The sequence below is a fragment of the Hevea brasiliensis genome, chromosome 9 (assembly GCF_030052815.1).
Source record: "Hevea brasiliensis isolate MT/VB/25A 57/8 chromosome 9, ASM3005281v1, whole genome shotgun sequence".
Classification (NCBI taxonomy): Eukaryota; Viridiplantae; Streptophyta; class Magnoliopsida; order Malpighiales; family Euphorbiaceae; genus Hevea; species Hevea brasiliensis.
In genome coordinates this window covers 605,832-748,019 of record NC_079501.1, presented here as the reverse complement: position 1 = coordinate 748,019, position 142,188 = coordinate 605,832, and the positions used below count along the sequence as shown (strand labels likewise).

Below are 142,188 nucleotides of genomic sequence, written 5' to 3'. Positions count from 1 at the left end.
GTCAATATCGGTTAGTGGTTTTGGATGTCAAGTTTAGGAATAATTTTAGTAAGGTTATAAGAAATAGTGTAGCTCGAACAAAGTGGTGGGAGTTCAAAGGAGTAAAGTAAGTGAAGTTCAAAGATGAGCTTCTCGAGTACGAAGCATGGAAGATGGATGTGAAGGCCAATGATATGTAGATACAAATGGCATCAAAGATTAGAGAAATAGCCAGAAAAGTACTTGGAGAGTCTAAAAAACATGGATCACTTTCAAAAGAGAGATGATGGTAAAATGAAGAAGTATAAAAGGCAGTGAAGAGAAAGAGGGAATAGTATAAGAAATTATCTAAGTGTGATAATAATGAGGTATATGAACAGTATAAGATAGCAAAGAAAGAGGGAAAAAAGGCAGTTAGTCCAGTAAGAGCGCAGGCCTTTGAAAAGTTGTATGAGAAACTTAAAACTAAAGAAGGGGAGAAAGATATTTATAAATTAGTAAGGAGGAGAGAAAAAAAATGTCAAGATCTCAATTAAGTTAGGTATGTTAAGGATAAAGAAGGAAAAGTGTTGGTGAATGATGAGGATATTAAAAAAAGATAAAGAAATTATTTTGATGATCTCTTTAACAACAATCAAAGTGATAATAGCATGAATATAGACTACAGAGCAGTAGAAAAGAATGTGAATTATACTAGAAGGATTAGATCTTTAGAAGTAAAGGAAGCACTTAAGAGAATAAAAGTGGGTAAAGCTTGTGGACCCGATGAAATATCAATTAAAGTGTGAAAGTGTTTGAGAGATATGGTGTCACACCTTACCCCTCTGTAAGGCATAACATGATCCCGTAGAATACCTAATGAACTACCGAACTTCACCTAACGATAACTCATTATGTACCCTACAAGGGATTTTAAAACAATTTTCTTATTTTTGACAAGTGGTGAGCATTTTCTAGTAAGTACTTAACACATTTAGTTAAAATTAAAACTAGTTAATATTTTGGTCCATTTTAGTTTTCCACAAATTCTATAAAAATTTTGACAGAGTTTCCTCTGTATTTTGAGAAAACCGTTCTTCAAATACCTGTAAAAAGTACTTCTAAAAGTTTTTCTCAACCCCTACTTCAGTTTCATAATCAAACTCAGTCAATTTCTCAAAATTCACAAGTTCAATAGTTCTCAAAATACTGTCAATCAATATCATTCATATTTCATTAAAAACAAAATAATTTATACACAACCTTACAAATTTATATCAAAAGAAACACAAACTAAACTTTATTACAAACTTCATACATATTTGTGTACAAGCTGCTCAAGACCCATCTTTACATGTCCATACATTTATGTGCAATATATACATCAAAAGAAGTATTTACAGATAGGGTATAAATTATACCCGAAAGCTTCAAGCTGATGACTTCACACACCTCAAGAAATCTCACGCTCCTCTAGTCTCTCAGATCTGCACAAAGAATAAAGCTATCACGAGTACTAGGACTCAGTGGTGCACAATATACTAAAATAATATTTATGCAAAACTTAAAGCACATTCATTCAAAAATTTGGCTAAACATGAAAATTAAATACAATCATGCATTGTAAGATTTTACATGTAAACCAAGTTCAATTCAAAGTAACAAAACACATTTCATAAAACCCACAGTTAGATCACGCCATTCGAAACAAATAGAATCTCAATAGCCAGAGGCTAAAGAGAAATCACATGAATCTCAATAGTCAGAAGCTAAAGAGAAATCATATCACAAGGCTAGCTAGCTCAAATATATGGATATCCATTCACATCCTCTTCTACTGGCACACCTCAACACTTCTCCAGAGAAGGAATCAAAATTCAAAACTAATTACCCCCACTAGTCGTGCTAGTGAGGTGTTCAAATATGTCGTCATGACACTGTGGTTTCAAAACTTATCTTAACAATTTGCTAAACATTGTCTTTTCAAATATACAAAATAACTTTCAACAATTTAGATCAAATATCATAAGAATGCCATAATCCAATATTTCATATTATTCAAATCGATATGCAAAAGATGATTATAAAAGTATATGTTGTGCACAAACCTCAAACGAGTCGCCTGTTGGCCTTGACTCGACTCCTCGGGTTCTATCCCAGTATTCTTTTCCACTGAAACACGAAATTTTCCAATGTTTCAGTACTAAAACTTAAAATAAATCCAAAATAAACTTAACTTCACATTTACCTAGCTCTAACATGTTAAATTCGACGTTCTCGAAATTTTTGTGTTTCGGGTTACTATTCACTGCACTATTTAAGTCAAATTATTGACTTTCTAAGGTTTAATGGGTATGGAAACTCCAACTTCACCCACATACCACATTTTGATCACCAAACTTGTTGGTTTTGGTCATTTGTTTAAAACTTTGGTCATTTTGGCAAAATTGCCAATTTTCGGTTTTGGTTCTCCGAAGTTGCACTGTTTCATTGGTCGATCTACTGTTGGAATTTGACAAAACTTCCTTCATAGAAAATGTTCCTTACTGTCTTAAGTGTATTCTCATTTTTGGATCACCTTAATCGGAGTTTTGTAGCTCAAGTTATGGCCAAAATAAGTTTACTGTTCACGTGTACTGTTCATACTGGTATTTTGGGTTCTGGCAGATTTTGATCCAAATTTGGTCAGTAATTTGATTAAGTTAAGTTCATAATTTGGTCTAACTTTCTTCATATGAAATGTTCTACTATGTCTTAGGTTTCCATCGGTTCAAGAATCGCCTAAATCCGAGTTTCCTAGAGAGAGTTATAGCCATCCAAACATTACTGCTCAATTGAAAATCTGCAGAGTTGCAAGTTTGCTAACTTAACTTTGCTCAATAATTTGAATGGGTTAATGGCATAATTTGGGGCGGTGTTCTTCATGACAATTTTAGATCTATTTATCTAATTTCTGGTAAAATTTCAGGTCAATTTGACCTTCCTAGTTTGAGTTATGACCAAATGAACGATTCATCGCTCATTTGGTCGATTTGGTGCGATGGCACCGCTCTCACTTCACTTTGGTCAATTGTTTCACTAAGTTTTGGTCAGTTTTTGGGCATGGTTCCTTAATGAAAATTGTGCTATTTTATGTCTATTTTCATCTCCAATTGATGGCATATCAATTGGACTTGTAAAATTCGAGACGAAATTTATTTAAGGGGGGGGAGAATTGTAACACCCCCGGTTGCATAGCCTGGTAGATTTCACTGTTCCGGTGACCGGTGTCGGTCCGGACAATTAAGGGGATTAGGACCACACTTAAGAAAACTTAAGAAGCCATAAACACAAATAATTAGTAATGTTCAATTAGTTAAGTATAAATAAGAAAAACAGAATATAAGAAGTTAAACGAGCCGAGAGTCACAGCGATGGGTGACCTCCTCGGGAATGACTGCGAAGTCATTTTAAACTCAAATTTTGAACCGTAAAAAGTGACGCTGCGGTCCTTAGGACCCTTATGAACACAGTGGAAAAGAGAAAATCACGAAAAAGAATCATAAGCTACCAAATAATTAGGTCAGGGAGCCAGAAGAAATATGAAATTATTTGCAAACCGGGATGAACCGGCGAGGGGCAATTTGGTCAATTGACCCCGAGAGCTGACTCCTGACCTAACTGTCAAGTAAAATCGGAGAAAAGAAAATTCTAAAACATGTCACACCTTACCCCTCTGTAAGGCATAACATGATCCCGTAGAATACCTAATGAATTACCGAACTTCACCTACCGATAACTCATTAAGTACCCTACAAAGGATTTTAAATCAATTTTCTTACTTTTGTTAAGTGGTGAGCATTGTCTTAATAGGCATTTAAAACATTTAGTTAAAATTAAAACTAGTTAATATTTTTGGTCCATTTTAGTTATGGCATCATCCATGATGTCATAACTTTTGACTTTTTCATTTTCATCTTTTTTTTTTTTACTTTTTTATTAGTTCTTTAATTTAATTCTCAATTTTGAAATTTTCTTTTCTCCGATTTTATTTGACAGTTAGGTCAGGAGTCAGCTCTCGGGGTCAATTGACGAAATTGCCCTCGCGGCTCATCGGTTGCAAATAATTCCATATTTCTTCCGGCTCCCTGACCTAATTATTTGACTGGCTTAACAGTTCTTTTTCGTGATTTTCTCTTTTCCACTGTGTTTATAAGGGTCCTAAGGACCGCAGCGTCACTTTTTACGGTTCGAAATTTGAGTTTAAAACGACTTCGCAGTCATTCCCGAGGAGGTCACCCATCGCTGTGACTCTCGGCTCGTTTAACTTCTTATGTTCTGTTTTTCTTATTTATACTTAACTAATTGAACATTACTAATTATTTGTGTTTATGGCTTCTTAAGTTGTCTTAAGTGTGGTCCTAATCCTCTTAATTGTCCGGACCGACACCGGTCACCGGAACAGTGAAATCTACCAGGCTATGCAACCGGGGGTGTTACATATGGGAGTGGTATGGTTAACTAAATTGTTTAATAAGATTCTAAACTCAAAGAAAATGTTTGATGAATGGAAGAGGAGTATTTTTGTAACACCCTCACATTGGACACTCCTGTACAGTCTACTGTTCCGACGTCTGATGTCTACCTGGACATTCAAGACGTATGAAGTTATATTTGTGATATCCAGAAAAGTCATAGATAAAAATAAATAACAAGTATAAGAAGGAAAAATATAAATAAGAAAAAAAAGTATGAAAAGTTAAATGAGCCGGAGGTCACAGCGATGATTGACCACACCGGGAAGTGACTGCGAAGTCAACTGTAACCCTAAATTCGCATGGGACATCATAACACTGTAGTCCTAAGAAAAATTGCAAAGCTAGGAGAAATGTGAAAATCACAGAAAAAGGTGCAAAACCAGATCAAATAATTAGGTCATAATTTCGGAAGAAACACTGAATTATTTATAAACTGGATCAAACTGGTGAGGAGCAAATTGGTCAATTCATCCCTAGAGGTGACTCCTGACCTAATTGCCCAATAAAATCGGAGAAATGAAAATTTTGAAATATATAATTAAATTAAAGAACTATTGAAAGATAAAGGAAAAAGGAAAAAGAAAAGAAAAAGATTTATGACATCACCTTGGTGACATCACCCATGATGTGAAAAATGGAATTTAATTTCTCTAATTTTTTACTAAGTCAAAAAGCAAATAAATACATAAAATTAAAAATAAAAACTTATTGTCTTTCTCACCATAGTTGCCTTCCACTTCCTCTCTCTCCCATCTCTCTTCCAAAACCTCCATTGAAGCTTGATTTCAAGCTTTACAAACCCTAAAAATTTCCCATAAACTCCCCTAAATTATTGAATTTCCTTACTTTGGCAACTTGAAAAAAAGCTTGAAGAAGAAAGGAAAGGAATAAAGTGAAGAAATTGAAGAATTAAAATCCAAAGTAAGGTTAGTGACTTAAACTTGTGATCTTTAGTTAAATTTATGTTTATTTAGTTGAATAGACTTAGAAATTATGGAAAATGTAAACAAAACTATTATGGGGGACTAGTAGTGAATTTCAGCCAACCTATAGAGAGGTAGAAATTGCTTGAGTTTGATAAAATTAAAGTGATAGGGAAGTTGAATTAGGTATGTAGATTACGATTATGCACTTTAATCTCATTAGTTGCATGAATTACATAATTAGGGTTCTTGGTACTTAGAGCTTAGGGAAAAATTTAGAGAAAATTGGTAATTGATGTAATGGAACCTAATTAAGGTTTGAAATGGTCATTTGGAGTCATTTGGGATGTGTTTGAATGAGTGAAACTGAAGTGCAATTCGAATTAGTGAAGGGTCCCAATCTGGTAGTTTGATCTAGGTCCCTTTGAGGGATCAAAACTAAAATTTTACCAATCCAATTGGTATAAGGCCAATCGGATATGAAATTAGACACATAATGCCACAATTTTTGTGTAGAAACCATGCTCAGAAAATGACATTAAGATAGTGAACAATTAGGTCAAACCCGGAATTGGTACACTGCCACAGTATAAAAATAACTAAATAAACAGTATTTGTTCATTTGGCCATAACTTGGTCTAGGCAGGTCTAAATAGCTTGATTTTTAAACCATTAGAAAGCTATGACATAGTACTACAACTTTTATGTAGAACACCAACCCAAATTCTTCCCATAACTAAGTCTTTTTGCCACCCAAAGTTGATTGTCCAAAACTGCTAGAACCAAAAACCTGCCCAGAATTCTGGGTAGATACCAATCTGGCTAGGCTTAGGAAAATGGCTATAACTTGGGCTACAAAACTCTAAATAGGGTGACTCAAAAAGGAAATTAAAGATAAGACATTAAGGAACAACTTTGATGAAGGAAAGTTGGCCAAATTCCTATTGTAGGCAAACCAATGGAACAATACAAATAAGTGACCTAAAACTGAATTTTTAGGATTTTACTTAGGTAGTTTGAAAATTTAACTGGCAATCAATGCCAACAAAATTGACACCCAAAATGTGATATGTGAGTGTAATTATAATTAATAAACCTATTTAGTAGGAAAAAGTTAATATTTTGACTTGAATAGTGTAATGAATAGTGACCAAAAATGCAAAATTCAAAGGATACTAATTTAAGCAAATTTAAGGCTACAATTAAGTAGGCATGAAATAAATTAATGGATTTTTTATGAGATATGGTACTGAAACACTGTAAACTATGTTGAAAAAGAGACTGAAAAGGGATCTTCAAAGAAAAACCGAAATTTAGAGTAAACTAGTCAACAAAGAGGTTTGTGCACAACTAGTATTTTTATTAGTTATATTTCTTCATATGTCTTTTGACTAAATCATTTTATTTCTTATTGTATTATATTTATCGAATATTGAATTTATCTTAATAATTATTGAAATGTGTTATGATATGAATGAGTTTAGTTTTGGAAAATGAAATTAGTTATGATTTTATTTTGTCATGAATTGAATAAAGTTAGCTTTGAAAAAATTTTGATTGAAACATACTTAACATGGGAAATGGATAAAATTTGTTTTGAATTGTAATGAGTATAAAATTATGGGATATTGAAATTGACATTGAATTAAATTGTGTTATGATTTATGCTCATAATAAGGACAAAGAGATTTATGATATTATTTTATATCTCACTATAGATTCTTGACTAGGTTATTACCCTTCTCTCTCATTTGTTGAGGAGACAATGGAGTTAGCTTTGTTTTGTTTTGAATACCATGGTATGTGCACAGGCTTAGATTCTCCTCTTATTAGAGGTTAGATCTAAGTTTTTCGTTGGCCCTTTCGGAAGTTTCATTATTGTGTTGTGTACTGTGCACAATGATTCGACCTCCCCGACCATAGGGAGTTAGAATCGCCCCGAAGATGGCCCTTTCGGATTACTCTTGCAGAGTTAGTAAGATAAAGAATGATTTTTGAATATTAAAGAATTGTGATTTCAATTAGGATTTATGTATACTTGATTTTATTGAAATTAATATTTATTTCCATAAATTGTTGTAATTACTTTAAATGTTTAGTTGTGATTGATAAATTGAATTTCTTGATTAAGGTCAATTTAACAAATGATTTATAGTATTGGGAACGAAGATTTTGACTTTTAAAATTTTGTTGAATTTCAAGACTTTCAAATTAATTGTTATAATTTTGTCAATGTATATTGTATTATATTTTAAATTATAATTGTACACCACTGAGTTTACCACTCAGCGATAGCTTTGCATGCTATCGCAGGTGAAAAGAGCATAAAGCAGTTGAGTAAGCTTCCTTGAAGTCACATTGGATCTAGCTCCGAGTATATCATAGGTATACCCATGTACTTAAATTTTGATGTATGCATGTAATTATATGTATATAAATTATTTGAGTAGTTGTACAAGAACTTTTGTAATGTTATTTTAGTGTGTAATTGAAATGAAAATTATTTGTAATGTTAATTTTAGTACTTTAATGAATGTACTATTTAATTTCTTCTTGAGTTTGAATTTATGTATGGTTTCATTTATGATGAGTTTGGGTTGAAAATGAATTAAGATAGTTGATGTAAATGATTTATACATTCTTGAGATTGAATTGTGTTGAGAAATGATTTGAAATAGAGTTATGATTGAGCAAAAATATTGGAAGTGTGTTTCTTTGTAGGTTTTGAAGAACTATTTTCTCAAAATACAGCCGGTACTCTGTCGAAATTTTTGTAAAGTTTACAGAAATTTTAATTACCAAAAAATTTGATTTGTGATTTAGTGCCAATTAAAGGTTTTTAAAATTTATAAAAAATTTACCACCAAAAAAAAAATGAATGAACAAAAATTGTTTCAAAATCCCTTGTAGTATATTTAATGGGTTACCGATAGACGAAGTATGGTAATTCATTAGGTGTACTATGAGATCATGTTATGTCTTGCGGAAGAGTAGGGTGTGACAATTTTAGTACCTATTTTTAAAAATAAGAGAGACATACAAAGTTGCTCAAACTATAGGAGAATTAAACTCATGAGCCATACTATAAAGTTGTATGAGAGAGTTGCGGAACATCGACTACGTCATGACACTTCTATCTCTCCCAATCAATTTGGCTTCATGCCGGTCGTTCAACTATGAAAGCGATCTTTCTCATTAGAAGCTTAATGAATAAATATAGAGATGTGAATAAAGATCTATACATAGTTTTTATCAATTTAGAGAAGGCTTATAATAGTGTTCCAAGAGATGTCTTATAGAGAGTGTTAGAACAAAAGAGGGTATCTGTTAAGTACATACAAGTGTTGAAAGATATGTATGAAGGAGCAACTACTATTTTGCACACAGTGGGAGGGGACACAAGGGATTTTCCTATCTCAATTGTATTACACCAAGGTTCACTATAAGCCCTTACCTTTTTAAACTAGTTTTAGATGAATTAACGAAACATATACAAGAAAGTATCCCTTAGTGCATGATGTTTGCAGATGATATAATTTTGATAGATGAGACACGAGAATGAGTCAATAGAAAGCTAGAGCTTTAGAGAAGTATGCTAGAGTCAAAGGGTTTTAAGTTAAGTAGAATGAAGACAGAATACATGCATTGCAAGTTCAGTGAAGGTGAAACTGGTGATAGAGAAGCAGTTAGTTTGAATGGAGTGGTATTGCCTCAAAGTAATCACTTTAGATATCTCGGCTCAATCCTTCAAGTAGATGGGGGATATGAGGAGGATGTTAGTCATAAGATTAAAGCCGGATGGTTGAAGTGGAGAAGTGCCACGAGAGTTTTATGTGATCGCAAGATTCCCAATAAGTTGACAGGAAAATTTTACCGTACAGTCATACGACCGGCCATTTTATATGGTAGTGAGTGTTGGGCATTGAATGAGTCGTATTTGTCTAAGATAAGAGTTGCGAAGATGAGAATATTAAGGTGGATGAGTGGTCATACTAGACTAGATAAAGTCTGTAATGAAAGTATTAGAGAAAATGTAAGTGGTGCTAATTGAGGATAAGTTGAGAGAAGGGAGATTGAGGTGGTTTGGTTATGTGAAGTGTAGACATACTGAGAATCCAGTTTGTAACACCCCTATTTGTATAGCCTGGTATATTTCACTATTCCGGTGATCGGTGTCGGTCCGGACAATTAAGGGGATTAGAACCACACTTAAGACAACTAAAGAAGCCATAAATACAAATAATTAGTAATTGCTAATTAATTAAGTGTAAATAAGAAAAACAGAACATAAGAAGTTAAAAGAGCCGAGAGTCACAGCGATGGGTAACTGTCTCGGGAACGACTGTGAAGCCATTTTAAACTCAAATTTCGAATCGTAAAATGTGACGCTGCGGTCCTTAGGACCATTACGAACACAGTGGAAAAGAGAAAATCATGAAAAAGAACTGTTAAGCCAGTCAAATAATTAGGTCAAGGAGCCGGAAGAAATATTAAATTATCTACAAACTGGGATGAACCGGCGAGGGGCAATTTAGTCAATTGACCCCGAGAGCTGACTCCTGACCTAACTGTCAAATAAAATCGGAGAAAAGAAAATTTCGGAATCGATAATTAAATTAAAGAACTAATAGAAAAATAAATAAAAAAAAAAAGAAAATAAAAAAGTCAAAAGGTGATGACATCATGCATGACCTCATGCATGATGCCATAAAAATAATAATTAATATATTAAATTAAATTAATTTTTGGTCTTTCATAAGACATAAAAGGATGAAAAAGAAAAAGAAAATTTCAAAAGTTATTACATTATGCTTATCTCACCTTTATGACATCATAATTGATTTTTTTTATTTCCCACCAATATTGACCAAGTCAAAAATTGTTTAAAAAAGACAAAGTAAAAAAAAAAAAAGGAAATTTTTTATTTTGCTCTTCTTCCTTACCGTGAGTTCTCTTCCTCCTCACCCTCTCTTCCAATTTCCTCCATTAAAACTTATTATTAAGCTTTTTAAACCCCAAATCACACCATAAATCTTTTGTGAAAAATAGTAGAAACCTCAAATTAAACCTCAAGAGGAAGATTAGAAGGAGAATAATTGAAGAAAATTGAGAGAAATAGAAGATAAAATTCTGCTCACTTAAGGTTGATATTCTTCCTTCATTCTCTCTTTGAATTTATGTGTAAGTAGTTAAGTTACACTTGTAATTAACAAATAAGTGAATAAAATCAAGCATGGTGGACCAAATAGAAATGTGGGCAGCTAGGATTTAGGTTTGAGGATGAATAATTTTGATACAAATTATGAATTAGTTAAGTGTGAATGAGTGTATAAATTCCAAATATGCATGTAGAATTTAACAAATGAGCTAAACATGGAAGTTAGGGTTTTGGACCTAGGGTTTAGAGACCAAAAATGTGAGAAACTTATAAATGGTGTCTTTGACCTAATGTGAAGTGAGAAATGATCATTTGTGACCTAATTAAGTGTGTTAGAAGTGTTGGAATTGAAGTCAAATTCAGAGGGAGTGTGGTCATGCTGCTGCAGTATGACCAAGTCAATTTTGAAGGACTAAAAATAAAAGTTTACAAGTCCAATTGATATGGGAGCAATTGGGGATGAAAATAGGCACTAAATGACACAATTTTCATTTAGGAAGCATGCCCAAAAAGTGACTAAAACCTAGTAAACAAATTGACCAAAGTTGAAAAATTGCAGGCTGCCCTGCACAAATTGACCAAATGAACAGTGTTTGTTCATTTAGTCATAACTCGAGCTAAGCAGGTCAAAATGACTTGACATTTTACCAGGGGTTAGATGATATATAGATCTAAAACTTTCATGAAGAACACAAACCCAAATTATGCCATTAACCCAATCAAATTACTGAGCAAAATTGAATCACTGAACCTGCAGAACTGCAAATTTATCATATAAACAGTAAAGTTTCAATGGCTATAACTCTCTTTAGAAAACTCCGATTTAGGTGATTCTTGAACCGATGGAAACCTAAGACATAGTAGAACATTTTATATGAAGAAAATTAGACCAAATTATGGACTTAACTTGATCAAATTGCTGAACGAAATTAGATTAATAAATCTACAGAATTAAATTTTGCAGCATGAACAGTAACCGTAATTTGGATATAACTTGAGCTGCAAAACTCCAATTGGAGTGATTCAAAAAGGAGAATAAACTTAAGACAATAGAGAACATTTTCTATGAAGGAAGTTTTGCCAAATTCCAACAAAAAAGTGACTAATGGAATAGTGCAACCTTAGACACCAAAAACTAAAAATTTACAATTTTGCCTAAAAGACTTAAGTGTTGAGAAAATGACCAAAACTAATAAGTTTAGTGACCAAAATGTGGTATGTGGGTGAAGTTGGAATTCCCATACCTATTAAACCTTAGAAAGTCAACAATTTGACTTGAATAGTATAGTGAATAGTAACCCGAAACACAAAAATTTCAAGAACGTCAAGTTTAGCACATTAGAGCTAGGTAAAAGTGAAGTTAAATTTATTTTTGAATTTATGCTAAGTTATGATACTGAAATACTGTGAAACTGTGTGTTTCAGCTGAAAAAAACTTGGAAGCTCTGAGAGACTGAGTCAAGGCCTAGAGGCGACTCACGTTAGGTTTGTGCACAATAAACCCTATTTGAGCATTTTGTCATAAAAAAATGGATTTAGTGTGATTTATGAAAATTTGAAGTTAATTATGGTGTTGCCACCTTGCGAATGAAATTATGACTTTGGAAAGTTATTGGATTTCTCATGAATCATTTGAATAAAATGTTTGAAATTGATTTTTGATTCACACTTAGCATGACAGTGTCTTATTATTCCTCCTCCATTTATGGGGTGAGATCGATTATTTTCCTCCCTCTCTGGTTTACCAGTTGAGGTTGTAGATCGGATGAGTACTCATTAGCTAGCTAGCCACCTCCTTCATTGATTTCGATTAGTGAGGTTGTAAATTGCTTTGTCATGGTGTACAACGCGGCATTAATCGGAAATTTTGTGTCATGGGTTAAGTTGTGTATTAATTGGCACCACTGTGTTTCTTAAATTATTTGACTAAATTGTGTTATTATGAGTTTTGATAATTTGTGAAATGTGATTGAGAAATATTTAAATTATGTTTTGGCAATGAATGATTTATGTATTATATTTTAAATTTTTATTATGCACTACTGAGTATTTTTATCCTCAGCGATAGTTTAATTTACTGTCGCAGATAAGAGCAAGGAGAAAGCAGCAGAGTGAGCTGCAGGATTGACAAGAACTTCTTGATCCCTTTTGTACGGGTATTATTTTATACCCTTGTAGTTATTTTGATGTAAATACTGTAATGTCATAAGTATCAATGTAAAGTGAGCAGTTGTATAATAAACTGTAATAATATTATTTTTGGATTTTATATCTGTAAAGTTAGTTTGTGCATACAATATTGATGTAATGATATGAAATAATTTGTTTTGAGAATTTTGAGATGTATTGACTTGAGAATATTTGGAGGTTGGGAGTTAGGAAAAATTTATTGGAAGTGTTTTTCACAGGTTTTTGAAGAACTGTTTTCTCAAAATATAGATAGAACTCTGTCAAAATTTTTATAAAATTTACAGTAAAATTAAAATGGACAAAAATTTTTACTAGTTTATAAGCTTTGAATAAATGATTTTAATTCCTACCAAAATGCTAACCACTTCCAAAATGCAAGAAAATAGTTTTAAAATCCCTTGTAGTGTACTTAATGAATTATCAGTAGTTCATTAGGTATTCTACGGGATCATGTTATGCCTTACAGAAGGGTAAGGTGTGACACAGTTAGACAAGTAGAGCACATTAGGTTAGAGGATAGAAAGAAAAGAAGGGGTAGACCTAAACTGACTTAGATGAGAGTAGTATAACATGACTTAGAAATATTACACATTTTCGATAATTTAACCCAAAATCATTTAGAATGGAGAAAGAGAATCCATATAGCTGACCTCAAATTCTTGGGATAAAGTTTTAGTTGAGTTGAGTTGAGTTGTTGTGATTTAACTCATGATTTTAAAAATACATTTCAAGTAAAAAATCTATATAATATATAACTGTGTAAAGGGAGCATTAGCTTTACCAAAATTGTTATTTATTCTTAAAATTAATTATAATTATATTTTTATTATTTAAATTAATTTTAAAGTTTATATAAATTTAAAATTCTTAATTTTACTTATATTTAACTTTAACTAAATATAAAATTTTATAAAATTATCTAATATTTATAAAAGTATAAAAAAACATATTTATAATGACATATAAATAATTTATATCAAATAATGCATATTAAAGACAATAACTTGTAGTTAATCATATAAATTCATCGCTAATACTATTTAGTGATAAAAATATATGTTGCTAATAATTTTAGTAATTAATGCCTTTTACACATTATCGTCGCTAATTTTTTAATGATTGAAAATTTATCACTAAATTCTTTATGATATTAATTCTACAATATGCTATATTGTCACTAATAACTTTTAGCGACGAAATATTTGTTACTAAATACTTAATGATTTTATTTTTTAATATTATAATAATTAATATAAATTAAAATTTTAATATTATTGTAATAATAATTTGACTTGTACTAAAAACATATTATAACTCTTAGTAAATTTTATGTTACTTAACTCTAAACTCTAAACCCTATTAATTGAAATTTAAATACATTACTGTTACACCCTTAATTTAATATACGGTCTACTATATATATATATATATATACTTTTTTTCATCAGTAGTATTCTATATATCTGGAGTGTTTTACTTTGGATGTAACTAAAATTTGTTAATTTAAATGATGTAGGCCGATTGTTGTTAGATTTAAATACATAAAATGAAAAAATAGCACAAAGTAAAAATTAAGAAAAATATTGTTTTAACTAAATAATGTAAAAATATTTTCAGTAGAACAACAATTGAGTGTCTATCTTGTAATATAGAATAATAGCAAAAGGATATTGAGAAAATGATTATATAATTGATTAACTATAATTTTTCCTAAAATAATTCAAAATACTTGTTAAAAGAAATTGAGAAAGTTCTCTTAGCACTTTGCCCATGGTCCCTTTTATATATAATGAGAATCAGATTTCCTTTATCGAATCTTTTAGACCAATCAATTCTTATGTGGAAAAGGCCTTAAAAGAGTTATCTCTCTCTCTATTTGGTAGAGAGAGAGTTTTTCTCTCTTATTCCTGTTTTGTCATCTAGGGCTAGGCCCTCGTCCTTGTTGCCAGTTGGTCTTCCCCTAACTTGACATGGTTTTCCTCCTTTCCCCGTGTTGGGTTGTAAGTATTTGATTTTGGGTATCTTTATGAAGTTAGGTCAATATTGTTGGAAGGTTCTTTTTGAGTTGTCTTGTTTTCTATTTTTCTGTTCTACTTGGGTAGATGATGCAAGTCTCGTAAACTTAGGCATCAATGCCTTATCCTATTTCAAAAGGGAGAAGAGATATTGTTTGGAGAAATGGTATCTCACTGGGTTCGATGTGAACTTGTAAGTTGTGAATGGGCAGTCAATAAGCTATGCTATCTCCTTTCTGAAGGAACAGAAGCGTGAAAAACACAAGTTTATACCATTGAATTAAAAAATTTTCACCTAGGGTCACATGCATCATGCAAGATATATTTTTATCTATTTGATTTCAATGATAAACAACATATTAAAACTCTTTTAATATGTTTTTGGATCTGTATTTGCCATTTAAGATTTTAAAATTAATCAGATTAATTTTAAAACCCTAGATTAAATCAAGAACGATTACACTAACCTCTTGATGCACTGCAGCGTGTTTGCGCCTTTGAGATTCGTCTTCAGGACACCAGATGTTGTCCCTCTAGCTTGTCTACACCAAGAACACTTATGGCAACCCTTGAACAGCTTCTAAAGTTTTTTCTATTAATTATAAATTCAAGTTCTGCCTTTTAAGAGATTAGAGATGTAAACAGGACACTAGAAATAATTTCTAGTGTTCTTAATTCAAGAGATTGATGGCTAATATGTTTGAATTGATGAGAGATGAAGAAGAATAGATGAAAAGCCTCAAAGTGGCGTGACAAAGGAGAGGAGTGGCTGCTGGTTATTTTTTTTTCATAACCACACTTAAATAGCTAGGTTAACACATTAAACCCTTGCCACATGTCACTCTTTGATTAGCTCTAGGTTTAAGTGACCCAATCACATTGTGCCAAGTGTCAAACCTATATTTAATCTTGATTTTAATCATCTTACATGATTAAAAAAAATATTTGGCAAGCTTATGTGTAATCCCATGTGTCACCATCTCATGGTGCCACGTGTCACACTGTGAAATGATCAAAATGTCCATGTGTCTTAATTTTGAGTTTTTAACCCAAAATAATTATTTTTCTTCTTCTAATTAATTTATATCAAATATAAATTAATTAATTAATTAATCTCTATTAATTAATTTCTTATTAATTAAATTCATATTTAAACACTTTAAATATAAATTTAATTTATACTACACATCCAATAATCTAGATTTGGTTTCAAGTCATGCTAGGGATTTTGCAATTTAATTAAAAACCAAACCTATTTAATTAATCAATTAAACTCTTTAATTAATTAATTAAATCATATTTAAATAGGTGATAACTTGTGTATGTGTGTGACTTACTAGGCTCATCACTAATTGGCAATGAGACATGATATCAACTCTTAATATCATCAGAACTCTTTCTTACTATAAATGATTTCTCTAAATCATTTTATGAACCTCATAGACCATAGTTAACACCTAGCATAGCATGCCATGGCCACCCAATTAGTAATAAGGTTTACCTGAAATGAACCTATAATCATATGTTACCATGCACTAGAATCTCTCTGTTACAAAATCCCAACTCAAGCTGGAGTCATGGTTTATGTCAAACTCCATTTGCTATGAATATTATGTTCTCTTTTAATTCCAGTTCTTGATTAAAAAGATTTTCTCATCAGAAACTCTTTTATGAATAAATATATCTGTCTTGGCCAGGAACTTGAAACATCAAGAACAATTAAATGAACATAGGATTTTATCTCTATTTACTTAGAGGAACAGATTCCATCTTGATCAACACCTACCTCCATATATAACTAGTAGGAGCCAACACATGCCCATATACCCATACATAGTACAAGTATGAAAGCAGTATCAAACTCAAACTACGTGCTATCTCAGGTCTAAAGATTATATGCACTGATATGATTTATGACAAAACATTGACAAGAGTAAACTCCATGTGCTTGTCATAAGTGTCACTGGTTCGGCCTACTTATCATTTATAAGTGCCTATCATGTTTGTTATATGGCATGAGACTCACCATTCCATCTTATTTATATCTCATATAAATAACTTGGGAACAAACATGAATACAATATTTCTAGATAAGTCATGTCCTTATTATGAAGTATCCTTGATTGTGAACCTATTTATGATACTTTGTGCTAGAAATATTGTCACTCATATTCTTAACAACTTAAGAATAATATTTCTAACAAAATATCAATGGACCTTTTTTATTACACATAAATATATTATGTAAACGGAAAAGTGGAAATGCATTTTATTAATAAAATTATATACAAGATAAATACTAAATGATATGCTCTAGGGCATACTATTAACACTTTCATCACTGGATCTATGATGCTCTGAGGGTATTGTGTTCCTTTGGCTCAAGGATAGAGCAATCATTTGGTTCCATAGTGTTTCGAAAGATGCCAGTGGTGAAGAGGCTTTATTGTTATTCAATTGGTCTCTAAGTCATTCTTGGAGATAAAAGTCGAGAGATCCTCTGTATTCACCTTCTTGACTCTGCGCGTTGTCTCGACATTTATTGAGGGGCGGTCTAGTTATAGTAAGTATACCAAATACTTATCTAAATGTGTGTTTTCTCTTCATAATAAACAGTCAGGGCACGAGAGAGAAATCAATATATCAATTTCTCTGGTCAAATTTCAACCATCCAACACTAGGAAAACAATTTAAAATCCTCATTTTAAAATTAATATACCTTAATTATGTTCCTTCACCAGATGGGGATTATTCAAAGAAAATAGAACAAGTCATGGTTGTCGAAGCTTCCCACGCCTGAGTCACAATCCCAGAATTTTTATCACCTCTAATCACTAAAGAAGCCTTTACTTCAATTGTTTTCATTGAAAATGTGAAGCAGGGTTATGAGTTCTAATTCAAGAGATTGAACCTCTATCAATTCAGGTTAACGTGTTTTGTTTTTTGGGTTTTATTTTATTTTTTAATAATTATCATTGATTTTTGGATTAGAGATCGGAGGCTTTGGGTCTTTCTTAGGTTGCATTCTCCATTTCACTTTCTTTGAAAGATTTTTCTAGGTATTTATTGGTTCGTATCATTTATCCAAACAAAAGTCAAGGTACAGAGCTTCTCTCCTTGCCCCTGCGTCTTGACCTAAAGGCATTAACTAGCTTTTCAGGATCGGGTTGGGACAATAGGAACAGAGTCGCATCACTGCCCGTCTGTCACTCCTATTACGAGGAGCTCTCTTTTTTTTTAGTTTTTTCACAAAATTCAATAATTATATTTTATAATCATTATAATCATAATACAAAATAGCTACATTGCTAGCAGAAATACACAAATAATAGTAAGGTATGGTCCATCAAATGATTCGGCCAAAAGTGGACCTTAGATTCTAAGAGCTTAATCATTTTGACTTTTCACCGTAGGCCTTATATAGTGTTGGTGTGAAATGCGCGGCAGGGTATGCAGCAAGGTTACAAAAATTTTTAAATGATGCTATTTTTTTTTTAAAAGAATCTTATTTAATTAAAATAATTAAACACTTAATTTTATTTAAAAAAAATAAAAAATTTTTACCACTCGTATTAATTTCATTAATAAATATTATTACTATTTAAAAAATAAATTTTTAATTACATTCAACATCATAAAAATAATTGAAATCTTCATAAGATATTTTACACTAAAGATTATACTAATTATGATAATACTTTGAATTAAAATGAGATTATTTTAGTTTAAAATTAAAAGTTAAATTAAAATAAAATCAACTAAAATAAAATTTTCATAATCAACTTCGAATTATATTAGAATTAATTAATTTGATTTATTGTTAAAATTAAATTGAAAAAACTTTGTAATCTGATTAATTTCCTAAATTTTGAATTAAACCAGTCAATTTTGATAAAAACAGAAACTGATTATTATTAGATTGCGTCTGCTACGGCTAAAATTCGTAATGTGTAATGTCAAAATAGCCCTTGTAAGGGCCGGCAACAATGCAGCTGCAACGATGGTTATTTTTGACCTTATCAAAAAAGGACAGGTACGCGTGCACGCGTAATAACAATGTCTAGCGTGGCAGTCAATAGCGGACGAAAAGCATTCTTGAAGATGGTTAAAGGACTAATAACTAATTAAAGAGAGTGAGTAAACAGAAGAAACAGTCAGCGAGTGGTCAGCCTCTTCTACTGGTGATGGTCCAAAGTGTTGCCGATGGTTATACTGAGATTGATTTCAAAATGTTTTAGGATTTTTTTTTTATTTTTTTATGAAAAGATAATACTTATGATCGTGATAATATATTCAACTTAAAATTTATGATAACAAATTTATGATTCTTTTTTATTTATATATTATTTATTTATTTTATTATTTAATGTACGATTTTATCTTACTATTTATTTTTATATTTAATAAATCTATGTTATTTATTCATTCATGTTTATGATTTCTTAATTTTTTAATATTTATTAATTTTAATTCATCGTTAAGAAAATTAAGTATGACTTAATTGTAAATTAATATAAAAAAAGAAAATATAAATTTAAATAAAAAAATATATTTAATTTAATATAAATACCTTATATGTTTAATTTAATGTAAATACTTTATATTAATATATTTGATAAGTTATATTTAAATATTTTTTTAATGTTAACAGATAAAAAAAATTAAAAAATAAATAAAAACATATTATTTTAATATGTAAATATAAAAAATACTATATATTATTAAAGTTATACTCTCACATAGCATTTATATGAAATAATTTTCTTGATAATATGGTAGAATTAAAAAACTTAAAATTTAATTGATAATTTTTATAATATAAATAAAAATTTTAAAATTACATTTTTTTTTATAATTATTCCCAACTTATTTTATACATATTAAAAAAAGGATGGATGACGTGGATCATGATCGGGAAACTTTATACATGGAAGGGGGTGACGATCAAATGGACAAGTTGTCAATATCATGTGAGACTCCAATCCCGCGAAAGGTATAGTAGGTGATTAAAATGATTAGGCCAATATTTTAGCAGTGGATGCAAAATCCTCACACCCACATTTCCCAAAAAGAAGCATTTTGTAATCGACATATGGTTTGTGGGCCTTGGCGTTGTTCCCTTGCTTTTTGAAAAAGGGGCAAAATTAGAGGTTTGAAAGTGTGTGTTTAGAGTATTGGAATTAGGAAAAGGGAGACATTCTACCAAATGTGGGTTCTCTCCTGATCATTTCTCACTTATATTTGGTCCACCAACATGGTGGAGCTTCTTTGATTTTGGAGCATAAGCTTTACTTCTTTTTCTTTTTAATGTCCTTAAGGCTTCACGTAAACTACCGATACTATTTTAAGATATAAGATGATTTGAAGTGTCAAGCCCATCAAAATTTGCTCCTTTAACTTCAATATCAAATCAAATTTTAAGTACACTGGCTGAGTTTAAGCTAAATTAATAATTGTAATTCATCTTTCAAAGTTAAACCGGAATCTAATCTTATAGATTTGGTTTCATATAATTTCAATTTTGATAATTTCAATTTTATTCTAACATAGTTCAAAGATGATTTCAACTTAGTCTTCGATGCCACATGATACGTTCTAAAGTTGATTTTTATATTTAAATTATATTGAATCAACAAACCAAATTATTGATTCCAGTTCGCTTTAAGGTGCAAAAAACCTCCTAATGGGGATTGATTCTACGTTACCACAGATTCGATTTGACTCGATCTTCAAAATCATTGACTATTTCCGATTCTAGATTTGACTCAGACGACCGCACCGGCCCATATTTGGCTTTGGTAAGCGCTGAACAGAATTGTGTGATAATCCTCAGAGTAAAAAAAATAGTACTGACAGAGCTATTAAATATGAAAAAAGGCTACATGGGCCACCTTCAAACAGCGAAGCAATTCAAATGATTTGATTTGTTTGGGTCTGAAAGTCCATTGTTCCTAACTGGGGCTATTAATTGTCAAAGGAACTTAGACATAGCAGTCCAGCCCTTGAGCAAACTCCAATTTTTGCCAATGAATGAACTTGCTTACTGCCAGTTATATGCGTTGCTCTCTGCATTCTATAGCCTTCAAACAACCCTGTACAGTATAGATGGGCGATGAGATTAAGATGAGATTACTTTGGTTGATAAACGATGAGATTTCATTATTACGAATTAAATTATTTATATTAAGTACTTAGCCCATTAAATATGAATATAGTTCACGCAAAAAAAATATATTATTATATATTATTTATGAATAATTTATTTTAAAAAATATGGAGTTACCCTGCCTTGCGGCCCCTCCTAGTGTCCTTGCAAATTGACCCCTTCCCGTCCCTCTCTTTGGTGGTGGTGTTGTTGTTGCTTTTCTTTCCATCGACTTCCTTAGTTTTCCTCTGACCTTTGTCACATTCGAAATCAGAATATCTACTCAATTGTCCTTCTTATTTAGCTTTTTCATAGATGTATTAATCTCCTTATCATTCATGCTCAAATAATCGACGTGTCGTCAGATTTTTCTTATTTTTTATTGGCGGCACAAAATTTGAAACCATCGACTTCACAATGTTTGTCTTTATTATTGTTGTTTTTAGTTTACTTGATTGAAGAATTGAGTTTTGAGTAAGGAATTGAATTTTTAATTGAGGAATTTGGAATATTCGACATACATTTTTAAAATCAGTAATGGCGTTACAACTCTCATTATGGGGTTTACAGCATTCATTTGATGTCATTAGTAATAGGATTTGCAAATTAGTAATTTACAATCTATCCTTTTTTTTTAAATTTTAATTTGTGGGTTTGATTTATGGTATATAGTTCATGATTTTGTGATATTTGTTGATTTCGTTTGTCATTATAGATCTCTCTCAAGTTTGGATATGATGAGGAGGTTGAGATAAAAGGGAAAAGAGAATAAGAGAGTGAGAAAAAGATGATAAATAGATGTTTTAGAAAATATATTATTTGTGCACTGTAGTCGATGTGTTGATTGTAGGTGTGATCACTTAGTTATATGTTAATTTTAATGTGTATTAACGAATTTTGAGTAAAGATAAATGCCCTGTTTGACATTGTGTTTTGAGGCATAAAACTATTTTTTTGAATAAAAACATTATTTTAGATCCTGTTGAAAAAAGTAATTCGGAAAAAAAATTATTTTGTTAATTTAGCGTTCTCATGACTAAAACTTATCAAATTTAATTTTAAATTATTTTTTAATACTGTTTAATTAATATATCTAAAAAAAGTGATTTTCTCAACGGGCCTAAAGTTTATACGACTCTTATGCATCGTAATGGAAATTATAATATGATTATATTCATGAGATTCCAATTGCATTATAGTATTATTTTAAAATGTTCCTGAACATTGATCTAATTGTGAAAACCAATATACGTTACATTTTTTTTTTTATGAAAAGAAGTAGCAATTCTCATTAAGTTAAGGTATGAGAGACATCCAAAACCAATATGTAGGTGCTTGTAGCGACAATTTTATTGAATTAACCCGCACGATAATTCTATATAGAAGTTTACTTATGTCTATGGAACGACTTACGTGACAATTGTGTAAATGATTCTTTGACTTGAAATACTAAGTTATCTTGTATATGTTTGATATTGCTCACATGTCATCGTTTTATATGGATAGTAAATGTGGCTGCTATTAGATATAGTATAAATTGTATGGAGATTTTTAATTGTCAATATAGGATTCATTGCCATAGGCAATTAGAGGTGATGTTCCAAGTATTTTTGGCTAGTGTGAATTGTTAAATCATTATACAAAGTATAATAAGATTAATCTTATTTAGAATTTTATTTAATTAATCAATCACACTATAAGAACAAAAATAATTTACATATAGCAGATACATTCCATGTATCAATGTATAAATCAGAATGTTATGATGAAAGATATTAATTACACTGATAAATTGCTCACTGAAAGGTTTGTCAAATTATCTTAACAATTTCTAATATTTGGATGATTATTATACATTAATAGATGTCAATAATGATCTACAAATATAATTTAATCACAAATAGATTGTTATTGGATAATTAAAATGGGTTATTAAGTTGGACTTAATTGAAAATGTCAATTTATAATTAGTTAATTTAATGTGTTAAATTATAATTACTAAAACTTGACGCATACAAAAAGGTGTTAGTAATAGAGAGAAAATATCTTGTGAGACTTATTGGAGAGCCAAAATAAAGTTCCTGCAATTCTTTCTACTCAACTATCACAGAGATTTAGGACTCTCACTTTCTCTTACCCCTTTTTTCAAGGTGGTCTTAGAGATTTCTTCACTTTGATATTAGAGGCTGGACAAACAATTGATCATTTACTACAATACAGCTAAGAGAAATTGGTTATCTTAATTCAAGAAAATTATTAAAAGTGTTCTAGGTAATTGACTTCAACTTTTTGCTTGTTGTCTTCCTCACTCCATAAGTTACTTCAAGTTAATCCTTCTCTTGGGTTTGAAAATTTTATTGTTTCTACTGCTCTTGCATGTTATAGTAAACCTAACATACATACATACATATAGAGAGAGAGAGACAGAGAGAGAGAGAATAGGAAGAAACTTTGGGTGAGAGAGCGAGACAATGTGAACAGAGAGAGAGAGAGAGGGGGCAAGTGAAAGGCGCCATTAAAATGCTTTTGCGAGAGAGGATGGAGAAATTTTGGCGAGAGAGAGAGTGTGTGTATGGAAAAATATCAAGAGAGGGCAAAAAATAAAATGAATATTGTTGATCCACTCATCGATTATCTTTTTTTTTTTTTTTATGAAGAAATTCATATACATGTGATTTTAAAGAGCATTAAAATTATATATTTCGAATAAACTTAATAATTTTTTAGGAGTGGAGAGATTAATTAACTAGTATCATAGAGGGTATATTTTCTAGTGACAAATTGAGCAGAACTTGATTAGAATGAGTAATTTATAAATGCAATTAAATTTTTAAAAATATTTCTATTTTAAACTAAAAGTGTATAAAAAAATTAAGCCTATTAACTAAAAAAAAATGCTTTCAATACTCTATTTTTTTAATAAATTTTATTTTCAAAGTTATATTAACAAATAGAAAAAAATATTATTTAATTTATTTATTTTAATAAAACTAATTATATGATTCTCTTATTTAAAAAAAAATATTATTTGATTTATATAAATTTATTTCATTTACTCTTTATTTTATTTGTTCAGTTTAAATTAAAATTTTTATTAATTAATATATTTAAAAGGAAATGAAATTATTATTATTGAAATTAAATAATTTAAGATTTAAAAAAATAAAAAGTTAAATAATTTAAAATATAAATATAAAAGGGAGACTATTATATTTTTCAAATTATATGAATGAAATTTTAATTAATAATTAAAATATTAGAAAAATTAAAGAGTCCCACGCCAGCCTACTAAAAAAAAAAAAAGCGTGTTCTTACGCCAACAGTTGAGATTAAAAAGAGTTTCTTGTCTTAACGGCAGGCCATATGGGAAGTCATGGCTCATGGGCAGCGAGCCACATGTTAATGGGTCAACGTCCCGCAATAAGACTTCTTTGTGCAGTGGGATTGACTGCAACGGCGGCTTAAACCGAATATTCCACCGTTTGGACGTTGGCGAAGAGCTGGGAACACCCCCAACCACCTCTCACTCTCTCTTCGATCAAATTTCATTTTCCTTTCTCCAAGCTTCCTAATTCTGGAATCAAACTCCCATGGCAGTGGCCTCAGAAACCGCAGAGGGGATTGATCCCCTGCCAATGGAGCCTTCTGCTTCAAAATCTACTTCTGACTTGCCTTCCGAATTGTCTTCCCCATCTTCTCTTTTCTCCGCTGCCGACACGCCTGATCTAACCGACCACTCCAATTCTTCTCCAAACCCAAACCGCGATGGCGATATTCAGGTACTTCTCCTTCAATTGGACGCGTCGAGTTTCCTAATGTGTACTTACCTAGCGGTTGATTGTGTTTTAAGTTATAATCTAATTTCGCATTTTAAATTAGATTCTTTAAGATAGCTGCAGTTATGCTAATTTTCTTTAATCTAATTTTATGATGAGAAGAGGATGCACATTATCAGATTATGTCTGCCATTTTAGATATAATCTCATTCAAGATGATTAGAACAACATTTTTTTATGAAGCAAAATGGGGGACAATTAAAGTACTGAGGACTTGTTTGGTTAGGGTAGGAATTGAATTGCATTCACTTATGAATAGTTCTTTATTTTTGTCCCTGTTAATACTCGGTTAGTTTTACACAATCCTCTCTCATGCGTGGTTGTACATTGCATAAAATGATTACAGAACAGAGATTGTCTTCTAAAATATTTTAGGAGAAATCATAAAGAGTAAAGATCTCTGATGATTATTTAATAATTTTAGTAATACGTTATATAGTTATGAAATATTGTTAGTTTGATCCGTAATTTGTATATTTATGTCTGCTTTTTATATGCTATTATTGGTATGAAACTGAGATAATTGTCAGATTGTAAAAACTTGTCAAATCTAGATGGGAATAGCCTGTACCTCAGCTTTGATCAGAACGTCTTTGCCAGCTTTTGACTGAGCTTTTCCTTCTACCCTTGAGCGTCTCCCATACCTGATCTTGGACACTAATCTTCCCTTGTTTTTGCTCTTTGTACAGCCGTTGGCATTATTGAGGAGTGAAGAGTACCGACAACTTTTCCGTCTTCCATCTGAGGAAGTAAGTGATTTTAGTCTATGGATGATAATGTTTTCTACATGTTTTATTCCTTGGAATTCAGTGGGATTGCTCATCTTAAATTTATCCATTCAGCTCCGTTTACTTTGCACTTACCTGAAATTTTTTTTAGTAAGTATTATTAAGAATTTTTATAATAAATAAAATTCATTAATTAATTTGAATTGAAATCTAGGAATATTTGAAGGTTCATAATATTTTAGAAAAACTATGAATTTTCTTTTTAATGATAAAGTAGATGAATCTATTAAAAAAGAAAAGAGAGAGAGAGAGAGAGAGAGAGAAGAAGAAGAAGAAGAAGAAGAAGAAGAAAATTGATGGAAGTAATAATTATAGCGTGTTAGTGTGTGTCTGTGTGCAGATGTGATAGTTTGAGAGAAAAGAAGAAGAAAATTAATGGAAGTAGCTATTATGGTGTGTTAGTGTGTGTCTGTGTGCAAATATGATAGTTTGCTGACTGTCATCTTAAAACTGTTACAACATCTTCACTATGGAGTTAATTGCTTATTTGATTTTGATGCCCTTAATTTTATTTGCGTTTCAGTGATGTGTGTTTTTGTGAATTATGCGTATTGAACTTATTATACCTTGCATTGAAATATGTAATTATGTATAACAGTTCTCAGGGTTAACAATTCTTATTATGCCTTTAATTGAATGCATCTGCCTCTCAATTTCTCCCTCAGAATATTTTTGACTTAACAGTTCTGAAGGGTTTTCTTTATTCTTCTGAAGACTTGTCTAAAGTTTTCCTTTTTGTCTCTTTTTCTTATAGGCCCTTGTACAGGATTTTAATTGTGCATTCCAGGAGAGTATTCTTTTTCAGGTAATTCTAATAATAATAATAAGGGGCGATGTTGCACTATTTTTCTGACTATTCTACTGGATCTTAACTTTTGGTTAAGGACATACTTGGGTAATGATGGCATACTGAGTTTGTGCTACAATTTTTGCCCTATAGAATCTTTTAACTTTTCTGGAGAGAGGCTTACTGCATTTCCTATTATTTATGCATTAAGTAGTTATGTATGTGCTGCAGGGGCATATGTATCTTTTTACGAGCTATATTTGTTTTTACTCCAACATTTTTGGATTTGAGACAAAGGTGAGTTTGAACATTGATTATATTTCTAGTTTTTTGACTGGTCTATGTGCTTTTATAGTTTTTATTCTCACTTTATCATTATGGCAACTTTTGATGAGTTTGTGCTCCAGAAAATAATTCCCTTTATTGAAATTACAAGTGTGAAAAGAGCCAAGACAGCTGGAATATTCCCTAATGCAATAGAAATATTTGGCGGAGGGAGAAAGGTACTGCCAAATCTGGTGTATGTATCCTTGGTATTACATCTGCAATATCTGAATGCGGTTATTGATTTGGCAGTACTTCTTTGCGTCATTCCTATCCCGTGATGAAGCTTTCAAGCTCATCAATGATGGATGGTTGCAGCATTGCAATGGTGCTAAAGCAATACCAGAACATCAGGTGTTCTAATCTTTGACAATTTCTCATTTTTTATATTGTAATACATTTATTGATAGATTCCAACAGAAGGTGCTGTACCAAGTGACGCTGCAATTAAACAAATGAGCACCAGTGTAGGAAAAAAATTAAAATCAAATATCAGACTGCAAAGCTTAGAACTGCAAAGTTATGCCAATGTCTCATCCATAATAAATAAGATCATGAATGAACGCAAATATATAGCTGCACTTTTGAGAATTCTCTCTCTCTCTAATTCCTTCAGCTGAGAAATTAGAAAATATCACACTCAGTGAATCACTCTGATTCCATGAAGGCCACATTTCTGGGAATTTGTAGTCTTCTGGATTTGAGATGAAGGAACAAACATTTGACTCTTTAACAGACCTTATAAGACGACATTAAACACTATATAGCTATTGCGTGGATTTTTCTTCTGTGCATAATTGGACGATGAAACTTGTAGTTGACTGTTGAGTTTTTTTTTTTTTTAAAAAAAAAAAAACTTATTTTACATCAGGAATCAATATCTGTGTCTAATGGTCAAGATGATGGACTTGTTGTAATTGAAAAGGTGGATAGCTTTAAAGAAGTCAATGAATTGGATTCCAGTGCCAGGTATTTTATGAGCTATATAAATATATACTAGTCGTGTCTGATTTTTCTTGAAGAATTTATTATAGATCAACTGCATTCATGTGATTCAGGGATAAGGATACTTCTCCTTCAAATGACTATAAGCTTTCACCCCCTTCCTCAGTTGAGAATGACAGTGTCTCAGTAACACTTACAGAGACACAAGATAATGTGGAACGGGATGTTGAACGAGTTGGATATATCGACTCTTCATCTTCAGTTGAAACTTGGACATGGAATGAGGAGGAAACTGATGCACCTGAGAGTTAGTCAACTTTTTCCTGTAACTTTTAATTGTGGCTTTTGTTGTTTTCCATACAAAATGCTGGATCATTTTGATGGCTATATTGTTTTAATGATCATCATGGTTGTCAGGAATATGGTTCGTCTCCATTCTCTAGTTTATTGTTTCTTGAAGTTGTACTGCAAAAAATTGGAAATTTCAACACTAAGAAGTTTGTAGCGTTTAGACTTACCAGATTTTTTTAATGTGTGGTGGAGGTTTGGAAATGAAGAGGGTACACTATGAAGGAAAATTGTAGTGGCTCACAGCAATTGTGGGATGAGTGTTCTGCTATAGGGCCCTTTGGATATGGATCATGGGGTTGGATAGCTAGGTTTCCATATAAAGCATAAATGTTGCTTCTTTGGGTATTGATTGATGTTGAGAGTTTTGATGATGATTTGTGTGAGCCTACATTTTTTGTTTTATACATGTCATATTCTTCATCATTATAGGTGTTCCCTGATAATCTGAACTGGCTGTTTCTGATATGCAGTTCGAAAATCATATACAAGAGTAGGGGAAACAAAATTTCCGGTATTGTTGCAATTATGTGCTATCATTTTCATTTCTAAACATACTTTTGTATAATTACTGATATAAGATCCAATAACAATTGCCATGCTGGTTTTTTTGGTTGCTGATTTTACTTTATTTCATGGACTGCAGATAAAGATAGAGGAGTTTTTTAATTTGTTCTTTTCAGATGGTGCTAGAAAGTTTGTTGAATCTTTCCATAAAAGATGTGGAGATAAAGGTAACGCTTGAATTTGGATGAGTATGGTAGATATCCTAGAGATGTAAATTTCTATTGCATCTTTAGTTTGTTCAGTAAAAATTGTACTTTTCAGAATTCAGGTGCTCTTTGTGGTACCCACAGGAGAAGTTTGGGCATACTCGTGATGTGTCATTTCAACATCCAATAAAACTTTATTTTGGTATTGACCTGCATTACCTGTTTATTTATTTGTTAACTTGAAATCTAAGTTTGATATATATGGATTGATGTTGTTATTTTTCATGAACTGATTATATTATCATTAATTTGTTATGTTCATTAAAAGGTGCAAAATTTGGCAGCTGCCAGGAGGTCCAGAAATTTCAAATATACAGAAACAGGTTCTTATTTGTTATGGCATATATTTTGTGTTTGCATTGTTTTGTCATTCCATCAACCTATGTTTTTAAAATGGAAGTAGAGGAGCAGTACAATAGGGAAATAATCTTAATGGTGTAATGGCAGCATCTTCTTTTTATGGTCTGGATTAGGTTTTCTGAACCATTGAAATAGTAATTTGTCTTATTGAGACCTGAAGTTGAGACTACTGTGTTCCTCACTACATCAAAAGAGCTTATCTTGTTTCACTCAACTACTGGATATGCAGAGAAGGGTTTTTGAATGTCAATTTTCTCGCTTAACTACTGTTTTATGACTTGAGTTAGCTGGCATGTTGTTGATATAGGATGAATGAAGGTTTTTTAGAACTTGATGTGATAAAATGTTTATGAATGAACATTCTGAAATGTTATAATGAAAAATCCTTGAAAGATTTAAATTTCACCATGCTTTTTGTATGAAAAGATTTAAAATCTTTGAAGACTCTAATTGGCTTGGTTAATTCTTTTGAAGTGTGCATTTTTATATCCAGTGGAGGTGATGATTCTTGAATAGATGGCCTTGGCAATTTGGTTGTCCATTGTGATGGTATAAGAATGATGGTGCTGTAGTTAGATCCCTTGGATAAGTTATGCAGAGACAGAGATATATGGCCCTAGGGATGAGCTAATAGATCTCATGGTTTGATAAATTCAGCAGTTAGTTTTGAATTTTTTCCACAATAGCAAACCCTACACCTGAAAATTTGGAATCTAGGTTTTCTCTGTACATGGACCTTGAGCACATGCTGATAGTTTGTGTGTTGCCACTTTTGGGTTGAGTTGCATGCGATGAAATTACTGATCATGTGTGCTTATTAACTCCATAACTAACATTTACATCTTTATATTATGTTGGTCGATGTAAAGTTGGTTGAAAGTAATACTGAAATTGTGTGGGGAAAATTCTGCTAGTTTGTTTGTTGTCCTTTTCAGCATAGGTATATGTTATGATTACATGTTCTGCCACAACCACAAGACTAGGAATGGTGATGAGGTGTCGGCATGTGCTGAAGTATTTGCTGCAAACTAACTGCTTTGGTTGCATTATTGTCAATTATTTATGATGTAGAATCCATAATCCCATACTAAAGCAATTTGACAAGAAATGTAAGGAGGGGAAAGGAATGATAATAGACAAAATTAGGGTCAGAGTCCTACTTGCTGAGATTCTGGTAAATGCTGATAGATTCCAAGTAGCAAAACAACTTTTGTGAAACAAGATAAACTTACAAATAGAAAAATTGGTGAGAAAATACCAAATTATCTTTCTACTAACCTCCTCAATCATAAATTTTTCATAATTATGAATTAAATTGAAAAGAACAAATCATTGACATCTTGTCCTCATCTGCATCAATTGGCATCTGTAATATTTTTGGAGGCTATGTGCTTTATGATTTATCCTGTTCATTTGCTCTGTTTTACGGTCTACTTTTCTTTGTTTTTGCCAGTCATTTGGTTATTGAGACGTCACAAGAGATCAATGATGTACCATATGGAGATTATTTTCGTGTTGAGGTACAATCTATTGCTGAGCCATTGTGACACATAGTGAATGCATATAATATTTTGGCTTCTCTACTTTTCAATGTGTTTACATTTTCAAAATGTCCTATCATTTCAAATATGTATGTTATGTATTTAAGAAATAGAATATGACTATACGAGTCATGGCATTGTTTTTAATGTTAAGGATTAATGGACTATGATGAAATGAGAAATGTTTATCTGTTTATCCATTGGAGTTTGAATGTTGAGGTCTGAGGTTATTGAGATGTGTTGGGACTTTGGGAATTGGCAAATCGTGGCATAGCCAAGATTCTATAGCGTCATGGTCGCTGATTTATTCATGTATGTAACAAGCAGGTGTGATAGAAGGATACTGTTTTCTTTTTCCCTTCCCCACCTTTTCATTTTCTTCAATCTCTTTCCTCGCCTACTTCCTTCTTCCAGATTTGATGTGAATTATTTTAGGTTCATCAGACGGAGTCTGTAAACAGTCATACCTTGCAGTAATGGAAATTAACAAATGTTGAAATCTTTGTGATTAAGCAATTTAAACAGTATAGTTCCTTGCAATTTAATGCATTCATTAAACTGAAATTAACATTCTGAAAATCTAGTGGAATTCTGATGTGATATGGTATCTGGTTTAATAGGGGCTATGGGACATAGTTAAAGATGGTGATGAATCAAAAGAAGGCTGTATTTTGCGGATATATGTGGATGTGGCATTCAGCAAGAAAACTGTTTTCAAAGGTTTTTCTTTTTCTTTTTTCCATTATTACCTGTTTATTGATATGGATCTTCTTGATTATTTTGGTCCATAATTTTCATTCAAATATTATTGGATTACTATATGCTGTTCTTTCACTGCTGATTATCCTTATCCTTTTTCATTGTGTGCCAAATGTGCTTCTACAAAATAAATTTGCGTAATGGAGCTGCTTTTGACATTATAAACTCAGGGAATCCATAAAAACTGCTTTGTTGTTCTGTGTGGTCATCACTGTTAACTGTCCTAAAGGATTTGGAACATTGTTTTTTGTATTTAAAAAGGACTAAAAAGTGAAACTTTTAAAAATGAGAAGATAAAAAAGTCACTCTTCAGTATATCATTTATTTTCTACGCATACCCATAAATATGAAAAAGTTTTGATACCAAGCGTCTCCACACTCGTACAGGGAAAATAGTGCAGTCTACCTTGGAAGAGTGTCGTGAAGCTTATGCATTATGGATAAATATGGTAATTTTGTCATCTCTCTTGGCGTATGTGGCTGAAATTTCTCTTTATCTTGGTTGGACTATGTGTTGAGTTTGCATATTGACTATTCTTTCAGGCACATGAATTGTTGAAGCAGAAGAACCTTGAAAGACGAGAAGGTTGAAAGGGCGATGATTAATTTAAACAAGCTTCTAATGTGCTTGATATTTTGTGCTTTGGGATATATTGAAGAGAATGCAATCATTAACTTTTGATAATGTTGTCACTTACTTGAGCAGAAGGTCGTGCTACTAGTGTGATTCAGAATCGTGAAGTGAATTTGGAAAGTGAAGTGAAGACTGGGGAAGCCTTGGAAAGGTCAACAAGCCAGTTAAATGACCATGGAAGGCTGGCACATGTGTCTGGTTTATTGGATGTCAATGAAAGGGTTGGTAACCTCGTGCAAGGAAACTTCATGAATGCTACATCAGATGCATCTTTGTTAGGAGAATATGTGGCAAAATTCTGTAAATATTTGAAAAGCCAGAGCCAAGTTACCATGATCTTAGTTGTTGCATTCGCTGTTATCATCCTGATGCAGGTACGCAAATACGTATCATTCCTTACAGTGATCGGAGGATGTTTTAATACAGTTGTACGGTTTAATGAAAGAATGTGGCATGATGTTTTCTACCTTGTTGGTTCTGTGGCTAAACTATGTCATGTGCCTTATGCAAAGTTATTTGTGCTGCTTAGTCTTACCCCACAAACTTTAGCATTGTTCAACAAGCTCCTTCGTCCAAGAAGGGGTTTTTATTCCACATCTCACTGGGCTAGGCACTTGTTGTTCTATGCAATCAGAGACTGGATTCCTTATACGAGTCACTACCTTCATAATTTGAAATGACCAGTAGTTGTTGCAAAATAGCTTTTTCCTGTGCTCATGGTTTTGTGTGTAAATTATCTGACCCCGTCTTATCATTATGACAGTAGCCTTCTATTGAGCTCAATTTTTGATTTTAGGTGAGCATACTTGTCCTATTGAACAGACCCCAAAATGTTCATGTGGCTCCTTCGGGAAACTATTACATAGGCAGCATGGGTGGTGGAATAGGCGAAAGATCAGCTGAAGCTGTGGCTTGGTTAGAGAGGCGGATGCACCACCTTAAGGATGGGATGTTTATGGTTGAAGCGCAGCTGGAAAGATTGCGGCATGAGCACAATTGGTTGAAAGCACAGTTGAAAGATCTTGATAGTCTTAGAAAGCGTAAATAACCCAATTTGTATACATCACAATTTCTTGTTAGTAAATGTTCTTTTTGCTTTTCATTTTTTCCCTCAAAATTATCTGGTTTTTTATTTGGACAGTTTACAGTAAATAATTGACGGCCAAAGTGAAACTCTACTTGTTTTTTTTTTTTTTTTTTTTTTTTTTTAAATTCAGAAACAGTCTCAAATTTGACCCAGAAGTCGCAGTTTTTGAAATTTTGTTAACGGTAGCCTGATTTTGTAAAATTATTCAATTAGTTAATTTGAAATTCAAATTATTATTTTCTTCTTGGTTTAAAAAAAAACAAAAACTTTAATTTTATTTTAATTTCATCTCCTCTCCTACTTGAACCTCCCACGTTGCACCCTCGAACCTCTCACTTCATCGACCCTCTCTCCAAAAACTTTATCTATTTTAATAGAATTCAATATTGTCATACTGAATTATGTAACGCTGAATTTGCATAATTGAAATTTATTTTTTTTGATTCAAATATGAAAATATGGAATTGTAAATAAATTTTACAAATTAATACTAAAAAACTGGGATATTTTTTTTTCTGTCTACTCATTGCAACTTGGAATTTCGAATATTCCTACTACTGTGTAGTTCCCTTTTCAGTCAGAAATTAGAAGTTCCGCATGATGCAACGACCCAATAATTGATCATAATTATGCAACGACCATATAAGTCTATTCTGTAGGCGTGGATTTATAATATTCTATTGAAGTTTGTTGCTTTGAGTTAGTAGATTTGAGGGGTTAGGTAAAGTTAATAATTACTACTTTTGAATATAAAGTAAATTGATTTTTTGTATGGCCATCTCCTTACATTAAATACCTTTTCGATCTTTATCTATAACTTTCATGTCATATGTTCTTAGTAACCATTTGAGTGTAAAACTCACTCCTAAAAATTTTGGGGGAGAGTATCCAAACGAGGGTATGATTGGTCTAAAAATCGCATCAAGCGGATACTGCAAGTTTCAATTGAGGAAAAGATGAAAGTGTCAAATAGTGTGGAAAGATCCGAAAGCCAAATATTTTGACAAAAAATTTTCGAAAATGGGTTGAAGACGACCACCGACTCTGATGATGATGGAAAGTGGAAACACGGACTGCGGCTATAAGGAAGTTCTATTACCCATGCATTTTGAAGATTCTTGACAGTGATTGGAGGACCTCTTATTATTTAGTGGGACGGAGATAGAACCACAGAGATATCAGCTCTTTCCGTTTCTGCTTCTGCTTTGTGCTCCGCTAAATCACTCTTTCATCCATCTAGATTTTACAACCCATGTTCCACATTTTTTTAAGGCTCTATTTATTTATTTTTTAAATTCAAAATTCCAATTTTTTTTTTAATAAAAATATAAATTAATGGGTTGGATCCCATTTGCAATACAATAGATATGGAGATATAGGTCTCATTGAGATTGAGATTGAATTTGCAATATCAAAATAATATCTTTTTTAGAAATTTTTTTTTCAACTTTTATAATTAAAATATTAATTTTAATATTCTCTAAAAAAACATATTTATAAAAATATTTTTAATAATAATATTATCAAATGTTAATGGACTTATAAAAAAATCTCTCCATTTTAATTTTTTTTAAAAAATAAAAATTTTACATAAAAAATTTAAGACAAATTACTTATACAAAATATAATAATAATTATCTTATTTAAAAACAATAACACACAAACTTAGGCCACTATTTGATTTATATATATATAAAGCAAAACTGCAAATGCAATATACTGCAAGATGTTGCCTCTGGCCCCTCAATTTTCTTTAAAAAATTAAATATATTGGAATAATAATAATTATTATTTTATGGAGTTAAGTTATTATTATGTTAAAAAAATAGTCTAGAAGTGAATAAAAAAAATTAATTAATTACCATAAAGTGTGAACATCTCTTTAAAATACTCTAAAAATTAAAAAAAAAAAATGATAGTGGAAGTAGATTGCCATGTATTTGATAGTGAGGATTGGTCAGAATTTGATAAGTTATTTTGAATTGTAAATTTTTTTTATATTAGGGTTTTAATGTATTTCTGGTTTTGGTTGGGCAATAAATTAAAAGGCTGCTCAAGCCTTAATTAAAAAGTGCAATTTTGTTACACGTTAATCCCATATTTGGGAGGAGCCATTCTTATTTTATGTGTTTTCACTTAACATTTTAGTTCTTATATTGAATGTATGGGGTGAGTGCTAATCTAAGGGTATTATAAACCTCTTCTGTTATTTTTTTTTTTTTGTAATTATTTAAAATTAATAAATATATAATTTATAATTAAAAAATATATTATTTATAATAAAATAATGAATATTGAGTGTAATTTATAGGTCATAGATACACGCATTCTAACGGTCGTGAAGAAGTCTCTACTCTCTGCCCTTATTTTTCTACTTCCTTTGATTGCAGGTGGAATTAATTATTATACTCCAAACATGTCTAATTAATTTGGTGTCTGAATCCATACGTTCAGACATAATTCTTATCATCTTTACTTATAGCACATTACAAGATTATTATTATTATTAACGTAGAATTAATTTTATAATTTAACAAAAATTACACATATCTAATTAAATTAATTAATTATGATAAGGTCAATATTATACAACACATATATTTATGTTAATTATTATTATAAATATTATCTTTCATTATTAAATTTTTAATTTTAAACAACGGAAACTCAATCAAGAACCGTTTGAACTCATTTGAAAATAATTTTAATATTATAGATTTAAAATTTTATGATTAGTACGTAAAAGGAAACTCTAACTTGAGTAATAATAATTAAAGGAAAAAAAAAATTTAGCAATTGCTATCATAAACTGATATTATTTAAGGAAGATTATGAAAAAGATTTGAGATAGTGTCGTGATAGACTTTTGTGGTAGAAGTGTCTGAAATAATCAATATTGGCAGAATATTCAGAAAACTGGGAGTTGCTACATCCTCCTCTGTTCATTATAATATGGTGTTTTCCACGTTATGTAGAAGTTGTCGCACGTCTCATGGATGGCCGGAGAGAGACTTGTACACAATCTTTAATATCAATCCAAATTTAAAGAACACGAATAACGATTAATTTAGATTTTTCTTTTATTATCTAACCAAAAAGAAAATAAATATTACATGTGTCTTTCTGCAGATATATCAATTTCCACGAGTCTTTTTTGCAAATATACGCTACAAAAATAGGCCAATATATATAGCCATGTGTGGGATATCAAACTTACTCAAGAATCTAACACTGTTGTCTTCTTCCTATATAAACACAGCCGCTTTTATTTTTTTTCGTCCTTCTTAGTTCCAAAGAACGGCTAACAACCCTGGAAAAGCAGGCGAGAAAAAAAAAAAAAAAGTGATAAAAAATCTTGACATGTCAACCCAAACCCTAAAATTATTATGTGTGATGAGATTTAAAAAATGGTTTTGAATAGTGGCATATAGCAATCCAGTGCTAAAGATATTATGTTTCTGCTATATATATCTACACTTAATTTGACTTTTAATTAAGCAAAATAATTAATTATCTAATTGCTCCTAACTTTTCTCTGTGATGTTTATTTAGCATTTTCTTTGCTGTGCTTCTGAATGGACACGAGGAGCTCACAAATCCGTTAACCAAATGCAGATACGTGCTCAGCTCGTGACACGTGGCAATATCTCTTTTGCTTAGATACGGTGACTCCTTGCTGCTCAGCCGCAGCTCTCGTCCCACGTTAGCATACACCCACTGCGTGCTCTCCACGCGCTTCTGCACCCAGCTTGGTAATCCTGCCATCTGGAAGGCCTGGCTTTCTTCTGACACGTCATTGTTGTCAATCACAAATCCTGGTACTTTTGTAATGAGGTCATCTGAGTTCACTATTCGCAGTATCTTTGTCCCTCCATTTTCCAGCTGGCATCTGAAGCTTCTATTACCTACACGTGGCCCACCGAAAGAAATTACCGTCACCATTGGTGCATTTCCACAAAAACTAGACTTTATATCATAAGCTGTTAGTGTCGCTAGTGCAGCACCCAAACTGTGACCGGTGATCGTAAAACTCAGCGGCTCATCACCGTACATTTCCAGGACTCTCGCTATCTCCTCCCTCACCATGTTTTGTAGACTAGGACCCGTATCTCTACACGATGTGTAGAGACTCAAAAATCCACTCTCTACCATCGGAGCATTGCTCCCTCCACTACCGTCCGGTAAACAACTTAGATTCGCGCGTAAATTCTCAAGCCATTCCAAGCATGTGGCGGTTCCTCTGTAAGCAATAACCACGTCGCGGCGGCCGAGTCTGGTAATCTCTTCCTTGTCCTGGCAAACGGCGACGTATCCAATCCAGCTGGATTGGGTTGACACCCAGCTTGGAGCTTTGTCAATCCAACGGGGAAGCTGTAGCCCACACGTGGCACGGAGATTTTTTGTCATGCGATAGCCGGTTTCGCCGAATCCGGTCTTAGCCAAGAGTGAGTTTCTGGGGAATTTAGAGGTGGCATAAGTTGGGGAAGAAGGGTTGAAGTCAAAGGAGCGATAGGCCGCTTCAACAAATTGACCGTAGCGTAAAATCTCGCGTCGCAGATTATCATCAAGCGGGTCGAGCAAGCCTTCCCAGTTGTTGATTCCTTGATATTCCATCCATTTCTTGCCAAGTTTGGCAGAGTTGGCGGTGAGAGCGCAAACATAGAACGAGTACTGGTTCTTGGGCTGCCGGGAGCATCTGAGCACTGGAAATTTGGTATTAAGCAAACTCCGAGGCAAATGGGAAGTGGGAGAGTGAAGTGTACCGACTTCCAGGTGTTTTGAAGCAGAAGGTGAAGTGCATGGCCTAACAGCTCCAACTGGAAGCCTCATTTTAATTTGTAAGGTTGTTGTTGTTGTGGGTTGGAGGTTTCTACTTAGCTGCTTGATTTGGCAGGACTATATGCGGACATTTATAGCAAGATCCAGGAGTGGAATATTGCAAGGACTATAGAGAGAAAAATGGACGGCGGTGCATGCACAATAGTGAAAATGATTAGCCGGGGAAGAAGTGTAGATTGGTGACAGGATCACTATAGAAGGAAAGGTGGGGACGATCTATCGCTTATTTATATTTTTTATGACGATTGATTTGATTGAATTAAAATAACAGGAAAAACGGCTGCCCTCTTCATTGATGGGTCTCACATCCACATATTAATTAATAATAATAATATATAGGATGATTGGACATCAAAACTTAGGTTGAAGAAGATATTGACTTGGGACCCACCACCAAAACACTTTAGGAAATGACAAACTTGTCTTTCTGACCAATATAACGAAGCGTGCTTGCTGGCACGTGACTTTCACGGGCCGCGTCCCTCCTCTCCCTCTTTTACCTCAGCTTTTCAATGTTAGCTCCTCGGCTAAGCTTCCTCCAGTGGGAGCCCCATTATTTTTTTTTTTTTTTGGCTGACACTGGAAAAGCAGAGCCTCATACATTATCCGTAGATCATAAGTGCCTACGCGGAAGATGCCTACGTTACGTACCTTCCCCCCGGCCCGGCGCGCCCCGCCCCCCCGGCGACTTGTGCTCTATATTCAAAACTCCATATTATCATTTTAAAGACGAAGATACTCTTGATAAAAGATTAAAAAAAAAAAGATGCTCGTAACATTATGAAATTTAAATTTATTATATTGGATATAGTATTATTTAAAAATTTACATCGATTTTTATTTATTAAACTCACATTATTTAATATTATCAAATAAAGAATAGATGTAGCAAGAAGATAAGTTGAGCAGCGGTGATCTGATACTAAGCGTTATCAGTTTCGAACACATAAGAATGATTAAAAAATCCAAGTATGATACGGTCAAACTAATCAAGACAAAATTTGGATAAAGGTCAATTTGATAAAAATAGGCTCTATCTAACGTGGACAGAGGACAAGCCATTATAAATGACAAGCGAGATCACCGCTGATAATCATGTTGATAAGGTACGTTTCCAAAGTGTATGACTTGACAGTTATCAATTGAATTCCAGTAATCGCGTTAGAGAATCTCTTATCACCTCATAAATAGACCTAGTGCCTAAACATGTATGTTTTAGTACAACTCTAGCTATTACTCTATTTCATTACTCTTAGAATACATTTTGTTAATTATTCTTTAATTTGAGCGTCGAAGTAGCTGCAACCAGGCCACCAATCCCATTTTCTTTGTATTTTTAGGCAATTTACTATCCGACTATATTCATTGGGTCACTCGAGAATAACAGATAACATCAATATTTATTAAAATTAGTTTAATTAATAAATATAAGACTTTTTCAATTAAGAGTAGCCTTAAAGAGTGGGAGAGGTCTCTAATTTGAGTTTCATCACCTAACTCTTCTAAAATTGCAACTGGCACATTGTGACTCAATCAAATTTAAAAAACAAATAAATACAAGGTTTTCTTTTAAGAGGTTTGGGTTTTTTTTTATCTCTATTTAAATGTTTGCTTTTATCTAAAATGGGATTGTAATTTTTTATGTTATTATCATTAAAAATTTAAGTATTTATATGAATATCATTTTGATTTTTAAATTGAAAAGAATTCTTCAAATTAAGAACTGCACATGCCATTAGATTAAGCAATTAAGAAGATAAAGATCTTTGAATTTAATTTAAAAAGGAAAAAATTGTGTTGAAGAATAATAAAAAGATTCAACGTATGAAAGATACCTAATGGTAGCTAATTTAGGCAAGGGATGACACATTTTAAGGATACATGTAAGGTGAGTTGGTACAAGTTATTTAGCCTCAGTGCCATCATCCAAGACGTGTGCAAATGTCACTTTTTGTAATAATTAATCAGGAAATGAGTTTTGTATTAATCATCTCTTTCTCTTTACATATATGGGGTTCAATGTTTACGGCGGGTGGAATTGGATAAGAAAGAAACAGAATGGATCAAGGAAGCAATGGAATAAAGTGATGACCAGAATCATTTCTTAGGTGTTTGAATCACATCCGATAAGATGGGTAAAGATCCTGTCTTATCTAATCAATCACAGCTTGTTTCCACTAATTAATGGTGATTAGGTGGGATTAATTAAATTTTATATGCAAAAATTGCATTTCGTAACGGATCTTAATTAAGTAGAGCCATATATTGTTTTAAGCCAAAATTCACAGCTAGCCCAGCCAAGCCTATACATAAAATAGTATGTTCACTACGTCATGCAAATCACAGAGAAAAAGGAATGCATATCATTCAATTTTTCACTGGAGCACTAAGATTCAAATTCTTAATTTATTTGGGACCAAATTGAAGTGAGAGGCAGCTAGCCTACAAGCGAAAATTAAAATAGAAAAAGCAAAGCCAGAAGTGACAGTGAAATGCCTCTTATCGAACTTGAAATGTGGGCGTTAATGTGTTCCTCGTGCACTTCTCATAATCTACCCAAAAAAATTCCATGAGAAAATGGGTTTCGATATTCCAAAGATATTCTTCATTTTTCACTCTCTTCTTTCCTTATCATCTTAATAAGGTAATTATCTTGAGAAGCTACCTCTAATTTGGCATTAGAACAAATGAAACCCAAGAAAGCTTGTCCTTGCACATCCATTTCTCTTCTTACCAATTGAAGCTTAACACGTGATCAATATGACTGTAATGGAACGTACAAGCATAGTGGGATACCTCACATTATTTGTGGTTTGAGAGAGACTTTATTTGGAGAAGAATATACTTTTTTTTTTAATTTTTGCTTTTGGTAGATAACTTTTTTCTCTTTTTAGCATAGAAATAAATATCTGAAAATTTCAACACAAAGAAAGCTATTGAGAAACCTTATTTGGTGATAGATAATTGGGGTTTGTGTGCTGTGTGTTGTTTTGTGTCCCTTGTGGTGTATCCTTTAATTTGCAGTGTTATCAAATCTGGCCAGTAATGATGAATTGAATTCGCTTGATAAATCTGGACTTTGAATTAAGTCCAAACCTTGTTATTTTTTTTTTATCATCTACTAATTAAAAGATTGATTGAACGATTCTTCAACCGAGTAAAGATGAGATTGGGATCTGATAACACTAATTCTTGGGCTCATTCAACCCAATATACCACGTGGCACTTCTTTTTACGCGGGAAACCTTTTAATCTCTCGCAGACAGATTGTGGCTTAATCCAACTGGTTGGTGAATAGTGAATGCCAAACATTCCCTTGCCACTAAAATCTGTGGGACCACCTCTTTTCTTTACTTCATTTCCTGATAACAAAAAAAACACCTTTCACTCCAATAATTTCAATTTTTTTTTTTAATAATTAATTTTCAATGAAATCGGATTCGAAATCTGACTTATCCTAAAGACAACTCCACTCCACCACATATATTCATTTGAAAAATAGATTTTCTATGAGAAAACTTTAATTTTTATTTTTATAAATATATTAATAATAAAAAATAATTTTGTAATTTTAAAATGTATTCTTATTTTTCATAATGAATTTCCATTATCCATCTCTCTCTCTATCTATATATATATATATACTGAAATTCCAGAAAAGAATGTTACTATATATCACAGTAAAGCATATGTATATTACGGAAAAATGGAATGTTCATATAAAGTTAAAATTATTTACTACATTCGTTGGATCAATATCCATATGCTTATTTAAAATTGTTGAAATTATGAAGGAATAATTTGAAAAGTCAAGAGTTCATGTATAGTAAAATTATTTACTACATTGGATGTATCAATTAATAGGTTTTTGGTACAAAACACTTCATCTTTATTATTATTATTATTATGCCAATCATGAAAAAGAAAGTTTAGCTGCCCATGTTTTCTTTGAGTCATTTGATAATGTGATAAGCTACACTGTCTTTGAAACAAAAGAAGAGGAAAAAAATAAAAAAATTTTCAATTGATTGATCCTTTGATTTGACATAATTGAAAAGTTCACTAGCAGTATTTTTAACGTGCAAATTTCTTGTCCAACGAATTAGGACTAATAATGGAGTTAGTTTCAAACTGATCAATTCAGTTCTAACAATTTGGTATTCACACTCCTGTATTAATCGAACTAAATTCAGGTGATTCATGGGCTAATCCAATGAATTAGTCAATGTAAAAGCGGTGAAGAGCTAGCTAGATGCAAGTTAGATAAGCCACCAATGCAATTGCAAGTCAGAATTGGGCCTCTAAGCCTAAGTTGAATCTAGTTAGATTTTAAAAATAAATTTACTTTTTATTAATATTTTCAAAAAAATAAACTGATAAAAACAATATTCAAAAAATCTCCTGAAAATAAGATTTTCAAATTTTTTATTTTATAAAAAAATAATTCAAGAGGAACTTTTATTTTAAGGGAAAAATTTATTTTTCAAAAAAATTATTCGAGTAGTAATTCTAAATATTAAAAAGAATTAAAAGTATCCTCGCAATAAATTTATCAGTAATCAATTGTTTTGCAGGATTAGCGAATGCGCTTACTTCCCCTTTCATCCTTTAGGGTTGGATGTTATATCAGACTCAAAAATAAATGTTTTAGCTGAAAACATCCTATTCTACGCTTATATATATATATATATATACATATCATATTTAACTAAAAAAAAATTTAAGGAAAAATCTCGCATGATACATAAACCCTAATAATCTGGCGGACATGAGATAAGAAGGTTCATTCTTACCTGTTTTACAATCGAGTTTCCTGCTCCAGTGCTTCAGCAGAGGCGGGTGCCACAGCGGAAATGGCTGCTCCTGAAGAAAACATTTGCTGCTTTGAAAAGGGGTTGTTTAATGATCGAAATAGAAAAAAACAAGACAGAAATATGTGGAGTCTTCTCGATCACGATCCTGCCTCACCAAGAAATTTACAGTGAAACCCCACATCGTTGATCATGTTAATCTCAACCCATCTGATGTTTTATATAGAGACAGTAATAAATAAAGGCAGGTTGGGAATGGTATTTATTTATTTTTATTTGCCGACAAAGGTTCTGATTATATTTTCCTTCACTTGTAATTTTATTATAAGGCGATATACTAATTTATTTTGTCTCCCGAAAATATTTGAAAATTGATATTCATGATTCTGATGAGTTCAATTGATTCGGAAGGATAGATTAGAATAAAAATTTTATTAATTAAATTAAAATATTATTTATTTTTTTTTATTACAAAAAAAAAAAAAACTCGAAATGAACATGGGTCGGCTGAAGGGGTACATACTAGATAGCCTCCTTATGATAATGGAGAGAGATGCGATAGGATATTTATAGTGTAATTCCACTTCACGCCACGCAAGACGCAACCGTCTAATTTCAAAGGGGTGTCCCGAGTGAAACCTAAGAGAAATGGGAAAGGCAGCTGATGAACCCTAGTTAGGCAATTAGGGCAAAGCAGAATAAGGTATGTCCCTTTAAATCCGATTCTCTCTCTGTGCTTCAATTTCTTTTGATGAAATTTTTGTGCAAAACATGAATTATATATGAACAGATCTGAATAGTATTCGACTATTACCCTTTAGTTTCAATCATGATACTACCGAAGATTCTCTTGAGTATTTAATAATAAAATAGTTACTATGACCTTTTACGATTGCAAAAGGTTAAGTGTTTTCTCTTCTTCTGTTTGTTTTTCTCAAAGTCTTGGTCAGTGCTGCAGCTTACAACCTCTCTTTGCTCGACACTTACATCGCTTTCTGCCTTTTTTTTTTTTCTCTTTGCCCAGTCATATGCTTAATATTGTCTGTGGGATTACCCCCTCAGTGCTGAATTATGGAGTCCTACAAATTTCCCCATGCTTTCTTGTCTCTCTCTCTTGTTTCTTTCAACAAGTTGATATGCAACGCCTTAGGTTAAAGATTGATTCACAGGCTTCAATTCAGGGGACTTCTTAGCAACACGTAGCTTTTCGAAGCAAGTGGCAACTGAGGGTAAGACCTTGCACTGCCCTTAATATTACCACTTTTACCAACACCTGCTTCGAGCTACGCTATTATTTATTCACTTGATTATTTCCATCACTGAAAATTTTTACCCTTTCTGTTTCTAATCACAATTCTTAATAAATCATTTTTATAATTAAATTATTCTTATTTTACTAATAATATTTGAATTTAAGTATTCTACATTTTGTTGGAGGACAAAAAAGTTTGAAAGAAAATGAAAAGAATAGATGAAAAGGGAATTTTGGTTGTTCGGGAATTTGTATGAGTGGAGGGAGCTATCATAGCAACCCAATAAAAAAATATCTTCTCTATTTTTTTTTCCTTTTTTTTTTATTCTTTTCCAAAAAAAAAAAATCAGATAAAATATAATAAAAATATATGCTTTTTACTTTTCTCCTCAAATTGTCGCAATCCTCATAGAAATGTTTCATTAAAATGTATTTTTTCCTTCCCCTTCCCTCCGGCCCTCTCTATCCAATCCATACATGTTCCCTCTCCCCTCCCACTCCCAAACAAGGTGTTAGTTTTAGTGACCTAGGTAATTCATTTTCTTTCAAATTTCTTCTTTTCTTTTCTCCATCACTTATACAATAAAATATTCTTTCTCCAGCCCCTTTTTCTCCTTATTCCCAAAAAGATGATATAGCCCATCAGCCCACGTGTATGATATCTCTAAAATGTATGATTTCTGTAGCCTCTGCATTTATAGTCATTAAGTTTCATTCTTACATTTAGTGCATTAAAATTCTTAACTATTAGTGATTTTGTTTGTTCACTTTCTCTTCTCCATACCATTAAACCTTATCATATATATATATATATATATATATATATTTAAAACCCTAAAACATAACTTCATTGGTTACTAATATCAAAAGCTAATACATCAACAAGGATATAGAGGGGGAATAACACCACCCCAATCAACTACACCAGAAATTAAAAACAGCAACCCTTGCAAGAACATGGGTTACCTGAACGCTTAACAAAAACACAACTACAGTTATGAAGCTCGCTGAGAAGAGCTTGAGAATCACGAACAACTTGACCAAAATCTTATCATCATTTGATGTCCTATAAATATTAAAATGAAAGTTCAAAGGTATTGGTGCTAGCGACAATGGCATAGAAAATCCGAAAAATGGAGTATTTGGCTAATAAACATTGAACGAAATTGCAACAATATTTGATAAATTAGATAAAATTATTAAACTCAAAATTTTAAATAAAATAAAATAATGAAAATATTTAGCTTTTTGTGGCAGTAGGCATAATAATATTAAAAAAAAAAAAACTCCTATGTTCTGTTACACTTACGTAATTCTAACTTTCTATCAAATCTTAAATGATTTTGTCTGAAGAGATATTTTACATTTAATTAGCCAGAAATGATGCAAAAAAAACCCGGGGGAATGGTCACCTCTGCAATGTTGAATTAGTGCTTCTTTGATTCTTAAATTGAAATTTCATTTATTTCTATTGTTTAATGCTTCTTAATTTAAAACAATTTAGGTTTAAAAGTTTATTTCATTGAAAAAATAATTTTATATTTTTATTATTTTATATATAAGTAATTATGAATATATAATTATTTAAATATAAAATGAAGAATTACTTAAATATAAAATTTAAATGTAGGAAACTATTTTGCCAATATAATAAAACTTTTATGTGTTAAATTGTTTCAATTTAAAAAGTAATTAGTTAGGTCAATTTAGATGATATGGATTAATTGATTTATAAAATTTAAATTTAGAGATCAAATTGTCCTTAAAAAATAAATTAATTAAGAACTGATTTATGAATTTTATTTTACGTTAAAGACTTAATTTTAATTTACCTTCATTATTATTATTATTATTATTATTATTATTGGTAAATTATATGTATGGGCTTCTTTCTCTTACTATTGGACGAAGACAATTGGCTTAAAAGTACAAAAAGGATAATTATTTTTTTCCTTTCATGCACACCATAATTAATGTTTCATGTATTGTGCATGATATTTGATAATTCATTGCACCGTACAATTTATATTTACACATAATATTAAATAATTTATCAAAGATATTCCTGTCAAATAATTCTAATGCTATCAATGAAAATTAGTTTAATTAATAAGACTCACTCAGTGCTCTTATTCATTTAAGAATAATTTGAATTATATCAACCGTCATTATTGTTAATAATTTATAAATTTCACTATGATATAATTTCCCAATGAAGTTGATGAAATGCTTTGATTATGGACTAGAAGCCTTCTTTGATAAACTTTTTGTTATAGAAAAATAATCATAATAATAATAATAATAATAATAATTCTAATGGCTACCGATTGTTTAGAAATTAAAAAGCTTTGCTTAATTTCGTTTTATAGATTCTTAGATCAGTTGCTCTATTTCTATTCTAAAATTCAAATGATCTCATCTCAATTTCTGCAGGGCTTATCAAGTTTCAATTCCATCCACTGATTTCCAGGTACTTTTTTACACATGCATACTAGAAAATGACTTTTTGTTATTAATTTAAAATTTAGTAGTTGATTTCATGACTTCTTCACACATAAAAAAATAATAATAATAATAATAATATAATATAATCCTTCTTCACACCAAAAATATTGAGACAACGATTGGGATGAGGTATTAGTCTAATCTAACCCCCTCCCCCCACCACATGCATGCATGGTATTATTAGAAGTTATTTGATCTCCTATATATCTATTCTATATATATAGAGAGAGTTGTACGCGAAGAGGAGATATGTGGTCGTGGGAAGGGTGTATTTATGATATTAGTCCTTTTTTTTTTATATACAAATTAATATTAGGAAAATGACTTATTTCATTATGTTAAATATATAGTTGATTGCATGACATGAAACAATAATTGTAATGCCATATTTCAATAATTTAGGGGTCCTGGTGGATCCTTTGTACTAGAACTTGTTTTACCTCTTGTTATATATAGAGTTGTTGAGAGGAAATTTGTGGTTGTAGGCAAGTGTATTTATGATGTTAGTTTTCTTTTATATGTATTAATAATATCAAGAAAATGACTTGGAGCTATTGTTGTCACCTCAATTTTCTCCTTAGCTCTATATATAGGGGATGTTCAAGAAATGCTACACTTGCATAAAGAGTGAACCTAATATATATATATATATAACTTTTATGATATATTAAAATATAAAACTATAAGGTTTGTTAATATGACTGATCCAAGTTTTCTATAATTTTAATTAAAATCAAACTAATGCGTTTTCTGCTTTTGTTTCGTCTGCCCAAAAATTATATCTTCTTTTGTTAGTAAACAATTGTTTAAGTTGTGAAATTTTTTGAATGTCGTTCTCTAATAAAAATAATTATCTAATAATTTATCTTTTACAACTCTTTCTCTCACCTCCGCATTCTTCCCATCCAATCCCTCTTGTTTCCCTTTTATTGTTATCGCAACCCACAACCTGCCAGATATTATCGCCAACCGCCCACTAGCTGACAACGACAAGTATTAGTTAGTGGCGATCACCAGCGGCAGCAACAGTAGGAGAGAAGGCGTCGAGGGATTTGCTGAAGAGAAACTATTAGAAATGTAAATCCAATCTTAAAGTTAAGATTAGAAAAGTTAATCAATAAGATCTATAAACATTTTTCTTCTTTTTTTTTTTGTATTAAATTTGCATTTATATGTACATTTTATTCTTTTTCATATATAATTTTTAATATATTGGCACCATATAAAACAAAGAAAGGTAGATTTAGATGGGCAGCGGTTTTGTTCTCTTCTGTTTTGTCCTTCAGCTCTTATGTCCTTGGAATGCTACAGTTGCTTAGCTACGCATGGGAAGTTATTGTCGCTGTCACTATCTCTGCCAAGTAATAAAAGTAGTAGAAGAATCTCATCTAGTGGCTCTTGTAGTTTTCTTCAATATTTTTCATGGATTATTTCAGAGACTTGACAACTTAATTGTAATCTTGGCGTGTAACGTTGCAATTGATAGGAACAACCCATGGACAATTGTTTGGCTTAAATCCTCACTGGTTTATAAAAACATCAGATCATTTTCCAGCTGATATTTTAGGAAATTATTAACAAGTAGGAGTTGTGTTGTGGCTTAAGCTAATAAAAAGAGGATGCACATGAATCACATTCCAAATGTCTTTTTAATACGATGGGTAGCAAATATAATATGTGGTGCGTCACAGCTAAGTGAATTATTTTTCATCTTGTTACTCTGCTCTATAATAGAGGTCCATCTCCTATGCAGGGAAGGATTGAAAAATGAGAGGGACCATCTTTAATTTATTTGATTGGTTTGATTTGCAGTCCTTTTAACTGAGACAATGAAATTGGGACTCGTATTAATGAATCAATAATTTCAAGCTTTATCAAATAAAATACGCATGATTTTAGGATAAAAGGCTTTTATTTGGGTGTAAGAAAAAAAAGAGTTAGGTATGGTATGAACGCCTGCAATGTTGTATGTTAATGTGAGTGTCTTTGTAGAAAGGATATGTTCTTCTGTTATACGTGTTATTAGATTTGATTGCGAGTGTGAATGTGAATGTGAATGTGATATTCCAAAGTGAAGCTCTGTGTTGTTTGGCAGTGATGATTAAGAAGACCCAAATGCCAATTCATATCTTTGAAGCCGCAATTTGCCTCCTGTTTTCTTGCAGGAAACACATCTCGCCTTTTTCTTCTCCAATTCATCAGCTCAGCTAAGTCACTTTTTTTTTTTTTTTTTTATTCATAGCTGCATTGCATACTTCATATTGAAAAGAAGTAATAGATTAATATTAAATAATATTTCTTGTTTAAGCATTAAAATAAGCCTACAAGATTATATTTAGGTCAACACAAAAGAATACGTTGACAAATGCAATTAGCCATTGGTGAGCTGGAGTGCATAGGCAGTGACAAACGTACAGATGATAGGGGGCCAGCAGCCAGCAGGGTTTGGCTCCTCTAAGCTAAGAATAATATATATTGATTTTTTTTTTTTTTTTTGGCCGGCCCCTAAAGTTTGATTATTCACTAACTCTTGCTTAGGGCGCATAGCTTCGTTTGAAATTTTGAGTTTTTATTTTTACTTTCCATATAATGTGCTTTTCATACACTTTTATTTTATTAGAAAATAAATATAATTATAAAAGTTTTGGGATTTTTAATTTTTAAGAGTATGGTAGTAATTTCTTATAAAATATTATTTTTATACTATTATATATTAAATTTAGATGGGTTATTTGTTTCCATTATTTTAGAAAGTTTTAGGGTTTGTTAGTAATTTTGCAATTAGAAAATCCAAATCTTTTGCTGTTCTATTGAAATAATAATATTAATAAAGAAATATAACTTTTTCTTTTAAAATTAATTTTTTCATTTTGTCATAAATATATCTTAAATTTAAAAATTCATAATATTTATTATATTTTTAAATTAATAGCAATTCTAATTATATTTTTAGCAAGATAATTTTATTTTTTTAAAAAGCTTACCACTGACTTTTATTTATTTATACATATTACTTTTTTACGAGATATATATTTTAATTATGCTCTCCCAAATTATATTCAAGCATCCGTACTGGCGTTCGGACAATTAATCATAGGTTATATAACCAATTAAGTTTCAATGGATGAATTATTATTTTATTTAAGAAAGTCAAAATTATGGTTGAGGACTTGAGGAGCTAGTGACACAATCACATTACCCCATTGCAAAATATTAATTAATAAATTAAACAAAATAATAATTATATATCAAAAGGTGATCATTTATTAGAATTACGATTAATAAAAATATTTTTTAAATGTATTAATTAAAAACTAAAATTAACGTATCTTAATGATAAACTATTTTAAATAATTAAATAGTTCTTCAAGAATTATTTTTTGAATAATATTTAAATATTTTTTGACAAAGATCTCTTTTAATCTTTTATAAGAAGTATTAAATTTATATATTCGACAAAGATAAAGGTTTTGCTCGATAATTTTAATTATTTTAATAACTATAAATTATCTCTATAATTGTTAATTATTAGTTATTAGATATTATTAATTAACTATTTATATAATCACTAAAATAAAAATATTTAATAAATATAATTATTAAATTAATTAATTATTAAATATAAAAATAATAATATAATTTATTAACTAATTATTAAAACGTTCTTTAGCTTTTAAATAATAATATAAAAATTATGTTACCGTATAAAAAAAGAAAGATAAAAATTGATGTCAAAATATATTCTATCCACGACAATATTTAGTAGAATAAAGAAACGACGTGGGCCAGTCAAATTAAGGATGGACACGTCGTAGGAAAATCCATCATGAATTCATGATCATCGTATCTCATGCGGCTAGCGTATCAGCGTCGAAAACGATGGGTTGGATGGTTACGGTTGCTGCGCCCAATGGCCAATGCCATGCTACAGACTTAGCCCCCTACTACTAGTCGTATATATGACTTTCTTCTGTGGCCGGAGGTGGTGGCGTAGATCTTGCGTAGCGAATTAAACCCCAGCAATTTAGGAATATCTGAATATGAAAATTAGTCAAAGGCTAGTGAATTACATTTTTGTTTTTGGATCTTGTGGCTCAATTTCAACAAACTATTCTTACTTTGAAATTATATCATAGGCAACAACTATGAAAGTAAGTTGCCGTCAACATTAAATTAGCTCTTATTGCCTTAATGATTAATAATGACTAATTAATTAGGGGTTACATATTTTCAAATTCAATTTTAAATAAAGAGTGAGATCTTGAAAAATTAGTCAAGAGTTCAAACACCCAAAAAAATTAAATTTGAGATTAAAATTATTCACTGACTGACATGGTTGGAATCAAATTAGAAAAAGGTTACGTTTGATTTTTTTTTTCTTTACGTGATTGTTAATTTCTTTAAAAAAAAAAAAATAAAACAGCCCTAAATTAAAATTGAATCATCAACTGGACTAGCAAAAATTTTTAAGGGTATGCTGAGCATAGTTACAGTTGATTACTGATATTGAATAATTTAGATCATTAAGTGATGTTAATCTTATTGTATAATTTGAAATGCACACTAATTAATAGTCAAAAATTGCATAATCACGAGTGACGCAAGTCGGTTAGAGAGCCAGCTGACTTCCCGAATCGCACCACGTCATCACATTGGAAGGGTGGTTGGATTTTAGTATGCATATTAAGAAAATAAATATATATATAATAATTCAATTAAATTTCTGGACGGTTAAAGCTTACAAGGATTGTCAAAGAAGAAACTGAATTTAAAGTCACGCATGGCAGACCCCATCTCACAACTGTCCAAACCTAAGATGTGGATTAAATGAACACCTTTAAACACTCATTGTATGTTTTTCTTCCTGCTTGCTCTCCTTATCGTGAGTTTGAATATGCCCCCATTGATTGGACTGGCAGGGCCTCGATCGGCCTCTGTTGTTTACATTCTGATTTAATATCTGCATGAGAATCTTATTAATATTTAGAGATTGTGTTATTAATTATAGTATTTAAAGAATAATGATGGATTAACTAAAATCCTAGCTAGTTAATTAGCTGTTTTTATTATCTATTGTGGTAACTAAGAACCCTCTCGGCCGTGGCTCTGAACGGACAAGAGGAACTCACAAATCCATTCACCAAGTGCAGGTACGTTTTCAACTCGTGACAAGTAGCAAAATTGACGCTATTTAGGTAGGGAGAGTCCTTGCTACTGAGTTTGAGCTCTCTCCCAACTTCTGCATAAGCCAACTGGGTTTCCTCCACCCGTTTTTGGATCCAGCTAGCGAGGCCAGCAACGTTCAAATTCTCTTTATTATTTGCTACCTCATTGTCTCCGTCGATTACAAACCCAGGTACTTTTGTTATTAGATCATCCGAGTTAACTATGCGTAGAACTTTTGTGCCTTGTTTTTCTAGATGTTGGCGAAAACTGCGGTTTCCTACACGTGGACCACCGAAGGAGATGACGGTCACTATTGGGGCATATTTGAAGGTTGTTTTGATGTCATAGGCGGAGAGAATAGCGAGGGCAGCGCCCAGGCTGTGGCCTGTGATTGTCAAGCTAAGAGGCTCGTCGCCGTAGGATTTAAGAAGTCTTTCGATCTCTTCACGGACCATTTCTTGCAGGCTTGGGCCCATTGTGGTTCCAGAAGTGTAAAGGCTCCAAAATCCACTTTCCACCATGGGTCCGTGCCTTTTAGGACCTTTGTCAGAGTCTACTTTTGGGAGGTGAGACAAGGTGGCGCGTAGATTTTCCAGCCACTCTAGGCAAGTTGCAGTGCCTCTAAAAGCTATTACCACGTCCCTTCGTCCTAGTCTCGCAATCTCATCCTTGTCCTGACACACGGCCACGTAGCCTATCCAACTAGACTGAGTAGCCACCCAGCTTGGCGCTTTTTCTATCCAATGTGGTAGTTGGATACCAGACGTAGCACGGAGATGTTTGGTTAGCCGGTAACCAGTTTCAGGCAAACCGGACCTCTCCAGCAATGTGTTTTTGGGGAATCGACAGGTGGCGTAGGTGGGTGAAGAAGTATCAAAGTCGAAAGACTTGTATGCGGCTTCAACAAAATCTCCATATCGAAGAATCTCTCCACGTAAATTATCATCCAGCGGGTCCAGCAAGCCTTCCCAGTTCCTGACACCTTGATATTCCATCCATCTATCGCCTAGTTTAACAGGTCTGTGGGCGGGGAACCATGACGGCATTGAGTCGGCGCTATCAACTGGGTGCAGTAGACGTTCCCATTTCTTCAGAGGTTGGTTTTCTAAAGGCTGCTTCCTATTGAGCCTTATGGGTTGAGTGTGAGTGAGGGTACAACACTGTATTCTCGAGTGTGTTGATGAGGATGTTGAAGGGAGTGTACATGGCGATCCCAGGGAGAGCCTCATTTTTGAGACTATGTTACACTTGGTAAGTAATCTTCTCGTATAAAGAGCAAGGGGAAGGAGGAGTGTTTTTTTTAGGAGGCAAACTGGGTGGGATGCAGCGATGAGTAATATAAAGGAGTGCTTGAAGGCTTGAAGGTGCTGATGATTGTTGCTTCCAGAGGATTTTGAAGGGGCAGCTGTAGCATTTAAAGAAGAGAAAAGGTGTGAAAGAGAAGGTGTAAAGGGTTAACTAAAAGCTGAAAGAATGGATAGCTCCTTAGTAAAATTACTGTAATTTTACCAATATGTGTTAATCTTTACAACCCAACACAGGTAAACATTCACAATTAATGTAAGATTTGGATACGCTGTGGGCGCGCTTGACACATCGACATGTAAAAATGTTGAGAGAGAGAGAGAGAGAGAGAGAGAGAGAAGACTTATTGGGCACAGACAGTTAAGGATGCAGGGGCAATCACACACACATGTAGCCGTAGGGCCTATGTAATAAATCTTAGTTGTTTTAAATCTTTAAACTTTTATGTACGTCAAATCCATGACAGACAAAAAAAAAATTATATATGTATATATATGATTTATTATAAATTAATTTAATTAAAAATTTCCTAATAATATTATGGTAATATAATTTGATATGAATAATTTACTTAAATTTAATTTATTATATATGTTATATATATTACTTAATTATACTCTGCTGAAACATAAGTTGATTGAAGGAGGAAAGTAAATTTTTGTCCTTGAATTTTTTTACTATATTAAATTTTGTTCATTTTTAAGTTTGTAGTCCAATTAATTAAAATATTTAAATTTTAGTTCAAATTAGCCTTTTATCCTATGAAAATAATTAATCCATATTTTTTTATTAATTAATATTAAAAAAACTTATATACTAATTTAAGCTTAAATCTAAAAAATTTAGCTAAATTGAAAATAAAAATTTAAATGACAAATTGATTATACATAAAAAAAAAATTCATAGATAAAAAAGAGTTTTCATCGTCGATTTAGTATTTCAAAATTCCACTATTACCCTTAAAAAAAAAATCACCGTTACATGTGGGGCCATTGTCAGTGACGTAGTGAAGAGTTTGTTCTCCGCTGTTTTTAATTGTGTTGTATTAATGGAAAGTCCCACCGCATTTACGTTTCTCAATTTCTTTGGTCTTTTTCAAATTTCCTTTTCTTGGTAATGGAAGGTTTCTCTTAAGCAAGAATTACCAAATCAACAGTAGAAGAGCTTACTAAAATATTCTCGCAGCTACTTTCAGTTATCTTAATTCTGTTTTTCTAACGAATTAATGCCATAAATTTTGTCTTAATTTTGATGTGATAAATTGTGAATATTTTTTGTAATTACAAATTAAATTATTTACAATAATGATATTGAGATCAATTTTTTTTCCAATTTTGATTAAATTTTAAATTAAAAATTCACAATTTTACATATAATAATAATAATATTTAATTAAAACAATGGTGAAGAAAATTAAATCAATTTTTTTTAAGTATATAATTTGATTTAATTCAATAAAATGAGAGTTCGAGTGAGTAAGTATGTAATTGAGTTTATGATAAGTTTAGATTTAATAATAATATTTGTAATGGAATTGGATTAACTAAATTTATATTTAATTAAATGTGAAAATATATAATAATATTTATAAATTTTAAGATATTTTAAATAAATAGAAATGAAATATTTTATATGATTATTAATTTCTTTGAAATATAAACACATTTTTATAAAAATTATTAAAATTAAATAAATTTTTAAACAATATTTGAATAATATTAATTATGTTGAAGAAAAATGCGAATGATTTGTAATTAAATTTAATATAAATGTAAATATTAAAATTATTAATAATTCTCATGGTATTTTAATTATCAATCGACATCTCTAGGCCACGAGGCCACAACACTTGTTTGAATAAAGAAGGCAGCAAAACATGCTTGTTGTATAAATATGGTTTGTTAGTTTATTTTAAATAGGATGAGTTACAGTTTCATCACATTAATCTCATGCTTCAAAATTCATTTTTTTTTTCTAAAAAAAAAAAATAATTCTCTTAATGCCCTTTTGAGAATTCGCCCATAAATCCCTTTTTTGTGTGTTTTCTTGCCTAGCTTTTCCTTTTCTGTTTTCTCATGTTTGGTAAGTAACCTTAGTGTTTTCACTTTTCAGATTATCTTTTAATTTTCTCTTTGTTTTTGGCATAAATGCTTGTTTATATAGTTATCAATTTGGCTTCCAGTCAATTCAACCTGTAGAAAATCCACTTCTGAACGTGGGTGATGAGCTTTTTGTGATACAATTTGGTGAATGGTGATAAGGGTAGTGTCTTTGATGATCGACACGTGGATAAGGTATCAGGGTAGTATTTAGGAGAATACAGGTGAAGTACAAGTAATCAAGATGCTTTTATGACTCCTTTTGGGTACTCGAATGGACTTAAGATCAATCTACGACCTTTCCCTATGCAAGACAATAAAGAGTTAAAGGGTCAAAAGATATTTCTCACTTGGCACTCTAATGATAAAATTAGTACAAATTAGAAGAGTTTAAGAGGGAAAAAAAAAAAAGCAAAGAAGGAAGTCAAAGTATAGGGAGTATGAAGTTATAGAGGTCAAGGAATATTTTACTTTAGGTAGTAAATTCCTATATATACCTCTATTCTACCAATTAATAATAGTTTACCATATGGGTATTTATTGCTAAGTGGCTCTACTCTATTCAGCTATGCCTTTGTCAAGGGCTAGTAAGATAGCGAATGGTCACCCTTCAAATACTTATAGTCGACTTATCTCATTTAGTTACTAACAAGATTAACTGGTGAGATTAACAAAGTTTATGACCGGTCACGGTTGAGTGGTATGCATTCAACTTGCTTATTTGTACTCGACTATTATACCGGTACCCTAGCTATACATAGTGGAATAAATTTTTTAGAAACATTGAGAGGTGGAATGATTTATATTGTACTACAATTAATTTCGATTATGATTCAAATTAAATTTCAAAAAATATATAAATTTTTAAAATTAATTTTATTCATAATTATTAAATTATTTATTTATAAATTTAAAAATGATCAATGAAATTCAATTTGCATTAATAGATATCATTGATTCAAAATTTATTTTTATATATAAAATAAATAAATAAATGGATGCGTATTTATAGATTCTAGCAACCAAACACTATCAAAGGAAATGGGATGTAGTTATTGCAAAAATGAATACAACAAATTATAATTCTTTCATTTTCATATCAATCTAATTTTTAACTCACAATAACTAGCTGGAATGAAGTAGGCAATGAGTAAATGAATTAATATGGTGTTAGAGAGGGGTTGTAACTCTCCCTCTTATTTATTTGGAAATGAAAGCATAGGCAAGCTTTTGATTTGGTCATAAATTTATAATAAAGACAAATATAAAAAATGAAAAAGATAAATTTAAATAGAAAAGTAAATATGGTATACGATAGTTGAAATTAATTGCAGTGGTTGGTCGGACATATCTTTTTGGGAAACGGAGGCCTACTGCCCACCTTCTTTATGCGAGAGATCAATTCTGTTAAAGACCCGGAATTATTGAATAGGTCTTCCATTTTACATATGACAAATTTATTTAAGAAGAAGAAAATGAAAGAAATAGTTTATTTTCGGAGGAGGAGATCCACAATGCTCTGCTCTTGTGATTTGTGTATAAATCTGTGGCTGATACTTTTTTTTTTTTTAATAACAATTTTTATATGCCATTATGGTAAAATTTATTCACTATTATATTTTAAAATTTATACACCATTATGGTAAGGCGTGGATGCATTGCCTTGCTGTTGCTGCTGCTGCGCATGCATGGAGATTTGTCTTTACATTTACAAATGAAGAAGGTCGTTCCCTCCTACTGAATTGGAAGTGGCTACGGTTTCAAATTGATGGGGACATTGGGGACTTCTTTTACTATCCATTTGCATCTTTTGTTTCACTTCACCAATTTCTAGTCAAATGGAATTACCCCTTAATTAATCTTTTTTCTCTTTATGTGAACAAAAAAAAAAGTTTAATTAAATGAACTTGTAAAAATAAATTTCCTCATGAAATGATCTTTTCACCTAAATCATATTTTTCAGTATAATGACAATTTCACTTGCAAAATTATGTTATCCTCCATTTCCTTTTTTTTTTTATGAAAACATATTATTTATGTCGAAATTGCTTGAGAAAAAAAAAAAAAAGGCCCCGTTTGTCAAATCTGTAAGGCTTTACTTTTTGTATTAATAAGTAAAAGGCATTGGAAATATATGGCTTGTCGGTATGAGCAATATAAAAATTATAATAAGATTTGTCGGCATAGCGTTAGAAGATTAAGATATATATATATATATATAGTCTAACGATTCATATACTTTGGATATCATATTATATAATAAATATTTAATTATTACACTAATAATAAAATAAAATGTCACCCATGAAAGAAAGAAGGAAAATAAATGAAGATGAAAGCTTCCTCACATTAATGGTTTGAATTTGGAATTCAGATTTCAAGTTGCACGTTTATAGCTCATTGGAAGGAGATTTTTACCAAATGGAAGAAGGATTTCTTGTATTTTAATTTTTATGAGTTTTTCAAAATAATAATAAATTAAAAATATTTTATTATTAATCACCATATCTTCCATTATTTACCAAAGGAAAGGATTTCAATTGTGAAAGATCAAAATCAAAATGATAGAAAGTAGTCCATTTTCTCTCTTACAATCATAATCACAATCTATTCATCCTCTTTGATATGCACCGCGGAAGCGTGTAAACTGTAAAAAAACAAAGCAAACATACAAAAACACAAATATTTACGTGGTTCACATTCTCAATAAAGGACTACTTCCATGGGCATGCCATCTTCCATTATCAACAATAAATAAATCATCATTACAAGCTCATAGCTATACTATACATCAACCCAATTACACTTAAGAAAACTCATACTATATCAAACTGCTCATAGTAAATACATTAGTTAGTCCCTCTTAGTCTCCTCTAGACATAACCCAATATATTTACTATTATAACACTACACCACAAATGGTGTCTTCAACTATATGGCAAGAGCCCTCTCACCAATAGACAAGAATCCCTTCCTCTTGAATTATATGTCTTTTCTACATCATAGGCCAAAGCCTCTCTCTACTGCAATTGGCAAAAGCCCCTCATCAATGGGCAAAGTCAAATCCACAACAATTGGCAAGGCCCCTCTCCATAATGGGCAACAGCCTCACTACATGAGCTGAAAGCCACTCTCTTCAATGGGCAAAAGCCCATCATCAATGGGCAGAGTCAGATCCGCAGCAATTAACAAAGCCCCTCTCTACAATGGGTAACAGCCTCACTTCATGAGCTGAAAGCCAAATAACCTTGTTCACCATTCTCCTATTTATAGTGTTAATTCTCTCAATCCTAATCTAATTAGGAGTCCCACTCAATTTAGGAATAACACTAAAATAAGAGTTATACTCTATATAGGAAATGTACCACCATCCAATTGAGGAATACTTTTCTAACTCAAATTAGAAAAAGATCTCTCCAAATCCGACCACAATTTTGAGTCATAATTCTAGCACTCTTTTTGTTCTTTAGCATAATTTTATCCCTTAATTAAATTCATACCATATTTGGGAAAATGAATGAATTGAAGCAACATGCCAAAAGTGAATCTTTCTATCCCTCTATTTCAATTATCCAATAAGGTGATTATCCATAATAATAAAATTCTGGCAATTTTATCAACCAAGTACAAGTGATGATCCACTCGGCATTCCACAAAAGTTGGTAAATAGTAATAATGACACGTTCAAGGTTTTTTTTTTTTTGTTCTATTAATTAGACTAGTCATCAGGAATCAAATGTTCAAATATATTCAAAGTTGTCTGCTTTTAATTGAAACTAGTTATAATTTAGAGCTGCTTTCAATGTGGATAAACAAGCACCTTGTTACCCTAAACTTAAAGGAAATTATGTCTATTTCATGTCTAATCAAAGATGTCATTTTCTTTCAGGAAGCCATCTTTTTCCCCTGGATCAGCAAAACATTAATTGCTGTTGATTTTACCATTTTAATTATTCTGAACTGTCCAATCTGCGAATGCAGGGCCAAACCAGAATTCCCAAGCAATGGTTGAAATTTACAAGAACCCATCAAAATTATCAACCAGCCAGTAGTGTAAAGTTGTGTGGTTATTATGGTGAGACAGGAAAAAACATGCTTAATGCAGATTAGTTCCCCCATTATATATATAATTACTTTTTGAACCCAAGACCATTTCCGTGCTTTGCAGATGTGGGATTTGCCTAAGAGACCTTTCTCCCCCGCTTTCGAGACTCAGCGTCCTCGCTGAGGTTTGGCCCACCATCGCCCAAGAGGACACGTGAGTGGCTCTGATACCAATTGTAACAGTCGGGCTCCAACCACTAGAGGAACTGTCCGCTTTGGCCGTAAGCCTCACGGTTTTGTCCCACAGGTGGAATGGAGAACTTCCAGGAGGTCACCCATTCTAGGATTTCTCTCAAGCGAGCACGCTTAACTCTGGAGTTCTTCCAACTCTCCAGGCCATTTCACCAAAAGGCACCTCTAGTGATTAGTTTTCCCATTTTATATATAATTACTTTTTGAACCCAAGATCATCTCCGTGCTTTGCCGATGTGGGATCAGGTCTCTCAAGCGAGCATGCTTAACCCTAGAGTTCTTCCAACTCTCCAGGCCATTCCACCAAAAGGCGCCTCTAGTGATTAGTTCCCTTATTTTATATATCATTACTTTTTAAACCTAATACCATCTCCGTGCTTTGCCGATGTGGTATTAGGCAAATCCTACATCAGCAAAACATGGAGATGGTCTTGGGTTCAAAAAGTAATGATATATAAAATAGGAAAACTAATCACTAGATGTGCCTTTTGGTGGAATAGCCTGAAGAGTTGGAAGAACTCCAGGGTTAAACGTGCTCGCTTGAGAGAAATCCTAAGATGGGTGATCTCTTGGGAATTTCTCCATTCCACCTGTGGGACAAAACTATGAGGCTTACGGCCAAAGCGGATAATTCCTCTAGTGGTTGGAGCCTGACCGTTACAGGCCTATTATATTTAATGCTCAACATGCATGCAAGTACAGGATCATTTTATTACCGAGAATGGTAGAATTCCAACAAAAGTTTCAAACTCTTTGCAAAGTTAGAAGAAATAAAGCCTGAAACGTGAAGAAACTCATTCAGCTGCAACATCAATATGCAAGAAGGATAAGAACAAAAATCAATATGCAAGAAGGAAACTCTTGAAGAACCACTATTTTTGTGCTTAGACTACAGGATTAATTGACGCCGAGAAATCGAAGACTGGCTAATCCCTTAAGCTTCCACTTACATATCAGCATATACCCTAAAGTCTATGATTGGAGCTTTGCATCTCATATCTATAGAACTGAAAATCTCCAATCAAACTAGACTTGGCGAAGAAATTAAGATCTAAAAAAATAAGGACTCATCTAGAAGCTGAGGGGGAGAAACTCAAATCTAGTATAAAATTCCGGGGGAGAACAAAAGAAAAAAAAAATGTAAAAAGTAACAAGGGGTGCCAAGGGCTGGAGACAGTTTTTTGGTAGAAAATCTAGAGAGAGAGAGAGAGAGAGACTTTAGTGAGAGAGTGTTCCCAGGATTTCTACTTTATTTTCTTTAATTTCTTTGTCCCTGGCACTTAAAGGATTAAGAACATGATAGATTATGTCTAAGTAATTTTTTCTAAAAAATTTAAAATCTCAAAATTTCCAATAGTAGCGCTTCTAACCCCACACTCAAGAGTACGAACTTATACTGTGCTCTTGTGCCTAAAATACATAGGGTGTCAATTTCTTAAAAGATTATTTTTCTGTAAGTATGAGTTGTTGGGATTTATGGACATATACATACGTATATATTAAGATTACCAATAATTGTATATTATGTCTATCATAAAAGGCTTGGCCCAAACAGTAAAAGTGATATAATTTGATTAAAATTAATATAGCCCTAAATTATGTAATAAAGTATGAGTTTAAATGTATAGATACTCTATGTATAATTTCTAATTTTATGATGATCTAAATTAGAAATGGGAAAAATATATCAAAATATAAAAGGGTTATGGTCCTTAAATTATAGGCACGATTCTTTTTTGGCACCCCATTATTAGCAAATATAGAATTATCTCTCTTGATCATACACATTAATTTAGAAGACCTAGAACCGCAAGACCACAAAATTTTATCAGTATCATGGATTCAGGTACGCTTCCACATCTAATTTAATTTCTTGATGATTTGGCATGATAAATTATGGCAAGATGAAACCTAGGATTTTTACAACATGAGTTCCATTATATTTAGTTTGCATGCGCATGTCCTAGAAAAGTGTAGGGTTTTGGTGCGGGATAAATGGATTCAGAAAGTAGAATTTCTCGACAAGTACGATAGTTCAACTTTCTTTCCATGGAGAAGCTACTTGTAAGGGGGAGAGTTGAGTTGCATTTTCTGAATAATTTAAAGAAAAGAAATTTCCTTAGGAAATGTACACGTGAACTAAATACAATTGAAGTCATACTTTTTTAATCAATGGTATTTAAAAAAAATTTATAAAATTTCAATTTCGAATTTAAATACTAATTAGAATCAAACCAACGAAAATGAAGTCATATTTTTCTGAGAAATAACTTGTTAGTCGATTAATTGCATCCATCCTGGTAAGTACTTCCCACAGTTATCCTTTTTAGTTTGTGATTTCATGTAAGGAATCACTGCTATAGGATTTGATAGTACAATCTTCCTAGAAAAGTCCCACTTGAGCAGGAGGCCTTAAAGCACGGCGCTCCATAGTTTCGCCAATTATTTATGGCCTAGTGGACCCTGCACCAATTTGCTGAACAGAATCGTCACTGGAATAGCGGCCCAATAAAGACGTGGTCTTGGACCTCTTGGTTTTTCACTATTTTAAGAGCAATTGAGACCTCTTAAACTCCTTATTAGTCCAAGGCAAACAAATTTAATTTGACTAACTCATATCAGAGAGGTCAAATTACACCAATATCCCATGCTATACAGAACCCAGAAAGGAAAAGAGCTACATGCACAACCAAAGTTTAGGGTCCTTGACAAATAAGAATAATCTTCCATGGCGAATCCGTCGATTACTTGACCGATAAAGCTAATTTCTGTCATTATCCTCCATAATCATCTCTGCACACAAATGAATAGTATAAAGAATATTTTGGGCCATCACATCTTTAATACTAAGAATCGAAAAACACATCAATAAGATGGGAAGATGACGTAAAGGATTCGTATCGCAAAAAGATTATATTACTCCATTGAATTCAACGGGCGAAAACGAATGTTATTTTGTCATGGCAATCCTCGCGCTTTTGTCATCTCCTTTCTAAAACCCCAAACTAGTACTATTCGCCTCTCCTTCCTCCGCTTATCCGGTGGACCAAAACCTAGCCGCCTCGGCTTCAGTCGCCGCCACTTCACCAGAACCTCTATCTCTGCAATCGGCACCTCTGCATTTCTACTACATTCGTCTGCTGACCCCAAAAACGAGCCCCAAAATCGTCCGTCCCTACGTTTCAACAAGCCATTCAGTGACTCTAGGTCAAATTCTTAGTCTCTCTCTCTCTCTCTCTCTCTCTCTCTCTCTCTCTCTCTTTTCAATTTTAATTATTCATCAGTTCTCTAATTCTTCTCTTTCTTCATTTTTTTTATATTAATTTTTGTAGGAATATTGGACTTCGGTTGGATGTGCCATAATGCAATGCAGCAACATAGAGGTAATGTTTAATGATTGCCTCCACTTCACAAGATTAATTCTTTCCTTCCATTTAGCTATTTTAATTTTTTTTACTGATGGAATTTATATCCATTGCTTGTACCTAGGTTGGAGCTGGGACTATGAATCCTCTGACCTTCTTGAGGGTTCTTGGTCCAGAACCATGGAATGTAGCGTAAGTATGCCTTATATGCATTATGCAAGTTTTGGTGAATATTGGTTGCAGAAGATAGTTCTCTGAAGTTCACCATGTAACTGCTTTTGGAGTTTTTAATGACAGGTATGTGGAGCCTAGTATCCGTCCAGATGATAGTCGTTATAGGCAAAACCCAAACTGCCTTCAGCGCCATACTCAATTTCAGGTTAAATTGGATTTAGTTGATGCAATTTTTTAATATTGATACGGCTTTCTTTTGGAAATAAATTTATAGCTCGTTTGTTTCATGGAAATTCTGGCGTTTGAGGAATTAAGAAAAATTGATCAATGAAAAATATTTTTTTGATAAAATGAAAATTAAGTCATTTCTTAGAAAAAAAAACTTTTATTTTTCAAAAGAAGAATTGATTTTTCGTTTTTTAAATTTTAATAATTTTATTAAAATATTAACACACTTATACATGTATGTGAAATAAATACATATCATTATTTTAAATTGTAACCAAACAACAAAACATATTTTCATAGAAAATAGTTTTTTGAAAAATAAGTACTAGTAACCATACTTTCATGTTTCCTACTGAATATCAGTTTCTGCTTTCTGCTGTATTCTTTTTAACTGTACTTCTTTCTTTGTTGTTCTTTCCATTCTTGCAGATAGCAGAGGCCTTGTTGGAAATCACACTTCCTAGATTTTCTGGAGATGTGCTTCCAAAGACTGCAGTGGGGATATCTTTGGCGGTTGCTGACAGGTAAAATTAAGTCACAACTGACAACTTTTTTTTTCTATTCTCTCCGGAGTGAAATTAAAATATCATTGTGAATTTGTGATACAAGGCATGTAGACTATGTAGGTTGACGTTTTGCATGTACATATTGAATTTTTTTTTCTTCTATTGAATTGTAAATGCAAACAAATGGAGAAGAGGTGAGGCACGTGATAAACTTCTGCCTTCTGAAGATTGAGATGTAGAATGCAGCAAGCAAATGTCTGAAACAGAAAACCTTGAGCATGCAAAGCTTACACAAGTATATTTACCCTATGAACTCTGAAGTTACAACTTACAACTAAGAAACCATATGCAATTGTTTAAGCTTATTTTCTAGCCAGTTGATATTGACGCTCGAATGATCGTTCAAAAAGTGTTAGATTCCTTTTCTTCTGAACTACCACCAGCTATTAAAGAATTGAATAATGTAAAGAATGCACATTGGTTTTTCTGTGTGAACTGGACTGATCTCTTTAATGTGCTATTAATGGGAAAATTATCTTGCAGATTAGATAGCCTTATTGGCTTATTTGCTGCCGGTTGTCAGCCTAGTTCCACTAATGATCCATTTGGCCTGCAGAGAATTTCTTATGGCTTAGCAAGTTAATTGATCAGTTGTTGCGAGCCTTTGAGTCAGCCAGGATTTTTAATTTAATGCTGCATTTGTTTGTTTAGGTTCAAATATTGGTGGTAAAGGATAAAAATTTGGATTTGCTCCAGGCTTTAAGACTTAAAGCTGACAGCCTATTAAAGCTGATGCCTGCACAATAGATGATATAAGAACAAGTGCCTTTTGAATTATTATGAATTTTATTTTCTCTGTCATCAAGTCCATTGTTATGATTAATTCTGAACACAACTTCCAAAAGCATCCTTGGCACTATGATATTATTTCCCTAGCTGATCCCCCCTCCCCCTCTTCATAACATCTCTTCCACCAACTTTTCATAACGGACTCCCTTAATGAGAGATACACGCATATCTATCTACCAGCAAACAAAAAGTAGATCATCAGCAAATTGCAAATCTCTTGTTCATTTGAGGCATCATTTTCAATGAACTTTTTTCCGAGCCAAATTCTTATATATTAGAATATGAGATAAAGTCAAGCATATGTGCACATAGAAAATGCACAGAAAAACACACACACGCTGATAGGAGTATGAGCTTGCCACACCACTTTATGTTTAAACTTGCTTCATGAATGACTACAGAATACTGTGCAGATGGATTAGATATGAGACTGCCCATTCTGGTTGGTCTCCAAATAATACACCTCTTTTTGGCCACATGCTACCTTAATTTCTCTTAATCCTGTGAAAATCACGAAACATTAGAAAGCAAAACCTTTCTCATAATCATCTTCTGATTTCTCAGGTTCTTCATTCAGTAGTGTTAGATTATGTTGCTTGCCATTTGTTATATGTTTACTTCCTGGTTCCATTTAGTATTATTCTCTTTCTTTGCTTATCATTGCATCACATCATGTACTGTCGTACACATATATTTCCCCCCTTATATTTGGACTCTCATGCTTGTATTTTTTTTTTTTTTATTGTTTATGAAATATGGTAATTGAATGTGATGATTGAAATCCTCTTTTAGGTATATCTATTTGTTACTTGAAGACTAGAGCAATATCTGGTAAGTGTGCCCTTTTTTTGGTATAACTGGCTCCAACCGGGTAACTGTGCCTTTGACATCAAAGAGTGCTAAGCTAGTTTATTACTTGGTGTATTTTTCTACTTGATTTTATTATGAGATTTTGAAAACTAGGGGTGTGCAGTCAGTCAGTTCTGTTCCAAACTGAACCTAAATAACCAAAAAAATTGAATAATAAATAATAATAAATGAACTGAAATATGGGTTGAACAAAACCAAACTGAAATTTTTTGCTTGCTTCGGTTAGGTTTATTGGTTTGGGTCTATTTTATTGGGCCTTTTGAATTTTTATTTTTTGGGCTTACTATAAATTCCATAAATTACACATTACATAAAAGCCCATAAAAATTAAAAAAAGGTCATAAATCAGAAAATAGGTTGGCTCGGTTTTTATTTTCTTTTTTAATATGAAAATAACCAAACTAAACCGAAAACTGAACTTTTTAAAAAATAATAACTGAAACACAAAATTAAAATGGTTCGGTTCGGTTTTTCTGTTATAATCGATTTTTTCTCTACCCTATTGAAAACAATTACTGGACAAAAAAGCTGAACAGAAAAATCAAAGTTACATCACTTCTCATTTAATGCTTTATCTGCAGAGTATGATGAAGTGCAAATCTTATCAATAAGAAAGGTAAAGAGAAAATGAAGGCAGACAGCAAAAGGGAAAAAAAAAAAGGGTAAAGAAAATCTAAACTGAAATAAAAATTGCTGAACAAACTGTATCAGTCACAAGTTCCGAGCAATTCAAGATGGTCTCCTTTTAATGTCATTCTTCCATTTGTTCCAAAAATTGATGACAAAAGAGTTCTGTGGGAAAGTGAAATGTAGGCCTCTAAACTATTCTCAGTTTTAGATTTTCACATATTACAGGTGGTTGTCTGCATCTTTTCTCTTTTTATGCTTTATGGTTTCTGGTCATATAATTCATGCAACTTCAAAGATTGTTTAGTTGCTGTTGCATAATGATATTGGTCAAGATAACAGTGTTATGAGAATATCTTATTCATATTGGGGTGTTTCCAGGTGGATAAGGGAATAAGTCCAGAAATTGTTGTGTCCCTGCAGAGCATGCATCCTTACCTTGTCTAGCACCAAAAACAGCATATAAAGTAAGCGGGCTTCATTCTCCTTTTAGTTTTCCATTTACTGATGAAAATTTTGTAGTTGCAACATTGTTTCACTATTTCTCAGCATAACACAGTGCATTATGGAAGTGAAATTTTCATATTGCTTTTTAGTTATTGGGAAAAATTGTGACAAACTGCAATATCAGAGAGATCAACCAAATTGTATTCCAAAAGGAAAGGAACTGAAATGAGTTATGCAGATAATGATATGCTGCAAATTGCCATTAAACTCTCATGATCTTAGTAGTACTAGTTTCTATCTCACTACAAAATGGTGAATGGATGGATGACTGACTTGTATGCAGTGATTAATATCTCAAGTTTAAGATAGTTTGCAATAAATTGCTATCCTCATGTTATCAAGTGGTATGAGCATTCCCAAATCTGTGTTCTGAATAGGCTTTTAGCCAGGAATTTCTTGGTGCCTCTCTGTATGGCTTTTTAAAATTTTTAGAGGATGAAAGTTATCAGTATGAGAACTTGTTCTGTGAAACGCATGAATGATTCTTTTCGTGTTTAATGAGCATGGGAATAAAGAAACAAAAAGATGATGTTATATCTCATTTTTTAATTGTTTTGAATAATGTATCAATTTCTTGACGTAAAAATTGGTTTCAGATGGAAGCCTTGTCAAGAGGTGATATGTTCCCAAAAGTAGTTGAAGCTTATTCTCATCCTAGGAGAATTGTCCGTGAAAAGGATGTAGCCAGGAATTTCTTGGTGCCTCTCTGTATGCCTTTTTAAAATTTTAAGAGGACGAAAGTTACCAATATGAGAACTTGTTCTGTGATATGCGTGAATGATTCTTTTCGTGTTTAATGAGCATGGGAATAAAGAAACAAAAAGATGATGTTATATCTCATTTTTTAATTGTTTTGAATGATGTATCAATTTCTTGACCTAAAAATTGGTTTCAGATGGAAGCCTTGTCAAGAGGCGATATTTTCCAAAAGTAGTTGAAGCTTATTCTCATCCTAGGAGAATTGTCCATGGAAAGGATGTGGACTTTGGTGTGGAGGTATGTTTTTGTCTACAATGAATAGAAACCTTTTTCTTTTAATTCAAACCCAGAATCATCTAGTTCATGAGGTTTTGGCTTGATTGAAGTTGAAATTGTTCTTCTCATTTCATTGTTCAGTTTTTTATTTGGTCAAGAATGCATAATTCTTAAATATATTCAAACTTGAGGTAGCATATCTCCTTATGATGGTTTAAAATTATTTACTTTGGTAGATGAGGCTGTATTTGAGATAGCTGAAGAGAGAGCTTTATAGAGCATCTTCTTGTACGCAAAAGGCAAAATTTATCCTGGTACAAAAATTTTCTTCATTACATTATTATTCTTCGCTAGGATTGAGCAGTAATTTTTGTAAGGCACATTGCTTTTAGAATCTAAATGGTTACCATTATCTTTTCAACCTGGAAATTGACCAACCTTTATTACAGGCATTGAGGTAGATGAGTTTGTTGAAATATCTTCAGAACTTCTACAGCCACTCGAGGATTTCTTCAATAATGTCGTTGTCATGGTGGTGTGTCTTTTGCAGAACTAACTTTCCCATTAAAAAAAAAAAAAAAAAAAGAAACTATATCTGTTACTGGAGATTACAATTCGGAACATAATGAGGTTCTGGTGATCGTCTATTCTATGGCCTGACCTGATGTTAACTGCATAGTCGTATCATGCATGGATCCATATTTGGACACATAATCGTTTTTCATTTGTGCATTATTAGCCACTCAAAAGAATTTTAGACCAACTTTTTTAACTATTCATTTGTGTAAACCATGATCGGTGAAAATCCATTATTTGAGCCTTTATTTTAATTGGATTGAATATCCTAGCCCAAAATAAGCTGCTTGTAGTTGGAGTTTGAGCAATGCAAGATCAGACCAAGTCTTTATCCACCAAAATTAACCTGAACTTTTACTACATCTACATGTTAATGATAGGTCAACTATGATTATTGTCATTAATGCCTGTGGGCCTGTATTGGGATTGTGATATGCAGGACTTACCCAGAACCAGTCTCTACTTATTTTGGGTTCCTATCAACTTATATAATGCAAAGTTCACAAATTCCCCAACACGCTATGGCTAGCAGTCATAGTTGTTTAAAATCGCAAGTTGACTCGTACGATTTTACAAGTTAGAATCACTAAAACGAGTCAAAATGCATGTAAAAAAATAAAAAAAATCCATTTTAAAAAATAAAAAAATTAATAAAAAACAACATATTTTTAACATTATGATTTATTTTTTTTTTTTTTTTATAATAAAAAAAAAAAATAAAAAAAAATTTTTTTTTTTTAAAATCAAATTTTTTTTTTTTTTTTTTTTTTTTTTTTATATAAATATATATTATATTATGCTAATAAATTATTATATATTATTATTTTATTTTTTTTTTTTTTTATATATTATCATAAATATGATATATATTATATATATTATATATATATATATATATATTATATTTTTTTTTTGAAAAAAAAAAATTATACTACTTCTTCAAGTATTTAGTTATATGTATGTTTATGTAATTTTAATTAATATTTTAGTATTGACAACTTAGTGAATAAAATATTTTATTTAAAATTAAATAATTTGAATATAAGACTCAATAATATGTTAGAAAGCTTTTTTGTAACTTCTTATACTTGAATGTACGTGAAAGTTTATTTATGTATTTATATAAATATGATTATGTTTTTTTTGAAAGGTAATTTAAATAGGTTGTAAATTCTTATGATTTTATGATATGATTTTACAGCTCTCTTCACCGATTCTAGGTTAACGAAGCGAGTTTGAAAACCTTATCAGTTCTAGGAAAGGAACTAGAACTGATGCTTTTTTATTATCACCATATCAAGTGGACCGTTATTATTTTTAGGATTCAAAGAATGTTAGTCATGCAAGGTTGTCGAGTGTTCATACAAATAGAATTTTAGATGCTTGAATGTTGGATAAAGAATAAAATAATAATAATCTTACCTTATGGAAAAGAACAGTTCAGCATTCTTTCAATTATAAATCATTACCCATCTAATAGTGTGGTGTATGATGAGTAGATGAATATCATATAGAGTTATGATTATTTATATATTGAGATTTGAAGTATTTTACGAATAATATATATATATATATTGAAACAACAAACTCTTTATCATATCTTGGCATAATACATGTCCAACTTGAAAACAAATACTCCATTAATTAGTTTCAGTTTCATGCAAACTCTAATATCAAATTTTAACTGTATAAATATTCAATTACACGTAGAATAAATGCCAAATAAATATGCAATGGATATGTCAAAGTTAGGAAGTTGTTGCAACTACAAATCCAATCATAAATAGAAAATTTTACAAAGTAGTATCATGTTGATTTTTAAAATTCACAATCTAGCAATTATAAAGATTACCTGCAGTACAACTTTAACAGAAACACATGACTCCAAGTAAAGAAAAATTTATAATAAGACAAATTAAGAATATCAATTAACTTATAAGAGTAATGTCTAAAGTTGTGACATTGTATTGTTGGAGTTTTTGACTTCTATAAAAACATTAGATTTTAATGGATAATAATGTAGTGTAAACTTGACAGTTTATGCACAAAGGATGGTTAAAGAGGAGAGGTTAATGGATGCAGTTGACCTCTTGCTAAAAGAGAAAGTGACTACTATATAGTTTGAGACCAGGAATGTATTGGGATTTTTAATTTTGGGTTGTTTGGAGAAAAAGAGGCATAATAGGCCATAAAAGAGGTTTCTAAAGAAATTGAATATATAATGAGTATTGGAACAACAAAAAATATGTAAAACTAGCTCAACTATTCATGGACCAAGCATATGAACATTGATTGGGATCTAATTATAATAATGTAATATTTATAGTGATGAAATTGCATATGTTATAGGGCTTAATTTCATTGATGTACATATATTGAGACATAACTTATGGTTTCAAAGAATATTTTGTAACCATTTCCAATTTTAATGAGTTCGACTTTTTGTATTATTATATGAGTATTCAGTCATTATATTACACTTAATTTATTGGGATAAAGTTAGACAAAATTATAAAAATAAATTGGTTTTAAACTTTTATTTGAAATTATTAAAGTTATCTAATGTGTAATTACTAATGGTTATTGAAATAATTCTTTTATATATTTTAATTATAATTAATTAAATTTTATTGAATAAAATTGTGATTGGATTTTAAAATCATAATAAAATCAACAAAATTATAAAATTTTGAATAAAATTATAAAAACAAATATTTAAATGAAATGAAATTACAAAATTTTAATTTTTTAGACTAAATTATTATAAAATATAAATCTTTATACTCAATTTCGAAAATAGGCAAATCAAACCTGTGTTATGATTTTTTTTTTTTTTTTTAATGTTCTAATGGTAATAACTTCTCTGTTCTTTTCAACTATAAATTTATGATATTATAATATTTAAAAAAAATTATAAAGCTATAGAAAAAAATATAATTTTTAATTTATAATATTAAATTATCTTTATATTATTAATTTAATTATTTTATATAATAAAATATTTTTAACTAGTTATTTATTATTATTATTATTATTATTATTATTATTATTATTATTATTATTATAAGAGAAATTAATAAAAACATTATTTATATAAAAGTTTAATTATGAATATGCACAAAGCAGCGTGCACATTGCAAGAAAACCAAATAAAATATATAATTAAAAATTGTCAATAATAATAATAATAATAATAATAATAATAATAATAATAATAATAATTTAACATTATGATAACAAAAGATTAATTTTATTTTAACAAAAATAAAATTAATTATACATTAATTAATAAAATCTTAATAAAAAATAGGAAGTTTAATAGAACTTTAAGCCAATTTCCACAGAATTATTTAATATATATGTTTAATTAATTTAGCATTTTAGTACACCATTAACATTTTAATTATATTTTAACTAATTTTTTTAATTTAGTTCAAAATAGAATTCTATTTATAGTTTTATATAATATTTCTTATTTTATATAAGTTTTTATTTTGAAGTTTGATATATTGATAAATTTTTTCTATATTCAAAATTCATTTTATTTATTGAATTAACAGTTTTAATGATTAACTTAATTAAGGACTATTTAATTACTTTTTTTTTCTTTTTTTTTTCGTTTTTTTATACCTTTTTATATTACATTTAAACTACATTAGCATGAGTTTATAAATTAATTTACTTATATATTTTCTTCTGAAACAATTCTCTTATATATTTTAATAACAATTAAATAAATTTTATTAGATAAAATTGTGATTGAATTATAAAATTATAATAAAATTGATAAAATTATAAATTTTATATAAAATTATAAAAATAAATGCTTAAATGGAATAAAATTGCATAATTAAGTTTAATTATGAATATGTACTGAAGCACATTACAACAAAATCAATTAAAATATATAATTAAAGATTAGTAAAATTATCCACAATAATTTAGTATTATGATAATAAAAAAATTTATTTTATTTTAATTGGTTAATAAAAATTAAGGTAATTGATACATTAATTAATAAAATCTTAATAAAGAATATGAATCCTAATAGAATTTTAAACCAATTTTCACATAACTAAATCTGTAAGTTTTAAAATCACAAATATGTATGAGATATATGGATTAGCATATTTAGTTAAAATTATCATAGTTTTGACTAAGGGTGTATCGTGTCTCTGTCTGTTGTGCGTGTGTTAATCAGTTTCTATAAAAAAAAAATCCACAAATATGTGTAAATTAAATATAACATAAAAAATAATAAAAGAAAAAGAAAAAAAAGTAATTAAACAATATTTAATTAAGTTAATCAAAACCATTATTTTAATAAATAAAATGAATTTTAAATTTGAAAAAATTTCAACAACATATTCTTAAGAAAATAAAGAAACAAATTTACAAAATGTTTTAATATTTACTAATTAATTATTATGAAATTTTTTATAAAATTCTATTAAAAAAATCAGTAGTTACAAGAATACAATATATAACGCATATTATAAAAAAGCTAGTAAAATATTAAATGAGACTATTATAATCATCTGTTATAAATTTTAACGATTAAATTTAAAATAATTTTAATAAAGTATAAAATATTAAAATTTGAATTAAATATAAAAAATAATTTTTATTAAATTTATACATACATAAATATTTAGCTTGTATATAAATAAAACTAGACATCATTTAAAGAAATCAAAATGTATGATTGGTCCAATTGTCCTAAGAACACAGATTTTGAAAAACTAAACCGGAGTATTATTGAAGGCCCATATTTTTTGTTGGGCTTCTGCCTTTAGCACCATTCTAATCGTCAACCCACATAGTGAGCCTCAATTATCTGACTTCCTCTATTATCTCAGAAATTTGTTAATTTTGGTTTAAGGCTTGAAAGATGATGCAGTCGCCATGTCTCCACCTCTGCAAGACCTCTTTCACCGTCAATCATCGACTGGGGTTTCACTACACCCTCAAATCCCTTTCCACCCGAAATCTTTCACTTGCCTGTAATTTTCAAAAACTAAACTCTAAATGTCTCACAACCCAATGCCAGAACAAACCCCGCCACCGCCAAAATGCAAGTCCCAGAGAGGGAGTGAAAGTAAAGGGGAAAAAGGAAAATGTGTGGAGCATTGACAATGATATGGCGAAATCCGCGGCGGAGAAAGAAAAGGGGAGAACCAAGCCGAGGAGGAGAGGGAGGAGAGTGGTTAGACGGAAGCGGAACAGAGATGGCAGAATCATGGTCTCTGGTGCTATGCTAATGGAGGTTGAGACTGTTCTTCAAACTCAGGTATGTCCAATATTATTTTTCTCTTTATGTCGTGTTTGATTGAAATTGCGAAGAAAAACAATGGTAATTCATGCTTCAATTTTGACCTGAGGAATGTGAAGTTTATTTTGTTGATAAGTTTATTTAATTATATTGGTTTTGGTTAATATCTAGTTGTAACAAAATCTGAGAATTTTTGGAGCATTTTATGAGGCAATTAGAGCTGGTAAAGATTGACCTTTGTTTCTTCATCACAGTTATCGTTGTTGGGCGTTCTATCGTGTTCGGGGCATTTGCTTTCTATTATTCATTTATAGTGTTCTTCTGAATATGAGTACTCTTCTGTTTTCCTGCGAGAGCAGTTACTTCTTATGCTTTATGCAACTGCAAACGCAAGCAAGGTATTTCTTATATCTGAAGTGATGACAGAACTGATATCGATAGTTTTCTCTCAGGAACCTGTAATAAGACCAGCATGGAATACATTTGCAAGTAGTGTAAGTGGGATATGGAAGGGGCTGGGAGCAGTATTTTCACCCATCACTGCAGAAATGGAACCCATTGACATTGGAAGCAGGAATGAACATTTATATGACTGCTATACTCTTTCTCACATCGAAGTAGTGTCACCCCCATCTGAAGGACAGATATCGCAAATCCAAAGGAAGATAAATTGGGTGACTTTAAATCCTTATGGCGAAGTGCTGCAGCATGTTGTAGGCAGTAATAGAATCAAAGACGAAGACAAAACTGTCAATGCGTCTTTACCTCCAAACCAAAGGGGTGATCTTGGTACAAGTCGTATTTTGCCTGATTTCAAGTCTTTTGACTTTGAAAAGAGTGATTTGCTGGAAGAAGATGCCATGGGCAATGAACCAGGGCTTGTTTTCTTTGAGGTATGATCTACCTGAGCAGAGCTCAATTAACATAGTAAATTGGGAGAAAGTGATGACATTGTAGCATGTTGGGGACGAGAGAACTGAATTGTGAGTGTGTATGTGTGTAGCTTAGCTTTTTATTCCAATGCCATGAGAGTTTCCTTATTTTAATTGTTTATTCTTGTTTTTATGAATACATTTTTTACTAGCAATCATTTTATTTGAGAGCTAGTAGAGGAGTTACTTCAAACAATTTCATTTGTCTAGTTTCAATCAGTGGTTGCTTCACTAGCAACCACTGATTTCAGATATATATCACTAGTTCTTTTCTGATCAATGAGGTCAGACTGATTTTGTCAATGGATTGTCAGGATGGATCGTATTCTCGGGGTCCAGTTAATATTCCGGTTGGTGAAGTAGATGATTCCAAGTATTATCTCACTCCAACTTTTAAATTTGAACAAGTAAGTTCAGCATGGCATGTTAGTGCTATGAAGCATTTTTAATTTGGCAGACCTGTTATTCAGCTTCTTCTCTTAAATTAGGAAAAATGGTTATGGGTTTCTTAATGTTTTCCTCCTTAGTGTTTGGTCAAAGGTTGCCACAAAAGACTCCGTATTGTTCATACCATAGAATTCAATAATGGGGGTTCAGACATACAGATAGTGAGAGTTGCTGTTTATGAAGAACAGTGGGTCAGTCCAGCAAATATCCATGATCACAGGTACTTGATGCTTTATTCTCATTTATTAATGCAGTTTCACAACACTCAATAGTTATGTGTCCTATTATTCAAGTATAAAATTGTTTATATTCATCTTCTATTGCCCCTTGGCTTTTGGGTTAAAAGTGTTAAAAAGGGGTAAAATAGGGAAAATATCTCCAATTTCCCTCGGTTATGGATTTTCCTTCTCGCTTTTTTACTTTCAGTCTTTCACACGTCTGCTTATTATCATACGTCTCCCATCTTCAATATCTCCATCTTCCTTGTCCGTTCATGTGTGTTTTCCTGCCTTCCAACTAAAAAGATGAAAAGTTTATGCCTTCTACTGCAGACTAATTTTACGCCTGTTATGATGTGAACAGTGATCTGGAGTTTGATCTAAAGCCATTTTCTCAGAGGAAACGTACCCAGCCTTCAGAGCTGACTGGGTCGTGGAAAGTTTTTGAGGTGAATGCTACTCCAGTATTTGGAGATGAGATGGCAACTGAAGATAGCAATAGTGCCCCATATGTTTACCTTTGTACAGAAACCTTGAAAAAGAGGAGCTTGCCTGAAAATCCCAACTACTTTGGGGAGGAAGAGATGGTAGACATGCAAGATGTGACTGTCCTTTGGCTGCCAGGTGGTGTCACAGGATATGTTGATGTTAACAAAGATGGTATCCTTTGCATTGGAGTTGGGTGGTACTCAGACGAGGGAATCAACCTTGTCATGGAAAGGGATTATGGATTGGATGGGATGCTCAAGGAAGTTCGGTGGAAATCTGAGTTGAAGAGAAGATGGTCTGATCCGCACCTTATGTAAAATTTCACTTCTTGTGTATTGGTCTGTTAATATAAAAGGTTTTATTTGTATCCTTCGCATTCAGGATCTATTACATACATGGTTGAGAGATTCCAATAGGATCAGGGTAGCATAGAGTTTAATCATTTTTAGCATGCAATTCCACACATCAACCTGGCATACTAGTTTGTATTATTCAAGGTTATTAAAGATAGTTTGACAATGGATTATTCATTAGAGCTCTTTGTGAGAGAGTTTTATTCAGATTTCCTAGTTTAGCACTCTGTGTTATGTTTTATTTTGTGTTCACATTGTAGGGTTGATTGTTTGGATTTGATGCTATTATTAAACCCATTCGAAAGCAATAATTCAACTCTATGATCAATTATGGAATTAAGGTTTAATTGTCGTATGTTCAATTATAATTTTGCTTAGGGGTCATAATATCCTCCAGGATTTAAACTAGAAATACAACTTGCAGTAAGGACCATGCGCAGTAAGATTGGAGATGGATGGAGTTGATCAATCTCCGAGGTCCAATGGAGGTTTTTTGTTTTGTTTTTTTTTTAATTAAATATTAGGATGTACACGTTTTGGGCTCAGAATGAATAAAATGTATTTTATTGTTTTGATTTAATTTTGATTCTTTATTAAAAACTAAATTGAAATTATATCAAACCTGTATGGAATCAAGATTAATTTTATACATATTTTTTTCAATGATTTTTTTAAATATATCATATATTTTCAATATAATTATATAAAATTATAATTATATATATATATATATATATATATATATATATATATATATTTAATGATTTTAGATATAAATACATTAAATTACTTAATAATTCTTAATTATAAGTATATTAATGTTTAATTATTAATTGGATTCCAATTGAATTCCTAATCATCCTACAGTTGGGTATAATTGGTTCAATGCGATTTGATTCTTTCTTATTTTAACTTCTATTTTACTGCCACTGAATTTTCAATTTACTTGAATCCTTTTTCTTTGGAATGCATGGTTTAGGTATTGGTTTGGCTACTGAACTCATTCTATAACACTATAACGCCATCAGAGCTTCAAACGGAAGAGAACGTTAAGGGAGAACAAATTTAAATTTCAGAAGCCATTTAATATAAGATTGCAAATATCTGGACGTGGCATGAGCTGATCGATCTGAGGTTGGAAACTCCCACCACATCTATCTGGGTAGCCTAGCAATCAAAAGACAAAAAGGAGAGCAGAGCAGAATTTTTTCGACCCAACTTCACTTGCTGCAGCGAACTCCTTCACGTTACCTCTAGCTAATTCGCACTTCTTAAACCTTTCTCATACTCAATAAAACAAATTATTTACAATAAGTAACTACAGACCGCCCATATGTGGAGCAATCTGGGCTTTAGGGCAGAAAATTTACCATGATCAGAATAAATTTAACTTCTGAATCTCTTATTCACTTTTTTGATTTTGGAAATTGATACTGCAAGGTTTTTAAAACATCAATTTATCTTGGGTGGGGTGGAGAGTGACTGCACAAATGATCAAATACTGTGATAATGAAACGTAAAAATTTCATAGCATTAGCATTTCCGTTTCATGAAATTACTCCTCAATTGAGGAACCATTATGCCCATACAACATTACACAGCTCAAACAGTTCCTCGAAAAGCAACAAAACTATCAAGTCATGCAAATAACAAATCCCACAAGCAAAATTCATTTACACAAAAATAACCCCTTGATACAAATTGAGTGATCAGCATAAGGGCACTTAAATAGGCTTGATCTTGAAATGTAGTGAGATGAGGGAGAAAACAAAGCACTTCAAGTCCTGCAACCACATAAAACGCCAATAAGAACCAGCATTATACTAAATGCCCAGTGTTTACATGATGACCAGTGATCACAATGTAAATAACTACACTATGATGACCAACACATCAGATAAAATAAAAAAAATCAAAACATTACTTCCATATGAACCTCACCAACCTTGCAAAGAAAACAATCTGTGCTCTCCCTTAAGTGACAGAGTAGCCATCTCACCTTAATACATGAAAACTGCTATACTTTATACAAAAGATTCAAAGACTAGTGACCACACTACAACGCTTCATTTGGATAGAGGATTGGAAAGAAAAGAGTCAAGGGATAAGAATTATCCCTTGTTTGGAAGTTTAATGAGGTTGGAGAAGAAAGGATAAGAGAGATTAGTAATCTCATCCCTTCCAACCTCACTTTACTTTCCCATCAAAATAGGGAGAATAAGACTTATCCCTCCCTTAATATCAAAATTATCTTTTTTTTTTTAATATGACCATTCTACCCTTAATGGTTAAAATCTTTTCATATTCCTTGAAACTTCCAAACATGGATTTTTCTTTTTCCTATCAAATGGATTCAAACAGAGTATAATTTCTGAATAGCTGGAAGTGATCTACCTTAAACATACACTAGCCACCTCACCTTAAAAATATACTTTCCATATGATCACAGCTCACAGACATATAAGGAACTTGGAAGAAATGAAAAGAAGAAAAAAAAAACAATAACACTCTTGAGTCTGCATTTAATTAAATTATCTTCCATAATGAGCATAACCATTTCAAAAAACTAGAGTTCCTTACCACGAGCATAGTCTGGAAATGTTCGCCATATTCATTTCTCATGATTGCATTCTACAATATATTTTTCTTTCAAGTGTGAAAATACAAATCTGTCTTATGCGTCCATTTAAGCAGAATTAGCACCACAAATCAGGTAATAACATTGGCAATCTTTATACGCTATCTATTCATCTAAAAGTTCTCTTAATGCAAAATTAGGCTCGCACTCTACTTATACAATGCTAAATACTTGTTCAAGAAAAACTTATGTCTACCCCTAAGCCACAAAGGAAAAGCACACAGAAAAGCAGAGTATAAATGTAAAAGTAGCTGACCTGAACAAGGTAATAGAAAATACGAAGTCCTTCAGGATCCTTACTACTCTGGACATCGACAAGTGACCCAATCTTTGAGGTAGTGAAGGAGATATGCTCGTTTCCCATCACAATCTCAAGCTCTTGTCGCCCAACCCTGTCTGGTTCTGGCCAGTTGGCATCATCTTCCTTCATGATCTGAGAAACCCAAATCATTTGAACCAACTCAGAAATCACATATCCACAAAAACTGCAAACAAAAAACTGCTCCAAATGCAAAACAAATTAAATCAGGAATTCAGAAGAAGAAAAAAAAAACGCAATGCTATTATTAAGCTAAAAGCCTTAAAATTCATCAAACAGACCATTGAATTGATTTCATAAACAAAAGAATTTAGTGCAAAAAATATAAGATTAGGTTTCAGTTAAGCTTCGAAGCAGAAGAGCAGATTTTGATTTTACAAAAGAAACCCTAGCAGAGAAAAAGCAAGATTTTAGAGAAAAGGCAAAAGTGGAAGGAAAAAGAAAGAAAACCTCGCTCTCGGAGATGATACGGCGGCACTCCCTAACGACGGCAGGGGTGAGGAAGACTTCCTTGCGGATCATGGTGTCGTTCTTGTAATTGGAGTTGTTGGCATAACGAAGCTTGCCATCTGGCCTGAACTCGAACTCAAGAAACTCGTGGCCGAATTTCCCCTTGTGTCCCACGTAGTATCGAAGGTAGAACTCATCATCTTCTGCTGCCATTGCCATCTTTGCGAATTAGACTCTCTCTCTCTCTCACAAACGCAAATTGCAATCACTTCCCCGAATTCACTTCCCCTTTCAGTTGAATTGAGCGCTGCCCTAGTTCCAGGGCTCTACATATTTATACTTCTAGGCCGCTTCCTAATTCAACACCGACTCTCAAGACTTGTAATGGGCTCGGTCCATTTGTGCTTCTTTTATTGGGCCACTCGTGGTTCAAAAATGTTCTTACTCTATAGTTTGATCCCTTAGGACCTTTTCTAAATAATAATAAAACACCAATATTTAAAAATTATTTACTAAAAAAATATATTTTAATTTAGAATTGGTTTTGCTAGTAATAATAGGAGCCTCCTTTCTTTATCGATTAGAGCGTATGATTCGCGCATGATAACTCATATAAAAGGCCAAAATTGACCCTACCTCTTGCCTGGTGTGCACTACAATACAGAGTGAATTAAAGCATAAGAATGTGCATAAAATGCGCCTGTTGAAGCTTGTGTCAAAGACCTTGATGCCTCTCCATAGTCCATACTATGTCAAAGACTTCGCCGTTTGTATCCTCCTGTTCTGTTGCTCTCTAGAGCATATAAACGTAAATATTTCTCCATAATAATTTATTTTTATTTATGTTCTGTTGATCCAACCAGAAACTTGTCATTAAGGAGGTTAGGATTTTCTTTTTCGTTGTTGTTTATCACATTTATATTATTAGTACAGGGAAAACCTAACCCATATGTTCGACGACCATTTAGAAAGATGTAAGCCTATCAATTGAAGGTGCAGGCAGGTGCTTTTTCATGGCATATGCATATATAGTTCCGATTGGCTTCTGCCATAAAAAATAATTATAATCAAGTTGGTTTTTGGTCATATATGTACACAAATTTAAGCTCTCAATAAAAATCAATTATTCACGAAATATGATCATATATAAAAACAGAAAAATACGTACATAATCGATCTCTTGTCCAATAAAATCACACAAATTCAGAAGAACAATAACAGCACTGCCTCTCCCCTAGCCAATCAATGCAAGTGCAAGCAAGAAACTAAGCAGAACAAAACTATTCATGCTATAAAAAATGGTAGCAGCTCCATTTTTGGCCGGCGGTGGAGGTGATGCTTTGGTGGGTGTGGTGCCAGAAGAGGGGGGAGTGGAGCCAGATGGAGGAGCAGGGGTTGTGGAACCTGATGAAGGGGCAGGGGTGGTGCTGGCGGCCACAACATTGATAGATAACTTCATGCCGCTGCTACAGTGACCAGCAGTAGGACAGATGAAATGCATAGAACCAGTCTTGGAAAGGGATATTGTGGTGCTTCCATCGCTGTAGGTTTGGATGGCATTGCTTGCGCTGCAGCTGTTGTAGTCGCTTTGGGGTACTTCAGCTACTTTGTGTGTGGAACTATCATAGTTGAACACTATTTTTATTTAAAAAAAAAAAAGTTAAAAATATATGGGTTAATTTTATATTTTACTAAAAGAATGACAAATATCATAAATACTAGAAAGATGTACCATATAAACTCACCAAGACTGTCGCCCACGGTGAAAGTTTTACCAGAGGCCCAGGTGCCGTAATCTGATCCAAAATTGGTCCATCCAGCGCTGTCACCCACCACGTACTGCGTAGCGTAGGCTGCCGGAACGCTCAGTAGAAGAATTAGGAAAGCAGTTGCAGTTGCAGTTGCCATGTATTAATTAAGCTGAAGCCTTTATGGATGGATATGGAAGAAGGATTATTGGTGTAGCTGCTGCAGGTGGCAAAGGGCCTTTTACATGTACATGTTATATATAGACACAAATGCAAATCGTTAGATGCCCAAATTTTAATTATTTGCACATATTTAAAAAAAAAAAGAAAAAGAAAGTCGTCTCCAAATAATTAAGCCTTAATTATTATTATTTTTTATCAAACTCTACCAACTCTTCTATTTGTCTCTGTATGTCTACCTAATGCATTGAGAAATTAATTTACAGGCTATAGCTGGCTTCTGTCTGGGTCAGAAGAAATGGCTAATTAAGCAAAATCTTGATGAAAATTTGTTAAACAGTAATGTATAAGTTGCTTAAATTACTTACTCTCCTTGGCTTGGCTTGGCTTGGCTTGGCTTCCAAGTGAATAAGCTGAGCTGGAGGGGGGGAAGGGAACACGTATATGTAAATATTATTATAGCCAGAATGTTCATTTTTATACAATTTTTTAATGTGGCCACCTAATTCAAAAATAAGAAACATGATATTATCATGCATCGTGCAAAGATTAGGTTAGCATGATCCCACTTTTTCTCCTTCTCATACATAGAAAATTGCGTTAGTTATCCTTAAGAAAATGATTGGCATGCATATATATTAGTATATGTATGGCTTTGAATTCTCAAGGAGTTGGTTGGGTTGTTAAAGCGTGGCACTAATTAATATATTATCCTTGGCCAACCAAAACATGGATTATGAATTAGAAAAGCGTAGCCATCACCATTCACCAAGTAGTTCAGCGCAAGAAATTCATTCATTCCATTTCACTGGAGAATAAGGATACGTCTGTTTGTCAACCATTGTTCTGTCCCTCCTAGAAACTGGCCTAATCATTTAGGTTTATGTCAAAATCAGAAGATGCATTAAAGAATACTAGTAGTAGTTTTTAAAACTACTCTTTTTTTTGGTTTAATCTATCCTTCCCTCTTAATTTATTGTGTGTAAAGAATCATTTGCTTCAACTTGAATATATATATGTTCTGACGACATATCATGCCATAAGTTTTGAATGGTAATTAACAATATTTTGAATGTCAAATAAAATATGTTAATTAATTTAATAAATGAAATACTTGCGTGTGCATGTAAAAACTCAACCACTAAATTGAAAAGGTTAATTTTCCATATAAAAATAAAGACTATAAACGAGAAGATGATTCAGCAATTACCATAGTAGGTGCATCCCTAGCTATAAGCTTTGGTTTGACCATGGCTAAATAAATTAAATCTGGTGGAGAAAGAAAACATCATGGAATCCCAATGGAAAGGAGACAACAACATTAACAAGCAAGAGATATTGGCTTTTCGAAATATATGATAGAACCGAATTTTCCATTATAGAAGCAGCAATCTCCTGATTGAAAGGAACAATTAGCTAAGACAACCTGGGGGGTCTGGTATACAATTTCTTTTTAGTGTTTCATAAACTAAATCCATTGCAGAATATTCACTTTCACTTAATAATGAAAGCATTAAAGAGTTCAAATTGTTTCAGAGAGTCTCTGTTCTCTATTCTTTTCACGAATTGTTTTGAAAAGAAACATTATATGAAAAAATTGGCACTTGGCCAGTGGCCGCCACCCTCGTCTTTCTTGACCATGTGCAGTGTACCAATGGGAAAAACGATCCATCAATTATTTGTTTTTGTTGTATCTTGTTATTGATGATTACGTGAGTTCTTGTAGTTTCGTGCTTCGATGGGCAGTGCAGCTTTGGTCAATCTAGATTGACAAATGGGTTTCCCCAAATGATGAATAGATCACCAGAAACCAACAGTAATTGTAAAGAAAAAGAAAATTTTATAAGTTCACATAAAAAATCATTTTTAAGTATTGGTCTAATGATAAAAATGTGTTCATTCACCTATTTAATTTGAACTTGATTATGCTTATTTCTATGGTACACATGATATCTAAACATTGATTTTATTATTTAAACCAGATTCAGAATGTTCTTTTAACAATATTCGTATGATCGATGCTATACAAGTTTCTTAAATTGTGAACGATAACTTGACAAGTGGCTTCAGATAAAACTAGGCCATAAAAATGTTAATGATTCTCAATCAAAGGAAACAGTATCTACACACGCTAAAAAATTTTTTTGCCCACGCCAAAAGCAAATAGCTAGTTTCAAGCCTTCAGGTCTTAAAGTGATGTGATGTCCCAATGCACCCACCGGTGAACCCAGAATATTGGGCCAGCTAGGCCTGGATAACAAAACAATAACGGGGGGAGTTTGCATGGCGGTGGAGGCACGTGCATTTGGTGTGGAAGGAGCCGGAGCCCAGGGGTCATCGAATGACCCAAGGTTTCATCACAGGGTCACAAAACCTCCGAAGCAAAACCATTTCTGTGGACGTCATCCAAGAAACTATTCTGCTGGTTTTTACTTTGGAAGCCCATATTATCTTCATCTGGTTTTCAGCCTGAGCTCATCTTGGAACCAAGCAGCAAGCACCCGTAGAGAAACGAGTAATGCTTGTGAGCTTTGACCCGTGATGTATTGTCTCACTCGAAAGTTTGTTTCTTCTTTTGAGCAACAGAAAAGGAGTTCTCGTCCAAACTGTAGAAAAAAAGGTCCCCAATTACTTTGCACAAGCGGGAACGAGAATTCTATGTTGGGTGGGTGATTTTTTTTTTTTTTCCATAAAATAATTAATTATAAAAATTTTATTAACTTAATCAAAAAAAAAATTATTTTCAAAAAATACATATAATATTTTTTAAAAAATTTAATAAATAATATTTAATAAATCTCAAACCTCCTCTTACAATTTTTTAATAAAATTTACCACATAATTTATATTTTAAATTTTTAAAATAATATAATGTGTTATTTTATGTGATTTTTTTTCATTAAATTAATAAATTTTTTTATAATTAATTATTTTACGAAAAAAAATATATAAAAATCTCACAAGATAATTCAAAAATTATGTTAAATTGTTTCGAAATAAAGTAACCTAGAGTACACCTTTATGTTGTTCAGAATTCCTCATTCATCAAAGCCAAATTTTTATCAATAAATAAAATGATGGATGGAAAGATCCCCCTCCGAAAAATTACATGCTGCAGCAGTAATTTCAGATAGACTTTCACCTGAAATGCAACACAGAGTCTACACTTAGTAAAACCACATATGCTCACATAAATTTCAGGAATTGGAACTGGAAAAGACAACCATATAGACCAGCGTTTTCCTAGAAGATGGAACAGTACTGAACTAGCAATATTGGCTGCACAATGACATTCGATAAAACTAACTACTGAAAAATTCCGGCCTCTTTTTCCCCAAATCTAACTGGTGCTAATATTGCAGCTGATTGCCTCGAGAAGGCAGCCAAACGTGATTCTTGCCCTCAGAATTTGGTGTAGCTGACGCCTTGCTTCCTTAAGCCCTTTGTGTACTCTGATTTGAGCAATTGTGATACGTTTTCTTCAATCAATGAAGTTTCAGATTTTATAGAAGAAAAAGGAAAAAATAAATAAATTTAAGATCTGTTCAATAATTAAAAAATGAGAGTAACTTTCTGAAAAAATTTTATAAAAAAACTGACAAATAAATGAAAAAAAATAAAATTTCATATTCACTTGTTTTTTAAAATTTACTAATGATTTAAAAAAAATAATTTACAATAAAAATTTGTTTTTCAAGAACAACCACTACTCAACTATCAACTTTTTACAATTAAAATTGAATAATTATTTGCAAATTACTTATTTAAAAATAATTGCATTATTTTAAAATAAATAAACAATATATATTAAATTTTTAAAAAATAAAATAAAATTTTAAATATATTTTTATAATAATTTATTGTTCAATTATAAAAAAATATAAAATTTTTAATTTTTAAATTAAAAAAAATTATTTTCTGCTATTAATTAATGAACGAATTTTTTTACTTTCTTTATAAAAAAAATAAAAATAAAAATAAAAATTTTCTTTAAAAAAAAAAAAATTAAATAAGTTACCAGGCCTTCAATGTTTCAGCAGAAATAAAATATCTCCGCGGGACAGCGAGAGAATAAAAGAAAAAGGTTTGTCCTTTTGTGCACTTTTGCTTGCGTACCTGACGTGAGAAGTGTAGGAATGGCAGGGAAGAGAGAGAGAGTTTCAATTTTCCAATTATTTGGGATTCTTGGCAGCCAATGGGAGTTTTTGTTATGTATTGACGATTATGTCCTGGAAGTGGTCTCCAAGTCACGTGTGTTGCTGTTTAGCAGATCCTAGTTGGAAAGACAAGTGCTTCGACATTAGCTTTCGTCGCGCGGACAAGTAAATTTCTTTGTCGTCCTACTGATAGAGTTAAAACCTTTTTAGCTGGCCATCTCGCATCTGCATCTGTCTGCTACTCGTAGTAGCTCCCACTCCCAGCTCCAATTTTGGAACGTGCATGTCATCCCCAATTTGCACATATATTATTCATTTTTTCCTATGGTAAATCAAGTTCGGCCATCTCTGGCTCATGGGTCCCTTGCTACCAGGAATATTGCACCACTACGTTAGACTTCTTTCATCTCGAGACTGCAAATTGAGGGGACCACTTGCTCTGTTTCTTCCTTCTCTCCAACGAACACTTATGAACAATATCAATGTTTGGACTCTAGATCATTAATTTTGCCTCCTAGACAATGTAACTGTACACGAATTATATTCTCATCCTTACGGAAAATTACTGAAATTTAAACTTATAAATAGGGCAAGCCAGTCGGTGTGTCAGCAAGATCATCAACTGAACAAGAATAAGAAAGAGTGAAAATGGAAGGGAAGCGAGAGAGTTCACATGCTTCATTTACTAGTGCAATGAATCTCACCAAGTCAGGGGCACCTAATGTGCCTAGTCGTTACATTCTTCCTCGATCAGTTAGGCCAAACGATGGTCTGACCCCCTCTACAACCCTTCCAGTTGTTGACCTTTCCATTTTATACCATCCTTCTCTTAGGTCTCGTGTTATAAATGAGATACGAAGTGCCTGCAAGGAAATTGGATTCTTTCAGGTATAATTGGCACAGTAGCCAAGCAATTTTAATGCATACGTCAGTAAGGCATGTCCATTGCATCAAGTAAAGCTGTGTATTATGTATTATTTTATGTAAATAGGACAGTGTTCCTACCATATCAATCTTTATACCACCAAGCATAAAGTGTCATGTCAAGGGATAAAGGGGAAGCAAGTTAATTATTTAAGTATGTAGAGAATTCAAAACCCCTAGACCTTGATTGACATGATGCCGCCACTGTGCCTAGAGTACCATAAAGAATATAAACATAGATGAGTTCATTCATTTAACAGTTGCATCCTTCTTTTGCGTATACTATCAACACATGCATGCATATAGCTGCCATGAATTTTTTGAATTTACGTCCAAGCTTGCATGTTTTCAGGTGGTAAACCATGGAATCCCTCTTCATGTGATGAAAGATGCTCTAGAAGCCATAGTGGGCTTCTTTGACCTGCCTCTCGAAGGGAAGATGCTTCTGATGTCAGACAATGTCCATGCCCCTGTAAGATATGGCACCAGTTTAAATCATGCTACGGATAAAGTTCATTTTTGGAGAGACTTCATCAAGCATTACTCTCATCCTATCTCAGAATGGATTCATCTATGGCCTGCAAATCCTCCAAGTTACAGGTAAGTAAATGAAAATGGTAAAGGATAGTATACAATGAAATGGGATCAAACTTCTAGATGCTTTCTTCTGTTGTGCCCTAAAAATATGCCCTCTTTTTCTTTTATTACACAGGGAGAAAATGGGGAAGTACGCAACAGCTGTGCAAAATTTACAAAAACAACTAATGGGAGTAGTTCTAGAAAGCTTGGGGATGAACCCTAATTACTTAAAAGATGAAATTGAAGAAGGATCACAAGTGATGACCATGAATTGCTATCCAGCATGTCCTGAACCACAGCTCACATTAGGCATGCCACCACACTCAGACTATGGATCACTAACAATCTTACTTCAAAGCTGCACTGGTCTACAGATCATGGACCAGAACAAGAATTGGGTCTCAGTTCCATTGACTGAAGGAGCACTACTGGTTCAGTTGGGAGACCAGATAGAAGTAATGAGCAATGGCCAATATAAGAGTGTTGTTCACCGAGCAACTGTTAGCCCTGGGAAGAAGCGTTTTTCAATAGCAAGTCTTCACAGTCTAGCTTTAAACAAGAAAATGGGGCCAGCACTGGAGCTTGTTGATGAACAACACCCAGCATCCTACAAAGAGTTTAGTTTCAGAGATTTTCTTTATAATATATCAAACAACGCTATATTAGGGTTTTTTTTACCGAACCAGTATATTACAGGATAAAAAATATGAGGAGAAAAGGATTTGAAATAGTGAAATTACTAAAAGAGTGTGAATCTTCCACGTTGAAACACGGGGACGCCACTCATATTAGCGTCCAGTGTCGGGATGTTATCCATAATAGCGTGCAGGGTGTTTTGCTAATTGGGAAGTTAATTAAACTGGCATCCTGCACGCAGAACGCCGGTTTGAGTAGCGTCCTGATGACACCCTCTTTGCAACCTTTCCATGTCAGCTCAATTCACCCATTTCTCGTAATTTTTTTTCATTTGCACCCTTTTCTCGTAATTTAAGTTGCACAGTATCCTTGTATGGTCATATTCCCGATATATTACAAGGAAGGTTTATTGACACACCGAAGAAGAATCAATAAAAAAGTGGTGCAGCAGGGTTATGGGTAGCGTATTATGTTGCGTGCACGGTTACTACCACATTGCATGTACTAGGGAAAGATGCACTAAATAAAATTATCATGTCTTCTTTACTTTTGCTTAACATTACTGCAGGCTCTAATTTGACCATAAAAATGTTAATAAAACAACAATAATATTCTTACTTTCCTTGTACATGATCATTGACTCAAATTCAATCAGGCAAAGTACCAAAATTAAATGCAAGCTTCAAATAAAAAAAGTACAGGTGCATGGCTGCTCATACGTAACTAAGCTGCTGTATGGCAGCCAGATATCATCTTTGGATTTCCTTATAGTTCATGAGAATCAATGCCCAATGTATGTCATATAGCATATATTTAATTTGTATCTTACATGGAACAACAATATGAATCATCATCATGAATAAAGATGATCAATTGTCAATAAAAAGTCTTTCCATAACACAAGAAACAGTTTATTTTATAGAAACAACATTCTATCAGTGTGACTTGCAAAATATCCATCTTGCTTCGTTTCAAGAAGTTACTATTTTTCAAATTCCAATTGCATTGAAAGGATGAAAACGTTCCTAAATTCAATGGTTAAGCACAGATAACTAGCCGTTGTAATCTTCAGTGCAGTCAAGATAAAATTCGATAGGATTATTTGAAACTTTACCGCTTCAATTTCTAACTTGAATAAATATAAATGAATCTCTATATTTAGAAAAAAAAAATCTTAATTGAGAAAAAGGGGGAAAAAAAATAACAGTTCATTCTCTCAGTCCGCAATATTGATAGAACAATTAAAGCCTTTGATGACTTAATGATTATAAATAATTATCAGCATCTAGATCTTTGATTTTCAATGAAATCAAAACAATCAATTGAGTATAGTTCGGTAAAAAAAAATGGAATTGAAATGCCTAAATTCGGAATTTGTAAACCCATAAAGGATCAGGAAGAGGAGCCAAATTAATCATCGAATTGGAGCTAATCAATTAAATATCATGATGCACTTGTATAGATATTAACGACAATTTAGTTTTCGATTTAAGGAAAAAGCTCAATTACATTGAGTAGTCTCCATCTCAACCCAAAATTACGAAAAAAAAAAAAAAAAAAAACCTAAATTGAATAGTCTCTTTCAAGTATGCGACAAGAAACAATTACTTACCGAATATTAAAAAAAAAAAAAATCCATAATCGGCCACTTTCTCTGTGACGCCGTACCTTCCCTCTCCCTCCATTTACAGACGTTTACTTCCGGATCCGGTTACAAGTGGGGATTTTGGAACGGAACGTTCTGCGCTTCTCTGGATAATGTCTATAATAATCGGACGGCTGATTTCATCAGGGCCCATAATAAACATCTTATGGCCGCCCCATATTTGTTTATGAAATTTTCTACACGGAAAATTAAAATTACATTATATGTGCGCTTGTAGATATGTAATTAAAATTATTCCTTTAAGAGTAATGAATTTCATATTTTGTGGGTAAGGAAGCTTATGTTTGAGAGCATATAATAATTTCTCGTTATTATGTATATTTTTTTATAGTTTTTTTTTTTTACAATTTTACAAATATATGTAACATATATATTTAAAATAAATAATTTTAATGTGCTTTTTAACAAAATAAAACTTTAATTAATAAAAAAAGAGCTACTATTTGTATAAATTAAATTAATATTGTTTGAGTTTTTTTTTTAACTGTCATTTTTTTCCTTATAAAGCATAGGGCAATATATATATATATTTTTTATGTCGTCATAATTTGGTTCGCATATCAATTTTTATATATTATATTATATTTATTTTCTTTATTCAATTAAAAATAAATCATTCTCAACAGTAATTTTTTTTTTCACATTATTTAGTGTCGGATCTATGTTGATCAAATTAAATAAATGAATTTAATATGGTTCGCAATTAATTTATGATGCCACTTATTGTAAAAAAAATATATATATTCACATTATTTAAATAAAATTTTACTTTCATAATTTAACTATAAGATATAAATAATAATAATTAATAAGATATAAAATAAAAATTTTTATAATTAACCCATCATTTGCATTGCAACAGCAAGAAACTTTATAATCCATATCATAATAGTTTAATCGTATTCGTGAAACCAACTATCAACACTTGGTTGCTTTTAAAAAAAAATGCATCACTCTATTTATAAGGAAATGTATTGCGGACATCTCGAAGTTCTATTGTGTCGAAAGTGTACGCATTAAATATTTATTTTTTTAAAAATTTTATTTAAATTTAATTTATCATGATTTTAAAATATAATTATATGAAATTTTTATTTTTATTTAATTTTTTTAAAATTTTTCACTTGATGAAAAAAAATAGTAATTTTACTACATTAATTCTTGAAATTATATAAAAATATATATTTTATATATATATATATATATATATAAGTTAAACTTAAAATTTGTCTAAAAAATTGAAAAAAGAAAAATATATTCTCAATAAATAAATAAATGAATATAAAATAAAAATTAATCATGAAATGTTATTCCTTTATATTAGTTTTCGCCTATGGTATAAATCCTAATCAAATTGAATTAATTAATCAAGATACATCAATTCAGTTTATAAATTCAATTTAATTAAACTAAAATTGATTATAATAATATTATATATGCATCTCAATATATAGACGTAAGATTTTATTTATTTATTTTTAATAATAAATAATAAACTAAAAGAGGAGGCTGTGAGCAGAGGTGACTACCATCTGATTCGGAGTTGAACTTATTCAATCTGAAATCAAAACACGATTAAATTTGAAACGATTAAAATCAGACTTAAATAAATAAGACAATTTTATGAAGTATTTTTGACAATATTAAAAAAAGGGATATGCTACTCTTCCTTCTTAGGCCAACCAGCAAACAAAATAATTATCTTAAAATAAATAAAATTATATTATTGGAGGTATTTAATCATTTTTACATTCCAATGAAAAAGAATTTTTTTTTTTTTACCCCAATGACAAACAATTAAACCTAAAGATAACAGAGCAATAAATGGTAGAAAATGGATATACAATTATGAAAAGACAAAGCTGGTTGTGGATGGCAAAAGACTCACCTGCTGGCTTCATACATGTATATATATTTTGAAAGCGGCTCTTCAAAATGCACACAGAAAACAGAACACTGTATATGTGAGACGATAAACTTATTTATATCCAGATATATGCAAATAATTATCAGGGATATGTTACAATTTGCATGTTTTATTTGATGGAGCAGAAAATATATGGGAAGGAATTCATCTTCTTCCCAAACACAAGCACTCGCAATAACAAGTCGCAGTGCCTGCCTGCCTGCCAATAGTTGACATGAATTTATAGCATGTGAACGCGATGAAGATGATGAGGTTCGTAAGTGGCAACTGGCTTAGCTACGACAAAAACTACCATTATTTGATGGGTTTTGTCATAGTATGTTGTATAAGAGCTGGCGGCTTCTTGTTTCCAGCTAATTAAAAGAAGCGTACATTTCTGAGTCACATGGAGGAGCCTTTTGCTTACATGAGTAAAACCCGCCTACTTTCTCAGACGCCAAAACGACTGCACGCTTTAATGGTTTTGGAGAAACTGCGTGCGAACGAAGCATCCCATTCCTACTCGGTCAACCATGTGATGATATGATATGCAATAGTCAACAGTACAATTTTGCTGTAACTAATTAAATCTTAATTCACATTCATGTTTCATAAATTGCGTCATTTGGTGAGAGACACCGTGCCTGTTCTCTTTTACTATGACAACTTTAATATGGCGGTTAATTCAGACAAATGAATACGTAATATACATAAGATCTCTTAAGACGTTTTCATTCAAATTATTGTTGAGAAAAAAAAATTATTAAATATATTAATTAAAATACTGAAATTTAATTTTAAATTAAACTTAATATATAAAATTTTTAAATAAATTTTTAATAATATTTAAAATAATATATTTTTTTTATAATCCTAAATATATATACCGTCGCGATATGAAATAGGACTCATTTGCTGGTAGTCATAAAAAGTAATAATTGCAAGCCGCACATGAATTTTCATGCCATATATATATATATATATATATGGCAGATAATTTTTTTTAATATATTATTATGTGAACAAATTTAATGTTATCTGCGACATTTACTTTGAAGAATATCACTAGTACTTAAAATTTTTCTCTCTCTCTCCTTTTTATATATTAATAAATTTTAATTTATTTTAATGTAACTTTAATTTTATTATTTTAAAATAATTTAATAATAATAATAATTATTATTATTATATCTTAGTGTTATCACATGACACTAACTTTATAGAGTATTATTAACATTATTATATTTTAATTTTTTAATATCAAATTTAATTATAAATAAAAATTATATCATGACAAGTAGTCACACAGAATACTTAAAAGTTTTCCTTTTTTAATATATTTAATAAATTTTAATTTACTGTAATGTGACTTTAATTTTATTATTTTAAAATAATTTAATAATAATAATAATAATATTTATTGTTATTATTATTATAAATTAAACAAGTAATAACTTATGCTTATTAAAAAAAATTATAATCTTAATTGATTTGAAAGTAATTATCAACTTATTTAGTCAAAATTTATAACTAACATTTTATATTTTTAATATTTTAAATAACAACATTAAAATTATTTCAATTAGAAATAATATTTTTTAATTAATAATGATTTAATAACCTAGTTAATTCTAATATAAATTTTATCTATCTTTGCTTATAAATAGTTAATAATTTTTGTTAGATGCACTAAACCTTCTTCTTCTCGCCAAATATTCTTTTTTATCTAATTATTCTTAAATTTTTTAATTTCTTTTTTTTTAACTGAATCATTAATGTCTTTCATACTTGATTTATTGTCACGACCCAACCTATGGGCTGGACCGGCACTAGAACTTGGGCCAGCCTAAAGCCTCTGAGGCCCGTAGTAAGCCTAACTATTCCTCAACCTAACTCTAAGGCTCATTTGAGCTCGATTTCAAGAATTTAACCGGACAGAGTTTAGCCATAAAATGGACCATTTAACGAGGAGTTTTTGACTTGCCTGACCTGTAAACACAATATATAATAAATTGAGGAGCTTAGCTCACTCTCCTCATAATCAAATTATCATAATTCAAATGGGAGCTCAGCTCCCTCATCCAATCCCATCATGCATGCAAATAATAAATTTACAAGTTCGCTATAACTTTTATAGTACAGGCCCAAAATAAAATAAGCGCTTCTAACACATGCGGAGTCTAAGAATTTAGCTCAATGGTACAAAACACATTAAATACTATCAATGGACCTGCGAAGGAGAAGAGCAGGTTAGGCACAACAAAAATCCTCCTATAGCCTGAAAAAAATAGATGAACAGGAGTGAGCGTTCGACTCGAAGAGTAAAATATTAATTTTAAACATAATCTCTATAGCTATCTAAAGCTAATGCACCCTGTGGAGTGAAAATGCAACATCGTCATAAATTTCATACAAATCACATCAAAAAGGCAATTTGGAGCACTCACACACCAAACACTGTTAAACAATACATATACGGGAGCTGATCCCCTATACAGCCCTCTTAATCCAATCTCTGCCAGCGAAGATCTCAAGCCGGACTTTCGCTTAATAAACCAAATACGGGGTCCCAGCGAATGTCTCAAGCTGTGTCTACCCCGAAAGACCGGATCCCAGCGAGTATCCCTCAAGCTGTGTCTACCCGTCCTATCCATATCCAACACCATACCACACGCACGCCAACGCACGCACACTGCTCCAAATTACCACAAACAACGCGCATGGCAATTCATCAACTAAGAATGCAATATAAAATGTGTCTAGTGTTTAACTACATAGATATATATACATAATAAGTGATACATAAGTATACCTGAACATATAATAATATTTAAATTATAATTAAAATTAATATTTTACTCACAGGATTAACCGCAGTCACTATGGCGGCTGGGCGGAGGAGAAAAGCTGTCCGGGCTCACCTGACAATTTTTATTACAATTATTTAATACATTTTATTCAATACAAACTGAGAAAAGATCAAAGATGTCCCAAGTCGTGCCGAAAATCCGGCAGAATCTCTCCTATACCTAGGACCTACCCAACCTGCAAAAAGGCTTAAAACACACTTCTATATCCACAAACTATACACCCACATCTCAATTATATCACACAGCCCCTTCCGGGCCCATCCAAACAGTTATCCATCACAATATGTAAAATTACAGTTTAGTCCTTATAATTGACCCATTTGCAAAAATTACCCAAATAAGCTCTAAAATTTCTAAAACTTTGCCCCACGATCCTTATCAATATTACTAAACTAGTACAAAAAAAGAATTATAATTTTATAAGCTATCACAAATATTTTATGAATTTTTAATCTAATTCAAGCACTAGACAATTAAGAAAAAGTAAGGTTAAGGTTTACCTATGCCGATTCTGACCCCGAGGACGCGCTCGAGATGTCTGACAATGGTGGGGTAGCCAAAATCTTGACCAAATTCCAAGACTTTTTTAGTAGCCTGTCTGTCTGGCCGAAAATTTACAGACCTGGGCAATCATTGAATTTTCGCGAATTGAAGGTACTTACACGAAGCTCACAATACGAGGGTTAGTACATAATTTTTACAGAATTTTCTAAGCTCATTTAATACTCGGAAAAATACTACGAAATTTCGTGGGACTCATCAAAAAACGGTGTCAAAAAATTTTGAAATTTATATTGCCGTGAAGCTCTCGACGAGTAGAGCGTTTCGATACTCTCGGTTTTCTCGTGGGGTTCACGGTTTATGAGAAATCTAGCTCAAAAATCGAAATGAACTAAAACTTCTCGGACAAAAATTGGGCAAACCGCTAAAGGGATTTTGGTGTCTATGAAAAACTCTCGAGGTGTAGAAGAGTTTTGACACAAGATCCTGTTCGATCAGTGGCCAATCGACCGGTAAGGCGAAGCAACGCGTGTGCGCAGGGGAAGTTTCGCGCGCTTTTTTTTGGCCACTTGGAGCATTGGCTGGCGGCCGGGAGGGACTAGGGCGGCGCTCTGGTGAGTGGGAAGGGCTGGGGTGGTGGCGGCGTGACGAGTGGAGGTGAGAGGAGAGAGAAAGCGGGAGAGAGAGAGGAGACGTCGGGCGCGAGCGAGAGGAGGAAGAAGAACAAGAAAATGTCAGTCCGATTCGTTTGGTCCTGTTCGATTCGGCCGATCTGATTTCAGATGCAAAATTTTAAATTTTTACTACGCATTTAGACTGAAAACGAGGCTCAAAAATTCTAGAAAATTCAAAAAAATTCGTAGAGTCCAAATATATTTTTAAATTTACCACATGTTCTTTAAATTAATTTTTAAAAATCATCAAAATTTTATATTTTTAAAAAATTGAACTCGATTTCTAAAATCTGAAAAATTTTAAATAATTTTCTAAAATTTAAATAAAATAAAATATTAATATTTACCCATAAAATAATAAATTTAAAAATTATGGATATTACATTTATAATTTAATCACTTACTCATTAATGACTAATTTAATTATAATTTGAAAATATACCATTACATCTCATAATAAATTTATTTGGTTAATGTAATTTTTTTTTTCTCAAAGTTGAGCTACCTTTCAAGTTTTTATTAGCAGTTGCTTTTTCTATTTTTTTTATTTACTTTTTTTTTGCATTATATTATTTTTTTAATTTAATTAAATAACTATATTTTTTTCAACCAAAAAATGTTAAAGATACATGAAAATTAAAATTACATAAAAAATTTAAATAAAAAATAAAATTACAAGAAAATTTAATTATAAGTAAGAACAATTGAAAACCAATTCAAAAAATAGAATGTATATAAAAATTTGATTAATAAATTAAATATTAAAATAATTTAAGTTTATAATGTTATCAGGTAATAATTTAGTATCATTCAATTTATTTAATCAGTAACATCAGTAAATTTTAAATTATATTTATAAGTAAAATAATTTTATTATATTTTAAATAAAATAATTATATAAATTACTATTAATTTATGTATAAAAAAAATTAAAGTGTTTTTTTAAATAATTATGCTATAAATTAATTTAAAGATTATTATTAAATTAAAAGAAAATTATTTAAATTAAATTAATTAAGTAAAAGTTAATTAATAATAAAAATGTATTATTATTTTTAATATATATATATATATATATATATATATATATATATATATATATATATATATATATATATATATATATATGCACGCACACTACCATATACGGCATAAATATTCCGTTGGTTATTAAATATGTCAAGAAATTATTAGTTTATTATTGATCCAGCCGGATGCATGTCTGCTTTGGGTTTATGTTTTGGGCCTATGAAAGCCCTAATATAAGTGTGGGCTCTAACCCAAATTAGAGCTTCCCTCTTCGATATTAGTGATCATTTCGCACCTTCTTTTCACTGTCAACTTCCTGTTCTTCGTCTCATTTCTTCATTGACCGGCTGTAATCTCTAGGATATCCTCTCACTGGAGAAACATCTCGCTCCGGCTAACTAACATTCAGTTACCACATCGCGATAATGACTCCAGAGTAGTAAGTTCTAATGCAATAATCATATTATTGTTTCTTAGCTGAGCCATACAAAATCTTAGGTCTCTATTTTGTGCTCTAATTGAAGATTAAAGATTAAACTGATACTTTGTTATGGATTTGATACTCGATTTAGCTTGTCACCAGTAGTTGTGTGGTAGATCTGTTCATTGAATTAATTCTCATCTTAAGGAAGTTTAGATGTTTGATGGCTATTTCCTGATAAATTCTTCTTGTGTTTATAGTTGAGATTTCAGTGTTATGGATCCTGTTTTGTTTAACTAAGGCAGTGATTTCGATTTTGTTGTGTTTTTATGTTTAATTTGTTTTATGGTTTAAGTAGGGCAGTGATTTCGATTTTGCTGTTCGCTGCTAAAAAAGTTAAAAAAAAAAATTATAAATTCCTGTTACATAATTTCTGATGATAAGGATCCCACATGGAATGATGTGTTTTTAAGTTTTGCAGATTATACTTCAGAAATTTTTATAATATGCTTTTAAGTTACGGATTATAATTCAGAAATTATTATAATATGCTTTTAAGTCATCGCAAGGTCAACTTTATTACTATTTCTAGACAAGCATTAATTTCATTCATGGATAGCACATAACTAATCAGTTTGCAATTAGCATATGACTACAACTCATTTGAATCCATATCATAAGGTGTGACGAAATTTTTATGCTGTTTGTCACTTGCCGCAACCCTCTCCTTTATCCGGGCTTGGGACCATCTAAGCGCAAACTACTTAGGCGGAGTTAATTAGCATATGACTAGTGTTGTTAAAATTGGTTGTTTGAATTTGCTACCCCTAAATCTGATGATTGGTTTTCTAACTTTTTATTGACAAATGATATGGTCAAAATTCTTGAGGTGGCAATCACAGGCGGACATTAAGCACATCTGTATTAATTGTGTGTGTGTTTTGATGCATGCATGCTTTAGTTTGAAGCTCTGGATATCTTAGAATCTTATGACATGCCCGTTCTTTTATAACTCAGCCTTTTCATTGATGCATAGGGTTTAATTAATAAATTAGGCTTAAATTTTTTTTTTCCTTTCCCTTCTTTTGCAGTGATTACCTGTTCAAGCTTCTTCTCATTGGAGACTCAGGCGTTGGCAAATCCTGTCTTCTTCTGAGATTTGCTGTAGGGTTAAAATCTGCTGCTGAAATTTTAGGAACATATGTTGCACTAACTAAAATGCCTATTTAAAGAAAACTAGTAGTTTAACTGAATTTTCAATATGCTCTCAACTCATCAATTCTATCAATTGAATTCCCATACTTTCTTAGTGAAGTAATGCGGCTTCTATAATGAAGCAGGTAAAGGTGACATTCAGCATTATGGTATGCGTTGTCATGCGACTACCTAATTTTTGGACACAAGCTTTTTTTTTCGCCCCACCTCATCCCTCCCTTGCCAATTTTTCTCTTTCCTTGCGTTTTTAGGCCTTTTTCCTACCTCTAATTAAATCTTTCAACCTTAACCTTAATCTCCTCCTCCTTCACCTTCTTCCAGGGGCAGAGCTAAGGCTTCACTGGTGGGATCAATTGGCCCCACTGAAATTTCTAAAGTTTTAGTAGTTTTATTAAAATTGTGTGTGTGTGTGTGTGTGTGTGCGCGTGTGTGTGCGCTGAAATTTCTAAAGTTTTAGTAGTTTTATTAAAAAGTGTAAGTGTGTGTGTGTGTGTGTGTGTGTGTGTGCTGGAATTTCTAAAGTTTTAGTAGTTTTATTAAAATTGTGTGTGTGTGTGTGTGTGCGCTGAAATTTCTAAAGTTTTAGTAGTTTTATTAAAAAGTGTGTGTGTGTGTGTGTGTGTGTGTGTGAAATTTCTAAAGTTTTAGTAGTTTTATTAAAAAGTGTGCGTGTGTGTGTGCGCGCGCTCGCTGAAACTTCTAAAGTTTTAGTAGTTTTATTAAAATTGTGTGTGTGTGTGTGCGGAAATTTCTAAAGTTTTAGTAGTTTTATTAAAATTGTGTGTGTGTGTGTGTGTGTGCTGAAATTTCTAAAGTTTTAGTAGTTTTATTAAAATTGTGTGTGTGTGTGTGTGTGTGTGTGTGTGTAATCCTCCACTGAATTTCAATGCCCCATTGAAAATTTTTTTCTTCTAGTCTGTATAAAATTTAATAAATGAGACCACCAAAAATTTGATCTAGAATATATCAAAAGTCTTATAATTATTTATTGAAAAATTAACTTGAAAATCTTCTAATGAGATTATTATATTTAACAATTAATTAATTATACTGTAAGAGCTAAAGTAAAAAAAAATCATGTTTATTATGATTTATTAATACATTACTTATATATTTTAATTGATTGATAATTACTAATATTTGTATCTAATATATAATTAAAGATAATATATTAAATAAATATATAACTATTTTTTATCAAGTTTTCATGACGCTATAATAAATTATATAATTGAATATTGTACATTTCATCTCAAGACAAAGTTTAATAAATTAAATGTTAACATAATTATATTTTATAATGTTAAAATAATTATATTTTATTAAGAATATATTTATTTATTACTAATGAGTCAATATTTTATAAATAAAAGAAAATATAATATTTTATAAATATAAGAAGATAAAAAAAATTTTGCCCTCACTAACCAAAAATTCTCGCACCACCATTGCCTTCCCAGTTATCTACTTGCATCAATTGTCAATTCCTTGTATTAATTGCCAGTTATCTACTTCCACTCAAGTGTTGCAATTCCTTGGTTCTTAATTTATTGAAAATTGTAACAACCACAATTTTGTTTTGATGAAGTTTATATTCATGTTAGAAAAGTTTTGGTTGTCTTAGAGTTTAAATATCAAAATTTTCGTCCATGGAATAGTTTATGCTATAAAGACGATACATAAGTTGGAACCTTGATGAAAAAACAATATAGGCAAATGTATTTTTTTTAAAATTTTTTCTATTGACACATGCAATTTGGAGTGTTAATCTTTAATTGGACAAATTCCTTGGTTTCTTTGATGCAGGATGATTCATATATAGAGAGTTACATAAGCACCATTGGGGTTGATTTTGTAAGTAAATACCTCATGGCCATATTCATTTTCTTTGACAACATTATTACTAATTTATTATTTATCTTCTTTTATTTTTTATGGTAGAAAATACGTACAGTGGAGCAAGATGGGAAAACCATAAAACTCCAAATTGTATGAGCTCTCTGTCCACCTTTGCAGATATTCAATTTGGATATTGTTATATTGTTTACCTATTACCATTTGTGTTACTCATAAGGCCAACCTGCAACTTTTTCTGGCACTCAGTGTGACCTTGCTACAGTTTCTTAACAATTTTTTTGAGCACTCAGTTTGCATTTTGTTCAACATGCAGTGGGATACTGCTGGGCAAGAACGATTTCGGACAATTACCAGTAGCTACTACAGAGGGGCGCATGGTATCATTGTGGGTGATCTCCTTTAATTTTACTCTTGCTTGTTTGATTTACCCTGTATTGATTATCCTTATGACAAATATCTTCCTGGTGGATTCCTTTGTAGGTTGTTTATGATGTGACAGACCAAGAGAGCTTCAACAATGTCAAGCAGTGGCTGAATGAAATTGATCGATATGCTAGTGATAATGTCAACAAACTTCTGGTTGGAAATAAGTGTGATCTTACTGCAAATAAAGTTGTGTCCTATGAAACGGCAAAGGTCTAGCTAGTTCCTGTCTCTTGTACTGATTTTTCTGTATTAAAAATTGAAAATTGGTAGTTGAACTTGTCTTTCTCTTCCCCTCACTCCCTCCATCCCATAGCTCATCTCTTTTACTTTTGCCTTGTCTCTTTTAGGCATTTGCAGATGAGATAGGTATTCCTTTCATGGAAACCAGTGCAAAAGATTCTACTAATGTGGAACAAGCTTTCATGGCGATGGCTGCTGCTATCAAGGATAGGTACTGTTGTAATATTCATCATACTATAAAAACAACAAGCACGATAACAAATTTGGAAGCAATAATGCTTGTGGAAGCTGTATTTAGAAGTGAGATTGCTTCTCAATTCAATTATGCACTTAGCTTGTCAGCTGTGGAATGCACCAATGGCTAATGTTTCCATGAGAAAGTCAACAGAAGGCCAGCTAGAAGTATGAATTATCAATTTGGCAAACCTCTAAGATCAAACCCTATGTAGTTGTCATGAATTATCTAGCTGGTAAACCTTTACGGTCCCTATGCGGTTGTCAATTGCAAGCCAAATGAGCAGATTCAAATAAAATTTTAAATATGATTATTTGTGAACCAAGATATCAGACGAAGCATTGATGAGGTTTCTCTGGTTGATGCATACTGGGAGCTCCTAATCTTCCATTCTTGTAATTTTTAGTTGAACTCTGAAAATACTCCATTTGAAAGTTGCTTAAGCTTAATTTCTTAAAAGATTGTTGATTACATTTTGCGTTTGTATTTATCTTGGAGTGTTATTATGGTTGCAGAATGGCAAGCCAGCCAGCTTTGAATGATGCAAGGCCGCCAACAGTGCAGATCCGAGGACAGCCTGTTGCGCAGAAGAGTGGCTGCTGCTCTTCTTAGGCCAAAAGAAAGTGCTTGTGACTTCTGCTAGATCAGCTTATCCATGGCTTGTAAGATTACCAATCTGTCTTGATTCTCTTGCAATTACAAAGCTGTTCCTGATGAACCATCCTCATCAAAATTGCCTCTTTTAAAATTATTTATAGAACCTTGACAATATCTGTTTGAATGCACATGGTCTTGTACAAAGTAGAAATGCTAAAAGATATTTCATATCGTTGCTTGTGACCCATTCTTTTAAATTGAATGTAGTCTCTACTCTTAACTCCTTATTCGTGTTTCATTTCCCTGGCCTGTGTGAGGTTCTAGCAAATGCATGATACGTGAACCTTTTTATTTATATGACATGGACATATTCAGTTCACTGTTTATTGTCTATTGTGCTGGGGACATGGCTGCTGTCAATGTGGAGACGCGTACCTATGACACTGTGCCTGCCCAGGCTTGAACCTGGTACGCGTAAAAAAAATTCGCATCAAGAATTGGTTATGAAAAAAAAAAATATTCAAAACGTTGTGTTTTGATAACATTTTCCCCAATGAGTCTTGGGCATTCTTGATTATCTACCTGCTGAGAGTCTGTAGCTATTCGAAGTATCCTTGTTCAAGTAACTGAAGAAACAAAAACAAGGCAACTCTGAAAACATCAAATGGTTGGTTTTGCTCCCTCTACACCACCGCTATCAACATTGATCAACGTAAAGGTGGAATGACATCGACCTTCCATCACAACTTCCTTGAGACCCACGTCTTGAGCTGCCTTAATGAACCCACCCTGGCGTTAAGGGCTGAAGGTTTGCCATTTGTGGGCTTAGGGTTTTGCCTTGATGACTCATCTGTTCAAATGTTTTCAGATTTTTTATTTTTTTCAAAAAATGAAAATTCCAATTTAATCCAAAATCATTCAAAATTCAAGACAATTCTTGTCAAATCTAGAACCTGATGAGCTCCAGTTCAAATTTGGAAGTCTACCAATTAACAATTTCTAGTCATAAAAAACACATTTCATACGCCCCGAATTCTCAAAACAGCAAAACAATGTCATTACCATTTAAAGGAGGCTACAGGGAGGGGAGGAAATGAAATGCCTGAAATATACATTTTAAAGCATAAAATTAAATAGTTTTTTGAAATACAGGAAATAACATTATTGTAGTCAACTTCCACCCAAAAATGGTCAACCAACAAGATCTTATGTGGGGTACTGAAAAATCTCATTTGCCACCCAAGGTTGGGAACTGCCCGCGGTCTTCTATGGAAGGGGCTGCCACATTGCTCATTGTATCTCTGTTGCTGAACCCTCTGGCACCACGGCCACGCCCTCGACCACGACCACCTGGGCTATAGTACCTTTCCCCTTCAGCAGGCTTCAAGAACTCGTTAATGCTGACAGACTAGAACCATCAAAACATTTCAGCTCTACTGATCAGTATTTACTTGTAGACAGGAACAATTAATAATAAAATAAACAAGGAAAGAGTCGTTATTCCAGTTCTTACACAAGCCAGTACTAACAGACTCCTATATTTAAAAAATAAGAGCAAACAAGAAGCCTCCATGAAAGTTTGCGAATCATTGTTCATGCTCCTCATGAGCACAATAGAATAGTAATGTAAAGAAGTGCAAGGCACTGACGATTTCAATCTGCCTATTTCAATACAATCACAATATTGCTGAAAATAACCACATAGAAACAAAATAAACATTTAACTAATATAACTGAAGATATACAATTCTGGAATGCAAAAACACGATGTAAACATAGGGAAGAAGAAGAAGGAAAAAGGTTGGGGTTGAAGGGTAGTACCTTTTTAGCTCTCTCATCCTTCTCAAAAGCCTCTTTCCGCTTATCTTTATCAGAGCCCTTGAAAATGGACATTAAAAGAAAAAAACATTTAATTTATTTGCTGAAGGCTTCACACTATCAATGGATACTGGATAGTTAATAACTAAAAAGGGATCACAATATAGTTCACCAATTTAATAAAGATGTCATCATTCTCCTTCTTGCTTGAAAGCTGCTGCATGGATTCAAATGCTTTAGCATCCACCTTTCTTTCCTCAGCCTTGAGTGCCTGCAGGGCCTTCCTCTTCTCTTCCAGTACCTTTTCATACTCTTCAAGAGTCATTTCCTAAATAGAATGAAAGAAGTACCATAAGCCATAAACATACAATATGCTAGAACTTGCTACTGCTTGACAAAAAGAGAAAGAAGTTGGATTTTTTATTCCCAGAGTTACATTGTTACTTTAATAATTAGGCAGTTAGCAGCTGGAGTTCATAGACAATACATTTTAACATTTATAAACACGAATCAGTCCAAGTACTCTGACTTTAGGTTCTGAGCCCTACTAAGAACACATTCTAGAGGCTTTTAAGACAACCCCACAGCTTCAGAACAGCAGTCCAAGACATGAATGGATATTAAAAGAAAGCTTTCACTTGAACTAGATAACCTGAGGATTGGAAACTCAGTCTGCCACATTTAGAACTTTTGGCAGCAGAACAAATATGGCTATGGATAAACCTTGAACTTAGCAATTACAAATTGTCCAACTACTACTCATAGAAAGCAACGCCTAAAATGTAATCTTAATGGCATTTGTTTCATCCTCATAACAACACATTTTAAGAAATGACAATCAGGAAACATTAAAAGATCAACCTTTAGGTAATATGCGTCCTCTTTTGGATAAAAGAAACCAAAAATAAAATAAAAAGCAATACAGGCAAATAAAACATCTTTGATAACTTAATATGTAAGAACATTCACCTTATCTTTGGGTTCCTTTTCTTCAGGTTCATTAGCAGCACCCTCCTTATTAGAATCTACTGTTTCCCCCTCTCCAATGGGCTTCTCATCACCCAAGTTTTTCTCACCCTCATTGACAGCTTCCTCTGTCACCCTAAAATAGCAAAAATAATAATTAATCACTGCCCCCCAAAAAAATGCAAATATCAAATAGGGTTCTAACTGTTTATGAAAAGTTCATCTATAGTCACTAACTGAGCAAGTTCATCAGCCTGGTTTCCCCAGTTCCCACGACCAGACCCCTCTCGTTTGATCTCATTTCTGCACTTTGAACTAGGTCAGGTTAGATGAATAAACACATATGACACACAAAGATAAATTGTCAAAAATAAAAAAATCCACCCGCGTCCAGTCCCACTACGGCGTTCAAATTGCCGGTGAGGGCGATCTCCATCGCCAACTTCCCCATTAGTGAAACCACCACCACGACCACCACTGCGGTAACCAACACCACGAGTTCCACCATATCCCCGCCTTTCAGAGGGCTTTGCAGCATCTCCATCTTCAGGGGCACCTTGACCAGCCGGTCCTCCAGCATTACTGAATGAATTCTCATTGTTGGCGTCCCGACTGTATCCACCACGACCACGCCCATATCCGCGTCCCCCACCACGACCTCCTCCACGGCCAGCTTCATTCTTTGCCTCCCTCACTTTGGAAATGAAAATAAAAAAACCTTAGCGCACAGGGAAGAAAATGCTTTTAAATACTATGATTGTCTTTCATTCCAATGGGATGCGTGAAGCCAGCAATAAATTTTTAAGTGCATCCATTCCACTTTTAGTACGTTATGATATTCCAATATCAGGTTAATGGTAGAATTATCATTAAGCATACAATACCACTTTGCAAGAGAGAAAATTGAAGCTGGAAGTACCAGCGTGACTTGAAGTCCCCAAGAACAGACTTTCTTTCAATAATGTAAACAAACAAATAAATTGACATGTTTTGAAATGCTTTAAATTGCACCCAATTTCAAAGCTTTTGGGAGGTTCAGAAGGTACGGCTTTTTCTAAGAAACAAGCACATCACATAAATGTTTTCCAAGTATGATACAATCTAAACAATTGGCCAAGTAACCATTTTTTTTTTTTTTTTTTTGAAAGGTAACTTAGCTTAACAGAAAGAAAGAAGATTTGATGCAGAAACAAACTAACCAGTAACAAACCAACAAATACAATCAAGCATATTTGCAAATACTAGTAATCGCTATATGCCATATAATGTGCGTTGCATGTGCATGTCATCCCTAGCATCGACACAAACAAACTAAAATCTTTCCACACACTGTGGAAATACATAAATCGAACCCATCTTCCATCACTCCAAAAAAAAAAAAATGAAGCTCAGAATAATCATTTTCCAGCAAGTAAATAGCAACAGGGGATGGAGGCAAGTCAAGAACAGCTCACCAGCCTGAGCCGGAGGTACGGGCTTGGAGGGGAGCTTAGACGACTGCTTGGCTAGAGGCTGAGGCTGAGATTTCTTAGGAGGAGCGGCGGCGGCGGCGGCCTTCAGCTGCTGAGCTGCGATCAGCTGCGTAAGGTCCTCGGCGTCATCGTCAACCAACAAATCGAAAGGGTTCAAAGTCGCCATTTGAGATGAAAAAATCAGCGGAGAAGAGCAAAACGCCCAAAACACTCGAGGATTCTACTTGGAAAGGCGACTAGGAAACCCTAAGTAAACAAGTCCTCCATGGTAAAATTACACACAGAGATCTGTAAACAAGAGGGGATTGGATTGAGTTAGAGAGAGGAAAGAGAATAAGGTAGAGAGAGAAATAGAGAAACCCTAGCCGCAATAGAAGAGTGAGCTAGCGAGTGAAACCTAATCTCAATTTATCGTTGTTCTAGTTGCTGCTGTTGCCTGTTGCTCTCTACAAGAGCTGGCGTGGCGTGTGATTATAATATTCATTAGTTTTTTTTTTTTTTTTTTTTTTAATAAAGAAACATGCCAAGGTTTAGTCTTATCTTTTCAACAATTAATAATTGAATAATACAAATTTTAACATTAATTATTGTATTGGATTGCGAATAATAATTGAAAAATAATGTAATTAAAATACTATATGCAATGCTTCAAGTTAAAGTTGTTTTAATTTTGTTCCAAGTTTTATTAAACGATTTTTTCTATGAATATAAATATAAATATTATTACAATCAGCTTATAATTAAATTCGCCTGTCCTGCATTTATTTATATATATATATATAATTTAAACTCTAAATTTTACCCCTAATCTTCAATTCTTAAATCTAAATTCAAATCTTAAAAAAAAAAAAAAAAAAATTGGCAGGATAAAGGTGGGACATGTTATTAGCGGGTCATTTAGCATTTTTCATTAGATATACATTAATTAAGGTTTATTTATTGATAAATTATATAAAAATTGTGTTAAATGGATGCAAATCATTTAATGAACTGAAAATTATAATTTTTTACACAAATATATCGTATTAAATAGATTTTAATAAGTATCATTAAATAATGATTAGTCATTTTGCCTTTGTTTTATGTGAATTTACATCAATAATATAATTTAATACATATTTTTTCATATTTTATATTTTTATTATTATATTATAAAATTTTATTAATGTAAAAATTTTAGTTAATTGTAATTTTATTTCAAGTATTAATATATAAATTTTTTAATAGTAATCCATGTAATTTTGAATTTGATAATGCATCATTTAGTTTTAAATTTTGAAATAAGTTGATTGATAAATTATTTTATATTTTTTTAAATTAGTTGTCATATATTAATAAAAAGATAAATAAAATAAAAAAAAATACATCCTATTGTCATTTTTAAATTATTATTATTAAAACTCTTAAATTTTAAATATAAAAAATTTTAAAAAAGTTTAAATTTCTTAAATAATTTTTTACTAAAAAATTATTTAAATATATATCTTAATATATTTATTTAAAAATAATTCACACTTTCTAATTTAATTGAAATTTTAATTAAATATTTTCTCAATAATTATTCTTTATAGTATAAGATAATATTTTAACAATTGAAATTCAAAAATATTTAAACGCAAAGTTGATTTTATTTTTAGTAATTGATATAATTTTATATTTAATAATATTTATTTATTTTTAAATTTTAAAATAAGTTAATTAATATATTATTTTTTATTTTTTTAAATTAGATAATTTTATTTCATATATCGATAAAAGGATAAACAAAATAAAAAAGTATATCATATGACAATTTTAACATTATTATTATTATTAAATTTCATAAATAATATTTTAGTGAATATATATATATATATATATATATATATATATATATACACATGGTGGTTAGTCTGCGGTGTTTCAAAAGAAATTGGAGATGCAGCCCTATACTGTAATACTGCATCAAACATTTGGAAGGAATTGGCCTATCATTTTGCTGGTAACAATGCAACCAGAAATTTTCAACTGAAGAGGCAGATACATCTCCTTTCACGAGGTAGTGATTCAATTTCCACTTATTATGCCCAGCTTCGAAAGATATGGGATGAATTGAACGAACTATTTGTTGGAATTAATCGAGCTCAAGGTTATACTGATTTTGATCAGTGTATGGAGTTTCTAATGGAGTTAAACGGGTCTTATAATGCTGTGCATAGTCAGATATTGCTTTTGGACCCACTTCCATCTGTCTCACAGTTATATGGAAAGTTAGTTCAAGAAGAATCTCAAAGAGTTATGAGTGCATCTCCATCACAAATGTCATCAATGTTTGTTTCTTATTCTGCACTTAAGGCTAATTTCAGAATTGATCAATATGAGAAGAATAAAAAGAACATTGTTTATGAGTTTTATAACAAGCCGGGGCATAAATGAGACTCTTGCTTCAGACTAATTGGTTGCCCACCACATTTCAAATTCGCAAATACTAATACTAATAAAGGGAAGAATACTTCTTATTCACCAAGGCCTTGTTCTCCACAAGCAGCACAGGTTACACATGATTCTAGCACTGAAATGCCAGTTCAACAAACCTCTTCTTAATCTAATGTTTCTACTGTAATTGGTTTAGCAGTAGTTCAACCTCTAGATTGTCTTACTCCAACACAATTGCAGCAACTAGCCATTTATATACAATCTTTGAATAATACTGCTACTTCTATGTCTCAGCCTTCACTTTCTCATCAGACAAATAATGTGATTTCCAATGGTAATTTTTCTTCAGAAGATACTGTATATTCCATGGCTTGTTCGCAGATTATCACTCATAATTCATCTGCGTTTGTTTCTATTTCTTTTTTTCAAAACTCAATTAAACTTCCATACGGTACACATGCCCAAGTAACACATATTGGATATGTTTCATTGACTTCTACTCTTAAACTTTCCAATGTTCTTTATTGTCCATCTTTTCAATTCAATTTACTTTCAGTTTCAAAGCTCTGATACCATATTAAATAGAATATCAGGATGAGATAAAAGCAGAGAGAAAAATAAATTTGCTAATTATAAAACTACCATAAAATGGAGAACAATAGGCTTTATATAGTTCCTAATTTACAATAGTGGTTACTAACTATTTACTTACTCATTAACTACTTTCTCTCTACAAACAAAATTAAGGAAGTGCATTTGTGTTTGGAAGTTGGGACAAAATTCCTTGGAATTGCCTCTATATATATTATTGTGGTTTCAGCCTGTAAATGCCACAAGTCATGGCTAGAAAGAATGCTTGTTCAAAATTATCTCTAACATTATCTATGCCCATGATGAACAAGCTATAATCACTTAGAACTCTCAAACCTAATTTCAATGTGTTTTTCGAATATCTCATAATTCTATCGATCCGTGTCCTCCGCTACCACCATAGATCTCATTTTTTATCCCAATTAGTGTCGCAGCGCAAAACTTGCAGATTGGGTGACAATTCGAGTCCATAAATACATATCCAAAATTCAAGCAACATAAAAATAACAGTCAGTAACCAACAAGGATGGCCAAATTATGCTCATTTTCTTTGAAAACCCAATTCCAGGCTTAATAATAATCCTCCAACCTGGGATACCTGATAATTTTGCTTCTGCTGTATGTGAGCACAGCTCAAGATTCACATTGCAGACTCACTATTCTGCCTGGTTAATGGATCTACTCTCATGTGCTTTGCAAACATCTTCACACTCCAGGATCTCCTCTCAGTTCTCACTGTTATGCAGGTTTGATGGGCAACAACTGCTTGAAGACAAAATCAAGGTCATCAATTTTTTTTGAGCTAAGAACTACTAGTTCAATTCACATGGGTTATAATGATCGTTGAGGACAAAATCAAGTTCATCAATTTTTTTTTCTTAATGATAATTGGTATATTGAACTCAAGGTGATTATAATAGTTATAACGATAGCTAAAACTTGATATATATGTATATCCTAAAATCATTTCCATAACAAGAAAAAAAAAAAAAAAACCCTACTTACTTTTTGTTGGAGATGACACATGCAACTCCTATAAATAGAGAAACGACAATGGGTGTAATAGAAACTGAGTGGTGGGGTGATGGCTGTCAAATCCACTAGAAATTAAATTAATTGAAATTACCAGTTTTGAAATATTTTATGTAGTAAGTGGTAAATCCAGGTTGAATCATAAAGACTGAATTATTAAATTTCGTGCATTTGTATAATGAAAAAAGAAACAAAGGTGGGGGGTGGGGAGGTAATTCGCAATCCAAAGAAGAAATCAAAAATAAAAAATTAAGACATAAAATTAAATAAGAAACTCTCAAATTAAACAAACTTTAGTCCATGGTGATTCGCATTCCAATGCATTGATTCGATTATAGACAAAAGAAATACAATTATCTCTTATTGAATATTTAACGTAGATTTACCAAACAGTGAGGTAAAATCCCTAACTTCCCTATACTCATCAATTCGAGCCTAGCACTCTTGTTGACTCTAATTATTAACTGAATTGGTATTAAGCAATCCTCATCAAATTAATAACTGCTTTAAGAAGAGGAAGTAGTTAAGCTGAACAATAATTTATGAAGCATAAATTATTTAATTCACCCTATTGTTTCCTTAAGTTATTATCAAAAACTGGGATCATAATCAATAAAACCTAATTGCTACTCACGTTCAATCTTACACAACAATTATGGATTATACAGATGAACTAGCAATTAATCACATCAAATAATTAACTAATAGGCATTTTTAGCAAATCATTCAATAGATCAAAGTCAATGAAATCAGAAAATAATAGATATTCAAAAAGATATAAATTAAATTAAGAACCTGATCTCACAAATCATGCAAAAGAACTTGAATCCCTTGAACTAAATTAAAAACTTAGTCACTCATGTTCATGGCTTACAGAAAATTAAAGAAGAAAATTGAAGAATTATAGAATGTGAATGGAGAACGAAGGTCTAATCCCTTGTGTCGACTGCTGCCTTTTCTATTTATAATAAATGGCATAGGGTTAGGTTTTTAAAGTCCCTGAGGTGTTAAGAGTCTTTCTCTTTGTCAAAAACTGCAACTGGAGCAAAATTAGGAAACTGATTGTCGACGGATACAAGGCCTGTGTATCACTACACGGCCCCGGGCCGTGTAACTTACTAGAGCTGAATGGGTATGTTTTGCATTGGCACAGAAGGTTACACAGATCTCCAGGATTTACACGGGTCAAGTTATACGGTCTGTGTACTTTGTTTCTTCGTCAGTTCTCTAGATTTCTTCTGGCAAAATGTTACACGGGTCCGTGGTTGTGCTTACACGACCCGTGTACTTTGTATTAATAACACTTCTCAATCCTTCGACCTTTCCAAGCTTTCTTCCACACTTCTATGCTCTGGGACTTACCAAAACCCTGAAAATATAGCAAGAGTCAAATTAATGCCAATGCTAAAAATTTCTCCATTTAACACAATTATTCCAATAACTCTCTAAACATATGCCTAATAGATAATTATACTTTAATCAACTGAATTATGCATCAAGATACCCTAGAAACACTAAATATGATGGGAGTAAAATTAATAAATTATGCACTTATCAAATTCTCTCACACTTATTCCATGCTTGTCCTCAAGCATGACTTAAACTCTCAATCAACTACACTTAGAAGTTTCTTAACTTCACCCTATCACAACATTCTCTAACAAAAGATTAAAAGTTTGAAAGAAGAGGCAAGTAAGGTAATAACCATCATAATAAATTCCATCAACAGCATACCAATATATCAACAATTCTCCAACACAAAACAAAAGGCTTGAAATCAATTAAGTTCACACAATTAAAGTTCCATAAAATTTTAAATCAATACACACCAAAACACAAGGCTAATTTATCAAGACACAACAACTATAGTTCTTTGCAAATTTTAGGGGAGATAGAAATGAACCATTTTTTTTTTATATTTGAAATTGATACTTCTCTCTTGTCACAGTTACTTTTTTTTTTTTTATTTCAACCGTCACCTTCAGAAAAGTACCTTGCTCATATTCTAACTAGCTTTTGGCTTGAGAATCGACATAGGGTTCATGAAGACCCCTGGTTAGTTTGCTTAACTAAATAGCGAAGCAATTTTCAAGTTCAGCTTTTTTTTTTTTCTCAATTTATGTATCTACATATTATAAAGTGCCCTGATAGATTAAACAAAATTTTGAAATATGCATGACACTAGTTTAAAGCACACATAACTAATCATTTCACCATTAAATCAAGCCTAAATGATTTATGCAGAGAAAAAAATTGTTCTATGGTATGGAGAAGAGGGAAAATCCATCATTAAAGTTACTATTACTTTGCCTAAAATCTCAAAAATTCAACCTAAAATAGAAAAGTCATTTCAAGGACAAAGCACTTATCTCCTAGAGTTAATATAGAATCATGAATCAAGCTTATAAGAATAAATTTTATTTTTTATTTTTTTATTTTTATTTTTATTTTTATTTTTTTTTCAAAAATTGCAGCAACAAATTTCTCCTCCCCCACACTTAAAACTTACATTGTCCCCAATGTAAAGCTCAAATGCAAAAGAAAAGAAAAAAATAAATCCTAGAAAATAAAAAAAGACAAGGGAAAGAAAACAAATCTGATTGTGGCTAACAAACCACCCACGGGTTGCCTCCTAAGAAGTATTTTTGTTTATCATCGTTAGCTCGACATGGCAAAGCTCCTTAATCCACATAAATTGGGTTACTCAATTTGAGCTCCTCCACTGTATGCTCCTGAAACCCCTCATAAAATGGCTTGAGTTTATGACCGTTGACCTTGAACACCTTGTTAGTTCCTAAACTTTGAATTTCAACTGCACTATAAGAAAACACATTAGTAACAACAAAGGGTCCAATCCAACGAGAACACAACTTACCAGACATCAGTTTCAATATAGAATTATACAATAAAACTTTTTGCCCAATCACAAACTGCTTCCTTAGAATTAGTTTGTCATGGAATGCCTTAGTCTTTTCGTTATAGATCTTAGAGTTTTCATAAGCCTCAAGTTAAATTTCCTCTAATTCCTATAATTGTAATTTTCTTTCCACACTAGCAGTATCCAAATCCAAATTACAATGTCTAACAACCCAATAAGCCTTATGTTTTAACTCAACAAGAAGGTGACACAACTTACCAAATACCAATTTGTAGGGGGACATACCTATGGGTGTCTTATAAGCAGTCCTGTAAGCCCACAAAGCATCATCAAGTCTAAGGCTCCAATCTTTTCTATTTGGCTTCACTGTTTTTTCCAAAATAGACTTGATCTATTTGTTAAACACCTCTGCTTGCCCACTTATTTGAGGATGATAAGTTGTAGATACTCTATGGAAAAAACCATATCTCCTCAATAATGCCTCAACAGTTTTATTGCAAAAATGTGTGCCCCGGTCACTGATTAAAGCTCTAGGAACTCCAAACTTGCCAAAAATGTTTGACTTAATAAAACCTACAACAGCTTTAGAATCATCAATCTTGGTGGCTTTGGCTTCCACCCATTTCGAAACATAATCAACAGCAAATAATATATAAACAAAGCCAAAAGAAGAAGGAAATGGACCCATAAAATCAATGCCCACACATCAAAAATCTCACAAACAAGTATTGGATTCTGAATCATCTCATTCCTACAGGTTAAACTTCCTGTTCTTTGATATTGTTCACAATTTTTGTAAATCAAATATGAATCACGAAATATAGTGGGCCAGAAAAAACTACAGTCTAATATTTTTCTACCTGTTCTCTTGGGTCCACATGCATAGGCATGACAAAAAGTAAGAATAGATTGAATCTCATTATCAAGAATACATCTCCTAATAATTTGATCTGAACAAAATTTCCACAAATACGGGTCATCCCACACATAATACTTAGCCTCACTTTTCAATTTCTCTTTCTTAGCTCTACTTAAATCAAAAGGCACAACCTTAGTAACCAAATAATTCACCAAATCAGTATACAAAGGGATCATACCTTGCAATTTAAATAACTGCTCATCAGAAAAAAGTTCCTACAAAGGAACTGGATCTTCTTGTGTCACTAACCTGCTCAAATGATCTGCTACCAGGTTCTCAGCTCCTTTCTTTAATTTGAAGATCAAATTCTTGCAGTAAAAGGATCCATTTAATCAACCTTGATTTTGCTTCCTTCTTTGCCAAGAGATACTTCAATGTTGAATGATCAGAGAAGATAATTATTTTAAAACTAAGCAAATATGATCAAAATTTATCTAAAGTAAAAACTATAGCCAAAAACTCTTTTTCGGTCGTAGAATAATTGCACTGAGCTGAATTGAGTGTTATGAATGCATAATAAATCATATGAAAGAGCTTTCCAACACACAGCCCTAAAACTGCTCCCATTGCATAATTAGTCGCGTCACACATAATTTCAAATGGTATAGTCCAATCAGGAGCCTAGATAATAGGGGTGATGTTAATACAGATTTCAATTTTTCAAAAGCCTCATTGCACTCTTCACTGAACTCAAAAGAAATATCTTTTTGCAAGAGTCTAGACAAAGGCAATGCTATTTTAGAGAAATCCTTAATGAACCTACGATAGAAACCTATGTGACCAAGAAAAGAGCGTACTTCCTTCACAGTTGTGGGGTAGGGTAAGTTCACAATTAAATCAATTTTAGATTTATCCACCTCAATACCCCTATTAGAGACAACATGACCCAAAACAATCCCCTATTCCACCATAAAATGATACTTCTCATAATTTAAAACAAGATTTTTCTTAATGCATCTCTCAAGAACAGAAGTCAAATGATGTAAACATACATTAAATGAATCACCATATACAGTAAAATCATCCATGAACACCTCAATGCAATTATCAATGTAATATGAAAATATGCTCATCATGCATCTCTGAAATGTGGCAGGTGCATTACAAAGCCCGAAGGGCATCCTTCTAAAAGCAAAAGTTTCAAAAGGGCAAGTGAAAGTAGTCTTATCTTGATCCTCCGGTGCAATCACAATTTGATTATATCCAAAAAAGCCATTGAGAAAGCAAAAATAAGACTTACTTGCTAACCGCTCAAGCATCTGATCAATGAATGGCAGGGAAGTGGTCCTTCCTTGTTGTTAAATTCAACTTACGGTAGTCTATACACATTCGCCATCCACTCTAAATCCTTGTTGGAACAAGTTCAATATCTTGATTTGCTACCACAGTGACTTATGATTTTTTTGGCACTACTTGGACTGGACTTACCCATTTGCTGTTTGAAATTGGGTAAATAACTCCTGCATTCAGTAGCTTTAAAATCTCATTCTTCACAACCTCCATCATCTGTGGGTTGAACCTCCTTTGAGCTTCTCTACTTAGTTTAGCCTCATCCTCCAGTAAAATCCTGTGCATGCACACTGATGGACTTATACCTTTGATGTCAGCTATTGTCCATCCAATTGCTTCCTTGTGTACCCTTAGAACCCTAGTCAATCTTTCTTCTTGAATCTTTGTCAAATTGCTTGAGATGATAACTGGAAGTCTCTCACTATCTCCCAAGTAAACATACTTCAAATGCTCAGGTAAAGGCTTGAGTTCAAGAACTGGTGCCTGCACCACAGAAGGTAATAATTTTGTGTGAAATATAGGTAAGTCGATCTTTGATACTCCATACCTTTTTTGAACAGGAGGTAATGACTGCAATGCTATTACTGCATCTTGAACAATGGCTGATTGGTACTGACTTCTTGAATTCCTTAACTAATCACCACTTCTAACTCATCCTTTATGTTTAACTCAAAAACATCCTGCACAAATGTATCAACAACATCAATAGAAAAAATAGAATGGTCATCCACAGGATACTTCATGGCATCAAAGATATTAAATTTGACAGTCTCCCCATCAAACTCCATAGTTAAGGTATCATTATCCACATTAATTTTTTTCTTGGTAGTTTTTAGGAAAGGTCTTCCAAACAAAATCAAAGCTGACTTTGATGTGGGAACACTATCCTCTATATCCAGAATGTAAAAATCTGAAGGAAAAAACAATTCTCCAACCTACACCAACACATCCTCAACTACTCCCAATGGGTAAGCATTAGAAGGATCAGCTAATTGAATAATAACACTAGTTTCTTTCAAAGGACCCAAATTTAAAGTTTGAAAAACTGAATTTGACATAACATTAATAGATGCTCCTAAATCTGCCATTACACGTTCAAATTTAGAATCACCTATTCTGCAGGGAATAGAAAATGAACCTGGATCCTTACATTTAGGGGGTAATTTTTACTGAATTAATGCCAACACATTTTGTAACACCCTCCCTGTAGCAATTCCATACATTCTACTGTTCCCGTGACCGGTGTAGGTCCGGACAGTTAGAACGTCTGGAAAAATATTTAAACTAAAGTGAGGAACCTTAATTAACTCAAATATTAATAAGAAAAATTTAGGAAAAATTTTAGAAATAAAATACAACCAAGTTAAATGAGCCGGTGCCCTAGCAATAGGTAATCTAGTGAGAAGTTACAGTTCTCGCAACTAGGAGCCCTAAACTAGAGAGAAAATTCATAAAATAATTTTTGAGACTCCAGAGAAGAGTCATTGAGGTTTCTATGACATTAGAATGCCAAGAAATAACTTAGAAAATTTTTTCAATTGGTACAGACAATTTTAGTCTGTTAAGCCAAACGGAGGGCATTTTGGTCATTTCGTCTTTAAAGATGATTTTTGGCCGACTTGTCCAGTTAAGTAAATAATTATTATGATATAAAATATCAATAAATATTACTAAAAATTGAATTGAAAATGAGTAGAAAAGAAAAAAAAAAGAAAATGAAATAAAACTCAAATTATGACATCACATGATGTCATTAGTTAACTCTCCACCAATCACAATTAAGCAAACTCATTAAAAAGGGATAAAATGAGTTAAAATTGAAAACACAATCTGCTATCCATCACCTTCTTCCCGTTAAAACACACCTCCGTCTCTCTTCCTCCATTAAAGCATCTCCTAAGCTCCATTTCTCACTCAACTACACCATAAAACCTCATAACCTCTTTATGAAAAATTGATCTTACACCTTGGGCAAGTTAGAGGCAGCAATTTGAAGAGGAAAAAGTGAAGGAAAAATTGAAGTTAGCTAAGGAAAAATTCTGCTCAAAGAGGTTAGTGCCATATTCTTTGCTTTTAAATCTTTCTAAACATGAATTTGAGCTAAGTTAAGTTGAAATTTTGATAAAAATTGAATTAATGAGGCATGATTATGTTCCATGAAATTTTGGCAGCCTTGACATGAGTTAGGGTTAGGAGAATTCTTTGATTTAAAGTGACATATTAGCTACCCCTAGTATAAATTATATGATTAGTATAGCAAATTAAGAGTAAGATGCATGAATTGGAGGCTTGGTCAATTAGGGTTAGGGTTTTGAAATTTAATTTTGGTGGTGAATGAAAATGGACATAAACTAAAGTTGTAATGGTAAATTAGTGACCATTTGGCTATGTTTGATTAGGAAATTAAGTGATTTGTGCAATGGGAATTGAGGTTATGTATGCTGTCCAGTGTGCACTGCATGTATGGATGTGAGTTCAGCATGTTTGGGCAGTCATAAATGGAGTTGTATAGGTTCAATTGGTGCAAGGTTAATTGGACATGAAACTAGACACATAATGGCACAACTTTGATGAAGAAACCCTGCCCAGAAACTAAACCAAGTTGACTTAAAAATTGCCCTAATTCGAGTGACTTGCATTCTGCCTGGGCAAAATGACCAAATGAACAGTATTTATTCATTTGGTCATAACTCAGTGTAGAAGGGTCAAATTGACCTGAAATTTTACTAGCAGATAGCTGAGACATAGACCTACAACTTTCATGAGAACACAAATCCAAATTCTGACCATAACCTAGTCAAATTGTAACTAAACTTAGGTCACCAAATCTGGCAGAACCAAATTGCCCAGAAAATCTGGGTATAGGTCAATCCGGCCAGTTATGGTAAAATGACCATAACTTGAGCTACAAAACTCCAAATGGAGTGATTCAAAAAAAGAAATGTAACTAGACACAATAAGAAACAACTTTCATGAAGACAATGTTGCCAAATTCCTACTGTACAAATAACCAATGGAACAGTAAACTTAGTGCTTGAAATCTGAAAATTGTGAATAACTAATACTAAGCTTTGAAATGGTATTGGCAACCAATACCAACAACTTTAGAATGCAAAATGTGGTATCTTAGTGAACTTAGGTTCAACAAATTTATTATGTATTAAAAATTCAATAATTTGAGTGAATAGTGATGTGAATAGTAATACAAAGACACAAAGTATAAGAATTAAATTGGTAGAGAAAATTAAGGCATGAAATTTGGAATCCATGAAATGTTTATGAATTACTTGGAATAGGTAATTGAGATTTATACTCCCACACCAATAGAGTTCATAATATATTAGCAATACAACTTGAAGTATGAAATATACTTGACATGAATAAATTGTTGAATGAATAAATGAGATAAAAGTGTCATTTGGGATTTAGGTTCCCATCAAGAGAGAAATGAAAGATGTTTTGAATGTGAATGGTACATGAGATCAAATGAATTGTGATCAATATGAATGATGTGAGGAATGTATGAATATTATGATGAATGTATAAATTATGAAATTTGTCATGAAATAATGAAGTCACAAAACACAATATATATTAATATTTAATGATATTATGTGCCCTTGTATTGCCTAGACATGTGTGTCAGATTGGATAGATTGGTATGACAATGGGGTATTATTTTAGCAGTATTGTGAAATGCTTTATGCCTGTATTCATAGCTTTATGCCCGTATTCATGGCTTTTATACCCGTATTCATGGCTTTTATGCCCGATTATGTGTTATCATGGCTTTTTAGCCATACTGACTGTATACGTGATTGACGTTCTGCGTCCCATGGTATGACGGCCCGAGGCACTGCGGTGTCTAGTGCCAATGACCAGTTATCCAGTTTAGTCAGCCTGTTATAGGTTACTTGGGCAGTTTAATTTATTAAAATAAGTTACGAATATTAGCAATTAAAAATGCTTGAAAACAAATAAATGAATTTGAAGTTCTGAAATAAATTAGATTAGCACCAAAAATTTATTTCTTAGAATGGTCTGAAGTAAATGATATTAGTTCTAAAAAAAAAAAATAATAAATATTACGAAATGATTGTAAACAACTTAGAAAGTATCAAGGAAGTGATAAAAAGACTAGTAGGAAAATTATAACTTAATAACATTACAAATGCGACTTATATAAGAATATAAGTATGAGTTTAAATTTTAGATTATTCGTATATGGCACATTATTAATGCAAATTTCTGAACTGAGCACCTCCAAAGAAGAACATGGCAGGATAGAGGACAGTTAATATTAGAAACTAAATTAATTATAAATCTAAATTATTCGAACTATGGTTTATTTCTACTTTTATTTGTATATTATTTTCTTGCTATATTATTGCACCACTAAGCAGCAATGCTTAGCGCGATGGATTTGTTTCCTCGCACAGGTACTGAAGTTAAAGCCCAGCGAATACTAAACAGAGATTTTGGAGTTCTGATCTGCAGAGTGTCAAAAGTTGTCACCTCTTCAGCAATGCATGTAGATAGGGCTCACATTAAGCATATCATGTATTTTGTGTATGTTATTTATTTTTTATATTGTAACATAAATTAGCAAATTGTAATTAATTTGTATATCGTGTAAATTAAGGATTTATGTAATTATTGCAAATCATGTAAATTAATGCAAATTTGAGAATTTTACTATAAGAATGGAGCATGAATGAATTTGTACAAATGAGTACAGATTTGAATTAAATAATAATTTTTGAAATGATGATATGAGTATGGATGAGATTATTATTGGAAAATATTATTGAATTTTCAAATAGGTGAATAGTAAAACACGTCAAACGATAATAAAATAGGGGAAACTCCGTTAGTTTCTCCGTCGAAAAATAATCGATATTAAATATAATGAAAACAAAATTTTTAAATAAATAAAGTGAGATAAGTTAGGGTGCTCTGACACCGAATTGAGCACACTTCGCTCGGCTACACTATAGCCTGGTGAGGGGTGTTACACATTTTCTCCCACACTGATCTTTTCATTATTCCTCAACTTGCGCTTTGTAGTACATAACTCCTTAAGGAATTTAGCATACTTGGGAACTTGTTTGATCGCATCAAGTAAAGGTATATTAACCTCTACCTTCCTGAAAGTCTCCAAAATTTCTTTCTCTTGTTCTTCTTTCTTCGTCTTGGCCAACCTGCAGAGGAATGGAGGAAGAACGGAATTGTTAACCTTATTCAGTTTAGGCTCAGTATTTACCTCAACTTTAGGAACTTCAGACTCTTTTGCTCCTTGCTTATTCTTTTTCATTGCCTCATGTGGAGTCTACTTTTCAACTTCTTTCCCACTCCGCAACACTATAGCACTAGCATTTTCTCTGGGATTCATGACTGTTTGTGATGGAAGCTTTCTAGAACCTTAAGCTTACAGCTTACTCACAGATGAAGCTAACTGACCAATCTGCCTCTCTATATTTTGAATGCTATTTCTGGTCTCCTGTTGAAACTTTTGTGTATTGTTAGCCAAAGCCTTAACAATTTCATCAAGTGACATACCTTGATTTAAGGGAGGCAGAGGTGGAGGTGGTTGATTCGCTTGTGGTCTTTGCTGCTGGTATTGGTTTTGAACTGGTTGATTCCCATAACTCAGATTAGGATGATCTCGCCCTACAGCCAACTGCCTCACCAAAGAAGTTAAATTAGAAATCTGTTTCTCAATGTTAGATGTACTTACCTCATTAACCTTCATCTGTGTGTGATCCATTCTCAATCTAAACTGCTGAGAATTTGCTGCCATGTTAGCAATTAGCCTCCTTGCTTCTTCTGGTGTCTTGTCAATCAAAGCTCCTCCACTAGCAGCATCTATCATACTGCAGTCCATTGGTAGAAGTCCCTCATAGAAATACTGAATCAAAATCTGCTCACTTATTTGATGATGGGACAACTTGCACATAGTTTCTTAAAGCATTCCCAATACTCATACAAACTCTTTCCATTATACAGCCGGATGCCACAAATTTCTTTTCTTATGTTGGCAGCACATGAAGTAGGAAAATACTTCTTCAGAAATATCTGTTTCATCCCATTCCATGAGTTGATGGATCCAGAATGAAGGTAATACAACCAATCCTTAGCTATTCCTTCCAGTGAAAAAGGGAAAGCTCGAAGCTTAAGCTCAAGGAGGAAACTCCTTGAGGTTTCATGCTGGAACACACAACATGAAATTCTTTTAAATGCTTATGTGGATCCTCACCTGCAAGACCATGAAATTTAGGCAACAAATGGATTAATCCAAATTTTAACTCAAAAGCAACATTTAAAGCAGGGTATTGAATGCACAAAGGCTATTGGTTCATATCAGGAGTAGCCAACTCTTTCAAAGTTCTAGCAGCCATGGTTTCATTTTCAGAATTTGAATCTGAATCTGAATCCGAACTTAACTCCCTTAAAGATTGGACTCCTTCAGATATACTCGAAATATGTCTAGCTTGCTTAGCCAATTTTCTGAACTGTTTAGCTGTTTTTTCTACTTCTGGATCAAAGGTCAACTCACCAGATTGAGAAGTTCTTATCATAAACAAAAAAAAATCAAAGTAAAAACAGAAAAATGCCTCAAAACCTTAGAAAACGATGGAATTTGGCCTCAAGAGGGTGGGGATTTATTGGTCTTGATCAGAATGTTATTTTCTTCAAAATAGGTATGGGCCGCCCTCCTAATTAAACCAAAAATCTACCGATGAATAATAACTCTGTAATTTTTTTTCCAAAAACCTAAAAACAGCAATAGCTCACAAACAAAATTAATAACAGAATATCCTAATACTAAAAACACAAAATTCAATAAATTTCAGTTCTCGGCAACGGCGCCAAAATTCTTGATGGCTGTCGAATCCACAAGAAATTAAATTAACTGAAATTATCAGTTTTGAAATATTTTCTGTAGTAAGTGGTAAATCCAAGTCGAACCCTAGAGACTAAATTATTAAATTTCGTATATTGATGTAATGAAAAAAGAAACAAATGTTGGGGGGGGGGGGTAATTCACAATCCAAATAAGAAATCAAAAATCAAAAATTAAGATCTAAAATTAAATAAGAAACTCTCAAATTTAACAAACTTCAGTTCAAGATAATTCGCATTCCAATGCATTGATTCGATCATAGACAAAAGAAATACAATTATCTCTTATTGAATACTTAACGTGGATTTACCAAATAGCGAGGTAAAATCCCTAACTTCCCTATACTCATCAATTCGAGCCCAGCACTCTTGTTGACTCTAATTATTAACTGAATAGGTATTAAGCAATCCTCATCAAATTAATAATTGCTTTAAGAATAGGAAGTAGTTAAGCTGAACAACAATTTATGAAGCATAAATCATTTAATTCACCCTATTGTTTCCTTAGGTTATTATCGAAAACTGGGATCATTATCAATAAAACCTAATTGCTACTTACATTCAATCTTACACAATAATTACGGATTATGAAGATAAACTAGCAATTGATCACATCAAACAATTAACTAATAGGTCTTTTTAGCAAATCATTCAATAGATCAAAGTCAATGAAATTAGAAAATAATAGATATTCAAAAAGATATAAATTAAATTAAGAACCTGGTCTCACAAATCATGCAAAAGAACTTGAATCCCTTGAACTAAATTAAAAACTTAGCCACTCATGTTCATGGCTTACAGAAAATTAAAGAAGAAAATTGAAGAATTCTAGAATGTGAATGGAGAACGAAGGTCTGATCCCTTGTGTCGACTGCTGCCTCTTCTATTTATAATAAATGGCCTAGGGTTAGGTTTTTAGAGTCCCTGAGGTGTTAAAAGTCTTTCTCTCTGTCAAAAACTGCAACTGGAGCAAAATCAGGAAACTGATTGTCGACGGATACACGGACCGTGTATTACTATACGGCCCAGGGCCGTGTAACTTACTAGAGTTGAATGGATATGTTTTACATTGGCACAGAAGGTTGCATGGGTCTCCAGGATTTACACGGTTCAAGTTACACGGCCCGTATACTTTGTTTCTTCCTCGGTTCTCTGGATTTCTTCTGACAGAATGTTACACGGGTCCGTGGTTGTGCTTACACGACCTGTGTACTTTGTATCAATAACGCTTCTCAATCCTTCGACCTTTCCAAGCTTCCTTCCATACTTCTATGCTCTGGGACTTACCAAAATCCTGAAAAATACAGCAAGAGTCAAATTAATGCCAATGCTAAAAATTTATTCATTTAACACAATTATTCCAACAACTCTCTAAACATATGCCCAATCGATAATTATACTTTAATCAACTGAATTAGGCATAAAAATACTCTAGAAACACTAAATGTAATAGGAGTAAAATTAATAAATTATGCACTTATCATGGAGATATTATGTGAAGTTATGCTATTCGAAAATATTCACCACATTCCTTCTTCAATTTCCTAATGAGATGACATAAGCCATCCCAACCCTTGCCATTCCTACATCATCACCGTATCAAACATTACCTAAGCCTGAAATGCCCAATTTGGAATTAGCAGATATCTCTCCTTTGAAGACGATTCCTTTTCCACAAACTTAAATGGCACTGCCATCACTTATTCAACTCAGACAACTTTTTGTACTAATCTTTCCTCTTTAAACAAGGGATTGAGATCCTATCAACCATCCATTTTATTCTTTTAAACCAACCTTTGAAATAAATGTTACAAAATTTTTACAAGGCTTGTGATATCCAGAGGCTTTATGTACAAATTGAAAGAAAAAGAGAGAAAATAAAAAAAGAAACCTGCAAAAATCTCCCAAATTAGTTGCATATTCTTTATCTTATTCTCTCTCACCCTTCCTTCTCACCTAAAAGTATGCTTTACTGATGAATGGTTGACAAAATCTAGAATCCAGGCAAAACTGAGAGGTCCGCTATGCCTCTTGGCAGATCTGAAATTTTCTTCAGCAAAACAAGCTTGTTCTTCCTGATTCTTTCATCTTCCTGCTTGCAGGCAAAAGCAATGTTAAGCTGTACTTCTGTACACATCATATGATGTAAAAGATGGAATATATCAATTGCTTACCATAAAATAAAGTTGTCACAAAATTAAAATGAAATAAAGCAATTGATGTACAAAAAACATGAATAAATAATAATAATCAATCTCAAAATCTTGCATAGGTTAGGTTTTCCTTGTACTAATAATATAAACGTGATAAACAACAACGAAAAAGAAAATCCTAACCTCCTTAATGACAAGTTTCTGGTTGGATCAACAGAACATAAATAAAAATAAATTATTATGGAGAAATATTTACGTTTATATGCTCTAGAGAGCAGCAGAACAGGAGGATACAAACGGCGAAGTCTTTGACATAGTATGGACTATGGAGAGGCATCAAGGTCTTAGACACAAGCCTCAACAGGCGCATTTTATGCACATTTTTATGCTTTAATTCACTCTGTATTGTAGTGCACACCAAGCAAGGGGTAGGGTCAATTTTGGCCTTTTATATGAGTTATCATGCGCGAATCATACGCTCTAATCGATAAAGAAAGGAGGCTCCTATTATTACCAGCAAAACCAATTCTAAATTAAAATATATTTTTTTAGTAAATAATTTTTAAATATTGGTTTTTTATTATTATTTAGAAAAGGTCGTAAGTGATCAAACTATAGAGTACATTTTTGAACCACGAGTGGCCCAATAAAAGAAGAACAAATGGACCGAGCCCATTACAAGTCTTGAGAGTCGGTGTTGAATTAGGAAGCGGCCTAGAAGTATAAATATGTAAAGCCCTGGAACTAGGGCAGCGCTTAATTCAACTGAAAGGGGAAGTGAATTCGGGGAAGTGATTGCAATTTGCGTTTGTGAGAGAGAGAGAGAGAGTCTAATTCGCAAAGATGGCAATGGCAGCAGAAGATGATGAGTTCTACCTTCGATACTACGTGGGACACAAGGGGAAATTCGGCCACGAGTTTCTTGAGTTCGAGTTCAGGCCAGATGGCAAGCTTCGTTACGCCAACAACTCCAATTACAAGAACGACACCATGATCCGCAAGGAAGTCTTCCTCACCCCTGCCGTCGTTAAGGAGTGCCGCCGTATCATCTCCGAGAGCGAGGTTTTCTTTCTTTTTCCTTCCACTTTTGCCTTTTCTCTAAAATCTTGCTTTTTCTCTCCTAGGGTTTCTTTTGTAAAATCAAAATCTGCTCTTTTGCTTCGAAGCTTAACTGAAACCTAATCTTATATTTTTTGCACTAAATTCTTTTGTTTATGAAATCAATTCAATGGTCCGTTTGATGAGTTTTAAGCCTTTTAGCTTAATAATAGCATTGCGTTTTTTTTTTCGTCTTCTGAATTCCTGATTTAATTTGTTTTGCATTTGGAGCAGTTTTTTATTTGCAGTTTTTGTGGATATGTGATTTCTGAGTTGGTTCAAATGATTTGGGTTTCTCAGATCATGAAGGAAGATGATGCCAACTGGCCAGAACCAGACAGGGTTGGGCGACAAGAGCTTGAGATTGTGATGGGAAACGAGCATATCTCCTTCACTACCTCAAAGATTGGGTCGCTTGTCGATGTCCAGAGTAGTAAGGATCCTGAAGGACTTCGTATTTTCTATTACCTTGTTCAGGTCAGCTACTTTTACATTTATACTCTGCTTTTCTGTGTGCTTTTCCTTTGTGGCTTAGGGGTGGACATAAGTTTTGCTTGCACAACTATTTAGCATTGTATAAGTAGGGTGCGAGCCTAATTTTGCATTAAGAGAACTTTTAGATGAATAGATAGCGTATAAAGATTGCCAATGTTATTACCTGATTTGTGGTGCTAATTCTGCTTAAATGGACGCATAAGACAAATTTGTATTTTCACACTTGAAAGAAAAATATATTGTAGAATGCAGTCATGAGAAATGAATATGGCGAACATTTCCAGACTATGCTTGTGGTAAGGAACTCTGGTTTGTTGAAATGGTTATGCTCATTATGGAAGATAATTTAATTAAATGCAGACTCAAGAGTGTTATTGTTTTTTTTTTTCTTCTTTTCATTTCTTCCAAGTTCCTTATATGTCTGTGAGCAGTGATCATATGGAAAGTATATTTTTAAGGTGAGGTGGCTAGTGTATGTTTAAGGTAGATCACTTCCAGCTATTCAGAACTTATACTCTGTTTGAATCCATTTGATAGGAAAAAGAAAAATCCATGCTTGGAAGTTTCAAGGAATATGAAAAGATTTTAACCATTAAGGGTAGAATGGTCATATTAAAAAAAAATATATTTTGATATCAAGGGAGGGATAAGTCTTATTCTCCCTATTTTGATGGGAAAGTAAAGTGAGTTTTGAAGGGATGAGATTACTAATCTCTCTTATCCTTTCTTTTCCAACCTCATTAAACTTCCAAACAAGGGATAATTCTTATCCCTTCACTCTTTTCTTTCCAATCCTCTATCCAAATGAAGCGTTGTAGTGAGGTCACTAGTCTTTGAATCTTTTGTATAAAGTATAGCAGTTTTCATGTATTAAGGTGAGATGGCTACTCTGTCACTTAAGGGAGAGCACAGATTGTTTTCTTTGCAAGGTTGGTGAGGTTCATATGGAAGTAATGTTTTGATTTTTTTTATTTTATCTGATGTGTTGATCATCATAGTGTAGTTATTTACATTGTGATCACTAGTCATCATGTAAACACTGGGCATTTAGTATAATGCTGGTTCTTATTGGCGTTTTATGTGGTTGCAGGACTTGAAGTGCTTTGTTTTCTCCCTCATCTCACTACATTTCAAGATCAAGCCTATTTAAGTGCCCTTATGCTGATCACTCAATTTGTATCAAGGGGTTATTTTTGTGTTAATGAATTTTGCTTGTAGGATTTGTTATTTGCATGACTCGATAGTTTTGTTGCTTTTCGAGGAACTGTTTGAGCTGTGTAATGTCGTATGGGCATATGGTTACTCAATTGAGGAGTAATTTCATGAAACGGAAATGCTAATGCTATGAAATTTTCCCGTTTCATTATCACAGTATTTGATTATTTGTGCAGTCACTCTCCACCCCACCCAAGATAAAAAAAGATAAATTGATGTTTTAAAAACTTTTCAGTTTAATGGAGCATTAAAATGTATCAATTTCCAAAATAAAAAAAGTGAATAAGAGATTCAGAAGTTAAATTTATTCTGATTATGGTAAATTTTCTGCCCTAAAAATAATTTGTTTTATTGAGTCTGAGAAAGGTTTAAGAAGTGCGAATTAGCTAGAGGTAACGTGAAGGAGTTCGCTGCAGCAAGTGAAGTTGGGTTGAAAAAATTCTGCTCTGCTCTCCTATTTGTCTTTTGATTGCTAGGCTACCCAGATAGATGTGGGAGTTTCCAACCTCAGATAGATCAGCTCATGCCACGTCCAGATATTTGCAATCTTATATTAAATGGCCTCTGAAATTTAAATTTGTTCTCCCTTAACGTTCTCTTCCGTTTGAAGCTTTGATGGCGTTATAGTGTTATAGAATGAGTTCAGTAGCCAAACCAATACCTAAAACATGCATTCCAAAGAAAAAGGATTCAAGTAAATTGAAAATATCAAATCCAAACAATCAACCCTACAATGTGAACACAAAATAAAACATAACACAGAGTGCTAAACTAGGAAATCTGAATAAAACTCTCTTACAAAGAGCTCTAATGAATAAACCATTGTCAAACTATCTTTAATAACCTTGAATAATACAAACTAGTATGCCAGGTTGATGTGTGGAATTGCATGCTAAAAATGATTAAACTCTATGCTACCCTGATCCTATTGGAATCTCTCAACCATGTATGTAATAGATCCTGAATGCGAAGGATACAAATAAAACCCTTTATATTAACAGACCAATACACAAGAAGTGAAATTTTACATAAGGTGCAGATCAGACCATCTTCTCTTCAACTCGGATTTCCACCGAACTTCCTTGAGCATCCCATCCAATCCATAATCCCTTTCCATGACAAGGTTGATTCCCTCGTCTGAGTACCACCCAACTCCAATGCAAAGGATACCATCTTTGTTAACATCAACATATCCTGTGACACCACCTGGCAGCCAAAGGACAGTCACATCTTGCATGTCTACCATCTCTTCCTCCCCAAAGTAGTTTGGATTTTCAGGCAAGCTCCTCTTTTTCAAGGTTTCTGTACAAAGGTAAACATATGGGGCACTATTGCTATCTACAGTTGCCATCTCATCTCCAAATACTGGAGTAGCATTCACCCCAAAAACTTTCCACGACCCAGTCAGCTCTGAAGGCTGGGTACGTTTCCTCTGAGAAAATGGCTTTAGATCAAACTCCAGATCACTGTTCACATCATAACAGGCGTAAAATTAGTCTGCAGTAGAAGGCATAAACTTTTCATCTTTTTAGTTGGAAGGCAGGAAAACACACATGAACGGACAAGAGAAGGAAGATGGAGATATTGAAGATGGGAGACGTATGATAATAAGCAGACGTGTGAAAGACTGAAAGTAAAAAAGCGAGAAGGAAAATCCATAACCGAGGGAAATTGGAGATATTTTCCCTATTTTACCCCTTTTTAACACTTTTAACCCAAAAGCCAAGGGGCAATAGAAGATGAATATAAACCATTTTATACTTGAATAATAGGACACATAACTGTTGAGTGTTGTGAAACTGCATTAATAAATGGGAATAAAGCATCAAGTACCTGTGATCATGGATATTTGCTGGACTGACCCACTGTTCTTCATAAACAGCAACTCTCACTATCTGTATGTCTGAACCCCCATTATTGAATTCTATGGTGTGAACAATACGGAGTCTTTTGTGGCAACCTTTGACCAAACACTAAGGAGGAAAACATTAAGAAACCCATAACCATTTTTCCTAATTTAAGAGAAGAAGCTGAATAACAGGTCTGCCAAATTAAAAATGCTTCATAGCACTAACATGCCATGCTGAACTTGTTCAAATTTAGAAGTTGGAGTGAGATAATACTTGGAATCATCTACTTCACCAACCGGAATATTAACTGGACCCCGAGAATACGATCCATCCTGACAATCCATTGACAAAATCAGTCTGACCTCATTGATCAGAAAAGAACTAGTGATATATATCTGAAATCAGTGGTTGCTAGTGAAGCAACCACTGATTGAAACTAGACAAATGAAATTGTTTGAAGTAACTCCTCTACTAGCTCTCAAATAAAATGATTGCTAGTAAAAAATGTATTCATAAAAACAAGAATAAACAATTAAAATAAGGAAACTCTCATGGCATTGGAATAAAAAGCTAAGCTACACACATACACACTCACAATTCAGTTCTCTCGTCCCCGACGTGCTACAATGTCATCACTTTCTCCCAATTTACAATGTTAATTGAGCTCTGCTCAGGTAGATCATACCTCAAAGAAAACAAGCCCTGGTTCATTGCCCATGGCATCTTCTTCCAGCAAATCACTCTTTTCAAAGTCAAAAGACTTGAAATCAGGCAAAATACGACTTGTACCAAGATCACCCCTTTGGTTTGGAGGTAAAGACGCATTGACAGTTTTGTCTTCTTCTTTGATTCTATTACTGCCTACAACATGCTGCAGCACTGCGCCATAAGGATTCACCCAATTTATCTTCCTTTGGATTTGCGATATCTGTCCTTCAGATGGGGGTGACACGACTTCGATGTGAGAAAGAGTATAGCAGTCATATAAATGTTCATTCCTGCTTCCAATGTCAATGGGTTCCATTTCTGCAGTGATGGGTGAAAATACTGCTCCCACCCCCTTCCATATCCCACTTACACTACTTGCAAATGTATTCCATGCTGGTCTTATTACAGGTTCCTGAGAGAAAACTATCGATATCAGTTCTGTCATCACTTCAGATAAAAGAAATACCTTGCTTGCGTTTGCAATTGCATAAAGCATAAGAAGTAACTGCTCTCGCAGGAAAACAGAAGAGTACTCATATTCAGAAGAACATTATAAATGAATAATAGAAAGCAAATGCCCCATATAACGCCCAACAATGATAACTGTGATGAAGAAACAAAGGTCAATCTTTACCAGCTCTAATTGCCTCATAAAATGCTCCAAAAATTCTCAGATTTTGTTACAACTAGATATTAACCAAAACCAATATAATTAAATAAACTTATCAACAAAATAAACTTCACATTCCTCAGGTCAAAATTGAAGCATGAATTACCATTGTTTTTCTTCGCAATTTCAATCAAACACGACATAAAGAGAAAAATAATATTGGACATACCTGAGTTTGAAGAACAGTCTCAACCTCCATTAGCATAGCACCAGAGACCATGATTCTGCCATCTCTGTTCCGCTTCCGTCTAACCACTCTCCTCCCTCTCCTCCTCGGCTTGGTTCTCCCCTTTTCTTTCTCCGCCGCGGATTTCGCCATATCATTGTCAATGCTCCACACATTTTCCTTTTTCCCCTTTATTTTCACTCCCTCTCTGGGACTTGCATTTTGGCGGTGGCGGGGTTTGTTCTGGCATTGGGTTGTGAGACTTTTAGAGTTTAGTTTTCGAAAATTAAAGGCAAGTGAAAGATTTCGTGTGGAAAGGGATTTGAGGGTGTAGTGAAACCCCAGTCGATGATTGACGGTGAAAGAGGTCTTGCAGAGGTGGAGACATGGCGACTGCATCATCTTTCAAGCTTTAATCCAAAATTAACAAATTTCTGAGATAATAGAGAAAGTCAGATAATTGAGGCTCACTATGTGGGTTGACGATTAGAATGGTGCTAGAGGCAGAAGCCCAACAAAAAATAGGGGCCTTCAATAATACTCCGGTTAGTTTTTCAAAATCTGTGTTCTTAGGACAATTGGACCAATCAGACATTTTGATTTCTTTAAATGATGTCTAGTTTTATATATATACAAGCTAAATATTTATGTTTGTATAAATTTAATAAAAATTATTTCTTATATTTAATTTAAATTTTAATATTTTATACTTTATTAAAATTATTTTAAATTTAATCGTTAAAATTTATAACATATGATTATAATAGTCTCATTTAATATTTTACTAGCTTTTTTATAATATGCGTTACATATTGTATTCTTGTAAATACTGATTTTTTAATAGAATTTTATAAAAATTGTCATACTAATTAATTAATAGATATTAAAATATTTTGTAAATTTGTTTCTTTATTTTCTTAAGAATATGTTGTTGAAATTTTTTCAAATTTAAAATTCATTTTATTTATTAAAATAATGGTTTTGATTAACTTAATTAAGTATTGTTTAATTACTTTTTTTATTTTTTTTATTATTTTTATGTTATATTTAATTTACACATATTTGTATATTTTTGTCAATAGAAACTAATTAACACACACATGAAAAACAGATATACGATACACCCTTAGTTAAAACTATGATAATTTTAACTAAATATGCTAATCCATATATCTCATACATATTTGTAATTTTAAAACTTACAGATTTAGTTATGTAAAAATTGGTTTAAAATTCTATTTGTTTATTTTAATTTGTAATAAACAACTTTATTGAGTGGAAAATAAATAGAATTTAAGTATAAATAGAATTAATAATTTTAAATTTATATAAAATTTAAATTAATTTAAATAATAAAAATTTAAAATAAATTAATTTTTAATGGTCAATTAAATTTTGTCTCATTAAGGGTATTTTGGGTAATGCTAATATTCCCCCTCCCCTTTATACATTTATATATAATATAGATCTTTAACATTTATATATTTAATTCAATTTTTAATAAAATTACATTTTTTTATCACTTTTATAAAATAATAATGATAAATTACAAATCAATAAAATTTATTATTCTATTTTTTTTAAATTATAAATTTGACATAATTAATTGAAAAATAAAACACTAATATAATAGCATTACTTTAAATTTTAATAATTTGCTTTTTACTAAAATTATTTTGAATATTTTTTAAATTTAATCATTAAAATTTATAACATAACTATAATACTCTCATTCAATATTTATTTTTAATATTTACATATTTAATTTAATTTTTAAATATAATTACATTTTTATCAACTTTATAAAATAATAGCCATAAATTACAAATTAATGATAATTTAATACAATTTGTTGTTTTATTTTTAAAGTTATAAATTTAATATAATTGATTAAAGAAAAATTTAAACATTAGTATATTAATATTGATTTACAAGCCAAGTTACTTGATAACTTATAGGAAAAACTTGGTTTGCTTTATAATATAGATAGATATATTAAACACCATGAAAAACTTAAGAAGTCTAAAACTAACCCGAGCTAACAAACTCACCCATATATCTAATTTATGATTGGGAAAGTTGAGTGAAAAACCACGATCGATAAAGAATATTAGAATGAACAATATGAAGCAAAAAAGAATAAACATTGACCTAAACATTAAATGGCTAGCATCACTTAAGGAAGCTCTAAGTTATGGGCGGCTTTATTAGCTTGCCTATTTATCCAAGATGAGGAATAACCCAATCCTATCTTGAGTATAACTAGACCAAATTCTGTTCAATCCTCCTTCAAAGTTTCAGTTGCTTAAACCACTTCGAAGCATCCATTTGCACCTCAACTTTGGACATAAAAGTAAACCAACAGATAGATAAACACCTCTTAATCCCTAGAGCTTTTGCCATTCGGGAAAAATAAAGACCTTGGTGAGTATGCGATATGGCAGATACAAAATGTACTCTCATCAGTGCGGACAATAGCATCAAACCTCGACACTCCCACTAGCCAGCTAAACATCTCTCTTAGTCTCAGAGTTTGGCTATTCTGGCAGAGCGAAGGCCTTAGTGAGTACTCGATATGGTAGATACAAAGATACTTTCATCATAATGTCAAGTTTATTGAAAAAAAAAATGTAAAGTCTAAGTTATGTCTCTTGTTCTTATGCTAGGTCTAGTCATTAGTTCAGTTATGTTTAGAATCTAATTCATTGATTGAAGGAATTTAAATCATACCATAGAATCTTCTTAATTTTTTTTTAAAATTCTCATTTGAATTTCATTAACTTCTGTCAAAGGAAAATTTTTATTTTAATTTTGAATTTGATCAAATTAGACCAATAATTTTGATTTTGTTAAAAATTGATTTTCTGTCAAGTTGTTTTCGATTAAATTTTGTGTTAGACCAATATAATTCTAAGCTTGAACCGACTTGTAGCCAAACTAATCTTAGGCTCTAGTTGACTATGATTAAAACTCATATTTGGATTTTTAAAATTACTTTTTTTTTCAATATTTTTAAAATAATTTTTTATTTAGTTTTAATTATGACTCAAATTTCAGATTTTATATTTTATGAAGGAATTCAATTGAAATCACTTTTAATATTATGAATTTAAGTTCGACAAAATTAAATGAATATTTATTCTTTGGGTAGGGCTAGGCGCATAAAAATTTTAATAATAAATGAAATAATGATGAGTGAAATTATGACATGTGGATATTGTTCCAGAAAGAAAATGGATGAAAGCAAAAGACAGCCAGATAATGAAGTTAGTTGAAGCGCAAAGATTTAGGACCTGGCTGAACTAACCTTCCATCCTCTTCTCTTGTCCACAACAACTGATTTTGCCTTAATTATGGGCCTACATGAGTCCTAAAGCACTGCCCATTGCCTACGATGTTGGATGAAGTGACTGAGCTTGTCAATCCATCCATGGCCCAACTCCCAGTTTCGTTTCGCCAGAAAAATAACCTCCGTTTGCGCAAATATCTGGACCCATAAGCAATTATTTAATCAGAGATTTCGTAAAATTTGGAATGTTTTCATTAGTCTACATCCAGTGAATGCCGGATCAAATGCATGGAATATGACCCCCAGTTCCTTTAATGCAAGATTCCACTTGGGAATCAGGATTATTTTGACTGAATCTATGGCTAAATCACCTGGTTCCGCAACGGTGACCCATAATTTAGTATTTGTATGCCATCTCGAATGTACCAAACCTTAAGACTCTAAAAGGGTTCTTTAATGAACTTGTACCTTAATAATCATTACGAGATCCAATTTTCTTTTTTATTCTTTCTTCTTTTCCAAAATGAATTACCAATTTACCTTTTCTGTTTCATCCCCAAAAATTTAATTTGAAAAGGCAGGTTGAAAAGATTCTTTATCCAGGTGCTCATGTCTTTCTTTGGCTGGCCATGGCCACCATACAAAAAAGTTGTTGTCCATTCTCATCCATCACTAACCCATATATGATTGGTTGTAAGGAAAACCATTTGCCTAATCCTGTCTTCTAATCTCTTTCCATATCAAACATTGTTCGGTTGCGTTATCCGTCAAATGACTTTCAAATTATATTCAAAAATAATTTCACACCCACGCAAAGTTGACCCCGCAGAGTCTAATTTGGAGTATTATCGCAAGTGAGCAAGTAGACACGGTGGGTCCGAACTTGTGTGAGCTCCATCAATCATGCCCCCATGGTCCACTTTCGGTAACATCCCATGTGACCTTTTTCTCCTTTTTCAGAAGGACAATTTCGTCCTCTCACTTCTGCTTTCAATTTTCTTTCCACATTTCTAGTTTTCATTTCTTTCACTGTTATAATAAAAAAAAGCATTTTTTTAGATCATAGTTGAGAAATTTGTTTTTGTTAATAAACCATTAAATTAAAAATATAATTAAATATAAAATACAATGATATTTTTAAATGATAAAATCATACAAAATTGTAACACTTAACATTCATTTTTTGCTAGTAAATGAATTAAAAAGAAATTAATAAAGGAAATGTAAAATAAAATTTTCATTTTCCGTTATTAAATTACAAAATTATCCTAACGGTTACGACTTCATGCGGGAATCGCCGCTACGACCTGACGACCTGTTTCTCGCTCTAGCGCTTTTCCGGTGAAAGCACATTTCCATCAAATCCGTTACCTACAACAACTTTAAGAAATTAAATTTAAAATAATTTAGACCAAAAGATGCATTTATTTTGTTAATTAGATTCTTTTTTTCCCTCTACAGTCTGTCTAAAATATCGGCCTCCTCGCTAAACTAACATCCAAGCAATAATCCAGAGAAACTAAGAGAGACAAACTGTGCTCTCTGTAACATCCCATGGACTTCCTTTTTTAGATCTCGAAGCCCTAGCTTTTCTTTTCTCTTTTATTTTCTTATTCTTCTGCGTAGATTTTCTGCATTTCTTTCAAGATTTTCTCTCATTCTTCTAAGAACGACTTCGCCAGTAACCTCAGCTCTATTTTGATTTTTGAATTTAGTTTCTAGCCTTAATCGAACTCTTTTTTATTATTATTTTTTAAAAAAATAACTTTGGTGAAAGAACGAAGAACTAGAATCGCTCGTTCTTCCTATTTTGTGGTATTTTGTGTTTCAAATCAGTTCTTGCTGATTCCGATCCGGTTCTAATACTCGTTCGGCCGGCATTGCGGATTCTGGATTGTTCGATAACGAGCTCTTGGGGGCTTTGGTACTATTTAGGTCAGATTTTATAGTTTCAGTGAATTTTGAATGCGTTAATTTTTTTTTTTTTTTAATTGGGTCCTGATTAGGTTTCGTTTTCCTGTTCGTTTTCAGGCGTGGATTGTGGGGGAGGAATTGTTTAGGGTTTGTGAGATGATCATGTGAATATAGATGATTGACGAGAGTGAGAGAGAGAAGAGGGGAATGGATGACAGAGGTGAGTCATTTGTCGCTGTCAGGAGGATATCTCAAGGTATCGAGCGAGGTAGCAACACCTGCCATTCGACTTCTGGTAATGTTTTGAATTCCACTGTATTTCATCTCCAACATCCTCTGGAAACTTCCATTTTTTGTATAAAAAACTTGGTTCTCCTCTGTCCCTTCCCAGCGCATTTTTTTCTCTTCTGCTTTTTTGAACATCAAATACGTAATTTCAGATCAGGCCATGTATGATTAGGTTTTACTAACATTGACTTTCAGGCTAGCTTAATGTGTGCTGATATACACAACTGCTTTGGTAAGTGAGCTTGATGCAAATACTGACTTATACTATCCATTAATTTTATTTTGGTTGGTGAGCTTGTTGTAAATATGGATTCTACTGTTCAGTGCCTTTTTTTATATAAAAAAAAACTTTTGATTATAATTTATGTTATCTTGATATGTTTCAACTTGCGAACTGGACATAATCATGGTCTGATTTGCTGGTTGGTATTTATGTGCTGTATACTTTTTATTCTTGCTAAAAGTTGTAGTTAATTTATTTGCAACATTCCATCTATTTAAGCATTTGGTTGTTTTCATACAGCATTAATCTTTCTAAATGGGCAAGAAGTAATACAGTAGCCAGGCTGTTCTAAGGGCTTAGCATGCCTTTATAATAGGCAAAAGTTTTTGTTTGTATACTTGGAGAAAACTTTTCTTGGCATTCATTAATTTGATGATATATATTTGTATATCATGATTTCTTTTCTGACAGTGTCTGGCATCTGGATTGAGGACTTATTTTGCATCCTGTTGATTGGGTTAATTATGTTTCTTTTAACTTACTCGTATTGCACTTTATTATGCCTGAGTTGCGCATTTTGCCAGAGTTAGTTGTCATTCATTATAATTTTTAGGCTTGTCTTGTACCATTAATATTTTTTTTTCACTTTTTACTGCATTATATGGCTCTGTAGAAAGATTGTTAGATCTTTAATTGATTTTCTCTAAAAGTCTTGTAGGAAGCTTGCATTCCTTTGTTGGAATTTTGAGGCACTTGTGCATGAGAATTGAGTGTGTGCCATGCCCTTATTGCTATTCTTTTACTTGGGTGTGGAATTACTAAAGATTAAGCCAATATTAAACAATATAAATTCTTGTTTTGTTTCCATGCTATATAACAGAGCATTTAGGAACTTTGTTTTCATAAGCAGAACGTTTTATTTTGTTACAGCTGAGGTTGTGGCAGGATCAGCGGCATGGCTTGGTCGCGGTCTTTCTTGTGTGTGTGCGCAAAGAAGAGAGAGTGATGCTCGCCCTTCATTTGATTTAACCCCTGCCCAGGTGCTGTTTCTGTGATATAATTAACTTGCAGTTATTTTTCTTTCCTTCAAGAGTCAAGCCCCAATGCTGTAGGACATTGAACCTGACTTGGAGATTCTTTTCCCTGGAACAGTTATTTCCATAACTTATAATTCCTCCCATATTTATAATATACTGGTCTTGATCTTTTTTGTTTCCTGGTTGGAATTTCTTGTCTCATTGGTGCCACATGAGAATTATTAAAGCTACACCCTTCTATCTTTAAATTGTCCTTCATGTATCTTTTTTTCTGTAGTTATGATTTGCAATTTGTGTCAATTCAATTATTGTTTCTATTTCTTCTGTGGGTTGTCAGGAGGAATACTTGCAGATTCTTTCTTCTACAGTTGTGATTTGTAAATTACGAAAATTCCATTATTGTTTCTATTTCTTCTGTGTATTATCAGGAAGAGTGCTTGCAGAAGTTACAAAGTCGTATAGATGTTACCTATGATAGTTCAATCCCTGAGCATCAGGTACAACTTCTGCTGAAGTTCCGATTTAACTTTATGAGTGTGATGCCAAATAGTATCCATATACCCAATAAATTGATTGTTTGCAGATTTTTAATGCACATAAGTGACATAACTTGTACTTATAATTAAATCACATTTGTAAAGTTGAAGGCTTTCTGTTCTTACCATGATGTACTGTTGCTGCATTTACTCTAGGAGGCTTTGAGGGCTCTATGGAATGCTGCCTTTCCAGAAGAAGAGCTTTGTGGTTTGATATCTGAGCAGTGGAAGGAAATGGGCTGGCAAGGAAAGGATCCATCAACAGATTTTAGGTAAATCAGCAAAACCTTTGTTAATTCCATGGTTGCTTACAGTTTTTCCTCTACTACTGTTGTTTACATGTATGATAATTTGGATTATCTTGCAGGGGTGGTGGTTTTATATCGTTGGAAAACTTGTTGTTCTTTGCTAGATATTTTCCGGTGCGTATTGTTTTCACATCACTAGCTCACACTCTCTTAGTCCCACTGAGTCTTCTTCATGATATTATCCCTTCTTTTCCTTCCTTTGGATAAGATGCTTAGTGAATTCTTATGCATTAAATAATCTAATGATTATAGTTGAATTAGTAGCTAGTAAAATAACCAAACAGTTGAAGAACTATGCTAGTTTGAAATGTATGTGCTTGGTGTTCCTTGGCCGTCTTTCCAAATTGCATGTATAGGCATGTATGTGCTCTTGATTGGATGTCTTATAAAGTACAATAGCTAGTAAAACGATCAATAACTTAAAGACACTGCTGTTTTGTGCTCCTGGGACATCTGTCCAAATTGCTTGTAGGAGCATAAATGTGCAACTCATTAAAGGTGTTGCATAAAGTACAAGATGTTTTCTACTAAGCTTTTGGTCACCTTGTGAATGGCTCTTATGGATAGTTCAGCTGCTGCTGACATGATGGCATGGAGTGTGAACATTATATTGTGTATCTGTGTTTCTTTCTTGTGTATGCAACAGTGCTTGGTTCGGTTAAGATACATCATTATATTTTATCACATTTGTGCCTGTGCTTTTCTGACTATATGCGTGATACAATTTTGCATTCATGTTTGAGTCACTATTTCTCGCTGAACTGTAATAGTTATAATCCCATGCAATAATTTCATTTTGAAGTCGAATAAATTTTCAGTTTGCTTGAACTTTCAATGCAGAAGTCCTTCCAGGATCTTCTTCAAAAGCGAGAAGGTGATCGGTCAGTATGGGAATACCCATTTGCTGTAGCTGGTGTCAACATCACATTCATGCTCATTCAGATGCTTGATCTTGAAGCAGGTTATTTCTTGAAACAACAGAAGCTCATTGGTTTTATTTATATGCACAACACTATTTGGAGTTTACAAATGTCCTTTCAAAATTTCTGTTCCTTCTGTTGCTGAATCTGTTCATTGTAATTAATTATTCTTGTCCAAATTCCATTTTTGACTCTAATGATTGCATTTTGGATCCTTTAGAAGAGGGAAAACTTATGGATGTTCTATGGAAATTGTTTGCATGTGCTTTGATATCATATACTGCTTTCTAGATTTTCAAATGAGGCCTTTTAATTTTCCTGATGGGCTGATACTGTGTTTTCCTGGCTTGCTTGGTGTTTTTGTGGCTTAAGCTTTTGGTGTGTTGTCACATTTCATTTTTTTAGGAAAATTAATTTTAGATGCTCAAAACAAATTAATCTATGTTGCAGCCATCAGGTAAGTAGCCTGGTAGTTGAATGTAAGGTTCAATTCCTGGCATCCCCTTTCTGTTGTACTAGAAAGAATACAAAAAACAAAAGAGAAAAATCAATGGCAGGACCAATTGTTTTTACTTTATAAAGCACGGTGACATTTCTTAACATTCATGGCTTATCCAAAGCAATAGTCTTGTGCTGAAATTTAATTTTTTCTGGATGTTAAACTGTGCTTCAATTCTACAGTCAAGCCACGATCGATAGTTGGAGCAACTTTCTTGAAATTCCTAGCAGGTACCATATGAGTTCCCACTGTTGCTTGAAACTTTGCAAGAAAAAATGAAAAAGCAAAAAAATGGAAATCATTCTTGTTCTTTCTACATAGGGCTGAGCAGATTTCGGTTCAAACCGAAAAACCGAACCGAACCGAGTCAATTTGGTTCAATCGGTTCGCTTTTAAAATTCAATCGGTTCGGTTCGGTTTTACATTATAAAAATTTCAGTTATTTCGGTTCGGTTCGGTTTTGAAGAGAAAAAAATCGTTTAAACCGAACTGAACCGAATAGTTATTTATATGTTCAAATCGAACCAAATCGAACCAAATCGATTTTTGAATTGATTTATTTTTATGAAAAATTTATGAATTATATTTAATTTTATATATATATTAATTGTTTAATTTCATTGATTAATGGTTATTTGGTTCAAACCAAAGTCAAAATTAGATAAAATAACTTGAAAATCAAGTCTAAATAAAAAAATCAATCAAAAATAAAAACTGATCAGTTTAAAACCGAACCGAAATAAAGTGATTCGGTTCGATTTAGTTTTTACCCATTTCGATTCGGTTCGGTTTCTAAAATATATAATTCGATTTTTATAATTTAGTCGGTTCGGTTCGGTTCAGTTCGGTTCAAACCGAATGCTCACCACCCCTATTTCTACATTATTTTATCAGCACCATAAGCAGAAATTTTGCAGCTCTTCACTTTAGAAAGTCCACTTTTGAGGATCTGATTCAATTAATCTTTTATCATCTAATTAGACAAAAAATTATCAGTTTCACGTATGCTATTTTTTTACTCAAGTATCTTTGCTGTTTGCCCTGGCAGAGAATGAATTAGCATTTGATCTTCTATACTGCATCACATTCAAGCTAATGGACCATCAGTGGCTTACCATGCACGCATCATATATGGACTTCAATGTATGTCTTCTTATCATAAACTTTCTTGTAGAAATAAGTCAAGGGTTTTGCAAACTCCCATGAATTTTCCTTTATCTCTGCATGTAAGCATCGTATTTTTGGTAAGAAATGAATCTGGAAGCAACATCGTGGAATCACTAATGGAAGCATAATTCTAGTTCAAGTTTGAGGGAGTCTTATTGCTTTATGTAAATAGCTAGGACTTTGGAATGCCACACAAAAATGGTTTTCCAGATGTGCCACTGGCTGATGAGAAGTAATAGATATTTATGTCAATTATTGGACAAGTCTTGTGAACAACATAAAATGGTTATATTGTGCTATTCAACTTCTTTGATGTTTTTGCCACAGATGGTTATGAAATCCACACGTCGTCAGCTTGAAAGAGAGCTGCTGCTTGATGATATATTGCGGCTAGAAGACTTGCCATCTTATGGCCTTCTTACACGATAGTATAGCAGTTGGAGTGTTTGACTGTTGTAACAGCAAGATTTGTGACGGAAGCAGGCCCATTCTCTCTTTTTTTAGGTTATTGCTGCCGCCTTCTTTTTCTGTCTTTTAATTAGATGGTTTTATGCATGATAAAATGCTTCTTGTCATAACTTCACTTGAAGCATCGACACCGAATTCCCATTTAATCATAGAAGTGGGTTGTTGAGTTTATCAAGTTTCCTGTACTGCAAAAAGGAAAGAAGAAAATATCTTGAGTTTGTAAGGAGAAATCATTGACGTAAGCTTTTTGTATGATTGCATTTAGGTTAAATAAACAAGTGGTTGTTTGTTGCATTATGTGGAATACCAAGATCAAGACTGCAGTGCCCTCACATGATCTTGTAGATCACTGTAGGTAGGTTGGATTGTTTGTATATTACTAATTGTAAGAAACTGAATGGAATTCAGGCCCAGCTTTCGTGTTAAATGCCTTTTCTTTTTTTTCTTTTTTTTTGTGCTGGATATCTTAATTTAATAATGGCAGCTCTTTGTTATTAGCTTTTTTGATAGAAAGTAGTCGTCTGAACATCAATTCGATTAATCCTTACACATGGTTATTATCATTATAATTTGTCAAGAGACACTTATCCTGATAAAATCTAGTTTTCTGTGTTATTAGTTTGGCTTCACCGCTAGACATAAAATGGTATTTGTCATTGGTGATGTGTACCATACCATGAAAGGTCATTATAATTTGTCAAGAGACACTTATCCTGATAAAATCTAGTTTTCTGTGTTATTAGTTTGGCTTCACCGCTAGACATAAAATGGTATTTGTCATTGGTGATGTGTACCATACCATGAAAGGGAACTGCTACAGTTTGGAGTGTACAACATATGACCATTTTTTTTTCCTTGCTAGTTTACACTTCCATGATTTTGTTGGTGCAAGTTTCTGGTTGTACCCAACCCAATCCTTCTTATTAGTTATTGATTATTATTATTTTTTTTAATTAATGATGAGAGTGCTGGCTAATAAAGTGCGTATGGTGTGCATTGGTGAAAATTAATTTACAATCAATTTTTTTAAATTGATCTGTAATTCTGGTTTTATTTTTCTTATTTTCTTTTAAAAAAAATTCTAATGCTATTCATTTGTTAAATTTGAAGCGATGAAAATAAATAAAAAATGCGCACATGCAGTTATTCTTGGTGACGAAAAAGGGAGCAAAAGCGCAGAGGAACTAAATACATTCTACTATATGCTACACTGTATTGATCACGCATCAATCACTGAAACAGACTATGAGGAGGGTGTTGTAATTCATGAACACTAACAGGGAAAGAGGTTGCATGATTAACAAGCCAATCAATATTAAAATTTACCTCTCGACAATTATGTTCAACTCAAACAATTCAATCTTCATTCAGAATAGTCTTAAATAGACTCCACCAAAATCATATCCTCCAAACACAAGAACTGGAAACAAGTTCAAGGGATGTTTGTGATCACAAATAACAAAATTGTAAACCAAAGGCCTTTTTATGACAAATTATTTGCATTCTTCAATTATAATGGCAGATAACTTCCAAAACATTCAACTCAAATTTATGATGTTACATCATAAAAAACTGAAAAGATAAAGACCACGTGGATTTGGACAGCAAACCACCTGTGGTGTTGGAGAAGGGGGAGCTGCATCCACAGGAAAGAGTCATTGCTTTATTTGCTAACTTGTAGGAAGTGATTTTATCAAATTATATAGATATTTAACGTTAACATTCATTACATTTTGTTAGTATTTAGTTTCTTTTTATATTTATTTTTTATGTGTTTTTATTATTATTTTAGAAAATATGTTAATTCAACTAATTCATTGATTTTTATATTTTATTAAGTGTTTTTATATAGTTCTAGAATCAAAGAAGAGTTTGGAAGAGAT

The 142,188-nt window shown here is 32.3% G+C and overlaps 13 protein-coding genes and 2 long non-coding RNA genes across 32 annotated transcripts; 8 read left to right on the top strand and 7 right to left on the bottom strand.

The window, feature by feature from the left end:
* Window positions 1–24,284: 24,284 nt before the first annotated feature.
* LOC110649276 (protein VASCULAR ASSOCIATED DEATH 1, chloroplastic) lies at window positions 24,285–33,179 on the top strand. 4 transcript variants are annotated; one of them, XM_021803785.2, is made up of 18 exons: window positions 24,286–24,685; window positions 25,432–25,491; window positions 26,285–26,335; window positions 26,549–26,614; window positions 26,725–26,820; window positions 26,894–26,995; window positions 27,513–27,610; window positions 27,700–27,893; window positions 28,408–28,448; window positions 28,581–28,668; window positions 28,763–28,849; window positions 28,976–29,030; window positions 30,521–30,587; window positions 31,229–31,328; window positions 31,755–31,816; window positions 31,911–31,953; window positions 32,074–32,375; window positions 32,824–33,103. In XM_021803785.2, the coding sequence occupies exons 1-18, from the start codon at window positions 24,497–24,499 to the stop codon at window positions 32,902–32,904; spliced, it is 1,782 nt and encodes a 593-aa protein (XP_021659477.2). In that variant the 5' UTR covers window positions 24,286–24,496; the 3' UTR covers window positions 32,905–33,103. The 4 variants fall into 4 exon arrangements, with proteins under 4 accessions (XP_058008263.1, XP_021659477.2, XP_021659478.2 ...); XM_021803786.2 differs by having other exon boundaries at window positions 24,287–24,685; window positions 32,765–33,179; XM_021803783.2 differs by having other exon boundaries at window positions 24,288–24,685; window positions 32,798–33,179.
* A 3,264-nt stretch (window positions 33,180–36,443) lies between these two features.
* On the bottom strand, window positions 36,444–38,050 carry LOC110649275 (phospholipase A(1) DAD1, chloroplastic-like). The gene has a single exon (XM_021803782.2). The coding sequence runs from the start codon at window positions 37,916–37,918 to the stop codon at window positions 36,599–36,601; it is 1,320 nt and encodes a 439-aa protein (XP_021659474.2). The 5' UTR covers window positions 37,919–38,050; the 3' UTR covers window positions 36,444–36,598.
* A 13,511-nt stretch (window positions 38,051–51,561) lies between these two features.
* On the bottom strand, window positions 51,562–52,890 carry LOC110649277 (phospholipase A(1) DAD1, chloroplastic-like). Its single transcript, XM_058154128.1, has one exon. It carries the CDS (start codon window positions 52,888–52,890, stop codon window positions 51,562–51,564), a length of 1,329 nt encoding a protein of 442 aa, XP_058010111.1.
* A 9,121-nt stretch (window positions 52,891–62,011) lies between these two features.
* Window positions 62,012–64,427, top strand: LOC110649274 (glycine--tRNA ligase, chloroplastic/mitochondrial 2). The gene is made up of 6 exons (XM_058152279.1): window positions 62,012–62,568; window positions 62,694–62,744; window positions 62,851–62,918; window positions 63,024–63,105; window positions 63,558–63,652; window positions 64,178–64,427. Exons 2-6 carry the CDS (start codon window positions 62,724–62,726, stop codon window positions 64,275–64,277), a joined length of 366 nt encoding a protein of 121 aa, XP_058008262.1. The 5' UTR covers window positions 62,012–62,568; window positions 62,694–62,723; the 3' UTR covers window positions 64,278–64,427.
* An 842-nt stretch (window positions 64,428–65,269) lies between these two features.
* On the top strand, window positions 65,270–68,286 carry LOC131182899 (uncharacterized). Of its 5 annotated transcripts, XR_009151061.1 has the most exons (6): window positions 65,270–65,314; window positions 66,362–66,447; window positions 67,084–67,185; window positions 67,383–67,487; window positions 67,699–67,776; window positions 67,912–68,286. It is a non-coding gene; the product is annotated as an uncharacterized LOC131182899 (long non-coding RNA). The 5 variants fall into 5 exon arrangements; XR_009151060.1 differs by having other exon boundaries at window positions 67,084–67,483; XR_009151058.1 differs by having other exon boundaries at window positions 67,084–67,487.
* A 4,596-nt stretch (window positions 68,287–72,882) lies between these two features.
* Window positions 72,883–75,956, top strand: LOC110663950 (uncharacterized). Its single transcript, XM_058152275.1, has 5 exons — window positions 72,883–73,328; window positions 73,763–74,203; window positions 74,557–74,649; window positions 74,770–74,909; window positions 75,272–75,956. The coding sequence occupies exons 1-5, from the start codon at window positions 72,930–72,932 to the stop codon at window positions 75,711–75,713; spliced, it is 1,515 nt and encodes a 504-aa protein (XP_058008258.1). The 5' UTR covers window positions 72,883–72,929; the 3' UTR covers window positions 75,714–75,956.
* Window positions 75,957–77,253: 1,297 nt separating this feature from the next.
* On the bottom strand, window positions 77,254–79,488 carry LOC110663956 (protein mago nashi homolog). Of its 2 annotated transcripts, none has more exons than XM_021823463.2 (3): window positions 79,157–79,488; window positions 78,644–78,886; window positions 77,254–77,533 (listed from the first exon to the last, which is right to left on the bottom strand). In XM_021823463.2, the coding sequence occupies exons 1-3, from the start codon at window positions 79,373–79,375 to the stop codon at window positions 77,474–77,476; spliced, it is 522 nt and encodes a 173-aa protein (XP_021679155.2). In that variant the 5' UTR covers window positions 79,376–79,488; the 3' UTR covers window positions 77,254–77,473. The 2 variants fall into 2 exon arrangements, with proteins under 2 accessions (XP_021679155.2, XP_021679156.2); XM_021823464.2 differs by having other exon boundaries at window positions 78,644–78,820; window positions 79,157–79,484.
* Window positions 79,489–80,256: 768 nt separating this feature from the next.
* LOC110663951 (mavicyanin) lies at window positions 80,257–81,151 on the bottom strand. The gene is made up of 2 exons (XM_021823457.2): window positions 80,902–81,151; window positions 80,257–80,791 (listed from the first exon to the last, which is right to left on the bottom strand). Exons 1-2 carry the CDS (start codon window positions 81,062–81,064, stop codon window positions 80,391–80,393), a joined length of 564 nt encoding a protein of 187 aa, XP_021679149.2. The 5' UTR covers window positions 81,065–81,151; the 3' UTR covers window positions 80,257–80,390.
* Window positions 81,152–85,889: 4,738 nt separating this feature from the next.
* On the top strand, window positions 85,890–87,445 carry LOC110663965 (flavanone 3-dioxygenase 3-like). The gene is made up of 3 exons (XM_021823473.2): window positions 85,890–86,129; window positions 86,518–86,765; window positions 86,878–87,445. Exons 1-3 carry the CDS (start codon window positions 85,890–85,892, stop codon window positions 87,443–87,445), a joined length of 1,056 nt encoding a protein of 351 aa, XP_021679165.2.
* Window positions 87,446–96,297: 8,852 nt separating this feature from the next.
* LOC110663953 (ras-related protein RABD2a) lies at window positions 96,298–101,304 on the top strand. Its single transcript, XM_021823460.2, has 8 exons — window positions 96,298–96,465; window positions 97,539–97,611; window positions 99,469–99,516; window positions 99,604–99,651; window positions 99,833–99,904; window positions 100,000–100,155; window positions 100,293–100,396; window positions 100,936–101,304. Exons 1-8 carry the CDS (start codon window positions 96,452–96,454, stop codon window positions 101,030–101,032), a joined length of 612 nt encoding a protein of 203 aa, XP_021679152.1. The 5' UTR covers window positions 96,298–96,451; the 3' UTR covers window positions 101,033–101,304.
* A 746-nt stretch (window positions 101,305–102,050) lies between these two features.
* LOC110663954 (RGG repeats nuclear RNA binding protein A) lies at window positions 102,051–105,669 on the bottom strand. The gene is made up of 7 exons (XM_021823461.2): window positions 105,256–105,669; window positions 104,186–104,495; window positions 104,039–104,104; window positions 103,805–103,937; window positions 103,008–103,163; window positions 102,839–102,895; window positions 102,051–102,425 (listed from the first exon to the last, which is right to left on the bottom strand). The coding sequence occupies exons 1-7, from the start codon at window positions 105,437–105,439 to the stop codon at window positions 102,246–102,248; spliced, it is 1,086 nt and encodes a 361-aa protein (XP_021679153.2). The 5' UTR covers window positions 105,440–105,669; the 3' UTR covers window positions 102,051–102,245.
* Window positions 105,670–121,966: 16,297 nt separating this feature from the next.
* On the bottom strand, window positions 121,967–123,866 carry LOC110663887 (uncharacterized). Of its 6 annotated transcripts, none has more exons than XR_009151052.1 (3): window positions 123,711–123,866; window positions 123,258–123,393; window positions 121,967–122,595 (listed from the first exon to the last, which is right to left on the bottom strand). It is a non-coding gene; the product is annotated as an uncharacterized LOC110663887 (long non-coding RNA). The 6 variants fall into 6 exon arrangements; XR_009151055.1 differs by having other exon boundaries at window positions 123,638–123,774; XR_009151054.1 differs by having other exon boundaries at window positions 123,258–123,428; window positions 123,638–123,736.
* A 331-nt stretch (window positions 123,867–124,197) lies between these two features.
* On the top strand, window positions 124,198–126,413 carry LOC110663952 (protein mago nashi homolog). Of its 2 annotated transcripts, none has more exons than XM_058152277.1 (3): window positions 124,198–124,516; window positions 124,787–125,029; window positions 126,138–126,413. In XM_058152277.1, exons 1-3 carry the CDS (start codon window positions 124,298–124,300, stop codon window positions 126,195–126,197), a joined length of 522 nt encoding a protein of 173 aa, XP_058008260.1. In that variant the 5' UTR covers window positions 124,198–124,297; the 3' UTR covers window positions 126,198–126,413. The 2 variants fall into 2 exon arrangements, with proteins under 2 accessions (XP_058008260.1, XP_058008261.1); XM_058152278.1 differs by having other exon boundaries at window positions 124,202–124,516; window positions 124,853–125,029.
* A 630-nt stretch (window positions 126,414–127,043) lies between these two features.
* LOC131182898 (uncharacterized) lies at window positions 127,044–130,139 on the bottom strand. Its single transcript, XM_058152276.1, has 5 exons — window positions 129,660–130,139; window positions 128,798–129,232; window positions 128,352–128,444; window positions 128,096–128,235; window positions 127,044–127,728 (listed from the first exon to the last, which is right to left on the bottom strand). Exons 1-5 carry the CDS (start codon window positions 130,056–130,058, stop codon window positions 127,287–127,289), a joined length of 1,509 nt encoding a protein of 502 aa, XP_058008259.1. The 5' UTR covers window positions 130,059–130,139; the 3' UTR covers window positions 127,044–127,286.
* Window positions 130,140–134,300: 4,161 nt separating this feature from the next.
* On the top strand, window positions 134,301–140,732 carry LOC110663949 (uncharacterized). 4 transcript variants are annotated; one of them, XM_021823454.2, is made up of 11 exons: window positions 134,301–134,880; window positions 134,977–135,154; window positions 135,343–135,379; window positions 136,301–136,410; window positions 136,836–136,904; window positions 137,100–137,215; window positions 137,311–137,365; window positions 138,092–138,212; window positions 138,853–138,900; window positions 139,719–139,813; window positions 140,165–140,732. In XM_021823454.2, the coding sequence occupies exons 2-11, from the start codon at window positions 135,071–135,073 to the stop codon at window positions 140,264–140,266; spliced, it is 837 nt and encodes a 278-aa protein (XP_021679146.2). In that variant the 5' UTR covers window positions 134,301–134,880; window positions 134,977–135,070; the 3' UTR covers window positions 140,267–140,732. The 4 variants fall into 4 exon arrangements, 3 of the variants coding, with proteins under 3 accessions (XP_021679146.2, XP_021679147.2, XP_021679144.2); XR_002496613.2 differs by lacking the exon at window positions 135,343–135,379 and having other exon boundaries at window positions 134,316–134,880; window positions 140,165–140,341; window positions 140,571–140,732; XM_021823452.2 differs by lacking the exon at window positions 135,343–135,379 and having other exon boundaries at window positions 134,317–134,880.
* Window positions 140,733–142,188: the final 1,456 nt, after the last annotated feature.

Bases quoted from the DNA above. Each gene is read 5' to 3' on its own strand.
- LOC110663949 (XM_021823454.2), top strand. From the start codon at position 135,071: ATGACAGAGGTGAGTCATTTGTCGCTGTCAGGAGGATATCTCAAGGTA. The intron at 135,380-136,300 runs GTAAGTGAGCTT...ATTTTGTTACAG, and splicing joins TGATATACACAACTGCTTTG to CTGAGGTTGTGGCAGGATCA. The intron at 138,213-138,852 runs GTTATTTCTTGA...TCAATTCTACAG, and splicing joins GATGCTTGATCTTGAAGCAG to TCAAGCCACGATCGATAGTT.
- LOC110663951 (XM_021823457.2), bottom strand. From the start codon at position 81,064: ATGGCAACTGCAACTGCAACTGCTTTCCTAATTCTTCTACTGAGCGTT. The intron at 80,792-80,901 runs GTGAGTTTATAT...AAATAAAAATAG, and splicing joins CACCGTGGGCGACAGTCTTG to TGTTCAACTATGATAGTTCC.
- LOC110649277 (XM_058154128.1), bottom strand. From the start codon at position 52,890: ATGAGGCTCTCCCTGGGATCGCCATGTACACTCCCTTCAACATCCTCA.
- LOC110649276 (XM_058152280.1), top strand. From the start codon at position 24,497: ATGGCAGTGGCCTCAGAAACCGCAGAGGGGATTGATCCCCTGCCAATG. The intron at 26,336-26,548 runs GTAATTCTAATA...TATGTGCTGCAG, and splicing joins AGGAGAGTATTCTTTTTCAG to GGGCATATGTATCTTTTTAC. The intron at 27,611-27,699 runs GTATTTTATGAG...CATGTGATTCAG, and splicing joins GAATTGGATTCCAGTGCCAG to GGATAAGGATACTTCTCCTT.
- LOC110663965 (XM_021823473.2), top strand. From the start codon at position 85,890: ATGGAAGGGAAGCGAGAGAGTTCACATGCTTCATTTACTAGTGCAATG. The intron at 86,130-86,517 runs GTATAATTGGCA...GCATGTTTTCAG, and splicing joins AGGAAATTGGATTCTTTCAG to GTGGTAAACCATGGAATCCC. The intron at 86,766-86,877 runs GTAAGTAAATGA...TTTATTACACAG, and splicing joins GCAAATCCTCCAAGTTACAG to GGAGAAAATGGGGAAGTACG.
- LOC110649275 (XM_021803782.2), bottom strand. From the start codon at position 37,918: ATGAGGCTTCCAGTTGGAGCTGTTAGGCCATGCACTTCACCTTCTGCT.
- LOC110663954 (XM_021823461.2), bottom strand. From the start codon at position 105,439: ATGGCGACTTTGAACCCTTTCGATTTGTTGGTTGACGATGACGCCGAG. The intron at 104,496-105,255 runs GTGAGCTGTTCT...TCATTTCCAAAG, and splicing joins CGTACCTCCGGCTCAGGCTG to TGAGGGAGGCAAAGAATGAA. The intron at 102,426-102,838 runs GTACTACCCTTC...TGATGGTTCTAG, and splicing joins AGGATGAGAGAGCTAAAAAG to TCTGTCAGCATTAACGAGTT.
- LOC110663953 (XM_021823460.2), top strand. The intron at 99,652-99,832 runs GTATGAGCTCTC...TTCAACATGCAG, and splicing joins AAACCATAAAACTCCAAATT to TGGGATACTGCTGGGCAAGA. The intron at 100,156-100,292 runs GTCTAGCTAGTT...TGTCTCTTTTAG, and splicing joins TGTCCTATGAAACGGCAAAG to GCATTTGCAGATGAGATAGG.
- LOC110663956 (XM_021823463.2), bottom strand. From the start codon at position 79,375: ATGGCAATGGCAGCAGAAGATGATGAGTTCTACCTTCGATACTACGTG. The intron at 78,887-79,156 runs GTTTTCTTTCTT...CATTTGGAGCAG, and splicing joins GTATCATCTCCGAGAGCGAG to TTTTTTGTTTGCAGTTTTTG. The intron at 77,534-78,643 runs GTCAGCTACTTT...ATGTGGTTGCAG, and splicing joins TTTTCTATTACCTTGTTCAG to GACTTGAAGTGCTTTGTTTT.
- LOC110663952 (XM_058152277.1), top strand. From the start codon at position 124,298: ATGGCAATGGCAGCAGAAGATGATGAGTTCTACCTTCGATACTACGTG. The intron at 124,517-124,786 runs GTTTTCTTTCTT...CATTTGGAGCAG, and splicing joins GTATCATCTCCGAGAGCGAG to TTTTTTATTTGCAGTTTTTG. The intron at 125,030-126,137 runs GTCAGCTACTTT...ATGTGGTTGCAG, and splicing joins TTTTCTATTACCTTGTTCAG to GACTTGAAGTGCTTTGTTTT.
- LOC131182898 (XM_058152276.1), bottom strand. From the start codon at position 130,058: ATGATGCAGTCGCCATGTCTCCACCTCTGCAAGACCTCTTTCACCGTC. The intron at 128,445-128,797 runs GTATGATCTACC...ATGGATTGTCAG, and splicing joins CAGGGCTTGTTTTCTTTGAG to GATGGATCGTATTCTCGGGG. The intron at 127,729-128,095 runs GTACTTGATGCT...TGATGTGAACAG, and splicing joins GCAAATATCCATGATCACAG to TGATCTGGAGTTTGATCTAA.
- LOC110649274 (XM_058152279.1), top strand. From the start codon at position 62,724: ATGCAATGCAGCAACATAGAG. The intron at 62,745-62,850 runs GTAATGTTTAAT...GCTTGTACCTAG, and splicing joins TGCAATGCAGCAACATAGAG to GTTGGAGCTGGGACTATGAA. The intron at 62,919-63,023 runs GTAAGTATGCCT...TTTTAATGACAG, and splicing joins CCAGAACCATGGAATGTAGC to GTATGTGGAGCCTAGTATCC.
- LOC110663950 (XM_058152275.1), top strand. From the start codon at position 72,930: ATGATGCAGTCGCCATGTCTCCACCTCTGCAAGACCTCTTTCACCGTC. The intron at 74,650-74,769 runs GTAAGTTCAGCA...TTTCCTCCTTAG, and splicing joins CAACTTTTAAATTTGAACAA to TGTTTGGTCAAAGGTTGCCA. The intron at 74,910-75,271 runs GTACTTGATGCT...TGATGTGAACAG, and splicing joins GCAAATATCCATGATCACAG to TGATCTGGAGTTTGATCTAA.